General features: G+C 39.3%; 6 protein-coding genes across 8 annotated transcripts; 1 reads left to right on the forward strand and 5 right to left on the reverse strand.

Moving 5' to 3' along the window:
- Positions 1 to 405: 405 nt before the first annotated feature.
- Positions 406 to 13,705, reverse strand: pros1 (protein S). The gene is made up of 14 exons (XM_042492577.2): positions 13,500 to 13,705; positions 12,326 to 12,483; positions 9,858 to 9,882; positions 9,677 to 9,757; positions 9,438 to 9,560; positions 9,134 to 9,259; positions 6,278 to 6,406; positions 5,863 to 6,103; positions 5,224 to 5,410; positions 4,266 to 4,430; positions 3,911 to 4,079; positions 3,000 to 3,136; positions 2,677 to 2,905; positions 406 to 1,038 (listed from the first exon to the last, which is right to left on the reverse strand). The coding sequence occupies exons 1-14, from the start codon at positions 13,576 to 13,578 to the stop codon at positions 845 to 847; spliced, it is 2,043 nt and encodes a 680-aa protein (XP_042348511.2). The 5' UTR covers positions 13,579 to 13,705; the 3' UTR covers positions 406 to 844.
- Positions 13,706 to 14,487: 782 nt separating this feature from the next.
- rasa3 (RAS p21 protein activator 3) lies at positions 14,488 to 74,275 on the reverse strand. Of its 2 annotated transcripts, XM_088075983.1 has the most exons (25): positions 74,014 to 74,275; positions 55,441 to 55,558; positions 53,316 to 53,419; positions 50,895 to 50,989; positions 44,945 to 45,021; positions 36,969 to 37,049; positions 36,799 to 36,871; positions 33,644 to 33,717; positions 33,457 to 33,561; positions 31,382 to 31,538; positions 31,138 to 31,286; positions 29,995 to 30,109; positions 29,786 to 29,860; positions 29,559 to 29,682; positions 27,973 to 28,079; positions 26,460 to 26,537; positions 26,230 to 26,307; positions 25,998 to 26,071; positions 24,284 to 24,343; positions 23,258 to 23,364; positions 22,168 to 22,250; positions 21,858 to 22,066; positions 20,225 to 20,328; positions 19,911 to 20,094; positions 14,488 to 19,570 (listed from the first exon to the last, which is right to left on the reverse strand). In XM_088075983.1, exons 1-25 carry the CDS (start codon positions 74,066 to 74,068, stop codon positions 19,495 to 19,497), a joined length of 2,562 nt encoding a protein of 853 aa, XP_087932109.1. In that variant the 5' UTR covers positions 74,069 to 74,275; the 3' UTR covers positions 14,488 to 19,494. The 2 variants fall into 2 exon arrangements, with proteins under 2 accessions (XP_087932109.1, XP_042348543.1); XM_042492609.2 differs by lacking the exon at positions 24,284 to 24,343 and having other exon boundaries at positions 74,014 to 74,274.
- A 9,410-nt stretch (positions 74,276 to 83,685) lies between these two features.
- tpp2 (tripeptidyl peptidase 2) lies at positions 83,686 to 104,192 on the forward strand. Of its 2 annotated transcripts, XM_042492587.2 has the most exons (29): positions 83,686 to 83,933; positions 85,071 to 85,199; positions 85,408 to 85,503; positions 85,763 to 85,867; positions 86,010 to 86,134; positions 86,256 to 86,419; positions 86,598 to 86,752; positions 86,847 to 86,923; positions 87,020 to 87,147; positions 87,891 to 88,139; positions 88,243 to 88,358; positions 88,482 to 88,653; positions 88,750 to 88,907; positions 89,029 to 89,105; positions 89,197 to 89,303; positions 90,512 to 90,666; positions 90,849 to 90,965; positions 91,066 to 91,166; positions 91,256 to 91,352; positions 91,443 to 91,580; positions 92,398 to 92,642; positions 93,134 to 93,212; positions 95,586 to 95,624; positions 97,349 to 97,500; positions 97,601 to 97,697; positions 97,829 to 97,959; positions 98,213 to 98,462; positions 99,399 to 99,518; positions 99,708 to 104,192. In XM_042492587.2, the coding sequence occupies exons 1-29, from the start codon at positions 83,769 to 83,771 to the stop codon at positions 99,795 to 99,797; spliced, it is 3,834 nt and encodes a 1,277-aa protein (XP_042348521.1). In that variant the 5' UTR covers positions 83,686 to 83,768; the 3' UTR covers positions 99,798 to 104,192. The 2 variants fall into 2 exon arrangements, with proteins under 2 accessions (XP_042348521.1, XP_042348527.1); XM_042492593.2 differs by lacking the exon at positions 95,586 to 95,624 and having other exon boundaries at positions 99,708 to 101,857.
- A 161-nt stretch (positions 104,193 to 104,353) lies between these two features.
- Positions 104,354 to 113,249, reverse strand: mettl21ca (methyltransferase 21C, AARS1 lysine a). Its single transcript, XM_042492633.2, has 8 exons — positions 113,068 to 113,249; positions 111,977 to 112,128; positions 111,741 to 111,886; positions 110,736 to 110,853; positions 108,950 to 109,675; positions 106,794 to 106,951; positions 106,586 to 106,703; positions 104,354 to 106,171 (listed from the first exon to the last, which is right to left on the reverse strand). The coding sequence occupies exons 2-8, from the start codon at positions 112,107 to 112,109 to the stop codon at positions 105,786 to 105,788; spliced, it is 1,785 nt and encodes a 594-aa protein (XP_042348567.2). The 5' UTR covers positions 112,110 to 112,128; positions 113,068 to 113,249; the 3' UTR covers positions 104,354 to 105,785.
- A 2,067-nt stretch (positions 113,250 to 115,316) lies between these two features.
- mettl21e (methyltransferase like 21e) lies at positions 115,317 to 119,642 on the reverse strand. Its single transcript, XM_088076001.1, has 5 exons — positions 117,538 to 119,642; positions 117,290 to 117,447; positions 117,078 to 117,195; positions 116,857 to 116,954; positions 115,317 to 115,826 (listed from the first exon to the last, which is right to left on the reverse strand). Exons 1-5 carry the CDS (start codon positions 117,593 to 117,595, stop codon positions 115,524 to 115,526), a joined length of 735 nt encoding a protein of 244 aa, XP_087932127.1. The 5' UTR covers positions 117,596 to 119,642; the 3' UTR covers positions 115,317 to 115,523.
- Positions 119,643 to 122,581: 2,939 nt separating this feature from the next.
- On the reverse strand, positions 122,582 to 133,432 carry ercc5 (excision repair cross-complementation group 5). Its single transcript, XM_088076002.1, has 15 exons — positions 133,221 to 133,432; positions 132,505 to 132,680; positions 131,585 to 131,700; positions 131,321 to 131,422; positions 130,671 to 130,734; positions 130,099 to 130,242; positions 129,790 to 130,000; positions 128,109 to 129,047; positions 127,745 to 128,025; positions 127,456 to 127,575; positions 126,117 to 126,330; positions 125,229 to 125,373; positions 124,415 to 124,617; positions 123,720 to 123,802; positions 122,582 to 123,348 (listed from the first exon to the last, which is right to left on the reverse strand). Exons 1-15 carry the CDS (start codon positions 133,306 to 133,308, stop codon positions 122,830 to 122,832), a joined length of 3,405 nt encoding a protein of 1,134 aa, XP_087932128.1. The 5' UTR covers positions 133,309 to 133,432; the 3' UTR covers positions 122,582 to 122,829.
- Positions 133,433 to 134,145: the final 713 nt, after the last annotated feature.

Genomic DNA, 134,145 nt, shown 5'->3' on the forward strand with positions numbered 1-134,145 from the left:
TAATGCTTGCTTTATGCTGTTGTTGTTTTTGTTTTTTTCAGTTCCAATGTTTTCCCTTTTCAACACCAAATTTTATTTTAAGTACCAAAACTTAATGCCAATGTTTAGCTCCATATATTGTTAGCTTTGCACTGGCAACTAATATGGTTCAAAAATCATATAATGGACATGCATTTGTGAAGATTATCTTGCCAAACAAATCATGTAAGTATCATGCATGTTTGTGTGCCACAGTGCCTATTTTCTGCAATAATCCAAAAATCGAATGGAAAAATACATTTGGCTTTTTGTGGAGGGAACCAGGGCAACGTTGACTTCAAGGCTGGCCTGCAAATAAACGTTATCTCTGCAGCACTCTACAAGAGGATCAAAAGATGATGCAACAACATGGAAAAGAGATGCAGGTGGTCTCAAAGCCTGGTCAACAGTGACCATTTGTTTATTTGTCTACACAAACATAACCATTTCTTGCTCAACACATGGTATGTGTGCTACAGAGCTCAGCTCTTGTCGAATGTTTCTTAGAGAGCATTTAATTCATTGCAACAAACTGTCACAACTACGTCATCCAGTCATCCAGCTTCTGACTAGCTCACTGGCAAGCCAGCTTTCGTTGTGCCTCAGAAAAAAAAAAAGATAGAACAATGCTCCTAAGACAGGAACAATAATACTGTATGGATGAAAAGCATAAATGAACCCCATCATTGAAAGTCGACAAAAATGACTATAATCGCCTACCCCCTTTCGTCCCACCCATCTCCTCTCCTTTCTGTATCTCTCTTTCCAAAATATCCCAAGAAGTGGGATGCTGCCTAACGTGAGGGCTTTTTAAGGTTAATTAAGGTCACTTTCGGTGCGGGTGTGGGAGCGGTGCATCAGGGGGACTCTCAGGGACAGATACCGGAGGACAGGAATGGGACTTAATGCTATTATGTTTGCTGAGAGCCTCATCGAAGTCCAGCTGCTGGCCGTTGATAGTGATGTCCATGCAGCCGTGGTAAAAGGCCGTCACAGGGGTGTTACGTAATGGGACATCGTCTGAAAGAGAAGGAGAGAGGGGGGAAAGTCTGTGAGACTTACAGAGAGATTTTTAATGCCAAAGTCATAACGTGCTACACAAAAATGCTTGAAATAATATCACAAACAACAAAATAAACTCATTCAATAGGTACAACATTTAATTTAGGTTTTAATCTAGCGCCATCACCTGGTCATAAATGTAAACTGTCCAATGTTTTGGTGCAAGAATCCTGCAAAAGTAATGATATTCCCTCTCACCTCAGTTTTACCTATGCATTTAATGCTAATAGGATCTCTGTACTCTGTTATATAAATGAAGATGATGATGGTAAACATCATTCCTGCTAAACATCAGCATGTTAGCATTGTTACTTTATGACAGCATCCTGATAGGCATTCAGCTCAATGTTTAAGCATACACTCACAGAGGACCTCACATGAGTAGCCAACAGTTATGTTGTTACAGCACATTAAAGAGGATTTTCCATCTAGCTTTGCTTGAACATTTTCCAGGGTAAGGATAATTCAGATAAAGCTGAGAAAAAGATGAGGACTGGTTGGTATTCATACTGAAATGAGTATAACCAGGAAGCCACGATGGCCCAATAAAGGAACACTAAACCCATCAAATGACCATTTTTACATCAAGTGCTCAAAAATATATGATATAAATTGTTTTGGAGTTTTCTCGCATGCTTCAAGTGAACAAGAATCCAAAAATGGCAAATACTAGCCCCTTTCACACTTGCACTGCAAACCTGATATTATCTAGACATTAACCAGAGCTGTGTGTGAGAATGTAAATGTCCAAATCAGTTGATCCGGACATTAAAATGACTTTAGCGTGCCTGCTCCCTGGTACAAAGTCTGTGTAATGTCCAATAAAGCTCATGTGAATAGAGTAGGTAACTGTCCAGTAAATTCCCAGCAAGCGACTGGGCTTGTTATTGATGTTTCTATCATGTAGCCCATGCAAAAAAATCCAAAAAACTGGCATCCAAGGGTGAAGAGGAAGGGTCATTTACACAAGGACCGCAATAAAAATGTCCAAATGGAAACATTTTGGAACTTCTGTCAATAAAGGCCAATGCCGAAATCATCAAAAAAATTCAAGGAACAGCAAGAGACTCTCTTGTTTATGACCAAATGACCTGCATCCTGCATATTTTATTTTATCCGGGCGCCGCTCCTTGCCTGGACCAAAGGGAGTATTTCCAATAGGTGGGAACGCTTCTTACTCAAACAATCTCCTCTTGTCCGCTACATGTGTAACACTGAAGCTTTGGATATTGTCCAGACCATTGGAGTTCTTATAAAGAAAATGGCTTTGATGAATTGAAGTCACTGGCGACTGGGTTACACAACAGCAAAACTATATTAAAACATCCGTTTACAAACTCTCTCACAACTTATCCAGTACAATACAAGTCACGTGCATCCAAGAGCAATTGCGTCATTTTTGGATTCTTTGTTCAATGTAAAGGCATGTGTGAAAAATGTTTTCTTCATAAATTCAAAGGTCACGGGGTAAGTTATTGATATACAAATGGTCATTTGGGGGGTAAAGTATTCCTTTGATGGTTCAGCTTCTTAATCATGCTCATAGTTAATTTTGAAATAGTTACTTTTGTACTTTTGCTCTGTACTTAAACTAACCTGGTATCCCACCAATGTAAGTGCTGACAGGGTTCTGCATGGTGCTGTTGAGGCGCTGCAGTGCCTCCCGCAGGTCCCCAGACTGCATGTAGGTAACAGTGGACGAGTTGGCTGAGATTTGGATTTCTGTAGAAGTCACATTCAGCTGCAGCATCAGCCGGTCAGGGTAACACAACATCAGCGAGTCCAGCGTTGCCACGGAGACACCGTCCAAGAACACTTGCAGGTTCTGGAGCACCACATCGCAAAAGTTTGTTTGTTTATGTGTGAAGACACACAGAGATACACATGCTAACTTCCAACAAAAGTGTAAATAAACTTACAGCATCTTCTTCTCCCTGCGTTACAACAGCAACCGACAGGGGGACAGTGTGGTTGTGGACAAGAGCAAAGAGGACACCTGTGCTGCTGGACGGACGTATATTCATCTTAACATCCACGTTCCAGCTCCCAGAATCACCTGTTGACACACGTACACAAAACAAAACACAGAAATCTCTCTTTGAATATTCTCCAAATATGCTTGTCAAGAGAGTTTTTGTTCCTAAAATCTTGAAAGGTTCTTGCTGTATAGCGACAGCGCACCAATTTGTTTTTAAACCCCTTGAGTTATGGGGCTGAATAATGTCTGAAAAGTATTTTTGCAGAACATTATGATGTCACAGTGAAGATGACCTTTTAGCTATAAAATGTCATCACTTCATCATTTTATTCTATTTTTATCAAGACATTTGTGTGAACTTTTGCAACAACATAACATAACAAGTTAATCTTGAGTCCAAGTCCACGTTTGTGCCAAATTTAAAGAAAGTCATTCAAGGTGTCCTTAAGATACCAAGAATGTAATGGATGCAAGATCAAGGTGATCGACATTTGACCACCAAAATCTAATCGGTTCATTGTTACAGCAGTTCAGTTCATTGTACAAGCAAACATCTGTGCCAAATGTTAAGAAATTCCCTCAAAGCATTCTTGAGAATGGGACAGATGGACGGACAACCGGAGCACATAATGCCTCCTGCCTTGGCTATTGCCGACCTGGAGGTTTAAAAAAACACACACATTTGGTGACACCCCCACGCTGCCTTTAAAATAAGGCACATTGCTCCAAATATTTGGTCCTGTGACACTGTGCTTTGGCTGCTTAATGTCACAAAATATTTATGATGGATCAAACACAGAGGCCAAACTTTCCCATAGGGGTTAATAATAAAGTGTAACTTAACTTACTCACTGTAGTCAATGTTGAAGTGTGCCAGTCCTCCCCCGGTAAAGAAGGACCCTCGTTCCACATACACAAAGCAATGTTTACTCTTCTTCTCTTGGATGACCTCTTTCACCCCAGACGCTCCCTGATTCATCAGGTTCCAGCCCCGGATGCAGCCGTCAAGTCGAGGGTTGATCTAATGGATAAGTGGATACACACACTGAGTACAACACTAGTTTGGAGCTAGTCCAATGTAAATCCTAATTTATTGATTTCACTATTTTATTAAGGTGATTCAATCAGATGCGGTCAAAAGGAAGAAAGAAACCTATGTTTGCCAGCTGATTGATTGTGTGTGCATGCTATCAGACCACTTGCTTACTGGTTTGATGACGTTGTCGGTGCGATTGGGCAGACCAGCGATATACACCTTGGTCTCCAATTTGCCGTTAACTGAGGTGAAGAGACTCTCTGGGCTGTTGATGCTCATCACAGCTTCCTTGCTGATCTTCACGCTGATGCTGCTCTCCAGTTCATCCACAGAGATCTGCATGTTGCAAATATAGTATTATCATAACTCCTTCTCACTGTGAGATAACAGTTTAGCACCACTGCACATACTTAAACAACCCACTTTCCATCATTTCAGTTCATCGATAAGCACTTCAGCTCCCAAAATAGTTCAGAAAACGTTTATGTCACCAAAGGGGCAATTTGTGGTAAAGCACAGCAAACAAATAACATAACATGGACACAATTTCAACACAGAACATTAAGACGACAAACGTCTATGATCATCATCTACCAGAAGAAGTACCGCCTCAAGGTTCAACGCCTCCGCCAACCTGTCAAGTTACAGTTTACATCCAAGTCTGTCCAGACTCATATGTTGCCATGACAATAGACAATGCTTCAAATATGAGTGTTGCTGCAAAGACGCTACAAACTCTAAAAAGTGGACACCCAAAATTAGTTAGTATTATCAATCTGAACAAATGTCTGCCCTTCTTTGTCTTCTTCCATCTTCAAACTCCTTACATGTGATCACCAATACACACCGATTAAGTTTTGTGACTGCATCTTGCACAGTTACAACTCTATTGTTATTCTGTCATTCATACAAACCCCTGGCAATATACTCAAAATGACTTTGGTGGTTGCTACAACTGGTGCCATTAGTCCACATGTCGCCATGATGACACAAACACACACACTCACACAGACTCACAAAATGAAAACAATACCAGACATTGGGATATTTTCATGGCCGGTTAAGACATATTTTTGCACCGTTGTATGTGTATTGTTTAGGAAATTTGTGGACGACAGCTCTTTCTCACCACATGCCACTGTCCATCGTTGATGGCTTTCCCTCCGCTGGTGACCTTGAATGTGTGCTGGTTTTTGAACTGGACTTCGATGCGACCGCCCCTTAGCCCCAGCATGAACCATGAGTCCTGCGAGGACTCTGCGTACAGCACGACTCCCTCTGGGTCAAATGTGCGAAAGTCAAACTCTGCTGCAAACCTAACAGCCAGAAACAGGAAAACAGAAACGTGACTTTACACAGTAATGTAACAGTAATTATACTCAGATGTTATTGTATTGTACGCATATACCAGTGTTTTATTCCAATCACTTTCCAAGCATTTCCAGATTACATTCATTTCAGTATGATATGAAAATCAATTTCAAGCAACCTGGAACTTGCTTGGGATGATTTCATAATTGTCTTTGACATTTTTGTTTCACGTTCTCTGAGATGGAGCTTTAAGCTGCATCTTATGGTCTGAAGGTGATCAATATTTATCTACTCTATCCTGAAAGCAGAAAAAGTACTGCTTCCAGTGTTAAAGATACTCTGACTTTTTGTTGTGGCATAAAGCAGTCCAGGTGTTAATTTACACTTAATGAGGTAAAAGACACACTTTATGATCCTTTAATAAAAGTACATTTGCGTGTCTGTAAGAAACCCTTACTTTGTGTTCTCTGGCAGACGGAAGCGCAGGTAGATGACAGGAAGACCTGTGAACTGCTCCCCGAGGTAAAGCATCTCTGGGTGTCTGTAGTCGTACAGTTCCACACACACAGGAATATTTTCACAGTATCGTTCATCCTCCGCCAAACGAAGACCCTGACGACCATCACAGTGGCACGCATAGCTGCCAACTGTGTTTATACAAGTCCCGTCGCACACGTTAAACTCGCACTCATCTACATCTGCAAAGACGAAGAGAAGAAAAAAGATTACAGGCTATGCAGTCTGTTGTAGCTGTTTAACTGAAGGTGTGTAATTACAAAATATGTACCTTCAACACACAACAGTCTGATTCAATGGTACAGTTTTGTCAGATGTTGGATTATATGACTCTTGATGGTAATTTCAGGGCTCACCGTTGCAGGTCTTGGAAGTGAAGTTATATTTGAAACCCAGGGGACACTGGCACTCATACATGCCCGGCGTGTTGACACATTTAGCCGGTTCTTGACAGATACTGGGGTACATCAGGCATTCATTGATATCTGGGAAAACAGTAAATAAAGATGAACAATGGGACATGACTGAAAATACTGCCATTTGTTTTTTGCCGAGTGAATAAACATGCTTGAGTTTAACTGCCTCATGTATTTCAACTCTGTACTGTTAGGCTAACATTACTAGGTAACTTTAGCTACTACTTTCTGCCTGCTAGGTCAACCGTTACAGAGATCAGGTGAAATGCTATTAAAAATCTGGGTCTTAGCTGAAAACATGCAGAAATTGTCACAGAGCATTGCGATAGCAACCAACTTGAGCCGCTGCAGCAAAGACCTAGTCTCTGTACATGAGGCGCCCACTCTTACTGAGCTACTGGACGCCCCTAAATCTGCTGTTTCTCATTGAATTTTTAATATCTTTTTTATTTCTCCCTTTTACATCCTACTATTTTTGGGAATTTGTTTGCTTTTGGCCTTTGTTTTTTTTTCGAATTTAATTAAGCTGTAGCTTATGTCAATTATAAAGCTAAAACAATCTCAACTGTGAATATTTGCTGCTGTTCTCTTTACGCTGTTTATCTGACAAAATAAACAATTTGAAGATATTACATTGGGCTTGGGGAAAAGGTGAGGCTCATTTTTCCACATTTTCTCATTGAGATATAAATGATTTGGTTTAGAAATATTTGACAGGTTACCTGAAAAATGATTATTGCTAACCTTAATTCTGAATCAAGAAATAGTTATAACAAAGCAGTGTTTGCTTGCAACTTGTATGTTTTGTTTTGGAACATGTCAACATCAATCACTCAACATTCATGCATAATTTGGGATACGGGCCACGTGCAAAACCATCTGTACGTGCTTCTTAATCTCTGCTGTCCATTTAAAAAAGGACAAAGCAAATTTACCAAAGTGATTCAGTCCATGTTTGTGAAGACTTTGTACTCAGCAAGCCTTAACACACTCTTCGGTAAACACTGAGTGAACTTCCCACTCAAAAAGTGGACAAGTAGAAATATGCAGAAATCAGACGAAAATCATCAAACAAGCAGGTTCTGACAACTCAGAGATGTGACTCTGGTGGTCTGTTTACAGTGAAAAAGGATGGATCTTTTCAGATGTTAAAAGCTTTTTCACATGCTGTTACATAAGGGGTCACCTCAGGTCAGCTTTGAAATAACAAATGGATCAGAGCCCGAGGACAACAGCTGGACGACAGAGATTTTGTTATGAAGTGCTTAGGGTTCCACCGTCTATATGAATAAATAAAAAGGAAGTTATCAAAAGGGATAAAGAGTCCTGTAGAAATGTGTGTGTTTGTTCAGCTGCTTAACAGCACTATATGTCCCTCTTCCATAGAAAAACAGATGGATGTCTTCATATACAGTATGGGACATAAGAGCCAATAATACACACATATAAAGTACATAGACTGTATATTTCATTTCTTTGCTGTAAATAATTAATTAAAGGGATAGCTCACCTCAAAATCAAAAATACATATTTTTCATCTTCCCTGTAGTGCTATTTATCAGTTTAGATTGTTTTGGTGTTGAGTTGTCAGTGTTGGAGATATCTGCCTTCTCGTGAATATAATGGAACTACTTGCGGGGCTCAAAGCACCAAATAATACATTTTAAAAACTAAACAAAGCAGCGTTTTTGGATAAAACAGTTCTGGTGACACTCTAAAAGAAATGGCCCACTCAGTAGCTACCCCGAGAACTACATACCTTCTGTTTGCACCTCAGTGGTTATATATGACAACTTTCGCTTTGACGAGTCAAAATCGCATTGTATTTCCTCCACTGCATATATTCTCAGTAATTCTTGGACTTCACCGTCACATCTGTCCGTGTTTTCTTTCGTTTCTTTCTTTACAAGCTGTTGGGGTTTTTTTTGTGTGTTTTTCTGTTGTTTACACAGCTAAAAAGTTTTTAAAAACGGTGGTTACTGGCAATGCATTAGCTATATTTGACCAAAAAAATGTACACTTACAACGCCTGGACCAATCACCGTACAATTACATCACTCATTGTTCCTCCTCTGTTTGAAGAGAACCAAGTCTAAAATAGGAGCAAAAAATCCCTCAAAATGGTTCTATAAGGACTACAATCATTCTTAGTTCTTATGATGTGAACACAACAAAAAGGGAGGGAACAATAAAAAAGTTCCTCAGGTTTGAAAACACTTTAGTCCTTTTCCAGAAATCATATCCCGGGGACTGATCCACAGACCTTGATATGAGCAGTTTCATGTAGGAACTATTTTCTTTCTACTGGCCACCATATCACTGCGCAGAAGGAAGCATGCATCAGCTCATGGACAAAAGGCTCATGCTCGTGACAGCTCAAGATGCAAGCAATAACGGCGTCCTCCTCGGCTGAGCTGTAACATTAGTTAGCTCAGTGATGCTAGGTGAGCTCACAGTAGATGTACACTTTCTTCTGCACTATTATACGGATGGTGGGTGAAATACTAACTACATGAAACTGGTTGCAACAAGTTTGTTGATTATCTTAAATAACCAAGTCATGATTTCTGATGAGAGTCAATACTGTTGAGTTTTTCCCAACGTATGTTTTGGCACTTTGAGCACCACAAGCCGAGTGCCATCTAGTGCCATTATATTAAAGACAAGATGATTACACATCTCTACAGCCGATATCTCCCAACACTAACTGACTAACTAACTGTCACTTTAAAATTTAAATTATTCATAACATTAATGCAGTTTAGCTGCACAAATTGCAACTGAACGGAGTCTTACCCACACAGTTGATATTGTCATTGATGAAGTAGCCATCTTCACACATGCAGTGGAAACTGCCGGGTAAATTGTAACATTTTTGGTTGCATCCTGCTGGAAATTCAGGATCTGAACACTCGTCGATGTCTGCCCAGTAAACACAACACACGACATTTATCATCAGCCCATTCAATGATTTCAAAGAAACTTAAATTTATCGCTTTATATATTATTTTTATATATACAATAGATAAAGAATGTTAGACAAAAAAACACACAGATGTTTGCTGAACTAAAACATTTGAAATCCCAAACCACAACTCACCATCCTCACAGCGTAGCCCTTTCCAGCCAGGTTTACACTCACACGTGAAGGAGGCCTGGCCGTCCACACAGCGCACTGAACCTTCCTTGTAGCATGGAGGTGGTGTGCACTGGTCACTGATCTCTGCCACGCAACAAACAGTTTTGGACACACACAGGATGTTAATAAAAGCCTTGATAGAAGCCTTTTACATTATCTTTATTAGCCCTGCAGACTAACTGACATAAAAAGCCCCTCACCCTTCACGCAGGTGCGAAGGTCTGACGGGATGGCGTCTGAGTTCGGGTTATTGATGCCGACACGATGTGAACCCAGACATGCTGCAACAAAAAGTTTTCTTTATAGGAAAAGACTGGTAGACGAAAAATAAAACTGATACCAAAACATATTAAGAGTCACAAAAAAATTCTGCAAACTTACCAACATATCTGGGGTAGAAGTATTCCTAGAAAAAACACAACACGTTTATCCAGTTTATTTAAACTCACATTGGACAATAAGGAAAGGAAGACAAAAAAAGGAGAGAGATCACAGCCCACTGTGCTCTGAATACATTTTCTACATTTTCCAAAATATTCTGAAAGTAATTGGATATTTCAAAATAGGGCTGGGTGGAAATCAAATATCACAATGTTTCTGACCAAATAACCTCAAAATTGATATTGCAAAGATACCGTAGGGTTGACTGTGTTTTTACAAAATATTTACATGATTGATGATGATGACAGATTTTTTTTTATAAATAATCATCAGTAATGAAGACTAAGTGGGTTAAGAAAAAAAAACAGCATACTCACATATTACAATATCCTAAATGTAAGATGTTATCTTGTCTTATGTCATAATATATATGTATATATAAAACAGAGCCCTATTTCAAAGATAAAGCCCTGATCTGGAGCTGAAATGTTTAGTCTATAAATCTACTAGTCAATTGAAAGTTTTTATTTCAGTATTTGATTTCAGTAAAAAGGAAAAAAACTTAAAATGAATTAGCGCTGTCTTAATAATATTGTCATGATATGTACAGGAAAATTGAAAAAAAAAAAATCATGGCAAATAAATTACGCTCAGAATAGTGTAAGGAGAGTCCATGACATTATTTGCTATTTTCAGCTTTTTTTTAGCAACACATTCATCAATAATAAAAATGATCATTAGTAGCAGCCCTAGTCTGACCTTTTCGCTCTCACTGCTTAAATGTCCAGTGTGTGGGATTTAGTGCATGAATGTACACAGAGAACCAGATACAGCATTTGAGGCCGCCCTGTTCACTTCAATGAAAGATGCTCAGTGGCCCACAAAGCAAAAAAAAGCTCGACTTCTCATGTGTGGAACAAGTGTACTGCAGACTTGTGCCGGCCAAGGGGCTAAATTAAAAGTTTAGCCCTCTGCTAACTTGATTAAAGATAAAATTATTTAATAGTGTGGCTCTACTAGACTTTCAAAATGTTAACAGACTGAATGGATCATATCCCAATAGTGAAACCAGTCATTTATTGGGGGCTGTGACACAAAAAAAATGTATCTGCTGATTTACTGACATCTTTCTTACAATGCAATGCAATGTTTTTTAGGCCCAATGGAATCTAATGACAGACCTGGAAGCTGTAGTTACATGGTTTGGCTACTATCAAAAAAATGGCCTCGATGCCTTGCAAACTTTCTGGGGGACAGATTCAAGGGCATCTAGCCTTGAGGTTGCAGAAGTGAAACTGAATTTAAACTTGGGGCAGCTTTGGCTCAGATGGTAGAGCGGGTCGTTCTCTAATCGAAGGGTCAGTGGTTCGGTCAGTCAACATGTCAAAGTATCTTTGGACAAGATACTGAATCCCAAATTGCTCCTAATGGCTGTTTCTTTGGTGTGTGAGTGCATGCAAATGTTTAAAAAAACTGAGTAGCAGGTGGCACGTTGTAAAGCGGCCTCGAGTGCCAGTGTATGAATGTGTGCGTGAATGTGACTCAGTGTGAAAGTACTTTGAGTGGTCAACCTACTAGAAAAGTGCTATAAACGTGCCATGCAGGCCTAAACTTCTCCCGTATGCAAGGTGTGTGGAAGAACTACGGAGACTGACGCAAAAACGTGAAAAAGCGAATGGCCGTATCTACAGCCACTAGGTGGGTTTCCATTAATGCAAATTGAAATTGTGAATACAAAATACGCCTAATGGAAACAAGTCAATTTTAAATAAACTCCCATTTATCACAAATATGTTTTTACGCTTGCATGAGGTGGTATTTCAGGCAATCCGAAAAAGCTATATTTCGCAAAACTTTTTTTTTTTGCTTTTATAGGTCACATGATGAAGAAAGTGGCTTCGTCGGGCAGGCGCTACAGGAGGTGTTATTGCATCACATAACTCTTCAAAAGTTGATCATCCGGAAGTTTTGAGTCCATAATTGTTGTCTATCACCTCCCTCATACGTGGTCACTCCCATGTATAATCGCTGGCATATCACGCCTACATTGCCTTCAATTGTTAATAATGACGGCTGGTGCGGTGGCTGCTACAGAAATAAACCTGCTAATATTCACCTTGCTTCTTGGAATGTTAGTTTTGCTCAAATCTGTAATGGGAACCCACCTACTGTTTGGTTTGTCTATTCTGTGCTACTGTGAAAACAACATGACAGACTCTGTGGAGGAGGACCCACTCCATTTGTAGATATAAATGGCTGATTCTAAGTTAACTAAAACAAACAAAAATGACAACATTATAAATATTTAATATAATTTCTGCTGATAAATGATGCAAATCCCACACACTAGACCTTTAATCCATCTCCGACTTTTCACTTCTTCTTTCACACTCCTAGGGGGTCTGGAGCCAGGCTACCTTTCCCTCATAGCAAACCAATAAGATCAGGGGTCGCTGCTCATCTCTTACCGTCTCCGGCTGGTTCTCAAAGATCTCCCTGGCCTCCTCCTTGTTGCACAGCTCCTCGATGCACTCCCTCTCCAAGTTGCCCTTCTTGCTCTCCTCAAACAGAGAGTTGGCTCTCTTGTGCCTGCTCAGGAACTGGGAGGCTGTGCTCTGGCTCAGGACTATAGAGAGACACAGATACAACTCATTTAAACATGCAATGTGAAGTAGGGGTCAACAGATAATGGCAGATTATTGGGGCCGATATTTGGCATTTTGCCGATTATCTGTATCAGCATATTATCTTAATGATCACTGATAAAACTGATTAATGAATAAGTGTACGTATTACACTCAGCAAACACTAGGGCAGGCAGTCTGCAATACATGTAAATAAAGTATCAGCATGGAAGGCACTTTTACATTGTTAAACCTCAGGGAGCTATTGTTATTCATTCATTTTATCATTTAAACTTTCATTGAACTTTCTCGAAAAAAGGTGAAACATTTTCTGAAGGTATTTAAACAAAGTTTTGTGTTGGAGTTTGTTATATTTCAAATTCTAAATATATTAAGACGTATTTTAATCATTATTGTAAATATTAGTTCCAAATAACAGTTATCAGTCTCATTAACTACTAATAATCGATATTGGATGACCCCTATTGTAAGTGCTCGTCTACTACAAAAGCAGAACTACACAAACCCATTGACTGTGCAGTGATACTCTAACATGTGTGATTAATACAACCAGGCATATGCAGCTACATTATAACAACACATGACTGATCCCAGCAGGAATTCAAGTCCTCCTGACAGATGGCTGATGTGGCTGCTGTCTGCATGGACAAAGTGGACAACCTAATTACTCTTCTGTGATCTGGTTTGAAAAAAAGAGGGGGTGGGGGGTCATTGCGAAATCGTTATTTCCCAGAAATGACCTCTGGTTGTTGTAAGAAGCAGCTCATGTTGTCCAGGCATTATTTCACGGAGTAGAAAGGAGTCATGACCCCTCACGCTTCCCATTTTGCTTCTAAAGTTATAAAAGCCGTTTCCAACTAGTCACATCCAGGCTGAAAGCTGCTTTCAATCTGAGGCTCTGGGACTAAACACAACTCTAACAGGCGATTCCGTGAACTGCTTCACTACGTAAGGGTTCAAAATGCAAACCGCAAAAAGCAAACACTGACATACTTACATCGATAAGCATCGACGAGCGTCACGAGAAACACGAGACAAGCCAAGGATTCCCCAAGTGCCCGTTTCTTTCTCCACATAGTCGAGCCGTTCTTCCTGCTAGGCCACGGTTTGGCTCTGCGTAAAGACTGGCTGAGGGCAGGAAAAAACTTTATTCTTCCCGAAAGTGTTTTCGTAGGGCGAGGGGGGAGTGGAGGAGGCTGCCAGGAGAGCAGATATACACAGGGGTATGACTGGAGGCAGCTAGGGAGCGCTGCTGACACACACACACACACACACACAGAGAGACACACACACAGAGACACACACACACACACACACACACACACACACACACACACTGTTTACTTAAGGATACATGCATGTTGCTGCTTTGAGTAGCTGCAACTGGCAGAAAATATCTCTCTGCAAGTTGCACTCACTTTGTAAGTCACACACTGTTGGAGAGCAGTGAACTACATCTATGCAAATTGGTTTGATTTTGGAGAGAACAACTTAACAAGCCATGGCCCAAAAATTTGGAATTGAAATTACTGGAAAATAAGGAAAAAGAGTAAAAACTAAAACAAAAAACAATGACCAAGTGTTGATTTTTTTTAAAAGGGCATTTATTTAATAAACACATATTTTAAAAATAATCAAAAATAAAGCACTTTATTTATGGGCACCTTTCAGGACACTCAAGGTCACCTTACAGAAATAACAATAATAAAACAGCAAAATATCAGGACATAAGTAAAACAATATACTGTAAAAGGCTAAAAAATACAGTAAAGGTCACAACAATGGTCATAGAATAAGCAAATATATGTTTTGAGGCTGGATTTGAAGATGGGGACAGAGACGATGTCATGGATGGTTTGTGTTCCAGTGATGAGGGGCTGCACAAAAATATTATAATTATTATATAGTTTTCTGGGCATTTTCCTTATTTTTCTTTTTTCTTTTTTTTTTAAATAATGTTCCAATCAACTTAGTATTTTTATTCCTTCTGTCTTCTAAGTTCTTGCAATTTATGGTTTATTTCTCTTCATGTTTAAGAAAGAAATTAAACCAATCTGCTCAGGTTTCAAGGGGTCAAATAGCTTGTGAAAGGCGTCTGAACGCAGCACAAGACAACTGATGTAAAATTTTGCAGTAGTTCAACTATAGTTGCATGGTCATTTAAAACAGTAACTTTTTTTTGCCATTTTTGTCTGTAATCAACTACTACAGCCTACAAACAATTTCAAAATTGTTGCATGCTGTTTAAGAAGTTACATGGTAAACTATATATACATATACATATATTCCATTGGAGTATCTGTACAGTATCCCAGCTTTATTTTAGAAGTTGCTAGAATGACATTGCAGTTTGAATCCCATATTCAATGTTAGTGATTTCACGAGTGTAAAAGTACCACGTTTCTCCACATCTGCTGTTCCACTGAAAGACTCGCACCAATGGGATCTTTTTGCTCCACCATTTAGACAGAATAGAATATGCATGGCATGCAGTAAATGCAACAAAGACTAGGATTTCAAATAGACATTTGAAAACAGCATCCTTTTGAAGTTAGGCCAAAAAAATCCGATGATTCACTACGTGATGGTAGACAAAAGAAAGCCGGTGGACCACAGTGGAAAATAGCTTGACATCATTTGGAAGGCATGTATCTGACATTGATTGTAGACCTTTTAACAGCAGATGTTTGACTTTTTTTGTGGGAAAAAAAACACATAAAATCTGTTCCATTTGTCCCACTAAGCCACACCAGGAACACACATTAATTTATGTTATTAATTACACCTGTGCTTTTCCATCAAAATGTGAAAAAGGTCCGGAATGATCGAATTGAATTTGCAAAAGGCAAAATGCACCACAGCTAAAAAGGCAAACATGAAAACATCCTCCCAAGTCCATTGTGTGACTTAATTGAAACAAAATTAGGCTTTTGATATGAGTCTATAGTTTAGAGGCAGACTGCATGTGTATAACAAATGACACAGACACCACATTTGCATTAATATTGGTTTCATTTAGTTATCCAGGGGAAAAAAACACATCACATTTTCACCATTCATTCAACTGTTTTATGTACACATATAACAGGCTTATTTAATACTTTTAAAATATTTGTACAAAATACACTGTTCTCCCTTTGTAATATGTGTTTATTTTACTGCAGTTTCACTGCAAAAGGTCAGCAGATGTGCGTTAATCATTTGTGATAATTCGATGGGCTTACTGAGGGGTTGTTATCATTATTATTGCATGCTGAAACACCATTATTGCATAAGTCATTCCTTTGTGGGGCTTTGGGGCGGAGGAGTTGCCGTTACTGTAAGTGGCATTACCACACCGAGTGAGCCGATGTTTCTGGGAAGGTTTCGCAGAAAATGATAATAAATATGATTACCAACTTAGGGATGAGAGCTGTTTGGTGGTTTATGCTTCAGTCTGAGTCTCCTCGGTTTTGGCAAGAAAAGAACGCAGCGCTGAGTTTCATAAACCTGAGAAGAGTTAGTATCTGGTGGAAACACTCAAAGTTCAGAGGCTACAGCAATGTCTCAATGATACTGTGTTACATAGATAAAATGAGTGGGGAGAATATATTGGCAAAAGGTTCCTTTAAATGGAACAGTGGTTCTATACAAGAGAAAAGAAAAGATGCACCATATCAGGCCAGAGTAGAGTGTTTCCACACTCTGACGACAGTCTTTAGTTTAATTACAGGCAGTGATTTCTCTTTTTTAACAAGTGGGACTCTGCCTTTCCTGACCTGTAACACTGGGATAATTCAATTGGCAATACAACCCGTCACGTCAGTCGCTCATGCACAGACTGACACACACACATTTGCACAAAACACGCACACACACACACCACAGTCATTCGATTCAGATATACAGCGAGATCTCTGTATGACAAGACAAAGATAGAAAACAGAGTTGAACTGTTGTTCCGTATAGATCAACACGTTCGATAAAGAAAAAGATGTCATCGGAATAATCGCTCGGCTGTTCTGAAAACAGTTTTGAGATTTATAAAAAAACATCTCTCAACAATGATTTTTTTTGTTTGTTTTTCAAAAATTTTATAAAAGTGATGACTGGCACTGTTTGGGATCCTGTGATCACGGGAAACACCCGTGAGGCTACATAACCAGGTACTTAGTTTTGGAAAATACAAAAAAATTGTGGTGGTTTGTAGTCACCTGGTTGCACAGGAGGCTACCGTCGCTGTGACTACAGGTATACTTCACATGCACAGGTTTTGGCGAGAGTGAGTGCTGATGAATATGAACGCCAACAAGAGTGGTTGCCTTTGGGGAGTGTAGAACAACACAAAAACAACGATAAATCCGGTACCTTCAACAGATTCTGGGGTTGCTGACTGGTAAGATTCACAGCAGGCAGTATTCTCAGAGGAATGCATATAAATAGGTTTAAAACTACAGGGCGCAGCTTCTCCAAAGTAAGACAAAGCTAACTCACAGAAACAGAAACATTATTAGGCAGCCAACAGGGCAACACAACCAGTAACACACTATCCATTTCACAATCATAACTGGAGACAAGATTGGTTAAAATGTTTGTATATCAGTTAATTAGTAGTTAAAAACTGTCCTTGTTAATGAGCTGTGCTAACATGTAATTTCTGCTTTGTGATAGTTGAAGGAATAGTTTGGTGTTAGTGACTTTTTCCATGTACTCATGATACGTATCCACAGGGGCGTTTTTGGATGTGAGAGGTCACGCCGCTACCCGGCTTTAGATGCTTAATGGGCGCGCCACTAGGTATATGTTCTGTCTTCCCCTGGATTTCAAATCAGACCAACATGGTGGCTGTTTCCCAAACTTTCTTTTAAACTAAGAAAGACTTTCATTAAAATGTGTTTCTGAAAACATCTGAGGTGAATCATTAGTCATGCAGTTGCTGAATCGGTCTTCTTTTAAGATTGACAGCAGTTGAAATGTTTTTCGGGGGTTTCCAGAGGCAGTGAGTCTCGGTGGATGCTGCTGATTTACATAAAGTAACCTACATTCAACTTTATGCAAAAGAGGTGCAGACACCCTGTCTCTCCAAATTCAAGACAGCATTACCAGACTGCATTGCACTGCTGCTTACATAGACAGTGAATGGGAAAGATGAAAATGGCAGATCCTGTGGACACATGTCAGCACCGTCAAACAAACATGGACTTTATGATGTCTTTATGATGTCAAAAATACACATTTTTCCTCTAACTTGTTCTATGTATCAGTCTAGATTGTTTTGTTGTGAGCTGCAGCGTGTTGGAGATATTAGCTGTAGAGATGTTTGTCTTCTCTCCAAAACAATGACATTGGATGGCACTCTGCTTGTGGTGCTCAAAGCGCCTAATCATATAATTGAAAAACAGCAGTGTCTTTTTCCAGAAATCATGACCCTGATTCTCTACATAATTCCCAGACCATGTTGTGAGCAGTTTTATGTAGGAACTACTTTCTTTCAACCATATCACTGTGCAGAAGGAAGCGTGCATCTACTCATGGACAAGTGGCTTCGGTTTGTGACAGCTCAAGATGTGAACAATAACGGCGTCCTCCTCAGCTGAGCTGTAAAGTTTGCTCTCTCAGGGATGCGAGGCGAGCTGGCAGTAGTTGCACTCTTTCTTCTGCGCAGTGATAAAACTGGTGGCTGTAGTTCTGTAGCAATTAAACAGTTCCTCCATAAAATTGCTTACAACAAGGTCTGTGGATTATCTTGAGTAACCAGGTCATGATTTCTGTAGACACATTGCTGTTGAGTTTTTCAAATGTATTTTTTTTTTTTGGCGCTTTGAGCACCACAAGCCAAGTGCCATCTAGTTCCATTACAGCCCATATCGCCAACACTCTTCAACTCACACTAAAACAGTCTAAATTAATAAAGAGCACTGAAGGTAAGAGGAAAAATGTGTATTTTTGATTTTGGGAGTGAGACGTCACTTTAAGAGAAACTCCAACTTGACATCCATAAAGATGGTTTTTAAAAAAGGCATCCATGTGTTTTTCTGACTCATTGTCAAAACTCTCTAAAACCAAACTATTCCTTTAACCCAGATTACACAGGAACGTGATCTCTAACCGCAACAGAACAAGGCTTCAAATAAAATGTGAAAACTTCATCTGCATCTGTTAGCATGCTAATGATGAGGATTACAAATGAGGGATGAAAGTCATAGCTAACATCAAGCTGCTCTTGGCTGTGCTTGGTCCCGACAATCCCTTCTTGTGTGCCCTCGACCTTCACAGCCTTCCTGAGGGAGTTGGGGACAAAAAAAATAAAAAATAAAAATGGGGGCAACACCGGCGCTTAAAGAGGGGAAAATTACAGTCTGTCCTTCCTTCCTTCTGGAGTGAAATACAATGAACATTTGAACCAATAAAATACAAATCAAACAGATAAAATAAGCTTTTTTAAAAGTGTGCTGCGAGGCTTGTTCATCCATAGATTTGGAGGCAATTAAAGTGCGTGTCATTCACTGTCAAAACTGTCCAGTGAAAACGTTTGTTCTCTTGTCACATCACAGAAAGAAGACCCAAATAGATGTATGCTGTGATTATCTCTTCATTCGTATCCCTCCTTTCCTCCACAATTGTTCCTCCGTTTTTTTGTTTTTTCATGCTGATCTGAGGTCTGTCCTCCAAATTTGGAGCGATGCATCTTGAGACACTGCAAAGAAATGTCCATCTAGACAATTCACTCAGTCTAGTATTGACTATTAAAACTATTATTTTCCTTAAATAAGCCAATCAGATGACACTTGTTTCCAAAACAGCATCCAAAAAAGTATAGAAAAAGTGAAATATTCCTTTTGAAGTATGAATACATTGCTTTGGACATAAGTAAAAATGGCTTTTTAAATCTTGTTTTAAGGAAAAATAAAGGTTTCAAATTGAATACTAGACACAGGGAATTGTTAAGATGGATGTTTTTGCAGTAAAGAAAAATATGCTGGTTCTGGGCATCATAAAAACAGTACTCAGGGCTAGATGGAGTAGGTGGAGCTCTCAGACTGCTGGCGGATGTAGCACTGAAAACTCTTGTCTCCGATCGGATGCTCCCTGAGGAGACAAAGAGAAAGATGGTGTTGGCAGGAGGTTACAGAGTGGTCTTTGGAGCTAAAAATAGAACATAAAGAACTATTTTTTGTGGTTAGATTATCAGGTAAGCCTGCAGAGCTACAGGCCAGTGTTATAATGCCAAGATTATGTTATTTGACGTGTCAGCATGTGCAATTAATAACGGGTAATTGTTGACTGTACGACTGCACCACCCGCTGGCCCAAATGGGAAGTTGCTCAGTAATATCTCACACCTAACAATGTCCCCACAGTTCTCAGCCTCTATTGCATTTTAGCTGTTGTTTACGGCTACAAGCATAAATAAATATTAAACTACATACTGGCTGCCGATCTTTGTCTTCTTGAACTTGTCCCGTTTGTACTTGGTATGCTGCTGCTCCAAGGTCTGCACGGCTGAAACAATGAGTTTCAGTGTTTTGTAGGTCTCCTGGGGGTCATCGATGACGAAGCTGGAGTACTCCTCCTGTTCGGGCCCGTCGTACACAGACTTACTGCCGCAAGCCTCTGCAGGAGGACACAGAGAAACAGGCAGTAGAGAGTGAGAGAGAACAAAAGGGACAATGTGAAAGTAAACATGGAAACTGTGCAGTCAAACGCATGCCAGATCACTTGAAAACAGTCGTGTGTGTCTGACCTTGCATCTTGATCAGTTTGGTCATGTATGTGCTGAACAGGGAATAAATCCTCTCGGTCTCTCGGTCTCCATCTACGTCCAGCTGGATGTTTGCTGGGAGACCACTGAAAACAGATGCACAAAGGAGAATGAGAGAGCGGAAACAAAGAAAAGGAACCCTATGTTGGGTACATTTTACAGCTGGAAAGATGGTCTGGGCTGTCAGAATCATAATACGATTCACTGACAAGTAGGTTTTCACATACAAGGCATTTGCTTTGGTGTATTGATGCAAAACATGAACATAATAATAGAAAAATTAATTAAAAAGTAAAAAGAGGTACTGCAAAAATAAAGAGACATAAATATAGGATATGATACAGTTATAATAAAAAAATGCAAGAAAAAATACTAACATTATGTACAAAATATCTGCATTAAAATGAAAGAGATGTGAATTTCTTAGAAGTGGTCATAAGGAAAGAAATGTGCAAAATTTGTCCAAGGGATGTGCAGTGGAAGGAAGAACATAATTGGTGCTACATGACCAGAGAAAACAAAGGAAAACAGCTGTACCATTCACTTTAAGTCAAGAGGCAGAAAAACCTACAACTACCAGAATGCACTGTGCTGCACCAGACCAAAAAGCGCTATCGCTGGCAGGTGACGTAATGCAAGTAAGTTTAGGCTGACATAAATCAATATGGCAACCAGTTGGGAACAAATGATCCTGTATTACAACTAAACCGTGCACTAAAATATTTTCTGAAGACATTTTAAGTGAGAATTATACAACGCAGCAACACAATCCTGGTTTATATTTGATCTGCACTTCTTAGCTTTACTAACTAATCTGAATTTGGTGTGTGTTTAAGAGAGAGAGAGAGAGGGGTGGCTCCCTCTCACCATGCACTTTAATACTCTTTGTGTCCATGGTGGCAGCAGGCCTGTAAAATTTAGGAAATACAATCTGTAGTACAAGCAACAGCCCTAGAGACAACAAAAATCAGTATTTTCTGTTGACTTTGAGCACGAGTGAGAAGATGGTTTAAACTAACATTACAGAAAGCTCTTACTGTCGGTGAATGGCGTCAGTTATTTTCCGCACCCCACACTGATGCATTTGCCAGTGATTGTCTTAACTGCATATTACTTTATTATAAATTCATGTCATCACCATTTTAAGTTTAAAGTCAAGTAGTAAAGAAAAGACAAAGTACTGATTCTCCTGTTCAGGGTTACAGTGATTACATCAATTTATGTGTCAAAACAATCCTTTTGAGTTTGAGGTCCAATACTCTCATAATCAAGCATATGACAAATACAGTCTATAATCATTAATATTATGGTACAGCAGCAACATGGAAATTTGACTAAATCTTTTAATTTCTTTTAGACAAGATGATTAAAAAAAATTGAATTGTACTGACACTGTTTTTTGTATTCATTTTTGGGTAAATGAACTGTTATATTAATTGATAATAATTTTAATTTGATAGATTATTCAATTACCTGAAAAAAATACTTTCTAGATTAACTGAGAAAGAAAAAATTGGCAGGTGCAGCCCTAGTTCATTAACACCTACAAGCCACATCGTTATGATGCAAAGCTGGTTGAAAGTCATTAAAGCATCCCTTTAACAACTCTACGTACCCAGTGCAGGGCGTACACCCGGGGGCTGCGTCCGCTGAATGCTTGCAGCAGAGCCAGTGGCCGTTGAGGTAGGCTGAAGGATGGTAGGTGCTGAGGCGTTTACGGTTGCACTGGCTGACTTTGGTCAGGATGTCGATCCAGTCCCGCGCCTCCACACAGTTGTTGGCCTGGATGTACAGCGCCCGCTCCGGCTGAATGACCTGGAACATCTGGAGGAGAGAAGAAAAGACAGAAAGTGAGAGGAGACTCTAAATGTAGGTGTGATTTTGGACCAAATGGTCAAAGCTCCAAAGATGTGTGCGGTCCTTACGTTCTTCATCTTGAAGGACTCCTCTTCGAGCCTCTCCACAGCCAGGATGTTCTCTATGGGGATGCTGCACAGAGCGCTCTCTCCTGGAGGAAGAAGGAAACACATCAGACAGAAATGACAAAAGAAAGTTAGGATGGAGAAATGTGAAAAATTGTAGCTACATAGATTAACATGAGTTGATAAAACAGGACGCCATGTCAGTCTGCCATTCCACTGTCCATTTTATTTTGGGACAACACTGTCCATCCACAGCACAACTAAAAACAAAAACTGAAAAAAAATGTAAGTCTGCATTAGGAGAGGTTTATTATAGTTAACCAAAACCAGGGTTCCCACACATTTTCATGGATAAAATTTCAAAACTTTTAAACAACTTTTCAAGGACCCACAATATATTTTTCCTTGTCCCACTTTTTCAAACACAGTTTCATCTGGCAGGGATATATGAAGATATGAAAAACAAACTAAAATTTAAAAAAATTGCAGGAAATGTCTTTTGTTTAATTATTTATCAAAAGCATGAGGAGGCATTGTAATACCTCTTCTGAACTTCTTGAGTCTTACTACTGACAAATATAACCATATTGTAATAAAAAACTAAAACTTACTCTGACACTAATAAAAACCTGATGAAAACTAAACACCACAAGAAACCACAAAACTGAAATAAGCAAGCCCACTGTGGAAACTAAAACTAAACTTAATTAAAAATTATCTATTAATTAATTAAAACCGGATAAAAATAAAAACTAATTAAACATACAAAACAATAGCTTTACATACTTATTTGAGCATTTTTGATTTTGTCACTTTAAGAAAAACCTGTTATTGTAGTATGAAATCTAGAAACTGCTCATCTGTTTTGGCCTGAGATTGTTTGGATGCAGCACAAATGTGTTGCCTTCGCAGTAACTTAATCTCCTCCACATGTGTTGAACGCACATTGTGTTCAGACTAAACGCACCTTCAGCAGATTCTGTCTCTCCCTCCCGCTGATTCTCTCTCTCTCTCTCTCTCACACACACACACACACACACAGACAAGGAAACAATGCCCCTGTAAGAGGATCCTGAGTGACCTCTGAGCTCACCTTTCGTCTTGTGGTATGTAAACTCGTGGTTAGTGAGACGAAACCATCGCTTCTTGAAGTTCTTCATTCCAAACCGGTTTCTCCCCTGTGCCCTCTTTATCATAAATCTGAGGAGAAATTGGCGAGAGAAATATGACTGAAAACCCTGACAGATGAGCTCATGTTTCACAGAATTTTTTATCACAATATTTTTTATTTATCTGGCACAATGCATCCATATACATGTCTACAGTACTATATGTAAAAGACCATTGTGAATATAAAATAATTACTTTGCATAATACAAATCCTGTGCAGTTACTAGTCGGCATTTATCATTCCGTTCACTTGCTTGCAGTTCCTTGTACTCACTGTTGCTGTACACGTAAAACACTTACAGTACTCGATTCAACAGTATGAGTACCTGTGTTTTTGCATATTTTAACCAATGACCTAAAAACTGTGTATAAATACCTACTGACTTTTTGCCAAATCATAACACAAGATTTTAGTTTTCCTTCCAAACAGCCACTGGTTTCAAATATTGTTTCAGTGCATTATAATAATCAACTTGCAAAGACAACAATTCAGTGTCATGTTTATTTTTGTTGGTGTGTTATGGCCCAACCCTCTGAGCATCCTTTTTAATGCAAGGTAGTGATGTGGTCACAGTCTGCACAAAGGGTATAAAGGGTCAGGATGCGGGATCCCAGAAATGTTTGTACAGTAACCAAACCCTGCTGTCACTGTCACACCAAGCATGTCTGGCACGGCGAGGATCGAGAAGGGCTGTCAGCACTACAGAGGGCTTAAAGGCGTTAACACTTTACTTTATACCATCATAGTCGCTGTACACTCAGTCTGCTGCCATGTAAAATGCAGTGCAACAGACAGGCCGCTTATTGACCGGATATAAAGTAAAGTGAAGCAGCATCTACAGCAGCGCGTGTTGGTGGGAGAGAAAATGGCTGGCTTGGTTTAGGGAGGTACAGTGCACACACACGGGGGGGTCACAAGGGCAAAGCCGTCATTCAGAGAAGCTCTTACCTGCCCTTCGTGCCTTTTGACCCCTTCCCATCAACCCTCTTTATAGTGAGTTTTACACTCCTACGCCCGGTAGCAGAAACAAAAGAGGGTGGGGATGTTGATGAGCGAGGCGCTGGCACAACTCCGCCTTTACAGCCTCATTAGAAATATCATTACAACAGAAGCCCATGTGTTGTTAGAGAGGGCTCACTTTACAGCCTCGTTACTCCAACTGCTCATTTTGTTAATCAATCAGATCACAAGGGCTCAAACATGTGAAGGTAAAATCCAGCTCCACTTCAGTGACAACTCAAAGGAAACAGTGTGACATTTTGTGAAAGTATTCGTTTTCTGGCAGAGAGTTGAATGAAAGGACTGCTACAACTCTTGTGTCTGTATGTTAAATATAAAGCTACAGCCAGCAGCCAGCGTACTTACCAACTGTCACGTGTCCCTTCCAGGGGTCACAATTCTCACATATTTTTCCCAATTTATGACATTTTTTTTCCTTTTCCTTACTACAACCTGTCTCCGGCAGCCCTAAAAGTCTACGGTCTCCCGGACAACAAAACAGCTACACAAAATGTTTTGTGGAATGGGGTTTCCTCCTCAGTGAGAGAGACGGAGAGTATTAAGAGAAATAAATACTCTAAATACTAGATAAATACTAATACCATAAATTTCACCTGTCCTGGAAAGCAGAATTCTCATATCTTACATAAAAGGCATGTGATAAAATGAAGGACGTGAGTATTAGTTGATGCCAGAGAGTTACATTTTATGATGTAACTATGTTCGGATTAAACAAACAATGTACAACATGTGTAACCTTTGCACAGAGATAGGCTGTCTCACCGGCTGCTGTCCACAGATACAAATCAATTATAGTGACATGTGAGTGGTGTCAATCAGAAGAAAAATACTTCTAAAACCTCCTTCATTCAAACTGCCATAACCATCTTAAATAAAAGGTAATGATCAATACATCTATGCCACTTTGCACACAGCAGTATACTGAGATTTGTATTTGTCTAAATTATTGTATTAGGTATTTTCTCTGTTTTATTTTTAGGAACACATGCTCTATATTTATTGTCAAAGTTTGTTTTGCATTGTATGTTGAGCCACATTTGTTCTGTCATGACAGACAATAAAGTTTTCTGAATCTGAATCTTCTCATCTAGCTCTCTGCCAGGAAATGAATATTTCCAAAAAATATCAAACTATTCCTCTTCATTATCTGGACAGTTGAGTCAACCCAACTGTGTGACGCTAGAAACAAGTGCCAAGACAACCTTAAAAGTATACTATGCAGGATTTTCCTAAAAACTTCAGAACCCACTACAAATGTGTATTTACCTCTCGAGACCTGTCTTTTTTTTCATATCTTCTTCTAATTTACAAAGAAGCTGCAAAAACTGCATAAACAATACTAAAAAAATGCAAATATAGCAAGGCAAAACGTCAAGTTTCACTTTCACCGTCGCTGATGATCCTGTTTACAAACAGTCAGCGACTATTCCTGCATAGTAAACCTTTAATAAGATGGTAAAAAGACAAACATTGAAGCTGCATATTGGAAGTAAGAAGGTGATTAATGTTACTTATTTAATATCACAGATATAAGACTTCTTAGCAGTGGTGTTGAAAGATCTGTTACATTTTTTTAGTCATGTTTTTTAATTTAGGTTTTTTTTTTCATGAATATGAGCTTAACAATAAGTCGTCTCCTTACCCTTCTTTGAGCATGATCGGTGTTTCAATACTCTTCTGATCCCATTTGCCCGAGGTGGAGATCAGGTCCAGGAACTGTGAAGGAAATCAAAGCATGTCTTATAGTATCTTTGTCAAATGTCTCCACACTTTCACTACCTATCTGACATACAAGACAAAGCGGATATCTGTTCGCTGGTCTTCAAACTGACTGAGATTTATTGCACGTAACACAGAACAAAGCCAACACTTACATTCTTCACAGCGTCTGCATATTTCTGCTCATTGAAGTAGTCGTAAAATGCAGCCATGTAAGACTCTTTGAAATTGGCCTTGAAAGAAATTAAGTAAGTGAGAAGAAAGAGTGACAGAGAGAGAAAAAGGAAGATAAGCAAGTTGTGCTTAAAATGTAACTTTTTCTGACTGAAATTCAGTCACAGAAATGAAAATAGGGAAAAAAAGGACTTTATTCAGAGAAACTCACAGATTTAGACTTGGCGAGACTTCCCAGGGTCTGGATCGTCTTGGAGATGAGGGTGAGAGTTCGAGAGGTGGCGGGATCCTGGAGAGAGAACAGAGACAAAATCGAACCTTGAGAAATCAGTGATTATACTTGACCACATTATAAAAGCTTTGCATTTGTAATATAGAGTGGACCTGGTGGGGTCATATAAACAGCTCTTTTTGGTGAGTTTCCAGCTTTGATGAACCTGACGGCTGATATAACAGAAAACAGCCACTTTGTGGATTTCTGTCGTGTAGCTGCAATTGCAGCATTACGCTGATGTGGTGGCACTGCATCATAATCAGCATAATGCACCGAGAAAGGCGCTGCCAAAACGTCCAAAGAGGAAGAAAAGAGCCGTATGTTCTGGGATTGCAGCTAAACGAGGACCAGCTCAGTGGGCCACAGTGTTTCCACCAGTAACATCTTACCACCACAAAAAAAACACAAAAACCCTTCTTTTTCCTGCTGGTCGATGATATTTCCATATTGCCCGTTGGGGTTTATAAATGCTGCCGCAGACTCAGCATTTGTGAAAAATTATCCTGTACTGAGACTACAAGGTTTAGCCCAAACTGGTTTTAATCCACTTCATTGAATAGAGAAGATCAAAAAGACATCTGTAAAACATGATACGATTTCATCATGAGAGCATTACTGCCACATTTACTGGCAAAATTAAATAATTTAAATAGGAAGTAAACTCATCAAAATAAATTACATGAAAAAGAACAGGCTGTGTTATAAAAGTGTCTTGTAAAAGTGTGTGAGAGGATATTACTTAAAATACATAAAAATACAAAAAAAAAACATTAAAAATATATTAAAATTATTTTTTAAAGGCTTCAAAAACAGGAGAAGATTTACATTTGTGTTATTTGTGTTTATATTCTCAGTTCAAAACAGCTTAAACAAGCCACATGATCTGCTAGTTTAGTACACAAACAAATATTACTTGGACCACAGAAAACTGCAGATGAGACAGACATTTAATATCCAGGAATTCGCATTACAGACACAATCTATGCAACCATTTGGTCACAATATATCAATAATTGTAGATTTATTTTCCAATAATATAATTTTTTAATAAGTTATAAATTGTGTGATGTGTAAAAGTGTTTCCTTGAGCCAAGGGAAGGCTCGGTACACATGCATGTGTGTGCTCGTGATCAGGATGGTAACGCGACCGGCTCATTTTGAACCAAGAAAAATCCCGTTAAGCTTTTACACCGAAAGACATGAGAGCTCCTTGATGTTTAAATTTAAACAGAAAAAAATGATCTAAAAACTAACTCTGCTGGGGAAAATAACATGACATAATGGAAAGCTACTGTTTCCAAAGTCTAGAATGAACTTTAAATATTATCTTAATATCTTTCTATTTTTACATTCTTAGCTGCATTTAGCATTTCATCAGCACTTATTTTTGGAGGGACATGTTCATATGCAAACAAATTGGTTGCGTGTTTGTTTTAAAAACCAAACTCACTGGATGGTGCGGCCGTAGGTGGAACAAGTTGGGGGAGAGGATGGCTGGAGCGAAAAAACGCAGGAAGATGAAGCTGCTCACCGCTGTGTATCGTACATCTTGGTCAACTAGAGAGCAGAAGGAGAAAAAAAAAGATTTATCTGACAAACATTTGACAAAATTACATGTACGACAAGCAGTGTGGAAGAAGAACAGCGAATCTGTTCGATGTACTGTCTAAATGATATAGAAAATTAATTTTATTCTTAAATAACTTGACATTTTTTAGGGCTGTTAGCATTAACACGTTAATTATGAGGCAATTATGGTCTGTAATTAACACGTACATTTTTTAATCATTAATTTCCGATATCCCTGTCGTTAAGAGGCTGTGCCAGTGTTGTGTTGAATACTGTTTCCACGTTAATAGGTGTCCCCCATCTAAACTAGACCCAAGCTCGTAGTTTTTTATGATGTGTGGACGTACATAATTTTATTTATTATTTAGAATTTTTTGGTATCTTTTATGTATCTTTTATCCATTTTTATATATATTTAGTTTCTTATATTTGTGTTATTCCCTCTTTCATCCTCCCCCCCTTTTGTTATTCAAGATGTCATTTTAGTAACTTTAAATGGTAAACCATAGGAGCTACATAACTGATCCTTTCTCTGCCCCTCCTGAGCATGTGAAATACACCCTTTTTATTCTAATGTAATTTAATTTAATTAAAAAATAACCATATGTGATTTTAATAAGGAGAACTTGAGCTATTTTTTACTCACCTAGTCCATGTGCACCAGTGCCCCTACAAAACCTAACCACTGAGGTGGGAACTATGCATTGACGGGAGGAAACACTACTTGATGGGGGAACACAGTTTGGTACAACACCAGACTTAGTTTTAAAGCTGGAGTGATGATATAGTTATCATAAGAAACTAGAAGACCTGAGGAATCCTGTGGGACCAACTATGTCGTGTTAGCTTCTCAGTAAGGGCGGAATAATGCTCCAAAGTTAGGCTAAATTGTGGAAATGTAAAAACGACATGGCCGTTTTACTCAAGATATCTGAATAAAAATGGGCTCTGTGGATATCCATGAGTCTCCCCTTTACAGACATGCACACTTTATGCTATTTCCATACATTTTTTTTGCTGTCATTTGATTCCTAATAAAGACAAATAGGTAAGAATCACTTCTCCTTGTCAATATGGACATAAAAACTAGTTTGAAATATAAAGTAATGGAATTGAAAACATGTTTTAAAAATGTGATTAGTCACAATTAAATATAGAAATTTAGAGATAATTTGTTTTCACAACAGCTTGCACATCTTGTGGCTGCGGCGCCCTGTGACGGCCAACAGGAGGCAGCACAGTATGCGACACTGGCTGCACACACTCCACACACTACACATCTCCATAATGAGTGTGTGGGAGGCTTAAGTGTTTTCAGGTTTGACACAAATAGCAGAGTACGAAAAGAAGAAAGTGTCCTTGGACACATCTTGCACATCCTGTTCTTTATTGTCTGTTTCCTGTTCCTTAATAGCAGCTTGCTTTCTTTCCTCCGTCTAATGGTAGGTCTGTCAGGAGGTGAGTTACCTTGGAAACGAGTGGCAGCGGACTCTCTCAAAGAGAAGAAGATATCACACATGACAGTGGGGCAGCGGACACCAGAGGTGGTGATAACATTGAAGATACGATCCACGTACTGACGGAGGTTTTCCTAAGGAGAGGAGGCAGGGCAGATGTGTCAGATAACACACACACACACACACACACACACACACACACACACACACACACACACACAACAAACATCTTCTTACCCTGTTGGTGTCCAGGTTCTCAGACTCTTTCAGCTTCACTGGGTCGATTTCACAGGGTTTGTGTTCTGTGCAGATCTGTGAGGAATTATCAAAGTATTGAAATATCAATTCATACCTGATTTAGCTACAGAGAAAGATGTGACACGACTGAAATCAAGACATAAATAGAATGTGACGAAAACAAATATGTAAGTATTGCAGCGTTATACCTCATCTATGATGGGTTTGAGTGTGACCTGCAGATAGTGCATTCCTGCCAGCTTCATGGTCTCGTCAATGCACTTGGAAGTCAGCGAGTTTCCCCGGAAAATGGTGTTAGGATCCCTACGCAGAGAACAAATTGAAAAATCTTGCTGTTTATTAAGCTGCAGTTTTTTAATAAGCAATAATAAATTACATCACTGTGGCTGCCTATATTTTAAGAGCCAAGTCAAAATGCTAAGCTACTTGATTTTCCCATACAACCTGATGAACTCATTTCTACAGTCACTTTAATTAATATGATTTAAGAATAAATCTGCACCTGATTTATTACTGAAATAAATCCCCATCCATTTAACACTCAGAGGGTTTATGTTTAAGATTGTTTCATATAATTGCTAACAACAATGAAAATGCACATACATGTCAATGAAGGATAAGATGTCAGCAAAATTAGAGATGGATATATGTTATTTAATATATTAAAGGTTTAGGTTTAAGATTTATTTCAGGTGATATAAGACTGGAAATATAATAAGTATGTTTTCTTTAGTGTATAATAACCTGAAAATAAAGAATTGTTGAGAGATTTGAGAGAATGAGAGATTTATATATCTACACAGAACAGACAAACCAAACACTGGCTCTAAGTAGGGCAATTTGCTTTTTTTGCATTTGTCAGAAAATCAGTGATTTTTTTAACATGAAACTGCCTTATTCAGTGTTTTTATTCAGAGTTTAAATCACCAGGTCGGTTTGTCTTGGAAAGGAAGAAATCTCTGCGGAGAATTTTGCTCCCAATAAAAATCTCCTGAACATCTGGATCTTAATTTATAAAGAGAAAAGGGGAACACACATTAGCAGGTGCTGGGCCGACAGCCTCTCTCTGACATGCTGAACACCATCTACGAAACACTGATTTGTGATGGGAAGCTGCCTTATTCAGTATTCAGTCAGTATTCATCCGTTTTCCAAGAGGAGGAGATCTCTGCGGATGATTCAGCTCCCAGTAAAAACTTCAGCTGGTTGAAATCTGCAATCCTCCCTCTAAATCTTCAACACTGCTAACTGACTGAATCTTGACAAGCATTAGTCGATTAGCTGTAGTTTCTGGTGTTGTTCGAAGATAAAAGAGGTAACGAGACACTCACTGTGTGCGGTTAACTTCAGCGTGAGCAATGGCGCTGATAAAAGGCACAATCTTGCCATAGTGGAGAAACAGTCGCACAAGGGGAATGGCAGCTTCTTGTTTTTCTCGACACACCTCCCCGAGAGTGTACGCCGTGGATGCCGACACGGGCTGAACAGAGAGGAGGAAGCAGAGCATTCAGACAGTGAAGTGTGAAGCTGTAAATAGCACAAGATGCTGCTGCAGGACGTCATACACACACACACCTCTACATTAGCAGAGTGCAGCAGCAGATCTCTGAGGGGAGTGTAGTGTTCGGAGGGGAAGACGTGGTCTTCAGTGTAAACGATGTTCAGACGCAGAGAGCCGAGCTCTTCTACTTTCACTGACTTCCCTCCGTTCTCTCTCGGCTGGAGAAAGTACCTGAAGAAGAAAACGTATATAAACTCACAGATCACACTAATCAGATCTTCTCACTGATTGGATTGTGATGAAAGCTGAAGAGATGATGCAACAATTTTCTTTAAACATTTAAAGATTAGACACGCAATAGTGCTAAAACATTTGTTTAAGCCTTTGAAGCCTGTGACTTTTCTCGTGCCGCTTTCAGACATCTTTCACAATTATTTAAACCTTTGAACAACCTTTGAGCAAACTGGTGTGATTTCTGTCAAACATATGGGGAAAAAGGCAAAAAGCAACTTGGACAGAAAAGTTTCACAAATTACAAGAAATTAGTAGATTTAGAAAATTATTTCATTTTTATATGAATAAAATAAATATTTTTATTTTTTGCAAGGGAAAAAATATATTTATAGCTAATTATCATGACTATTTATTTGAATTATGTGTCAGAACTATTATATTTTTTTTCAAAGCTCATTTTCCAGGTCATTTGCTTCTTTTTTAGTTTTCTTTCATTTTTTTAAACTAATTTTCACAATTTTTGAGTCAGTTCTTTTTTTGTTGCTCATTGCCTTCTTCCCATGTTTTTGAAAGAAGTCAAGCCAAATTGCTCAAGTCTCAAAGGGGTTAAAGCTGCATCAATTAATATTTTTATATTAGCAGAAATAAAAACGTCTACGGTCCTAAAGTTGTTGCTTGACCGACAAACCCATCAAGAAATATCACGAGTTGTGTCTTTTAGGTTTGGTCTTAAGGCCCCACAACTTTATTGTATGGTTCCAAATGAAGTAGCTTTGTGTCTAATTGATGTATAAATAACAGTAAATAAGCAACATTTTACTAACATGCTGACCTTATCAGTCTTATAGGTCATTATATGTCAATATTGTGTTTACAGCTTGTCCTAGTGCCGCCAGTTCAGTCAAATAATTAAAAAAAAATTTTACAAATTCATTAAAAGAAAAAGTAATATTATAGACTGAATCACTGTAACGTTGAGCTAATGACAATAACTTCTGGGTAGACAACTAGCATTGAGATAAATTGTAAACCGTAGCCGTAACATTCAAAAATATATAGTTAAACACAGTGATCCTAAATATCTGATGTCTCTGCTATGCACATTTAATTTACCGTGTTGCTTTGGTAGCATCTTTGATAAACAAAATTTACTGGCACAAAAGCTGAGTGTATTTAAACCACCTAGACAAATCAACATCAGTTTATGTGTATGTTATATGTGTCATATTTTCCCAGCTTTACCTTACAAACTAACTGGCTGAGGCAGCGGTAGACCTGCAGCTTCTGTGTTCAGCAAAGTAAAATGATTGGTCTTGTCAATGGAGTAAAGCCATGAAAATATCTTAAATATAATATTCACTTAAATTTGTGTTTTTACGTTTTTAGATGGCTAAAATTAAATCCATGGAGATAACATTAGCTCTGTGCCATTTTATTTTATGTGTGTGACACAGGGGTTTTCAATCCGGAAGTCATTGAAAACACACATTGTGATTTGGTCTATTCCCCTCTGACTGCACTGAAAAAACAATTTTTATTCTCTTTATTTACAAGTCAAAAGCAGTGATTCGATCAGTCATGGAAGCAAAGGGTTTTTCCAAAAGACATGAAAAACTAAAAAAGCCTCTGTTGGGTAGGCAATGTTTGAAAAGAGCATTCATGCTCAATAAAATCTACCCTGGTTAAACAGAAACTTTAAAGACGGTCAGTTGTCAGTGTTGATACTTGTTGCTATGGCTCTGCTGTTGCTGTGGAAACACATACTCAAAGTGTCAATGATGATAAAATCAAACGCACCCAGCCACAGCAGGGTGCTGTACAGTACTAGTTCAGTAGTAAACAAAACATAAAAAAAAACCAAAATGATTGACAGAGTGTGTTAAAGGAGATGATGTGTGAGCGATGCTCCTCTCACCATGCGTCGTGGACTCCAGCCTGACCCAACACCCGCAGAGGAACTCGCACACCTCCCAGGAACTCATCCCCGAATTTTAGGTTGCTGGCGTTCCACAGATCCACCCTGAACACAAACCACGGCATACAGTTCAGACATCGGAGAAGCTTCAGTGCTAATACTGACACACTTTCCTCAAAACACTCACCTCAGTGCCAGCTTGTCAACATCCTCTTCTTCTACATCAAACTGCCGCTTTGTGTAGCTTAATGGCCGCGTCACCTAGAAATGAAGCAGAGTAAATATTTAGCATACACTATTCAAAGGTCAGTTTTTCCTCCGGGTAAGTTACAAGGTCAACTATATTCCCAAAGCAGGCTGGTGAAAGCAGAGAAAGAACACTGAGACTAGAACTCAAACCAGAACCACAAATCAACTCGTTATCAAATTAAAAGCACTAAAATTCAGATATTTGTTTGACCACAAAACGGTTCACATCTGATACTATTACCGCACGGTATCCAAAAGTAGTTTGAAATGAAAGAAACTCAACAGGACTTGAGTGAATTTTTATATTTACAAAAAGAATTAGAGTGGAATGCTAGATAACACTGTATTACAGTCAAAGGAACATTAAAGGAATATCTGTACTGCATAAATTAAATTATTTAGAACATTTAACAAATTGAACACATCTTTAAATACAACATATTGAGGGGATTTTTTGTTTGTTTTTAATTTTTTATTGTGATTGATTTGTTTCAAATATATATATATATATAAATGTTTGATTTGATTGGTGTGTTAATGTTGACCACCAATGTGGAAAGTTTCCATTGAAAAGTATTTTGGTATGCTGTGATGACATGACCAGTGCACTGCCGGGAGTAAAGAATAAAAAAGGAAGCAGTCTGGTAAGGAGGGAGGATGGGATAGATGATAGGTCACAAAACAAAGGAATTTTCCTCTCTGAGTCATTTTAAAGTATGTCCTCAATATGTTTTCTTTCCTAAACCAAACTACAGTAGTTGTACTTGCCTAAACCCAACCTCCATAACTTTACCTTAAGTGCATTATTTTACGTTAAGTACATCATTCATGGGGCGCTTATTTGTAGGATATCACATCTTTTATATGATGGTAAATTTACATGTTTTTTCAAAAAAAAAAAATTCTTAATTTTACTATTGGTATTCACATATTTTGAAAGTCACCTATGTGACTATTTTCCAGCATTTTACAAACAAAACAATTCATCCAGAAAGTAAGGCAGATTAATAAGTAACGAAAATGGTTGGGAGCTGCAGCCATGATTGAGACATGAGGTGCTTCACTATTACATGCAAAACTTTTTTTCAAACTGCACACTACTATGTTGAAATTAGTTGTTGTTTTATTGTTGAGCCAAATCGAACTCTCAGCTCAACATCTGGCAGATTTGGATCCACATGGAATTTATCAGAGTCTGTTTAAGTTTGGAAAAATGAGAAAATAAAATCCAAAACAACAACAAAAGACAACAACCACATGAGAGCAACATGATAGATGGCCTGTGTCTGTGCATGGACGAGGGCCTCAGAGGGGGGCTGCAGGCAGAAAGCACCACAGGGTACGAGTCCCGTTCATGTAGTGGTCGGGGATAAATGAGACAGTCTTGTTGGATAGAAATCAATGGGCCAGATTGTTTGGTGGTTTGTCCGAATCAATCATACTCTTGTCCTGCCGTCTTTTGGTGCTGCAGCGGGGAGGCCAGAGGGAGGAGCGACGCAAAAATGTCAGAGCAGAGTGGCTGGTGAGCGAGGGTTAACGGGGGCAGTGTGAAAGACAGTGTGTGTGTGAGTGTATGAAAAATATCTATAAATATAAACTCATGAATATGAATAAATGTGAACTGTGACAACATTTCACGATTCAGTGATAAAAAATACAGCAAACATTTCTGTGTTTCCAATTGCTTTTGCTAATTTTCATGAATTTTTATTACACTCTCGGGCTGTTTCTGGACCTACAGATTGAACTTTTTACCTCCCGCCACAACGGATGCAAACAGTGTAGAAGTGGCAAGCAGCCCCCCTGTCTCTCACAGTCAGACTGAACTTGGATTAAACGGTAAAACTAGAAAGTGCTGATCAAACATGAACCAAAATTCTGTTACTGTATTGCCTATTTCTCGCCCAAAATGTTTTCAGAAACATTTTTTTGGCTAAAATACAAGAATTTGTGAACATGAAGAGGCATCGTACTGTTTCCTGTATTGTGAAAACAGAGACTGAAAAAAATTGACATCAAACGGTAAAACTAAGCAGGGCTGGTCAAATATGAACCAAAATTACTGCATTGTCTATTTCTTGCCTAAAATGTTTTGTTATGATGTTTTAAGTTACTCTTCAAGAGTGAAATTGCATTGTTTGTTAACATCTGGCCACCATATCGTTTTCAGAAAACCAACTTGCATACGTGACCAACCAGCATGAGCGTTAATCAGTTCGGTCTGGCACAGTGCATTCTGGTAGTTGTAGATCTTCCACCTCTTGAGAAAAAAAACCGAATGCCACAGCCCTTTTCCTCTGTTTTCTCTGATCATATAGCACTAATATCAAGAGTATCTGCATCTTTCCCTGCTTGACATCTCAGTTTTGTGAAACGACCATCTTTTCAGCACTGAAATACTTTTTAATATCTCAAAACCATTTATATTGCACATAAATCATTTTTTAAACTTTTTAATTGGAAGATTTTGGTTATAATAGTCACTTTGGTAAAGGGGCTGCTGCATCTTTAACCACCTGGAAAATGTGAGGTCAATTGCTGGGTGCAACTCTTGTGCCAACTCTGTGCCAACTTTCAAGAGCACAGAGGCATGTTGTGTCTGAGGTTGCTAAGCGACCAGGACCAGCATCAACTCATAGCCTACTAACCAGTAAAGAGCTGGTCTTCTGGCATGCTTTGTTCTTTGAAGTGTGTATGATAAAACTGTCTTTCGGACAGATGTAAAGCTCAGGGTAGCCCTGCACTAAAATCATCAACAGTATTTACCTATATTTACCTATATCTATATTATATTTTTGGCGACGGTGACAAAGTTTGTCACCGTCGCGCCCTTAAAAATAAGTGCTCAGAAACACTTGCACATCGCGACAGCATTACTCCCACTTTTCTAGTGTGCCATAGGTGACCATAGGTGTGTAAGATACTTACAAACAACAATTAAATTTAGTTCAATTGTTGAGATGTCCACATACTTTTGGCCATGTAGTGTTTTTATGAACCCTCACTAACTATACCTCTAGCTTTGACAGATACCCAACGTGAAAACACATCTTTACAATGACAAACAAGTTACTGGTAAACAGAAATATTCACCTCAAAATAGAAAACCTCCTCAAACTGTGGATTGTTGGTTTTCCTCTTCACTTTGGTTTTCTTGGCTTCCGACCTTTGAATCACAAAGAGGGAGATAATACCAAAGTTAAACATGCGACAGATAAAGTTGTGTGTGTTGAAATCATGTCTGATCGTGTTAGAGATCTGACCTTGAAGGTCCTAGTAAGGAGACAGCAGCGTAGGGATCACACTGGCCGTTAACGATTGGAAGACCTTGGCACTCCAACACTCTGTAGAAAGACACACAAACCATTAATGACGAAACATTGTACTCCACACACACACACACACACACACACACACACACACACACACACACCTGTAACACATTAACACACATTAACGTGATGCTAATTTAAATGCACCATAAGCACCGTCTGATCTCAAACCAGTACTCTAGTCTGACAAAAATATGTTGAATATTTATCTCCATCACAATTTTGGTTTTCCCCAAATAGATTAACATGATCAGCTGCAATACTGATGTTTAAAATTCATGCTCTGCTCATAGAAAACCTTTCTGCAAATAAAATAAGCTGCCTCCTAAACTGGCCAGCCTCCACTCTTGAGGACTGCACACACACCCTGCAGTGACAGTGTGTGAAAATCCAGAGTAGAAGAGAAATTTAGAACAGAGAGCAGACAGAGAAAACAAAAATCAAATGTCCAGAGCAAAAGCCGAAGAACTTCTTGAAGATGGATCATCATCAGTTGTTTGGAAGTATTTTGGATTTAGGGCAAGTGATTTTTGGCAAGAACAAATCCCATTGGGGCAGCAGTAGCTCAGTCCAAAGGGACTTGGCTTGGAGAACCAGAGGGTTGCTGGTTCAAGTTCCCAAACACACCAAGTATGGAGTGTGGACTGGTAGCTGGAGAGGTGCCAGTTGACCTCCTGGCCATTGCTGGGGGGCCTTTAAGGAAGGCACAGGACCCCAACTGCTTGGGACGCCTGTCCATTGGCAGCCCCCTCTAATATCTCTCCATTTAGTGCATGTGTATAGGTCCTGTTTGTGCATGTGTGTGTGTTTCAGGCCTGTTTGTATAATGTGAAATAACAAGAGTGAAAAAATAGAATTTCCCCTCTGGGATTAATAAAGTTTAACTTCAAAGAATGCAAGAGACTTTTTTTCTGCAAAGCAACACAACTGACTTGTTCATCCATTTGTGAAAACACCACCACAATCTCCAGTACGATGAACATACTGCCAACGTTACCTCACTGAAACCCCGTCCCTGTTCAACAACATCAACTCAAATCACTGTATCCATCTGCTTCTCAAAGACGGACTGAAATAACTAAGCGGTTGCATTCCAGTTGGCCAAAGTACGCAGCCATGATTAATGCTATAATGACATGTCAGGATGTATGCTATAAAAAAAATAATAATTTTGCCAAGTGCAAATACTTCTCTTTTTAGTGGTTTATAATGACAAAATGGACATACACAAACACAATTTGCAACCACATGAACATGTAGACCTTTAAAGTGTAAAAAAAAATTTAAAATGTGCAATATGTTTGTAGTACTTATTTAAGGTCAAATATTTGAGACGTTCTCTATCCATTTTTTCCAGTTCTTGACAAAGGTGTCTAGGTACTCAAATTTAAATTAATTCTCCCCATTATGTAAATATTATATACAAAGTCAATCTACAACACAATCAACACAAGGTATTTTTTTATTCAGACATTTCTTGGTGATTTCTTACAGGCCACCAGTTTGTCCAGACTAATCAGGTGCAAATACAGCTTTAAGTAGCTCAAAAACAATTTTGCGTCTACAAATATCCACATTATCTGGAGAAATAACTCTCCTGTATCAGTCTTCAGATAATTTTGGGAGAGCCGTGAAAATGTTTATTTTAAAAAAAAAAAGAATTTTTTGACATAAGCAGTCAACACATAAACATGCATTTGATTGTAACAATCTCTGTAAGTGTTTGAGTGAGTGAAAGAGTCCGACAATTACATGTAAAGAGAGCATCATATCAAGCAATCCAGTGAAACACCCCCTTTTCAAAACATAAAACATCTGTTTAATTCACACTGCAGCTCACTCCTACGCTGGGAGTCCTTGATAGTAAATTTTGGACCAAGTTAAGAGGTCTTTGAGAGATTTTCCAGCATGTAAAAGTGGCCCCTGGAGTCAGTGTAAGGTGTGTCTGTATGTATGTCTGTATGTATGTATGTATGTATGTATGTATGTAATATGGGCAGAAACAGAGAGAGGAACAGATGAAAAGAAATGGAGGGAGGTAATTCCATTTGAGCTGCTGGCGAAGAGTTGTGCCAATTTTAAATCCTGCGTGATCCAGAGACTACATACAGTACGCAGCACGGAGACCACTTGAGAGAGGCCGGAGAAAAAAAGAAAACAATAAAAAAACAAAAGAGAGCCTATCTTCAGACTTCTGACTGCATGACAGACAGATCAGACTAAGCACAAGGAAGATGAGAAAACAAAGCACAGGAAGGATTTAATCCTAAAACATATCTGATCATTAAAGGAAGAGGAAAGATTTCTTTCCAAATCACACTGCCTATATTTATACACTTTAATATCAATACTAAGCCACATACAATGAAGTCTTTTAAAACAATATTCAATTCAATTTAGCCCATTGTCACGAATCACAATTTGCCTCAGAGGGCTTTCCAGCATATGACATCCCTCTGTCCTTAGACCCTCACAGCGTCTAAGGAAAAACTCCCCCAAAAAACCCTTTATGTCGTAAAGGATACAATACATATCTTTATATTCAACTCAACATTATTATTGTTATAGATCATTTCACTGAAATTGCATTGCTAGGCAACAGCTGGGGTCCATGTTTACGTCCTGTCATCTGATGTCTTTCACATACTACAGTGTGCACTATACAGTATACCTGACATGTCGTTCAACAGACTTTTGTGTAGATGAACAGCAGTATGTGTCTTTTAGGAGCTGTAATAACCATGCCACTTTCTGAGAGCCTCCTTGCCAGCTGGAGAAGCGTAATTTTTTTTCCACCCAATAGCTCTACCGGTCATTAAAGAAATGTTTTTAAACTATTTTGAGCCTTGCAAAAAGACACTCCTACACTTCCTCTTTACTTCTTACATACTTACATATAAACTGAAGTGTTATGAATGTTGTAAAGCTGTCTAGACGTAGTCCATTATGAATGTTGTCAGCTACAGCAGTGCATTGTGCCATGCCAGCATAGTGTCCAGTGTTTGCATTCTGCAATATTTCACTGGAAATACTACGTGGTCAAACAAGCCCGCCATACTTAAAAGAATCACAAATAATGCTTTAATTTGCTCACTATTATGTTACTATGGATTTTTGGATGCAGCCAAACAATGCAAAACATTGCAACAGGAAATGGAAAGGGACCAATTTAGAATGTTTATTTTGTCATGAGTAAAATAATCTTTAATTGCATACGATGCACAGATTTGTCGGCTCGAGTCGTACCTGCTAAAATATTTAATAGTAGACAATTAAATCTAAAGGTTATGTTCACAAGTACGCATGGGGATTTAAGCTGTTTCGCACTGTTCACTGTACCAACACATTCTCACCGACAAATTGTAGAATACAGACACTTGGTCAGTGGCCCTAGAAACATCAAAATATGGATGACTCTTAGTCCTCCCCTCCTATGCTCAGGGACGCCGTTTTAATATACATTCCTTACATGCATTGCCTCTTTAAAATAAACTTTCACAGGAAATGTATAGTTTCAGGCAAAAAAACAATGTGGCTGAGCTTACAAAAGACATCATGGTTGGGTTTCGAATCAGGTGGTTTTGTAACATCACGTCTTATACGTCAAAAGCATAATATGTTACACATACTAGGTAACAAATTTTGTTTTGCACAGGAAACGGCCAGCAGTCTCTTGTGTGAAAGTCCGGAGTTTGTTTGACAAATCCACCTCCCCAACCACCCACTCTATGTAGACTGTCTTGCTCTTTTGTACTATGACTGTTGCCTGGAGCGCCAAAAGATGTCGGCACGACATGTGTATAACACCGCCACTAAAAAGCGCCTCAGTATCTGATGCTGACGGCCACTGACCAACCATCGATATTTGAAGAGTTGGGAGTCAAGTCAACTCAAGTCGATTCTATTTATAAAGCCCATTATCACAAATCACAATTTGCCTCGGAGGGCTTTACAGCATACAACATCTCTCTGTTCTTAGACCCATCAAACCATTTATCAAAATTTTAGTCTTATTATTTACACTGAATGCTTCTATATGCTAAGTCATACTGTACTGTACTTTAACATATAGGTCTTCAAATTGTACATGTAGTACAAAGTATGCTTCCAGAAAAAAATATTCAGTATTTTGTTATATAGACAGAGGGGGTTAAAACAGATGTTTGTTTATCTATCTATCTATTCTTGCATTCAGTGACATCATGCTGTAAGGGGATTATCACCCAAACAGGACAGTACACCCAGTGGGACGAATCACTTCCTGTGTGTCACGGTGATGCACCACTACTCACACTGCATGACGAATTACACAGCACATCGCTGACCTGCCCACAACTGAGCTGACTACACATGCAGCAGCTTGCTCCATCCTGCTGACACACACACACACATACGCGCTTTCACACACACACGCACAGAGGTTCCTAATAAGGAATAAGGAGAGGGCTGGGTTAAGCATCACTAATGCCAGAGCGCTTCCTGTCCAATAAGCTTGTTTATATAACCCCTGCTTGGCCTACTATCCAGCCCCCTCCCCTCCCCTGCCTCTCTCATCAACACTGTGAGCTCTGACATGCCAGACAGCGGTGGCAAAGCAGACTTATTTGTTTTAGTCGACATTACTCATATTAGGTTAATGTGCTTCTTTTCTGCGCACACGTATCCTGTCCAAAACAATTTCACTCAAATATGAGGGAAATGAGTCGCATCACAGAGCCAAAACCACATGCACAAAAAGAGGATGTGATTATGAGTCTGTGCCACTGACGGGTGCAGTGTTACAAGTAAGCGGAATAAATAATTTAATTTAAATCAGAACTCCCAAAAGTGTTCAGTTAAAAGAAGTTTCATGTCCTCAGAAACTATTTGTGGTTTTACACATCCAGTGTGTATGTCAGCGTTTTTCAGTGGTGAAAGAAATTTTTAGATTTTTTAATTAAGTTAAAGGTCCAGTGTGTGGGGAAAAAGGTATATAATATTCAGATATTCCAGAGTTGCCACAGACAGGCTGAGATTGTTTTTCTAAGCGTCTGACAACATGGTGGAGAAGGCCCAACAGAGAAATAAAACCTTTTTTGTCACCTGTCACTGATCTGCTCTGTTTGTTAGTGTGCGTTACCAGGTGTCGCTCAAGGAGAAGTCTTGTTCTGAAATCTCGCAGACTTTTACAACCAGACAAAATCAGCTAAATATTCAGCCATGACACTAGAAATATTTTAGACAACTAAGGTATGCTCTCTGTACTCCAACACAACAAACTCTTCCCAGCACACCTCTCTCCAACTCTCACACGCTTCCACTGTTGTTTTTCCTGCAACAAGACACTTCTCACGATATTTCAGAACAAGACTTCTCCTCAAGTGAGACTTCATCATAACAACAAACAAACCAGCAAGTGTTAAAAAAAATGTTTCATTCCTCTGTAAGGTTCTATCAATAATGTGTTCAGACACTTCCAATAACAATCTGAGCCTGTCAGTGGCAAAAACAGCAACTTTTAGTGGATAAAAAACTGAGAGTGACAATTACCCATAGGGGTTATTTACAGCCTTTCTTACTGCCGTGGCTGAAGCATTCTCTCTAAAAACTGGACCAATTTCAAAAAAACACTTAGACACAGAAACATGGGAAAAAGGGTCCAGGTTGAAAAATGCCTTAGTTTCCCTTCATGTAAAAGTACAGATGAATGTATAAGTAGTATTCAGTGTTTTTATTTCTGAGGTTGTTGGAAGAAGTACTGATTTTAAATTTACTATTGGGTTGTTTATTTTTTTATATTATTTATTTATTTTTATAGACATTTTTGGGGCTTTTTATCGCATTTATTTGATAGGACAGCTAGAGATATGAGAGAAAATGTGGATGAGAGAGAGTGGGGATGACATGTGGCAAAGGGCCACCCAAGGCGCCCCAAATATTAGGTGGTTTAATCGATAAAAATTCATTATATTTTAGAAATTGATCATATGTTTCTTTTTTAAAATCTCTAAGTAAGTCATAACTTTAACTGTCAGATAAATGTGGTGGAGTACGAGAATTCATTTTATTACAAAAGGGGGATTTAATTTTTGTACTTAGTCTACTGCATATTTACGTACACATTGCTTGTGACTAAATGCATTTTAATGTAAAGCACATGAAATTTACCTGCATTAAAATGTACAATGGTAAGTAACATTTCCTGAGCTCGCCTAAAGAAGATTTCTTCCAGTTGGGTTGTTTGATGTGCAGAGCTGAATGGACGCAGCTTCTCTCTGTGTCTCTCTCATACACGTGTCTTTCTAGAGAAATCTGACTAGATGACCTCCTGCTCTAAGCTCCTTACCCTCAATGTGCTCTGGGAATGGAGCCACGCTGGCTCGTCATCGGACTTTGCTGCTGCATGTCACACAGGAAGAGCTGGAGAGCAAGCGAGCACACACACACATCCACACATACATACACACAATAATCCATCCTGACCATAATATCATTGATCCCCTGCAAACACTGAAGTTCACACATGACATGCGTGCAATCACATTGTACTCACAGTGAAATAATTTACTGAGAGAAGATTTACTGACATCCTCAGTGTATTGACTCACACATTTTAACACAGACATTTTCTCAACATAAAGGTTTAATCTCTAACCATCTCAACGCCTGTCATGAGCTGTTGCCGGGCAAAAAGCCAGTGCACCTTAAGAGCCCTGCAACCGTACAAAAAAAGTGCTGTCCGTCGCTCAAACACTCCCAAAGTGCAAAAATTGACAGCTGTACGACTCAACACCTGTCAGTGATGACACAAAGCGATGATGAAATCTGAATTCACTCCTCACTATTGAGTAAACTATTGAGTGTCCATTAAAAAGGGAGTAGTGAAAAAGTGAGGGAGTGATTACCCAAAGTTTGCTCCTAACAACAGCAGCACAAGCTATCAAAACAGTTAGACAAACACAACATGTGTATACAAAGCTTGATGGAAATTTTACAGTAATATTATTCAGCTTCCAAGTAACAATACTGTGCATCAGTCTCAGGCCAACACAAACCCCCAGGAATAGCTCCGGGCTTCCAATTTGACATGGCAGCCAAACTGTGTAATGACAACTCCCGGCTCCATCATGTGATGTAATTGGGCCAAAAAAGACTTTTTCCAATGGACTTACATTGAGGAAGACATGTCTGTCAATCAATGGATACATTTTTTTGAACATTACAACTCTTGCAAAATAACTTTAACTATCTGCATTTCATGATGAAAACATCTGGAAAGTCTGGAAGAGCTGCATGAATAAATCACTTTGTCACAGTTCAAGTTAGCAGAGCGCTTAATCAGAAGTTAGCAGCTTTACCGGGCAAAGTCTCTTGTGTGCCAGCTCTAGGTACTTTTATTCAAAAATCATCTGCCTGATTCTGATCTGACCAGCCAACTGTATACATTACAGTAGCACAATTGTCTATGAACCACGACAGAGACAGTAAGGACAAACCGAGGCTGACTGCATGAGTCCTATGTGAGAAAAATGTGATTATATGAAACTCCAGCATTAATTTGGTACATAGCCTACTCTGAACAGCCCCCGCAATAACAACAAATATCATATCATACCCATCCAATAGTTTATTTCAGTTTAGGCCAAAGTGGTGGCTTAAAATCTTTACATGGAATTTTACAAATCTGTGCAATTCTTGTTTACAAAAAAATGCACATTTTTATATAAACTGCAGAGAAGCACTCTTTGAGACTACAGGATGTGGTCAAGAAACTATTGTCTTTTCTTCTCTTTACATAAACTCAAATTTTTTTTTTATGAAACTGCACAGCCCGAAGAAAAACATGAGGTTTAGTATCATTAAGTATGAATAAGGACTCTGTGTGTGTGTGTGTGTGTGTGTGTGTGTGTGTGTGTGTGCAGACTCACCGTGTGGCTAGTTTATGGTTGATGACTCCACTGTCTGTGATGACTTCACTCAGACGCAACTCTAGGTGCACTTTTCCCTGCAGATCACAAATAAACAAAAGGACACTTTTTATCCACACACGGTTGAATTTAAATATTCAAAGTTATGCAGAGTTCCTATGAACACATCAGCACCTTTTTAACATCTGGGTCCACCACACAACCAGGTGCCCAGTGACGGGTTTGTTTTTTGTATATGTGAAATAGAGTTGGCTTGTGATGCAAGAAGACTTTCTATGAAATCAGACAACAACGTGCATCTTAATCTATTCTAGATAATGTCAGCTTTTAAACTTTTTTTAGGGCTCAGGGACAATCCATCTGTCACTATAAATAATTTAATGGGTTCAACCATGGGTGTCATCATTTACTAAAGATGGACGACATGACAGCTCCCAAAAAGAGAAGCCAAAACATCTCAATCACCGTCTGGTGGCTGGCTGCAGTTTAGGTCATAAATCCTGCCTCCTTCATGTTAGCAGATTGGACATGGACCGAAATCAAAATATATGTCCAATTAATTTTTACTAAAGATGGTTTCTGTTGTTTTAGGGACTTCTCATCTCCCTGAGTGGTCGTTTTTTTCTGATAAGTTTGTTATTAATTACCTATTTGATGCTATAAAAAGGGAATTTAATGTCATGATTGACAGCAGCGTGTGTCAATTGGTGTGCTCATGATCAATAGTGCTGCTTGTAGTTGGTTAGATGCGTGTTTGGGCGGAAACTCAAAACCACAGTGAGTGAAGATGCATCATCCATCTTTATATGCAGACTATTGTCTAAACTCCAAAAAACATGCAAAATTTCATACTGAAAGCACATTATTGACTAGAGCTGCAACTGATGCTGATTATAGATCAGTGAGTTGAAAAAAAATTGATCGCCCACTATATTAATAATCGATTAATGGTTTCAGTCATTGTTCAAGCAAAAGTGTAAAATACCTGCTGGTTCTAGCTTTATAAATGTAAGAATTTGTTGCTTTTCTTTGTCATTTATGAGAGCAACTGAAGTCTTTTGGACTATTTGGTTGGACAAACAGAGCAATATCTAGACATGGGCTCTGGGAAATTGTGACCATTTTTCACAATTATTTTACATTTTATAGACTAATCAACTATTGATTAATCAAGACAGCAATCTGCAGATCTATCTATAATTAAAATAAGGATTAGTTGCAGTTCCATTACTTTGGAAATGTATGGTTTTCATTGGATTGTGTTGAGTCCAGCTGCTTCAAATTGCTGCTTTATGATCTCTCCCATTGCTGCCAAAAATCATATGAACTGTCTATACTGAATAATTGAGACTGAAAATGGTTGAAACTTTTTCTCAGGAGAGGCCGATCCACAGATGGTAAGCATGAGCGGAAAAAAAACACTTATAAACAATCATTCTTCTTTGATGAATCCCTGTACAAAACAAATAATACACAACCGTGAAAAGAGTGGCATTCCTCCCCCAACAGAGACACTGTATGTAAATAGCTGCGAGCCTGAACGTCATGGTGAAGTTATTTTCCCTCTGAAGTGATTGGATTAATGACATAATGACAGTGTAGTGGTGCAGCTGTCTAGAAAAGCTCCATTAATTAACAACATCAGTATGCAAACTCACAGGCGTTGCTCTTTCTGGCCGACTCAAGCAGGGGGAACAAACACACGCACTTACACATGTGCGCACAGGCCAAACAATGTGTCCTCTATTGAAAAGAGAAGAGAGACACTCTATCTTCCTACTTCATTTGATCCGTCTCCCTCGCTTTCTCTCTTTTCTCTCATTCTCTCACACATCCTTCCTCTCCCCGGCTCCTCGGATGAATGTGTCTCTGTTTCAGATCGCTGCTCCAGGGCGACACACACCCATCTGTCTGCAGATGTTACTGTTCACTGTGTCTCTCACTCTGTCTGTGTGTGTGTGTGTGTGTGTGTGTGTGTGTGTGTGTGTGTGTGTGTGTTACAATGTGCTGGGTGTGTGCGTGCAAGCGTGTGTGTAACCATGCGTGTGGGTGAGTAAGACTGCTGAATACTGAAAAGCACTAGAAAATGTTGCACATGTGTCTAATAAGCATGCAGGACATGAGGGAAAATGACACAGCTCCAAACATCATAGAAGAAAAATAAAAATAACAATAGTTTTCTATGTCTTTAGGGCCAGCAGCAGGTCAACTATCCATGTGTGCCAAATCACTTTAACTTTTCAGCTTGTTTACAACTTGCTGACAATACACAATGAGAAGTGCTTACATTGCAGCTGTCAATCAGACACAGAAACTAAATTCACTTTCAAATGCCTCCATGAAAAGCAGCAGACTGGAAACGTGTCCGTCAACACATTCCAGCATCTATTTGTTCATGCATGGTTTCTACAGGCATGAGACACATAAATTTGATGCATTTTAAGACCTTTTTTTTTTTAGATAATTTTAAACCAAATTTAAAGGTGCAGTGTGTAGGATTTAGGAGTATCTACTGGTGAGGATTGCAGATTAAACCATAAACTCCCAGTTAGAATTCCTTTAGTGTTCATTGTTAAGGACCAAGTGATCAAAACAAACACTAAATAAAGTTTGGCTTGCCGCAGACAGGCTGCCAGCACATCACCTGCTAATATGTGCACACCTTTCTCTTATACTTTAGGATCCAGACGTTCACAAGGGTTTTAGTGGAAGCTGAATCATCTGCAGAGGTCCTTTAAAAAATAAACTGACCCAGTGATTTAAACCAGTAAAAACACTGAATAACACAGTTCCACTTTAAAATATGTGTTTATTCGATGCTGTTTGACTCATTGCAGAGGAGCTGCATTCTGTGGTGGCTAACATGAACACGCAAATGGTCCTGACAAGAACGAGTGTTTGGTTTGTTCCGGGATACTTTAGTAAGATGGTGCAACATGGCAGACTCCGAGGACAAGGACCCCCTCCCTTTGTAGATATAAACGTCTCATTCTAAGGTTACAAAAACACAATGATTATTATTTTCAGGTGCTTATACACTAAAGACAACACTCTTATCTTATTATATTTAATTAATCTGCAAATATATCTTCCTAAATCCTACACACTGAACTATTTTTGGACAAATCATCTTTTTATTATTTAAGCATTCATTACAGGTAAGTATAAAGCTATATTATATATATGGTATTACATTTTGTTAATAGGTAAGTGCAAGTATAAAAAGTAAAAAGTAAAATGACAGTATGAGGACCAGTGGCAGACTTAAAGATTTGCAACATCAGAAATGTGGACTTTCACGCATGAATGCTTGATTCATTTGACAAAAGGAAATGTGAACAAGAATAACTAAAATTAGGCAAAATTTTTGGCAATTAAGACTTCACAACTTCAAATTTAGGACTATACTACTATTTATACAAATGAATTTATGACAGAATAAAATGCAAACACTGACATTAAACAATGAGATCAAAGTTAACATGTCAGTCATTACTGTCTTTCAACATTTGGTCTGATCTGCTTTTATGTCCATCCAATAAGAGCCAGGAACATATTTCTGTAACAGTCAGTGATATCAGTGATATCCTGTTATTAGTCTCAACAGCACATTTAAATCACAGCCTGGGACCCAAACACACATTTCACTTCTCTTTCACAGCCAGCTGATACTCATTCATAAAAGGTAAGACTGTGTGAAATATAGTGACTCTGATAAAAGCTGTGTGTGTCTCTTTCACCAACTGAGCTGTGACGGAGGGGAACAAATGGGATCAGCGGTACACATGGAGAGCCAGGTGACTTTGACCCTCCAGGCTCAGATGTTTCAGGTGCACACATGCTGTGTTTGTTTGGGTTCTGCCCTACTTCAAACATTAACATGCAGACAACACTATCACACATCAGTGCGTATACTGTATGCAGGCTAAGTGTTTGAGGCTGAGTGTTGTTTGAAACCAAAATAATACTTATTCATACTTTTATTTAAGGAATATAAACATGTTTTCTACAAAATCCTTTTTTAAACAATAGAAGCCAAACATCTCCTGCAGCTACATCTTCTTCTCCCCTGCTGACATGAGCCCATACCAGACAAAGTTAGGTTGTGGTAGCAAACCCATGAGTGCATTGAGGTTAGGAAGGTTCTGCCTTCTGCTTAGAAGTGGTGAATTTACAGCTCATAGCAACTTAACACTACAACATGTCTGGCTTTTGTTTAAAATCTGGTGTCAGCAAAACATGTTGCACATTTCTGATCCATCCTCAGCATTGTTAGCATGAATTAGCTCAAAGGGCTAACTTTGCCTTGTTTACTATAAATGTCCTAACAAACTGTGTTCAAATTCTCAACAGCTATATGGAAAAAAGAGTGAAATAGTTAAATATTCCTATTGAACAGCTACATCCGAACTGAGTGACATAAGGAAGAAGAAGAATACTATATATATTTATATACTTCTTACATAGTTTATAATAATGTTAATAATATGGCTATAGCCATATCTAAAACTTTTAATGTGAAAATCATGGAAAAAGTGTTTTACTCATGGCAGCTTCACATCGTTTAGGGTTAAAGGCAAAGTGGAACACCTGATAAGTTTTTGTCCTGGTGAAATTAGTAGTTCTGAGCTTGCATTAAGGTTCCCATGATATAAAAAAATACATTTTCATGGTTTTAATCCTGTGTCCTTTTGTTAATTGATTTTGTTGATTGATTTTACATCAAAACTAATGAGTCTTTCTCTTTCTGTAAAACCAGGTTAAACAGTTTCAGCTGATTGATGACTCATCCTGCACTCCGGCGTTTAACAAGGTTCATCCAATTAAATCAGACTTTGAGAGACCAGCTCACCACAATGGTCATATAAAATTGCACTTCACTGTTTATGGGTTGTAGTGACTGTCAGAGCAGTATGGAGAAAGATAAGGAAATATGTGTTTTGGTATCAGTGGGAAAAATCTTTTTTTTTTATTTCTAAAACAATGTGGCGGAGGTTCAAGTCTGATATCTCCCTCGTTCTCCTCCTGACCTAACGGCTTGGGAGCCAACGGCTCAGCAATGGACATGTTTGGGGATTTTATGAACATAATTTAAAAAAAAATTGTCAAAAAAAAAAAATTTATATATATATATATATATATATATATATATATATATATATATATATATATTAAAAAAACACTTTTTCAAAAGATCCTTTTAATTCCAAAAGAATACAGGCTTGGTAATCAGTTTTTTTGAGACTATTTCAGGCTTGTTGCTTTTAATTGACAGGATGGTTATAGCGCGACATAGGTAGAGAGAGGGGAAGACGTGCAGCAAAGGGACGAGGTTGAAATTGAACCTCATAACTTTTCCAGAATTTCATGACTTTGGGAGACCTTTTAATAACACCTATGTGTTTTTTAATCGTGCAGGAAAATACCTGACTCATTGTGTTCTCAGGACCTCTTTATGCTCTCTGTCCTAAATGCTCAGACAGATATTGGGAGACGGGCTTTTGGATATTCTGCACCAAAAGCAACTTAGTGTTTTCACTGCCGACTATCTTGGCCTGTTCTCCCTTGAAAAAGAGGTTTTTAATCCCAACAGGACCAACGTGGTCAAATAAAGCTTAAATAAATAAAATAAACAATTGAAAATTCCCTACGTTACATGTCAACTCAAGCAGTTATTAAAAAGCTTAAAAGAGAAAGCATTCAACACCAGCAAACTTACAAAAACACATCCAGCTCTGTAAGTGTCGTGTTGTTTCTGTGAAGAAGCTGAAACAACTGAAAGATCTACAAGAGATGAAGAAAAGACCAAGAGAGAGCTTTGTTTTTAAAATGTCTGTGTGTGTGTGTGTGTGTGTGTGTGTGTGTGTGTGTGTGTGTGTGTGTGTGTGTGTGTGTGTGTGTGTGTGTGTGTGTGTGTGTGTGTGTGTGTGTGTTTCCTCTCTGCACTGACCTGCACTTCTGAGTCAGCACTGACAGGTTGCAGCTGGAACCAGGTGTCTTTGCCGTGATATTTCTGCAGGTCCTCTTTCTTCACTGCAACCTTGCCTACACACACACACACGCATGAACACAGAAACACAGAGAGACAAATGAGCTCAAACCATAACTCACTTTTCTAAAAAAAAAAAAAGAGCTACATGTTCAGATACGACAAACACCCACACACACGCTCACATGCTGTCAATCCACACACATATCTGTTTTTTTTAAATGCTTTTAGGCACCTGGTAGAGAAACACTCGCACAAAGTGTTCTGTCAGTGGCCTGGAAACGACCTCATCATTTCTACTCCGAAACTAACAACCTAGTTTTCTGTTTACAGCACCTACACACACCCAAACACACATGCACACAAACATGTACAGGAGCTGGTGATGATACAAATCACACCCTGAGAAAGATTTTTCAGTTTGTGGTCGGAAGTTACATACACATAATAATACAAACCCACCAACATGCACTGACACACCCAATGACAAAAACATCCACCCACACACAAACAGACACACACACCTTTGCAGTGCTAAAAGTGAACTGTATAAGGGCCATTCTGTCAAGTGACCTTGCTGAGATAATTCAGCATTTTGTGTGTGAAGCTTTCTTGCTGAGAGTTAGAGGAAAAGATCAATGTCCCTCTCATGTTTAGTATGAAGCTACAGCCAGCAGCCGGTTAGCTGAGTTTAGCATAAAGACTAGAAACAGGTGGTAACAGCCAGCCTGGCTCTGTCTGACGGCAACAAAATCTGTGTGCCAGGGTGTGCCAGGGTCTTTCTGTGTGTGTGTGTGTGTGTGTGTGTGTGCGCGCGCATGCATGTGCATGTGTTCTGACTGACACAAGTTACAGTGGGAAGAGTCGTGGAGTTAGGACCATGTGTGCAGGTGTAAAAAAAAATTTGGGGGGGGATTTTTCGAAAAGAAAAGAATGGGTAGGAAGTTAGCCTGTGCAGTGACATTTTAATTAATTTAATTTTGATTTAATTTCAGTTTTAATGTTTTAATTTTTAATTTTTTGACATTTTTTCCATGATTTGGTTTTGCTTACTGACAACAGTCACACAGTCATTGTTAGTTAAATACTTTTACAGAGTGAACTATTTTTTTTCAGGTCTTTTTGCAACATAAAAACAAATACACAAACCAAAAAAACTGAACATGGGGTGTTTTGCATTTGAGATTAAAAAAAAAAAAAAAAGAGTTGAATAAACATTTTCAATGTTTATTCAAATTTTCAGCTTCCGATATTATTAATAATATCATACCAGTTCGCTGTGGATGGGGCTTCTGGCTGACACCAATTTCCTGTAATTGCTCTCGAGGTTGATTTTATTTTGCTATAGTCTATTATTAATATTTTATTTAGAATCTGAGTTACTTTTGTTGTCTAAAAACTAAAGAACCCACAGATAATTCTGTTTAGTTTTTACTGAACATTTAAAGGCAAAATGTATTGTTTAAGTTGATGTGAAAGTATAACACTTACTTTATTGCAATTGTATGTTCTTGAAATTAGTAGTAAAATATTTCTCAGTATTTTGTCATATCATCAAGAATATTGCAAAAATATCTTGAAATATCAAGTTTTAAAATCTTGCATGTAATTATGCCAGTGCTTAACCTGATCCTCAGGTTTGATTGGCTAATTTAAATAATCCGTAATATGTATTAAACAAAAGCACACCTGTGACCACAGCTCATTTAATTATTTAACTGTTAAATATTTCAAGATATAAAATATTTATACGATTTAAAGATGTTATAGATATAAATGTTTAATGACATTAAACATTAACGTTAATATTTGACTGCGCTATTACTTAGCAGACACACCGTTTTTTTCTTTGCTTGAATAACTTTAGAGTTGCCAATATCAGTTTATTATTTATTTTCAATTTAAATAAAAGATTCAAAATTACAAGTTAATGGGATTTCTTTAAATACAGAAATACCTCAAGTTCTTACATTTATTATGTATATTTTTAACATTTTTTTCTCATAAAATATTCAAATGATCCATCAGTTATTTAAAATGCTGCCTTATCGGGGCGCCCAGTATTTCACTGATATTTATTTTAACGCACATTTTCATGTTTTTTGACCGTTACTTTAAACTTGAGTTTTAATTGTTGAGTTGTTTAAAAAAAACTCTGCTTTTACAGTTTATATTACGTTTCATAACTCAACAGAGTGGTTTCATAAAAAAGAAAAGCCCCCTGACGTGTTGCTTTGCTTGCTATAAAATCACTGCAAAGCCTGTAACATGAGGATTATTTCTCCTTCCAAACACTCATCATGGAGAAAGTCTCATTCATTTTCCAAGCTGCGTTTCAGATACATGCGGGAGCTTACAACAGATTGAGAAGCGCTCACTTACCGATACTGGAGTCCCTCCTGAAGACGTCCCTGTCGAAGATGTAGAAGGAGAGATGTCTGAAGCTACGTGGGATCTCGCAGTAAAAATCCTCCCCGTAGAACGGACTGAGAGGAGACACGAGGCAAACTGTGATTAGAGGGTCTTCTTGTCTGATAGAGCATGTTTCACCACAAACACAAATGTAGTTTTAAATATTTAGTTGTTGTGCAGTAAGACAAAATCTCCTGAACAAATGGTGGATTGTGTCAAAAACTAAATTGATAAAATAAAGTAATAATAATAATATAACAATAAAATAAAAAACCTTTTTTTGTGTGATAATAATATTGCCTCTTGTTCTCATGCTCTCACTCGCTCTTTAAAATATCCATTAACCGACAGACTGATTGATTGATTGGTTAATCTGTAAACTATTCCTGCCTCTGGCCATGTGTGTCTTGGTTGGTAAAACTAACAGTCCAGCTGCACGTGTACTTAAACCTTCATGCAAACTTCTCAAACAAAATTCTACGATCATTCTTGCATAAAAATGATTAAAGTTGTCGCTTTGACAGACATAAAATGAAGCTCACATGCATTTAAATTTTGTCATCAGTTACGTGGACTCTACAGCTTGTTTGCCTATGACAATAGCAGGCCTGTTTGTCACCACTGCCTGGAAGGTACATCGACTGCCACGCTCTGCCTCACCTAAACGACAACCATGGATAAATGACAATAATGAGGATCTCGTGAAGTGAGCCCTCAGGGCCGCTGCTAACAATTACTGGCTTCTTCTTTAAATCAGCAGACATAAAGAGGCACAGAGGGGTGGGTGGATGGACAGGAACCCAGAGGCATGACTGCATTCATAAAAAAGCCCACAAATACAGGATCCTTAAATAAATCTAATTCAATTTGGTGAACTCTGCGTGCAGGAAGGAGCTCGCTTGTTTCCTCATCAGTCAGATGAAAAATGTGAAAGCTCTAGGCTGTGGAATAAAAGTGGAAGCTGTATCAGAGCATTCATATAACAGCCAACCACTATTTCCTATTTAAATATATAGTGGAATAATGGCATCCCGAGCAGAGAACGAAATCCTGCTACCTTTGTGTTTGCTGTAGTCAGAGCTTCTCTGTAGTTTGTTGTGGCCACGTGCATGCATGTATGTATCCCACTGACTAGCTCATCGCCCCACCTTTGTATTGTGCTCATACAGTGTTTACCACTGATATAATAAAGGCACATCTCACATCTCACATTTCCATTTCACACAGAGCCCCTTTAAGTATTACTGTAATACAATGTGCAGTATCTCCAAAGAGTCTGAGCTAATAAAGGTGATTTATTATTTATGTTTTAGTTGTTGTTAAATGTTAAAATTACATATGCGACAAATTCCTTCATCATGCAAAATTTCCTGCAAAGGCCCAGACACACCAAACGGACAGCGAAAATGAGTGGCAATGAGGGCCAACTGTTGTGTCGACTCATGTCGCCTGTGTCTTGCCAAAGAGTTGCACTTGAACACAAAGACTACAGTCAACAGCCAACAAGTGCATAGGCTCTGCTCCTACAGAGAGAAAATATCTCTCCATACCAGCAGGCAACAATAGTTTATCAAGTAAAACATTCACAACAAAACCTAATGATGAAAGAGCTAAGAATATTTACTGTGCCAACAATAACACAATTAGGAACCATTTCTGCGAAAGAATCAAATGGCTAAAATAAATATATATATATTGTTAATTAAAATAAACATAATATGACAAGTTTGTGTCACTCTCACACCCTTTTGACTTTATCTGTTTGTTTGTTTTCTTCACTTCTGTTTCTGTTCTCGCACTAAGCTGAACTGCCAATCAGAGTGATTTCATTCGCCAATGGGCTCCACCATCTCCAACGTCAATTCAGCATGCTGAATCTGCTGAAAAAAAGCGAACAGGGGCAGACAAGTGCCAACTGTGTGGGACACACTACAAAAAACGTAGTGTGACAGACGGTTGGTGTGTCAGGGCCCTTTTCAGCTCTAACTTGGTGAATTAAATCATCCAATTCATACAGGAAGGGAAAAACAGTATGTAAAAAATATGTGTGTTTCTGTATGTACAGACTAAAAGGATGGAGGAACTGTCGACGTACCAAAGCGACTTCTCAATGATCTTGGTCCTGAAGACCTCTTCTTGGTCCAGGTTGACGGTGCAGTAGCAGTCCCTCATTCTGTTTGGCCCCGGGTAAGGAGGGATGTTTTTTGCTTCTCCTGCACAAAGAAAAAGGAAGGAGACAGGGAGCAGTTATTATTTAGAAACGCTGTTGTAAGCAACAACAATGTGTTTATTCAGGCACACTGCTGTAAGTGATTACTTATTCAAGAACACTGAAAGCACGCAAAGTTTAAAAAGAAATGGTATTATGTAAGTTCATACCTGTTTTAGCTTTGAATAATCTGGCTGCATGTATAATGAGCTTAGCTCTGCCACGGTGACGACTTTTACACCAGACGCACAAATAACAAGCCATGCTCTCTGAAACAGACACACTAATAACAAATCACACTCAAAACCACACGTGTGTTTGTGTGTTGTGTTATTAGTGTGTGTTGTCAGATCTGTGAATGAAAGAATCTGCGTGGGACATTTCCTGAATCCTGCTGAAGCTCAATCTGTTCATTAAACATGTGTGACAGATAGCACTCCCTTTCACAAGAATGTGGTCCAACCACCCACCAAGACTCTCTCTCTCTCTCTCTCTCACACACACACACACACACACACACACACACACACACACACACACACACACACACACACACACAAACAAACCACAAAGGTGGTGCTCAGCGGTCCCTCAGGACCAATACATTCTCCTTTACAGAGCCATGGATCCGTGTTAGTCAGTACTCTGCTCAGTCTTATTCTGTCTCTCTTCACCCTGAGGACCCAGAGGACTCAGTAGTTTATAGTTACACGCGTGTTAGTGCAGCACTGTCATTGTTTGCTCCAAAAACGCTCCATTATCTGCTGGAGAACCTGATGCCGCCTTTCAGCCGACAAGCTCAGCTATAGCAAATCTTGTGCTTTACCAGTTCTTCACAATGACACGATGAGGCTGCAACTATGTGCTGCTATTTGCAAACTGGGAGTTTCAAGAGGCCTAAACAGTCCAGTATGTAGGATTTAAGGGCATCTTTTGGAAGACGTGGTATACAATATTCAGAATTATGTTTTCATTAGTTTATAACCATCAAAAAAATATATGTTTTTGTTACCTTTAGATGAGCTGTTTATATCTACATATGGACAGGTCCTCTTTTCAACTATGTTTCTACAGTAGCCCAGAATGGACAAATAAAACACTGGCTCTACATGGGGCCATTTGCATTGCTTGGCACAAAAATTTGCATTAGGATAGCAAACATGACTCATCCCACTCTGCCTCACTCTGCCTCTGATTGGCTTACTTTGACATTCTTACCTTAACCCTGATCAGTCTCACTCTTCTAGCCTAAACCTAACCAACGAAGGCAGCGACTACCAGTCAATCAGAGGAAGAGTCAGGTGTGTCAGACCTTCGCTGTCCAAGGAAACATAAATTTGTGCTTGGCACACGGAAGAAATTTCATTTCTGCAACCTCATTGCTAGATGCCAAATCCGACCAACGCACAAATACTCTCTTTGAAACCTGAGCAAATTGGTTTGACTTCCTTGAAAAACATGGCAAAAGGCAAAGCACAAGTTAATATGATGTGGCCCAAAAATTGGTAAGAAATTAGTAAAAGAAAAATTACATGAAAATTACCTGAAAATAACTATAAAAAGGAAAAAAAAAAACATTTTTAAATCTTGCAATTCTTGCAATTTGTGGGACATTTCTCACCCAGTTGGTCACAGCCTTTCTCCCCATGTGTTTCCCCAAAGAAATCAAACTGATTTGCTGAGGTTTCCAAAGGTACATTGCTTGTGACAGGCATCTCAAGAAAACTGATGCTGATCCAGGTTAAAGGGTTAAAAGGTGAAGAGTTGGGTATTTAACCAGAATATAAACATATTATAACAATTCCCAGTTGGAGAACAATTGCTCTATAAAAAACTATTAGAAACGCAGAAAAAGAAATTTATCACTGGTGTGGATTTCCTCCTGCTTCTGTTGTTATAACAGCCAATAATGATTTCTACAGTCTGCTCAAAAAGAGGCGTGTCTGTTGCTGCACATCAATTTAAAAATACTATGCCGTGTAAATCTTGAGTTGCTTTCTGGCAGAACACATAATGCTATTGTGCACGGTGCAGTGTTTCCAACCCTGGAGGGGGGAAGGGGAGAGAGCTGACATATGACACTCGATAACCGGCTGTAAAACAGAAAAACAGATCCTTTAGATTAAGGAAGTAATTTTTCCTAACAATATATCTGCACATGAACGCAGCAGTTCCATTAGATGTTTTGGTCTTTTTTTTTTGGCCACCTTAAATAAATTAATTAGATTACTTTAGGATAGCGAACTCAGTACTTTCTTTTAAATCACTGCTCATAACCTCTTTTTACAGGAAGGCTTTCTTTAAGTAAATCTGTTTTTTTGTCATGTTTCTATCCCTCTTTTATTACTTTTATCATTTTTATTATGCACTCTGTTTTATCTGGTCTTATGTTCTAATGTGTTTGTTGTTTTTATCTTGTTATCTTGTTTTCTTTAGTTCTGTAAAGCACTTTGAAACTGTGTTAAAAAGAGCTATGCAGATTAAGTTTCTGATGATTTATAAATTATCTGGATGGGAAACACACTGCACCCTCATGTTCAGGATTTCACAAGATCTGCATCTTATCTACGTAAAAACCAGTTTGAGAATTGAGAAGGAAGAGTTGGTGTTGCAACAATGAAAATGAGGAGAAGGAAAAAGGAGGTGAGTAATCACACTAGTCATGAAGCACTCAATAACATGCAATTACACTGTTTGGATAAAACCTGTGATTTATTTACACACTGGTAGACTTGTTCTACAGCCATGAGACTGTCGGTTAAACAAAAGTCCAATGCACTCAAATGTCACTCTTTAAAGGATATGTCTGGTGATATTCTATATTTGTCAAATGTTGTCCCTACCTTACAATGAACATGGGCACTGTAGTTTATTTTAAGTCTCACGAACACAAAACTGCAGCCATAAATACTCACTAATTCTTTAGTGAACTTAATGTGTATTAATAAACAGGTGAAAATAGTCCCCGACAAACGCACTACTGATCATGAATGATTGATGTCTGCTAGAAACTACAGTGCTCAGCTGTTTTAGCTACTTTTTTTCCTTTAACTTTTTTCTGTTAAATATCCAACTTAGAACAAAGATCTCTGATATGCAGCGCCTTTGGCTAGCTTGACCACACTGTTTTCACCTGGAGTGTGGAACAAGATGGTGGAGTGTGCACAGTCGGCATTGGCTACACCTACAGTCCATGCAGCCACAAAAAATGGGCTGCACACAGACGTCTGTAAACAGGTCAATGCAAACCTTGATTGGATGGTGACATTTACATCATGCAAACAAAGGTAGACCTTCACTGAAATGCAGATGCAGAAACTATAGGATAGGATAGGATAGGATGGGATAGGATTCACTTTATTAATCCTCAAGGGGAAACAGTTCTGCCACCATAGACAATAAACAAAACAACATAGGCAGCATGTAAACAATAACAGACAGAATCCACACATTAGATCACCAAGGAGAATCACCGAACAGAAGCCCAAAGCTCAACTCCAACAAAAACAACAACAACAACAACAACAACAACAACAACAGCAACAAGAAAGCCACTAAAACAAACACTGTCAATTGTCAAATGGGGGGAATGTCATTTAAGCACTAAGTGCTTAATACCTTGGTACCTATCAAAGGGGAAATTCCTCTCAACACAGTTGACCACTTAAATTTATTTATTAAATTTTTATTGTCAGGTAATGGTTAAACAATTATTACATCCCTAAGTTTGACCACCTAACTAGCATTCGTACTGGCCACTTTAATCATGGTTCATTTTGGATTTGTTGACAGTAAGAGAAAAAGCAGGTATATATTTATATATATATATATATATGTATATATTTATAATATGTATATATTTTCACTCCTCCACAAAATCTGCTTTCGCTTTCAATCATTTTCAACGAAATGATTGTCATCCACATCTCTACCTTTGGTTCATACTTTTACACAAAGGACAAATACAAAACCACACCGAGACAAACACAGGTGATTAAGTGGCTCTCTGTGGGTTTTGAAACACAACACAGTGTTATGACTGCTCCTCTGGAGGCTGAATCATACAGTATGTGGCTCATCACACAACAATTCACAATAACAACATTCATTCACAAATTAAAAAGACACCTGAGCTGTAAAACGCGACACACGCTTCACTGCTTCGATTTGTTGTTACAGAATCTGACTCTGTCTGTGTTTATGTGTGAGAGCAGAGCGATGACGCAAGTCTCTCTCATCTCTGTCTTTATCCCTTTACTTCCCACAGTTATTTCATCTCTCTCCTGCCTCCTCTTCTCCACCCATTTTCTCTCATTTATTCTCCCACATTTATTTTATCTCCCTCCTGTAATCCTCCTCATTCATTCACCTCTCCTGCTCCTGAATTCCCTCCAATCTCTGTTTTCCTGCTGCTCTCATTCATGACCTGCGAGGTCCCTTGATTGGATTGCACCATCCAAGTCACTCTAGTAACCAAAACATCATGGGATTACCACAGCTTTCTCAGCTCTGTGTGTGTGTGTGTTTAATGACTCAACTTGCAGTGTTAAAACAAATCTCTGTGCCAAAATCTGAGCTACTGGAAAGCACAAAACATTCAATTCATGTAAAGTTTGTATATTTTTAGGCATCTACGTATATTTTAACCCAAACAGTGTATTATTTACTATACTGATGAAGCGTCTCAGACTGATAAGTGCATTTTTCTGCATTTCTCCAGCAGCAGGCATGCCAATATGGTATGAAAATCAACTTTGCATAAACTTAAAACTTGCTTGAGATAAGTAATCCATCACAGAGAACAAATATTTGTCTTCACTTCTCTCTTTTTTTAATTGAGGTGTGGTAACAAGTGAAAAGTTCTCTGCGTAGGCTGATGCATGTGCAACAACTAAGAATTACAAACCAACTGTGATGTTATGATCCACTTCTCTCTTGCCAAAGATAACAGAGTATAAGCTGATAGATGTGGCAAGAAACAAAAAAAACGCAATACAGAAATACCGACAGTGCCTAAAATAATTCATAATCAGTGCCACATTAAATCATATGTCCACCAGTTAGAAGCATATTTTCCATATACATAACATAACAACATTTACTAAGAATTTGTTTCTTTCCAACCCTAGCTTTGAGCAACTGAATGCATCACCTGAGAACTCGTGAGAAAAACTGTTGCTTCTGACTGCGTCTCCATGCCACGATAACATAGTCTTGATTAAAAATGCACTCTGTATTTGTTTGGCTAAAAACATGGAAAACCACCAGTTACGTCTGTTAAGTAACATCAGCCCAGTCACTACCACAGTTACAGATGCAGAGTGACATCCACAGCTTCCTGTTTTGGGCTGAGGGAAGTGCTGGACAGCCGTCTCTCTGGATGAGTTGATAAGCAGCAGAGGGAGGGTCAGTTTGAGGGAAGTCTACAACAACAGTAAGGGTGGAGTTTTGTGTGTGATTGTGTTTGATGGACAGTGAGTGAAGAATAGGCCTCTCCTGTAAGCTGCCATTTAACACATCACATTAAAGCCTTCATTATAAAACCAGAGTGTGTAATCCTCGGTCTCAGCACATCTATCTTCCTCTATCCTGGTCCATGCATTGTCGTTTTCTTCTCTTTTTTTTTTAGCTTTTTATCTGTGTGGAGCTTGTGTTGCATTGTCGCTTTCGTTTTTTAAAATTAGCTTTAACCTGATTTCATTTTTCTCTATTTCTAGTTGCTTCCCTTTTTTTTCATCTCTCTCTCTCTACTTTCCTCAGAGGGGGTGCTTTATCTCTCCTCCAAGATTCAAAAATGAGCAGAAAATTTAAACAACAACAACAACAACAACAGCAGCTTTCCCTTTTCATCAAGCATCACTGCGGCTGCCCTTGGAGAATATCTTGCCCTAGTATCTGAGCAAAAACACAGTGCAAAGACACACTCCTGGCACGTGCGAGTGCCGCGGTGGTATGCACGCAAAACATGGGGGCGTTAAGCAGAGCGGCAGAGAAACTGTGATGACATGAACACCCCAAAGAGGGCGAGAGCGAACATCAAAAAAGGTCGACTCCCCGTCTCATTCCTGCAGAGGAAAGTGAAGAAAAGGAGGCGAAGACGGCAGAAATGAGGAAACACAAGTGATTGAAGCAATGTAATGGATGTGGTGAATGTGCGGCTTTGTTCCTCTTCCTTCTCTGGTGACCGGTTTCAGTCGACTACGCTCGTGTGTACAGTTGTAGACACGCCATTCGCCTAGTTATTCTAAGCTTCTCTGACATGAGCACATTCGAGGATACACAGGCGTGAATGCTTTCAGTGGCTGTGTGCTCGACTAGCAGGCCTGGGAAACACAGGCTTTAAGGAAAGGAAGGTGGGGGGGGTGGGTAGTTGGTGAGAAAAATACAAGCAGCGCACTCAATCAAGACTGAGAGAGGAGGAAGAGTGCAGAGAGAGAGAGAGAAGTCAGTCAGATAGAAAACTGGAGAGCAGTTAGCTTTGGAGAAAGCTACAACAGGAAATGAGATGAGGAGAAAGGAATTTCGACTGGATCCAAGATGTAGTTTAAAAGCAGTGAACAACCCAGTTACCCCTGAGTGTGTGTTTGTGACTGTGTGTGTGTGGGTGGGAGTGTAAGACGGAGAGAGAGAGACATCGTGAGAATGGAAAGAAGGACTGAAACTTGTAAGATGACAATTTATTATCCCACAGTTAATACTGAGTTCCTCTGACAGTCATAAGTAGAGAGGTGAAACAAGAATTGAAACAAAACTGTAAGTCATTTTCTGAAAGTGACTAAACATAAAAACATGACACATACACACACACACACACACACAGACTGAGATATTCACAGCAATGGCTTTGATCCCACACTAAAATATTTCTGTATCATTGAAACTAGGGCTGCAACTTGCATTTAGTTTTAATATTATTCAACTTCTTTATTGTTTACGCGATAAAATGTATGAAAAATACAGAACATAAAGCTCATTGGCAGTGCTCTGATCCCAGTCTTAAAGTCGAGTCGAGTCTTAAAGTGTTTCTCCTGCAATTAAGTATAAAAATCTCATAAAGTTGGGGCAAAATAAAACACGAATGGTTCAACAAACAACGAGACATCCTGACTTTTATTCCCTATTGCAGGCCGCACTCCAGAGTGGCTGCAACTGAGGCAATTTTGGCAGAGTGGCCAGAGTCAGCACTGCAAGTCGTGTAGCGCCAAGTGGCTAAAAAAGACCTCTATTTGCAAGCTAATACAAAAAATGGCTATAGAATTAGTAAATTAACCTTTATGATAGTCAAATATATGACTCTTTGTATAGTCAAAATGAGCCATTAGGTCCTGTAAAAGAGTGTAAGAAAAAAATGTAAATTGCAGTTTTTTTATTCGGAATTCTTAAACACTAACAGTGATTCTTGAAGCTCTACCTCCAAAACTGTTAACACATAAATGCATTTACCAAGTGTGCCAAACTGAATGCATGTTTTCGGCTTTACAGTAGGCTTGGTATCTTATAATACCATTTTTTTTTTTCAAAACTTTTAACAACGGTCTCTATTTTGGTGCACCATTTTGCTGGTTGCCTGTCCACACCAACGAATATGCTACCTAGTCTATGCTGGATGATGTGTTAGGGCCAAATCTACAACGAAGGAAAGATTTAGCCTATTTTGTTTCTGTTCGTTTTTTTCTAAAATAAATGTTTTGGGGGTTTTTTGGACTATTTTGTTTTCTGAGGATTGTTAAAACATTTTGAGAGAAAAAAAGTTCCCCCTTATTTGTGTTCATGGCGTATTATGTGTGGAATACACATCCATGCTTAAACATTTGGATGCCTGTGTTTGTGCATGTTTACTACATGTAAAACAACTTAACTATATTGCAAACTCCTTAACCCTGCACATGAAAAAGCAAAAGCCACAAGTGGTATTAATTTTAACTATCAGGGTGGAGTTGTTACTTTCTGTTTGCCTGAATCCAAACCTTTGAATCTGCCCACTCAAGAAAGTGAGTGAAACGAGCTGACAGCTCTGTCTGATATCAGGCAAACTCTCTCTGCTTATTCAAATGATGGTTTGAGGGAACTAGTTTGACAAAAAACACAAGTTTAAAAAATTATTTGCTTGTTTTTGCTTTTACTAACAATGTATAATCTTTTGCTAGTTGGTGTAAAGTTTTCTGGTTAGTGTGTAGAGTTTCACAAATGTGGCCTGTAGTTGTAAAGATGGTGTCTGAGCGATGACAAAAAAAAACTGTAATAACTTCATTCTACACAGCTTCAGTATGTAACACAAACTTTCCATTAGAATCTGAAGATAAAACCCCGAAAACCTCCAGTCACAACATCCTAAACACACTTTTAAAGTACCTTGTTTGGCAAAAATGAAAAAATAAAATAAAAAAAACCAATAAATAAATAAATAAAAGCTTAGTTGTATGATATGAAATTACGCAAGTGAAAGAAAATGTTTGTTTTGCGAATTTCCTACAAGAATCCAAAGTGAGCACTTGTAAAGACACCTTATAGACGCCACTGAAATGGAAAATAAGCAACACCCTCACCCACAGGTAGCCACATTCAGCACTCTGAACTCTCATTTTGAAACCACTGAATGCCTGGTAACCTCTTCAACCCCATTTCACCCTTAAAATCCGCCTTTATTTTTAAGGTGGTTGATTAAAGGTTGAGTCCTCTGTGGTGAGCTTGCATGTCGGTCACAGTGACGTCAGACAGTGACAACATTTCAAAACTGCAGGATACCACCATGGCAGCGTCATCCACTTCCCAACCATCCAAATATGCTCCTAACAGCTTAAAGGGGCAGCTTCAGAGCTCTGACGCCGGAGAGTAACAACACCACACGGTAATAAAGAAGTGGCTAAATGTTTGATGCCAAAGACAGAGTTTGGGTGGAGAGTAAGTAGCATAAAGGTCAGATAAAAAAGATCCCACCCTGTTTGACAACATGACTTATATAGTATCACATGACACACAGTTTACAATGAATCTCCTTGTTTCATATTTAATTGAAGCCACATTTATGTCCCTGATACTGAGCAACAAATTCAAGCCCACTATAGTTTTCTAAATCTCCACCAACATTAAATGGTACGGATTGTGTGTGCATTGTTTAGGAACATTTCTCCTAAATTTAGGACGGAAGTATTTAATTTCTTGCCAGGGTTGAACAAATCTAGTCAGCACAAAATATATTTGTGAAACTGGGTCAGCAACTTAACTGTCGATGTCAATAGTTACATTGCTCTTATCAAACAGCTGGTTTGGTATCTACTGACGTTTCTGCAAATAACAGATACGTTACATTTGCATGTTATTATGTGGCAGATATGTTGAAACTTTCAACAACACTGTGGGTGGATTTAGGTACAAAAATAACTTGGTTATGGTTTGGAAAATATAATTTTATGGCTTAAAATACCCAGTTTTTGGGTTACAATCAAGAAAAGCAACAATTTCTCAAAAAAAAACCAAAACAACAACAACCGCTTTTCAAGCTACAACGTCAGGAGAAAAAGCAGCGACATCTCGGTAAAAACCAAACACTTTTTGGGCCACTATCTTGGTTTGACAAGCAATAATATCTGGGTAAAAAGACATTGCTATTCAGGCCACAACCCTGGCAGGAAATGCAGCAATGTCTAGGTAAAAAAAAACACTGCATTTGAAAAGCAGGGATGTCTCAGTAAAAACCAACTGCTTTTGGGCCACACAAAGAGGAGTTATGTCTTGCCAATAAAAAAAAAAATCGCCCTTGGTGCCACTATCTCAAAAGGAAAAGCAGTGATATCTTGGTTAAAAATAAAGAAAAAGAAAAAGCCACAATATTCAAACCATAATCCCAGCAGGAAAAGCAGAAATGTTTTGGTAAAACAAACAACCACTTGACAAAAACATTAAAAAAACAGTGACTGGTTGTTACAAAACACCCTCGTTTTGTGCCTGAAGAACTGCGTGGAGCACAGCAATGACTTGATAAATCTGCACTTTGTTGTTTTGGGTGTGATCGGTGGTCTGCAGTGGCACGTCACTTTACAAACACTGGAATCATACGTATAAAACAAATGTAATGGTTTGTGGTTTGCAGAAACATGCAATGCCAACATTATCTCCTGGCTACCAGGCTGCAACTGCTGACTGTACCAACTTGGACACAAATCATCCACCAGCTGTGCTGAAGCTGTTGAGCAGTCGAACAGAAACATTGTGGGGAAAAAAAGTGAGTTTAAAGGGAGTTTACAGTTTAAGACTGGCTGCGCTGCACACCACCGTCTCTGTGATAAACCAGTGCTCAGTTACTGATCAAACTCGCTCTCCATCTAGCGCGTCCTGGAGCTAATGTTCAAACAGATTCGTTAGTCTCAATGGAAAACTCGTGTAAAACAAAAATACACAAACACACAGAAGGGCATAAGCAGTGAGGTTGCACTGTGAAGGGAAGATCAGCTTTAAAATCTGCTCACATGTTAGAAATCAGGCTCAGAAACCTGGTATGTTCATTCAGGATGCGAATGTAATCTTTCAGGCCAGTGTGGTGTCACGGTGGAGTTCACAGTAAAAGGAGCTGGTTTCACAGCTTTAAACAGCCTATACGTCCTGGTCAGTTTAACCTCAACACTCCCTCCGGCTTCCTCGGCCATTTACGTATCAGATGTTTGTTTTTTTAAAAACGTAAAATGATTGACAACTCTCCCCTACATACACTCACAAACAGGCTTGGCACACACAATAGTGAGAAGATATGATATCTTTTGCAAGCACAGGAAAGGGAGAGTAGGTTGGGTGCAAGTTGCTGTATGTGGCAAGCTGACATTGCTTGCACTGCCAGAGGAGAGTAACACTGTTGCAAAACCTGATTTAATCAGCATGTGTGGAGCAGTTTGCTACAGTCGGTTTTTACCACTTTCTGTTGAAGCAATTTTACTTTTTTCATAACACGAAAGCAACACAGTAACTTTTCTCTGACACTTTGAGTGTCTCTCATTCTCTGTCTTTTTGTTTTTCATTGGGGTTTTTTTTGCATTTGTAACTTTTTTTAATTATGAGTCCAAAGTAATCAAGTTAGTGACAGGCAATGCTTACATGGGGGTGGATGGAGATGGGCATACAGACAAGGTGGGACAGGACAAGGCAAAACTAGACAAACAGACAACAAACATACAAAAGGTAATCAGGCATAATAGTATTCTTGCTGTTATTGATATGCAAACTGGTTGTTTTATTATAGTGTGGGTGTTTATTGTGCATGTGTTTAGGGGCGTGATGTCTGCAGCTGATAAGGAGAAGAGAGAGGAGGGGCTGACCAGAATTATTATTGAATCTATTATTATTAGATGAACTGTTATTGCCTATATAAAATATAAATAATGAGTGGTATATAATACTACATATACATAATAAGTATAATAAGGAAACTGAACAAATAAATATTATTATGATGAGGTATTCTTATTATTATTAATTTTATATACATATATATATATATATATATATATATATATATATATATATATATATATATATACATATATATATATATACAGAATTGCATATGTTTTTCTGCTTGTGTCATTGTCAGCAGGTAGAGGTCGTCATGGGGAGGGATCAAGTCGACTTCTACCGTGGGGCATGTGAAGGACATCCTGAAGGAGCAGCGTTCTGGGTGCAGCCCTTTATTTACCCCTGCTGACCCTGCATGCTGGGCCTATATGGCGTTACTTCCACACTATTCCTGGTACTGTGTTCTCAAGGAGGGCACATTACAGAGTGCAGAGAGGGCTACTGTACCCAACCCGGATTATTCCACCAGCCTGAAGCTGCTTGGACCGAAACACGGCCTGCGTCTAAACAGTCAACATATATGTTTACAGCAAACGGTTTCCCAGAGAGCCAGCCTTCTAGGACAAAATGGAGACATATACGTAAATGCCTATACACATTAGTACATAGTAATACACATATACTGTACACATTAGGGGTGGTATGCAAGCTTCCTCCCTCTACACACAAAACTTTTTACAATGCATTCATAGCCTCAGATGATGTTATTTTTCCTAATAAATAAATAAATAAATAAAACCTACACCTAAATAAGAGTGGGAGTCCTCCACATATAAAACACTCCTCTCTTTCCTCTTCCTGTCACTCTACGTCTCCCATTCAGTCTGGACAGGAGGAAGTTTGGGAACCTCTGTTGGCCAGCTGTCAATGGAAGCAGGGGGGGCTCCGTCACTGTAAACTTTTTCCTCCCAGACTCACCCCGCCCAAGTCATCCAGCCTGAGCTGCCTGAATTCAGCCGCCCACTCCTGTTTCCTCGACCTCCAACACCTCACCTCCTCTACTCAATACGTAATCTAGTGTGTTCTGCCACTGTGGTCCCTTCACGCTATCGTCACGACATCCAAAATTACACTGATACTGTTACAGCACAATGCTGCGGCAACACTAAAGCCTCAGCGGCAGGTCGAGTAGCTTACAAGGAGAACTGATGCCAAGATCAGTGGAGATCTACCTTCAGCACAAATCCAATAACATATATCCTCGGCTGCATCACTTTTTACCAGGCACACACTGAACTCTAAAGGGATCTAAAACTTTACTGTAGGGATTAAATGGCAAATTATAAACGTACAGCAAAATCTAATTCATTAAATGATTAAACGTTTCACAGCTGCAGCACCACTTGCTGACCTGGCAAAGAGGTTTAAAATTAAAGTTACTTATTTTTACATAATTAAACAAACTAATATATGGTTATCTCCGCCAAGGAGGATATGTTTTCGTTATGGTTTGTTTGATTTTTTTAGCCTAATTTCCACCAAGCAATGAAAACAATGAAACAACAATGAACAATGAAACAATCAACAAGGTGCAGACATTTATCTGCATCGCCGGTGTAAAGGAAGTTAAGAGAGAGCTGCTATATATATATATATATATATATATATATATATATATATATATATATATATATATATATATATATATATATATATATATATATATATATATATATGCATGTGTGTGTGTGTGTGTGTGTGTGTGTGTGTGTGTGTGTGTGTGCACCCCTGTTATGTATTGTTCCAGGGGTACTATACTGAAAGTGTTAAAATGTGGCTTTAGTCTGTTTGTCAGAAGGATTAGGAAAAACTACTGGTCGTATTTTAAGGAAACTTAAAGGAAGAGTGTAGCATGAGTAAAGGAAGAACCCATTAAAATTTGGAGCAGATCTGAATCACAAAGCAGCTAAACAAGCTATTTTTCACTTTTGTCTCAAGATAGGGCATTTGGCATTGGCAGAATAAAGGCCATACATCTTAAAATACGGTACATGGTATTTAAGTTCAATAGTGACATAGCAGATTGTACACGTATGATGGCTCCATATCACATTTTACCTTCATGAGTACCAGTAAATGTTTAAGATAAATTTAGTCGCTCAGACTTTAAACAGAAAGCAGTCATTAAGAAGTATGTGGAGACAGTTTGGGAGAACTTATACAACTGTAACCACGCTTTTTTCCCAAACTAAGGTGCGGCTATGGAAATGTAAATACACATATAGTGCGCAATTTATTTTATTCACACCTGAATTTACATTGTCTGAAATTAACTCCAGAGACATTGAGGAAAAATGGAAATATCTCCAAATTAAAGTAAATACTAAATGCACAACTGAGGTTGCATCTTGTGACAACCACATTTTGACATAATTCTGAAAACTTTGAAAGCATATTCGGACACATCTAGTGGTTTCATTTGCAGATTTGCATATGATAGAGGACTGCTGGCCTTGGTGGAGGCCTGCCCTCTCTTCTAGTCTGATGTGTTTTCCAGTGATTTTAATCTGTCCGAGTCTGTCAAAATATGTTCCTAACAGCGACAGAGAAGTCAAATGCACATATGTTGTTGTTAATTAGTGACAAAGTCCCAACTCCAGCTGTGCCACTGAGATTCCCCCCGTCTCTCTGAGCGCAGACGGAGACACAGCCGTTGACAGATGAAGCACAGCCTGCTCCTGTATGTGAGACGCCACCTCTGTCCCTCGCTCTGTGTCTCACTACATCTGCTTTGCATTAGCTTGTTGCCATGCAGGAAAAAACACAATTCTTTTGTAGTCTATTCCAGCCAATCAGGAAGTGAATTGGGGGTAGTTTCCTGTTTCCTGTGTTCGCCAGACAGAACGGACTTGGACCCAGTAGCCCCGTTTAGTTTCTGAAACTCGTGTGTTCCTCCAGGAAACTGAGGACAGTCATCACCTGGTGGAGCGTAACGATAATAAGCTCTCTCTGCCTTTCTTTCCTGCAAATATGTGGCAGATTTTCAGCTATGAGTCATCCGCCAACCACAGAGTCTCATGCCAAAGGACAAGACTTTGATGAAAACAATGTGATGCAAGGGTTACATGGACATTACTGGGAGCAGAGCGCCATGAGGATCGGACTGACAGCGAGTATGACTGCTGCTTGGTAACAAGGCGGTGTAAACTCCACTGTCGTCACTGTACGACATTACAGAGAAACAAGAACTGAGGAAACTCAAGAGTCCAGGCTGGGAAGTGACGACAACATAAGTGTTCTCCGTCAGTAAACAGTAAAAAGCGAGTCATGACATATTTATAAAGCTTGTAAAGTGTTATTCTAGATCGCACATTTTGCCAGTAAAGGAATGTAACCCAAGTACATTTATGTAGAAATTTCAGCTAGTTGTACTTTACTTCTGAATTTTCATTTGATGTCACTTTACACTTCCACTCCACTTCTCCACTCATTTCACAGCTGTCAGTTACTTGTTACTCAACTAACAATTGTTTTCATCATCAGGTAATTCATACATTATTTTCCTCATATTTTCATCGTTTACGCTATAAAATGCCACAAATTCACTATCCCAATTTCTCGTCCAGGGTCAAGGGTCAGGAATCTAAGTCCCTTGTTTGGCCGAGACGCAAAGATATGAAATTTACACTAACATAAAAAAGACAACCTCAAAATCTTCATATCCGAGAGGCTGAAACTATTTTCTTGGCATATCTGTTTGAGAAAATGACTTAAACAATGAATAAATTATAAAAAAAAAAATAGTGCAAATTACTTTTCTGACAATTGACTAATTTTCTAACTGTTGCAGCTCTACTAGTCACAATACAAAATAGGATTTTACTTCCAAAAACAGTTTAAAAATGATAACACCTTTACTGACTACAAATGACTGCACATCAATTAATTTGTAATAAATCAGTAATATACAGTATAATAACTCACATGTTTTTTTTCAGTATGGAATACTTTGACTTTGGATAGTTTATATAACAGAGTGTTTTACAGTGTGCTTTTGCCACTATTATTTAAAAGAACAGTGTGTAGATTTTAGGGGGATTTAGTGGCATCTTGCAGTGAAAACAGCAGATTGCAACCAGCTGAAACTTCTCCTGCTTAGGAGTCTTTCAGTTTTTATTGTTCCGGAGGTTTTAACTGGGAGCTAAATTATCCGCAGAGGTCGCTTCCCATCCAAAAGAAATGGACCTAAGGCTTAAAAACACTAAATAAAGCAGTTTCACATTACAAATCAGTGTTTCTTTGACAATGTTTGGCATGTCGGGGACAGGCCACTCGTCCAGCACCTGCTAATCTGTGCTCACATTTTTTCTCTGATAACTTAAAATTCAGATGTTCAGGCAGTTTTTACAGAGTTATCTGCAGAGGTCTGCATTTACCAAAAGTACGAAGTACTGAAAAATTGGAACGTGTATTGGTGTGTGATTCTGGTTGTGACTGACAGTGCCAGCAACATGATTAAAGCATTTAACCTCCTCCCCGCCACTGAGGAAGAGGATAGTGAGGTGCCCGCAGGTGCCAGCAGCAGCAGCAGCACTGAATATGAGGAAGAGGAGGATGAGGGACCACCTGCGCTCTCACAGGTCAAAGAAGCTAAAATTAAAATACAAGGCAGATGTTTTTATTTTCTCTTTCTGGAGCGAGCGCTGAGCGATTTCAGTGGAGCAGGATTAAATCTGAGTGAAGGGTGGCGCAATAATTAGCAGAGCGGCCTGCATCGCCTCTGAGTGGGCGAGCGGGCAGAACGTACAGCTCTGTGCGTGAGGAGCAGGAGTTCTCATCACTCCTCTCCGCTCACATGCTACACGCCCAAACAAATGGACCCTGTGATTAAAACCGTTAAAAACACCAAATAAAGCAGTTTCACTTTATAAAAAAAAAAAAAAAATTCGCTGCTACCTACAGGGGCCGAGAGAAATGTGAAAACGTAAATGGCCCAGTCTAGAGCCAGTGTTTGGTTTGTCCATTCTGGGCTACTGTAAAAACATGACAATGCAACATGGTGATCACCGTAGACAAGGACCCACGGCTATGGCTCATTCTAAGGTAACAAAAACACAATGATTCTTATTTTCAGGTAATTATACACTAAAGGAAATATACTTATTGCAGTATATTCCGTTTCTGCCAATATATCCCTTTAGATCCAATGTAAAACTGAGTTCTTCCTCCACCACTCACTGCTCTTTGCTGGCGTGATTACTAAGCAGTCTTGTATCTAGGAAAAGTCATTTGTGAAGACCAGAGGTCCTCCACTCATTCAGTTTTCATTCACAGGAACTCAGCGCTGCTGGCTGACTGAACATTCATTCAGAAAGTGCAGCAATCTAACAAGGCCTTTGTGACTGAACATTACCACTTTCCCTGGAGCTACAGGTCTGAGCATATCATCTCACTGGGGCTGTGACTATTTGATAATCTCAAGTCCTCCCTACAGCTGTTTCCAGCCAATTTTAACAGCAGGTGAGGGGCTTAAAAACACAGCCTGTACATCAGCTCAACTGATAAAAAAGGGGGTGTTTTTGTCTGATGCTGTCTGGCATCATCACACAGCCCCACCACAGCTTGTATGTGTGTTTGTTGTCATTTTTTTTCTCTGCTCATCCCTCCCGTCGCATGTTTGGAGTCAAAACAAACCGGACAACAGAGCCAGGATGAACGGCCCCGCCAGATGTCATTGAAAAACGACAGCAGACGCTTCCAAACGCACCATGTTGACCCGAGATAACAGTTTAGAGCAGACAGAGGAAATGATTGTTTGCTTTAGATGTTTTGATATTAAACAGGCGAAAAAATAAGAACATGTTATCGAATGGGTCAGACTGCAGCATCTAAGACTCCTTCCCCTAACCAAACAAAAACCATAATGTTTACTATAATTACAGCTGGACAATGGATAAGCATCTGAGTTAATTCATTTATCATTTAAATTCTTTTCTCTGCAAAACTGGCACAAATTAATGAAAATCTGCGGCTTTTGTTGGTTTTAGAATTTAGAATATTTGGCTTTTCAGCTTCTAGCTGTACAAAGCGAACTATCTGAAAACACTAAATCAATTGACTAATCCAGAAAATAATGTTGAGATTATTCAATAAAAAATACAAGAAAAAAATAAATAAATAAAATAAAAATAAATAGAAATATGCAGCTTTAATTGGTTTTATATCACTATAAATTTAAAATATTTGGCTTTGCAGCTGCTGGCTGGATAAAGCTAACTATTTGAAGACACTAAATTGATTAACTAATCCATAAAATAATGCTCAAATTAATCTATAATGAAGATTCCTTGTAATCCTACTTATACTGTACAGTCAAGAGTGTAACCTAAAAGTAAGTTTACATGCGACTTGATTTTTCTGTCTTTCTTTACCATATTTCGTCATTATTATTATCATTTATTGTAACCCCTGGTTAGGTATAGATCCCATTGTGTAATTACTCCAGTTTTACTCAAAAATCACTAAAAATGAAGTTATTGTAAATACAAAACAGTCTCTAAATAACATAAATAACCCCTCTTCACTAAATCCTCCATGCTAACTGTACTCAAGTCTCCATTCACAAGATATGCATGCATAGCATGCCTCCTACAAACCATGGGTACTCACTGGAGACCAGCTAGATATCTAAAAATAGAAATCTGGGCTAACAATCAATAGCTAGACAGTTAAGCATAAAGCTGTATGGAGGGGGAGGGCGGGGGAGTACAGTAACATGAATGGGTAGCTGCAGCGAAAGTGTAATAAAGGTTTATTTGATCTAAAGTGTCCAGAAAAAGCATCTGGATATGTGCAGCTGTGAAGCCTTTATGTTGCCTGCTAAAGCAGTTCAAGTCTCCATATGTGAGCCTCAAACACACATGATTTGGATTCTTATGCCAGCTGCCAAATTCCCACAAGGCTTTGAATCTCCCGATTTTCCCCCTTTTACATTTTTTTTTAAGTTTAACAGCGCTGAGAGGAAAGCGTGTGATTTGAATTACAATAACAGCAGGAACAAGACAGATCTAACCCCCACCCCTCCAGTCTCCAGCCCTCACTGCCTGCTTGGCCCGTTATTAACATGGAGCCATCCATTGAGGCGCTCAGACTGGGGGTAGGGATTTTTCTTCTTACCTATTTTTATTTTAACGCTCTGGAAAACCCGGAGACCTTCCTCTTCTACCGCCATGCTTCCCCTCTTTCCCTTTTGACGACTAGATAAAGGCAGTCCTCCACGGTGGTCTGTTCTGGTCTCTCCAGCGCACGGATAATCCAGGGGTTTTGCACATCTATGCTCTCCGGACAGCGATCATACTCCGGTCCCGACCACTGCTTCTGCTGGCTGGTTGAGAACAAGCAGGCAGATTGAGTCTTAGTCCCGCAGCAGCAGCAGCAGCAGCAGCACCAGTGGAGGTGTGGCTCCAAACAACACCGCCCACACAAGTGTATGAAGGCTGATCCGTGCCACCAACAGGAGGAGAGGAGGGCTGTCATTGAGGAAATACAAGAGGTCCCTCCCACTCTCAAAAAAATGCAATTAAAAATAATAATAATTATTATAATTAGAATGTTGTAATTAATAACAAACTACGCATAATCAAGCTACAGCAGAAAATGCATGTGTTTTTAACGTAATATAGAACTTTTTTTGCCAGAGCTAAATTTTGTGCATAGTTGGAATAAGTAGTTTGTCTGGGTCCAGACCATAGACTCTATATAGTGCCCCAGGGATGATGTTTTTTTAGGCCAACCCAGAGGCTATTGTCACCCTGGTTCCCTCGTCAAAAAAGCCTATTGCCAGAAACACGTGCGTGAGCGTCACTGAACCTGATGGGTTTTTTTTGTCGTTGTTGTTTTTCGCGCCTGTGTTAACAAGGCAGAGCAACCACAATGGCCGTGTGAGCAGTGCTGGTCAGACACGTCTCAGCTGCTTGTCAGTCGCGGCACATTCAGAGAAACAGAGGCTCACAGAGGAGTTTACTTGTCTGCAGAAATACAAGGTGAAAATAGCATTTTGATAATTACATTGACTCTATACTCCTTTGTACTTCAGTATTAAAGTCTCTTAATTATACAATCAGGTGACCTGAGAGATGAATGTGCTTGTGTCTTTATATTGCTTGCTCTACTTCAACTCAACTGATGATTTGAAAATGCCTGATGAAGATATCCGTTAGATAAAAATGTTGCCCAATTAAAGTTTAGTATGAGCTTTTAATACAGTGTGCAGATCATTTGTGTGATTCTTGCAGGTGGGACTAACACCACATTCAGGCATTGTCAGGTGGTGTGCCAGAACCAGTGAGGAGTAATAACAACAAAGGTGAGCGCTAAATATAAGATAGCGCTGCTACTGACGCTTTTCTAAGTAGACATGTCTTTTAAATATCACCCAACATCATAGCTTGTTTTATTTTGCTCTGCTCCACTCTTAAAACCCCAGCAAAACCAGTATGTTGTCATGGCTAGGAATCTGTGTGGACTGAAAATGGCATTAGATTCAGGCAAATACGTTTGTCTTTAGTGAATAGTACTACCAAACCCCATCAAAAATAACAGTAGTGCTGTAAATGACACAAGCCCTTTTTACATAGAGATCCAAAGACAGAATCACAATAAAGACTCTTCATCAGCCCGTCTTTACTTTCATATAAAAAACAAACAACGCAAGAACAGTGCCACCCCAGTGAGTGATTTTAGATAGCGTGCTATCCAGAAGCAAAAAAGGCAAGATGCAAGACATGTAACAAAAAAGACTTTAGTGTGACATATGACATATGCATTAGCAGTGCTTTCTAAACAGTAATAATGGCATAACATGGCAACAACAATCATTTATGATCCCTGCACACATAATAGGTCATCAAAATTTCACACCTGCCTCATCATGCTGGCTGTCCCATTTACATTTAGCACTGTTACTACTTCTGCTACTGGCTTAAAGGTGAGACGACTCTGTCACCCCATTCCATGAGGGGGGTGACTGCTCTCTTTTTTTTTTTTTTTTTTTGCATGAATCACCCCTCATACTTTGCTTCAACTTTAATGCTCCTCCTTGGCATCAATCACCCCTCATACATGGCCACAACGTCATGAGGATGGCTAGACTGAATTAACGAACTAGCTCATACATAATGTTGAATGATTTTAAAAATATAATTGGAGCTGGTGGCAAAGCTAGGTCACCATGCTCATATAAAATCACCTTTTTTATTTTTTTGTTCACTACCTGAACTGGCAGTGCATCTTCTGTTCAGTTTTACTCTCTCTTTATGGGGCCCACATGCAGCAGCATTGGGTCTGGCTGTACTGAATCTGTACAGATTGTTTTCTACATCAAATAGACTAGAGATACAAAAAGCAACACAACAGCTTTACATTGTTATTTCTGTAGAGCAAATGATCTTTTGCTGTTCCCACGATCCGAGCTTTGCATGCTGTAAATGACTGCAGATTAGCCTCACTCCCATTTCAACTACTGTGTGGACGCTGCCAAACTCAGGACATGGTGTACAATAATGTGCTTTAAAAAGTGCAGCACAGTGACATTTAAGGAGTCCACAGACATCGTCTTTGTCCTCTGGAGCCTTAACTGAATTAACCATGTTTCATGCAGCAAAATAGAAATTTCGTTTTGGGGGGAGTACTTTTCTACCACATGGCCTTACAGTGACATAAACATGCAACAAAATTCAAAAACTAAAAACAAAGTCCCTCTTTGTTTAAAGTCAAACATAAACCTGCTATTACTGAGTGTTATTATTATATGATATGTTTCAAATAGCCTAAATTTCCTCCATGAACAGACAGTGTACATCACCAAAACTGATTTATCCTGTTCAAGAGGTTATTCATCCTCGAACACAGTGTTCGACAGAACAAAAAAAACCTCTATTATCATAGTTAAATCATACTGATCAGTCTTACTTATTTTTACATGCACATTATACATATTTATATATATATATTTAAATTCATAGAGGCCTACTAGTTCTAATTGTTTTTTTTATATTTTACGTTCATATTTTTACACATTCAGCACATTATACTTATGAATTTTCTTTTTAAATATTTACATACTGGTGCTAATTGTTTTTAATTATTGTTGTATTTTCAATTTTCAGTTTTTACATACTTTGTGCTGGTACTCATTTCTGCTTTCTATAATTCTCTATGCTTGGCATCAGAGCAACTGAACCACAATTTCCCTATGGGGATCATAAAGTATTTCTGATTCTGATTATCAAACCATCTTGCTGACAAACAGGCAAAAGGAACAAATAAAAACAAGGTAATTAAAGAGCTAAAGGAGAAAATGTTCCTAAAGGCAGTCACAAAACAAAACAGCGATAACCTGGAAAGAATTAATTTGTCCCAGTGTTCCTGCTGACACTGATCTTGGGCCAAATTTAACAGATGGAAGGATGGACAAGGTTCTGGCTTGCTCTGTTGGAGGGATGTCTGGAAAGGGTTTAACATCCATTCAGGTGAAACACACAGGGTCATCATCAGCCTACACTTGAGCCTCTTAGGGCCACGCCTCTGAGATCACCATGACCACATTCCTCAAAATAGCCCGACTCTGGTCTGGAGCACTCTACAAACCCAGCTGGCCGAGCCCAACCCAGTAGAGATGTGGGACTAAAAGAGCAGTCGGACAGTCTCTCTACCAGGAACGACAGTTAGCTGCAGTGCTTCTGCTGCCAGCTAAAGTGTTGGGATTAGCTGTGACTCCTTTAGAACAGCTCTAAATCTAATTAGGCTATATGTCTCGATGCTATACCGTCAGCCTGTAAGACCCGCCTAAGGAGAGAAATGACTCACAGCGACAACCAAAGCTAACTGAACAGTGGAAAGTGATTAAGTGCAGTCACTCAAGTGCATTTCCATTTTATGTAACCTATATTTTTATGCCTGTAAATTTCTTTGGAAATACTGCATTTTTGTCTTCACTACAAAACAGTAAAATGCTCCTTACAAATTAATGCATCAATACAAACTAATAATGTTGTATGTAATAGAAGACTCACAGAGGCAATTTTCCTGCAGACCTAGTATTTTCACTTTCAATATTTAAATGATACAGTTGGTAACTTTTATTAAAAAAAGAACTTTTTGTCATATTTGCTGCAGCGGTTTCTACACCCAAACAGAAGCACATGAAAAGATTTGAAAAAGTCACATTCCTCCTCCTCCTCATTGTGCCTCTACTGCTAGAACCTACTGTAAATCACAGAAAAAAACTACAACAGCCAAGGAGTCAGTCAGGTCAATAATTGGTCATGAACTGCGGTTAAACAGTCGAACAAAGCAGCGCTGATAAAATATGAATCAAGATTCTGTTACTGCATTGCTTATGTCTTGCCACAAATGTTTTCAGAAAGATATTTTAGTGTACGGTTAAGCTGTAAAATGAGAAAATTTGTATACAAAATGAAGCACTGCCAACCAGCTGGAACAAAGTTTTTCATTTTATAGCTAAACAGTACACTAAAATATGTTTCTGAAAACATTTGAGGTAAGACATAAGCAATGCAGAAACAGAATCTTGATTCATATTTTATCAGTGCTGCCTTGTTCGACAGTTTGACCGCAGTTCACAAACAGCGACTGACATGACTGACAGCTGCATTAGAGACCCCTCGGCTCTGATTGGCTGTTTTTGTCCATGTGTGGTAATGCCATTAGACATGCTACAAGGCAATAAAGTAGGCATAGTATGATTTTTTTTCCACTAAAACATGTTTCTGAAAACATTTGAGGTGAAATAGTCAAGGCAGTAACAGAATTTTGTTTCATATTTGATCAGCACTATATAGTTTGACAGCTTTTTTTATCTGTCTTATGTGCCACTAGGTAAATATAGTGACAGTTTCAGCAGTTATGACAAAAAGTCATTTTCATAAACATTACTAACTGTAGCCTTAAGTAAACATAAAGGTGGGAATTTGAATGCTGGTGACAGAATATTTTTTAAAAGGTGAATTTTCATAGTGCCTCTCTAAACCTCTCTGCTTTTACATTACTTGCCACAGTCACTCATACACTGGTGGCAGAGGCTGCCATACAAGGTGCAAAATGCTCAACATTCACATACAATCACACACTACACTCACACACCAATTGGGGCAATTCTTGCCGACTAAGAGCCGGAGATCAACCACCTATCCTTGAAGTAAACAACAACTGACTAGTGTATTACATGCTCTACCTCCCACAGCCATCCCATTACTGCATTGGTACTCTTTCTTAAGTAAAGGAATTGAATACTTCTTTCACCATTTAAAATCACTAATACAAAATACAATTAATGTTCTGGTGCATTATTATGAAATAAACTTCGCAAACATGTCTAAAGTAGTTATAAGTAGCCCCGCCTTTACCAGCTGCAACATAAGTGACACAAACTGCCGCTCACACAATGATGCATCAATAGTTACAGTATAATCCAATAGCACTTTTACAGTTGGTACATTGGGTGTTTTTTTAATGCTAATATTATACATAAGCACTTTTTGAATGCATGCATTTTGCTTGTATTTGATTGTAAAGGCCTTTGCACACCAAGCCTGAATTTTTCATGTGTTTTTTTGATTCGTCATCCAATTAAACAGCACTAAAGTATATCTGAGACCTTTTTCCACTACTGGCTGAATGTGCATATCGTGCTTGTGCGTGCATATCAGTGACACAGTTGGTTTGTGTACCTTTGACTATCTCCTCTTAAACTCTATTGGTACTTCAATAGATAATAACCAGGGTATTAATTGTGTTATATGAAAAGTCTCTCAAGACAAGTATATATTAAAGAAAGCCCAGCGCAGGGGGGAAACAGCAATAATGTAAATCCTTTATGTTGGCCACATCCTGTCAGCTGCATGTTTGTGCAGTCAAGACAGGAGATGGATTTGCGCTCTAACTTTATTTAGATTTAACCCAGCAGGTAGACTGGAAACTGTCCTCCTGACTATACATTTGCATGCACAGATGTGACACCAGCCAAACCACTATTATATAAGACTACAATGCAGGAGTCAAAGGTTGTTGCTATCATGACATACAACCAAAGTAGAATCATATCTACAAGCGAAAAATGAAAGGAGGAGAGAACAGTTTTTTTTAAGCTGTACGCACAGCATCACAAGGAAATAATGCTTTAAAGACGTTTATGACGTGCATTTATTTCTGTTTAGCTAGAGTGGCGACGCCCTGTGGTAAACCACAAGCCTATGTGTGTAACTGCATGTGTGTCTGTGAGCGTTAATAAGACGGAGAAACAGAAAAGCCCCTCATATTTTGGAGGGCTAACTTATCTCAAGCAAAAAAGCAAACAAAGATATTAAAATATGTGTCCAAGTGACATTGCCAGTGCCTGTGCAAGTGTGAGCGTGTGTTTGTATGTGTTCCCGTGACAATGCACAGCCATTGACAGAAAGAGGGAGAGAAGGCAGATGCTGACTCTAAGCAGATTAGTGAAAGGATGCTCACTGTTGTTTTATTATGCACAAGCCAACCACCAGAGCAGCGTTCGAGGGCATTGGCACACTTAAAATAACTGCACACTTATAACTAACCCTTTCTATTGTGGCTTGTGCTATTTTTCAAGTACAAGCACACACCGTCACATACAATGTACATATGTGTATGGATATATATGATAGAGACAGAGAGCACTGAGTTGAGCAGATGGCGGATTGACATGTGCGAAGTTAATCCTGGTATTATGGGAAAAGAATACAATCTCTATGAGTAGTACATGAATCAAATTTTAGAAGAATGCATATGATTCTGTGTGTGGAAAGAACATCAATTCAACTTTATCTTTAATATATTCAACTCACATAACCTCCATGTTGATCCGATTTGTTATTTTTGAGTTGATTGTTTCCACCCTCCATTCTCAACACTGCATCTGTAGAAAATAAAAACACAGAGCATCAGAAATCATGCTGTAGGCTCGTAGTGGGGTTACAGAGACACTAATGAACAACACATGCAGGGAGTGCTTTCTCTATCTTTTCAGTGACACGAAAAACACAAACATTTATCCAAATTCTTTGATAATAAATGAGAAAAAAGACAACAAATTGATTATAGTTTATTCATTTTTTATGTTGAGACTCAGTTAAAATCTAGGGTTAGAGTTGATCTGCAGTTTCAATAATAATAGAAAATAGAATATATGTGTACTTAGCACTAGCACAGCCAAAATGAGACAGATATGAGCTAAAAAAAACTGCTTTTTGCCAGCAGGTGAAGCCACAAACCAGTAAAATACACAGCACAGTTTAGATGCAAAATCGGACACTAAGAAAACATTCTTGATTATGTTTGCTTGTTTTATTATCCAGACAGTCTGAAAGGAATTATGTGCCTACCAGGCTCTTTATGTGTCTTGTTTCATGGAGGATGACATATAATCATTCAAACCACTTGAATACATGGAAAAAAGAGCAATATTTTACAAAACAGATTCAAATGCGAGGTAGGTGTGACTGGTGCAAGCATCTACTCTTCAAAGGATGGATGTTTGCATGAAGACTTGTTTTGATAAACGTGTTTTAAAGGTAAATCATTAAACATATATGTCCATTATATTGTCCCTAAATATGATACAGAATCCATTAAGCAGCATTACAAACTTTGCTATGAATGACTTCAGATTAGTCAGCCCCAAAAAGCAAATGGCACATAGTCTGAGCTGGAGCAATGACACTAATTTTAGAATTATAGCACCACCTAGTGCGAGCTGATGGGACCCCAAGATTTACAGCATTTATATGGAGATAGTATTTTAGACCTGTCTATCGATTTATGCCAATCCTATTTCACTCTTAGACTAGTCTAATGCAAGTCAGAACTGTGAGCCATGTTTCTATGGTAACAGTCAGTGACATCTGTTGTCTGGTGACACCACATAAGAAGCACTTAGAGGAACATGAGAATTTCTGCCCCTTGATAAAAAAAAACACTGAAGTAGCAAAGGACTTTTATTTTAATGAAATGTAACACATTTCTTCCACAACTAATGCATAAAAATTCCCCAAAATTCAGGAAATTAAGTATTTGATGCTCAAAAACGTTGTGTAGCAGGATCCCAAACCTAAACACAAACACAACACAACATATGCCACTGTTAAGAGGCATGGCAAGATATACGCCTTTTTTTTTTTTTTTTCTTGGTGAAAGTTTCACATTAAATTGTCCTTGTAACTGTTTATTCTTCCAGAAGGGGGCTTCAGTAAACGAAGCTCAGACTTTTTACATGGCTGTTCAGTCAGCAATGGTTTACAGACAAAAAGTTTTAATTTATCCAGATACCATAGAAAATCAATTCTACTTAATCATGATTTAAAAAAAAAAAAAAAGATTAGAAAAAATAGACAGCTTTGTGCATCCAAAGAATTTAGATGGTTGCATGAAGTCTAACTATTAGAGCTATGCTGTGAATTAAGTTGATGTCAACAATTCCAAAAATATTGAAAATATAGACTAAGTTTCTTCTCTTTAACCATTTACAGTAACAGGTGAAGCTAAGCTAACAAGGAGAAATCAAACAATGTAAATGCTGACAATCAGTCAGTGAAGTAAATCAGCTGTGTGTGCATTATCAAAAATGTGTAATGAGCAAACATTGCTTTCTAGGCTCTGATTATGTGCAAAGGATATCAGATTTACTGAACCCAAACACTGCTCTTTACATCTTCTTCATCTTCTTGCTTATTTTGTTCTTGAAGTTCAAAGACAGCAGACAGTGCATAATAGTGATTGATATCATGCAAATTGTGGGCAACAATTTAACAAGACAAGTTATTGACACATGGCCCTAACCTTTGATTAAATGCAGCACTGCTTAAAGCATGCATGTCCAGAGTTTGGTGCGAGGGCCAATCGTAGCCTTCCAGCCGATTTTAAACAGCCCCCCGGCTTGTCTCTTAAAATATACTAGCCTATATGTGGCTAACCACACAATTTTGTTTAATCAAGCGAGATCATTTTGCATTTTTTCCTTTCAGCTCATGTTGGCAAGACATGTACCGAGTAGGCACTGCACAGGCGAACTGATGTGTTTTCACAAACAAACTAATGGATCTAGCAGCAGAAGCCTAAAGGCAGCTTGAGTAGTGCCAGAGTACATTAAACAGCATCAAAATAGAGCTTGTTTATCAAAAAAAGGTACCAGCAGCGGATCCCCTGCACCCCCCGACAGAGGTCCTAAGTATGCCCCTAAAGTTCTAAAATCCTAGAAATGTCCTGAATTCCTAGAAACATCCTAAAATCCAACAAACTTCGTAAAATCCTAGAAACATCCTAAAATTCAACAAACTTCCTAAATTCCTATAAAATGTCCTAAGATCCTAGAAAAGTGCTAAAATCCCAGAAAAATACTTAATCCTAGAAACGTCCTAAAATCCTGAAAACATCTTAAAATCCTAGAAACGTGCTCAAATCCCAGAAACACGCTACAATCCTAGAAATGTCCAAAATTCCAAAAAATGTCCTAAAATCCTAGAAATGTTCTAAAATCCTACCAACGTCCTAAAAAGAAACATGCATGTTTAAAAAAAAAACATGTTTGTGGCTGCTGCAACTGTCATTTTGGAAAAGTGGCCCCCAAGCAAAGCAAACTGAGTAACCGTGGTAAAGGACAACTTAGAGTCAGGCTTTTACTGATAGATAAGGCAGCCTGACAGGTATGATCAACAAAACTAAGTGATGATATGGTAGCTTAAACATCTTATACATAATACATCGTGTTAAATGGCCCGTTAAGTAACAGTTAGACGTGTCTTGCACTGCCCCTTTAAAGCGCTCTCCTCCCCGTCCCTCTCACCGTGTTGCTCTCTTCCCCATTTCGCTGCTTTGTTTTCATTGTCGCTCTTTTGATCATGGCTGCCCATTCTACCGAAGAACCGTTCCCCTTCCACGGGCTGCTCCCCAAAAAAGAAACTGGCGCCGCGTCTTATCTCACCAGGTTCCCCGAGTACGATGGCCGAGGAGTGCTCATCGCTATCCTCGACACCGGCGTGGATCCCGGGGCCCCCGGCATGCAGGTAAACCTTACCGGCTGTCTCACTGTTAGCTAGGAGCTAGCTGCTGTGAGCTAGCGAAGCTAAAGGCCCGACTCATTCACATTAACAAGTGACATAACGGCTAAACTAGCTACACTACAAGCATCGATAGATACACACAATAACTGTGACATTTATATGACAACCAAATTAACTCAAAGGATTTGGCAGCAAGTATTTTCTCCTGCTACCAAATTGTGTTTCGGTGCCAGACTGGTTAACTTATAAGTGACTAACGTTAGCTAGTTACTTGCTAGCATGTTAGCCTGGCAGCTAACAGCTGTCTGCTTCAGTTTTCCTTCAGTCTCTTTAGTACAGTTTGTCCTCTCAGTTGGTTTGGCTAAATACGCTTTGGTTGTGTCGACCTGTTAAGTAGTAGCAAAAACATTTGAGTATAATTAGTAAGTAAGTAAGTAAGTTAAGTTAACCGTAACTACATGTTTACTGTCAAGTCACACCGGAATTTAACGTTAGCTTATTTAATGTTAGCTAGCTACAAAGAGTTAACTCAAAGCTGTCACTTTTCATGCAGTTTTAAATATGTGACTATGTTATATGACAGACATTTATACTAACTTAAGTTCAACCATTTTTAACCACATGTCACCTTATTTCAGTCGTGCTTTTAAAGAACGCAGTCTGAATCTGATCCCTGTAATGTGTGTAAACAAATGTGTAAAAGGGACTGATTGCTGTTGCAAGGCATTGCAAGTTTATTTAACCAATCAATCAATCAAATTTTATTTAAATACGCTGCGTGGTTTTCATTTAAGCAAATCAAATGCAAGTCAAAGTGCTTTACAGTTTGTTTGAAGAAATAAAAACAAGAACTACATATGAAATCAGCAAAAATGGATCTTAAAAATGGATATTAAAGAAACAAGGAAAAAACAGAATGATAGTAAAATTCTACATAAAAGCAAGACTAAAAAGATGGGTTTGTAGTTTATGTTTGAAAGTATCATTAACTCATGGTGTGGTGGTTTTTATGTTACTCAGATTGAAGTTAAAATGTCCACAGTCCTCCCTGGTCAGGATTGTTACTAACTATGTACATCCTTTTTTTCCCTTAATTTCCTCATTGATTGGTGATTGATTTCTTCATTACTGCTTCTTTAGGTCACAACTGAGGGGAAGCCAAAGATTGTCGACATCATTGATACAACAGGCAGCGGTGACGTGAACATGACCACAGTGGCAGAACCTAAAGATGGGACAGTCACTGGCCTCTCTGGTCGAACACTTAAGGTCAGTTGACGTCCCAAAACCTAAAAAAAAGAATGAATAACAGCTGTTACGGGGGAATATTCCATCACAGGTTTTGCCCTACATCTGAAATATTTTCTTTCATCTGCACATTTTTTGATAATCTGACTAGACTTTACTAGATTAACAGACCTACACTATGAAATTTTCTTCACATTTGTCTTACCCTGTGTCTTTTTATGTCCTCCAGATCCCTCCTGCCTGGGTCAATCCATCAGGGAAGTATCGCATTGGAGTTAAAAATGGCTATGAGTTCTTCCCTAAGGCTCTCAAAGAAAGAATACAGGTAGGAAGACATGGAATATTGCTGTGCTAGATCTGTCATGGGTTTGATTTTTGCAAAACTACGGTCAAGCACAGAGCTTAGTGCTCTGTTGACATATGCACAGGAAAGATAACCCAAACAAAAGCTTTAGAGATTTATTCCAGACTAGTTTAATTTGATGCATATTGTCAGAACTCTGTTGATAACTTGAATGGAAATTTGTTGGCTTGCAATTCTCTGTGTATGTTTTAAAGACACTTTTGTGGTTATTGTCCACTAGAAAGAGCGAAAGGAGAAGTTGTGGGACCCACCACACCGAGCAGCACTAGCAGAGGTGTCTCGCAAGACAGAAGAGTTTGACCTCTCTCATCCAACACCCTCACAGGTCAGATCTACAAATTTAAGGTCTTTGTATACTCATCAGTGTTCCTGTGTAGTTGCTAGCCACAGTAATGTGGTGTTTCCTAATCCAATTTCTCTCTGCTGTCACTCTCACACCTATCCGTTCCTCTGCTCCCCATCTATAGGTAGAGAAGTTGCAGAAAGAAGAGCTGCAGAGCCAGTCAGAGCTGCTGGCATCACTAGAAAAGAAGTACAGTGATCCTGGTCCTGTATATGATTGTGTGCTTTGGCACGATGGAGTCACATGGAGGCAAGCCATACTAACTTTTCTCGTCTTAATACATATCTTTTTTAACCTTTCATTTTCACTATCTTCTAGTGCTTACCGGTATTATTTTTATCCCTCACAATGTCTCGTTTGTTTTCTTTAGGGCTGTGGTCGACACTTCAGAAAGTGGAGAGCTGTCCCAGTGCACTGTGCTGAGCTCCTACAAAGAGTCACAAGAGTATGCCACATTAGGAAATGCTGAAATGCTTAACTACTCTGTTAATATTTACGATGAAGGAAACACACTCTGCATCGTCACGAGTGGAGGTGAGATCTCTTCAAAGCACCTCATCCATCTTCTCTGGAATGAAGCCTTCATTTGATTCAGTCAGTTAACACAAAAAGATGCTCAGTGTAACAGTCAGTCATAGCAGGTTCACAGGTTAAGGCTGCATAATCTGTCAAAGTGTATTCTCCAGTCTAATTTGCTTGTGTGCTTTTAAAGGGGCTCATGGGACACACGTGGCAAGCATTGCAGCAGGTTACTTCCCAGAAGAGCCTGAGCGCAATGGTGTGGCCCCTGGTGCCCAAATCCTGGCTGTGAAGATTGGAGACACCCGCCTAAGCACCATGGAAACAGGCACAGGACTCATCCGCGCGGTATATTGCCTTGACAAATTTAGATTAACAATTTGCCTACTCTGTCTTTCATTTTTTCCATCATTTAATTTTTCCTGTCCCTTTTCTCTCAAAGATGATTGAAGTCATCAACTACAAGTGTGACCTGGTTAACTATAGCTATGGGGAAGCCACCCACTGGCCCAATACAGGGTAAGTATTTTAACAGTGGGTGTGATTATATCAGTTTGTTTTGGTTGCACACTGTCACTGATTTATGTCACTGATTTATGTCACTTTGTCTCTCAGGAGGATTTGTGAGGTGATCACAGAGGCTGTGCAGAAGCACAATGTAATATTTGTGTCAAGTGCAGGAAACAACGGCCCATGCCTCTCCACAGTCGGCTGCCCGGGGGGAACCACCAGCAGTGTCATAGGTACATTTAGGCTGATTACTTGAGTTTTTTTAATTAAACTTCCAATCAAGTGCTTATCCTTCAAGTCTACATCTTTAGATTGCATTTAATCTAAAGAATGTAAAAAAAAACAATATAGCAAAAACAAATTAAATATGTACAATGTTCTAACACCAACATTTTCTGGAAAACAGATACATGTAGCCATTATCACACAGGATCATCAAAAGATGTGCTACAGTAAAAGGTCCAGTGTGTTGGGTGTGGGGGGATATATGGACACAAGTGCAATATAATATTCAGAATTATGGCTTTATTCACAACAAAAATATATAATCACATCTCATTTTTTAAAGAGCAGATAAAGCAAGTCTGTAAACTGTAGAGACAGATAGATATATTTAAGGTCCTGTGTTTAGGATTTAAAGGGGTATATTAGCAGAAATTGTATACATTATGTTTTCGTTTCTGGTGCTGTAACAAAGCTCACACTTGGCACATGAGAAAAGTTCCTGTTGCAATCTGAAACCTTAGTGCAAGATGCCACTAAATCCTACATGCTAGACTTTTAACAGTGTAGTGTGTTAGTTAAAGGTTAATAACTACTTGTGTTAGTCAAGATGGCTGGATCATTTTTATTATTCACAGCAGGAAAGGTGGAAACACTTCGGCTTTAGGAATTGTTTGTAATGATTATGATGTTGCAGTATTTGCAGTATGTTATCAATGAAATCATCTTAATTCCTGCTTCCTTCTCGCCGTAGGAGTTGGAGCATATGTGACCCCGGACATGATGGTGGCAGAGTATTCCCTGAGGGAGAAGCTGCCTCCTAATCAGTACACCTGGTCGTCCAGAGGCCCCAGCACAGACGGGGCCCTGGGGGTCAGCATCAGTGCGCCTGGCGGTGCCATTGCGTCCGTACCCAACTGGACTCTTCGTGGCACCCAGCTGATGAACGGCACATCTATGTCATCCCCTAATGCCTGTGGAGGCATCGCACTAATCCTCTCAGGTGTGTTCAGAGTCATGGACTGATACAAGATGTGGGAATATCATGCATGTATGAAAGTGTGCATGCAAATGTGATACTAGTGTGTGATTTAATGTGATCACAGGACTAAAGCAGAGTGGGATCCCTCCCTCTGTTCCTGCGGTGAGGAGGGCGCTGGAGCACACAGCTCTGAAGGTTGATGACATCGAGGTGTTTGCGCAGGGCCATGGAATAATCCAGGTAATTATAGCATAGCTGGTGTAGGGGATACCTTTCTTTTCTGTCTGTTGTAACAGCATGTTCTTTCAGTTTTATATTGTTTCTGTGTGCCATCCAGTAATCTGCTCTCTTTGTTCCTCTCAGGTGGACAAGGCATTAGACTACCTCATTCAACACGCCTCTTTACCCACAAGCCACCTAGGCTTCCAAGTAACTGTGGGATCACAGAGAGGCATCTACCTCAGGGACCCAGCCCACGTTCTTGCACCTTCAGATCACGGAGTAGGAATTGAACCCATCTTCCCGGAGAACACAGGTATTGTTCATACTTAGTAGCACAATCATCACATACAATCATCACGTACTTTTTTAATCTTTTACACCATTTTTCTTCTTCTGACGTCCACCACAGGAAACTCCGAGCGAATCTCCTTGCAGCTACACTTGGCGCTCACGTGTGCCGCCCCGTGGGTCCAGTGCCCCTCCCATCTAGAGCTGATGAACCAGTGTCGTCATGTCAATGTCCGCATCGATCCTGTGGGACTGAGAGAGGGTGTGCACTACACAGAGGTAGGAATTAGAGTTTGAAGACAAGATGGACTTTGTTTTGGTGTCCATTAATATTAATCTGGTCATTGTTAATGCATGTTTTTTTTTTCTGTTGTTTGTTGCCCTACCTCCCCCTTATTAGGTGTGTGGGTATGATACATCAGCACCGACCTGTGGCCCCCTATTCAGAGTTCCAATCACAGTTATTGTCCCCACCAAGTAAGTTCTTACATCATGTTGGGATTTTGTTTTTCTGTCAGAGTTTGTGTGTTTGTGTGTGTCTGACAGCTCTCTCTCTTCAATCTGACAGAGTGACAGACAGTCGGAATCAGGAGGTGAGTTTCACAGACGTCCACTTCAGACCAGGACAAATCAGACGCCACTTCATCACTGTTCCTCAGGGAGCCTCCTGGGCAGGTCTGTAAAGCATGTGCTTGAGAAAGTACCTCACATTTCCATTTTTATTTATCCAGCATTCAGCTTTAGTAAATTGCATTGTATTTTGATTTCACGTTTGATCTCATGTATTTGTTAAGTTGGTTCTCTGCGGGGCTCAACACCAGTCTGTACCGGTAAATTAGGACCATTTTGGCCCTTCGGTTACGCTTGTTTGAAACCTCTATTCTTGAGTTTTAAAAAAACGTTTACGCTGCTTCCATCAGTGGTAGTGTTGGTTGTTCCTCCCATGCTCCACCTGCCTTTATGACTGTCGTCTGTCGAGACTGTCGTTATGAAATTGATTTAATGCATTATGGCAAATTTTGAAGGTGATCTACTGTAACTTCTAAGTATTTTACACCCCTGTCCAGTAAGTGGTGTGTGCTTATTTATTATAAAATGTCTAGTCTTGTTTATGATCTCACTTGCAGGCCCTTATTGTCTTGCTGGCCATCGCATTAGGCTGTATCGCTACATGTCATTGCAAAATATCATAGCAGCTGAGTGTCTGAGGTTTCCTTGCACAGTCTGTTCATCTCCGCCACTGCACGCAAGAAAACATGCCACCTTAAAAGTAGCTGCTTGTGGTAGCCTTTGAGTGGCACAGTGAATTAAATTATTTTTTCTCAGTCTGTGGTTAAATGTTAAACCAGGAAGGATGAAAGGGCAGCAAAGGACAGTTTAATTTTCATAGTCACAGTTGACTCATATATGTAAACTTGCCATGGTAGGAACAGTGGCTACATGACCTTTTTAAATAAGCCACAACTTAACCACATGCTTGTTATAAGAATGTCACGACAAACAGTAAACAAACATGCTTTCTGTTGTCGTTCTGACTTGGCCAGCTGAATCACTAGAAGAGGACTGGCCGTTGAAAGAAGTGACAGGCCTTTTATTCCAAAACTAGCCGTGACAATTTTACAAGCTGAGTTACAGATGACACCATCAGTCAGCTTGAATTGAGCTTAGACCAGCTAGTTTGCACCACTTCCACTTTACTCTGCAACGTTTTAAAACCGGCTCATCTCGTCGCAAATCTTTGGTCTGAGCTGGGCATAACACAACCTCTGGTCCATACTCCTAATGCAATCTTTAACTCTATTTCTCTTCTCGTTATCATCTGTATTCTTTCCTCTCCTTGTTTTTCTGTTTCTTACCTCTCTGTCCACATCTCTCTCCTGCAGAGATCACGCTGACCTCTCATTCAGGAGATGTGTCGTCGAAGTTTGTTCTCCATGCGGTGCACCTGGTCAAACAGAGAGCGTACAGAGCGAATGAATTCTACAAGTTCTCTTCACTGTTGGAAAGAGGCTCGCTAACAGAGGCTTTCCCTGTGCTGGTACATAAATTTCATTCATAATATGGATTTATTTACCTGGGATATTGCACACAAGTCACTCTGTAAATATACCAGTATGCTAAAAAAAAAAAGAAAAACTCCATAAGTACCTACTTAATTTCAAAGCTGTATACATATAACAGTGGACTAATTTCATGGTTTTTTTTTTGTCTCCTGTCCAGTCAGGAAGGGTAGTAGAGTTGTGCATTGCACGCTGGTGGGCGAGCCTGGGTGACGTCACAGTGGACTACAACATCTCGTTCCATGGACTCAACATTTCCCCTTCACCCCTGCACATAGTAAGAGGAAAGAAAACTTACAGATGAGAAACGCTGACAAGTAAACTGCAATTCAGACCCTATCAGTTCTATTTTTGTAACTCTCTTTGTCTCTACCCAGCACGCCTCAGAGGGAGTGACGAGTTTTGACGTGTCGTCGCCTCTGAGGTACGAGGAGGTGTCCCCCACTATTACCCTCAAGTCGTGGGTTCAGCCTCTTAGGTAACGGCACACACACACACACACACACGTGTATTTTATTGTTTCACATCTGTGCAGTTCATTGTTTCACACCCATAATGTTGTTTTAGGCCCTTAAGTTCTAAGATAAAGGCTCTGGGACTGAGGGACGTTTTGCCGAACAACAGACAACTCTATGAGATTGTCCTCACCTACAGCTTTCACCAGGTACTGCCAACACGGTCAGCACTTTATATGAGAGATTTTTTTTTTCTTGTTTTTATCTGTGTGTATGATCTTCTTGTGCTTTGTCCTCAGCCTAAGAGCGGAGAGGTCACCCCCAGCTGTCCCATGCTGTGTGAGCTTCTGTATGAGTCTGAGTTTGACAGTCAGCTCTGGATGCTGTTTGATCAAAACAAGAGACTGCTGGGCTCAGGGGATGCCTACCCACACCAGGTACGCTTAGAGAATTAGCAGTGTTTTAGGAAAAGGTCACTTTTTAAGCAAAATGTTTGTATATGACAGATGTCCTCATTGGCTTTCTGTACATCTCGTGGGTCAGAAACTTACTTGCCCAAAGCAAATTTTTACTTGCCACTATACAAATTCTTTTATTTATCAGTGGTTATCAGATAACAACAAAAACCAGTCAACTGTCATAATAAAATGACCTTGTTTTATCCGCCTTGCTCTCAAACTTGCAGCAAACTGCACAATACAGTACTGAAATTTTGCCCACATCCTCTAACGCCACCCAGCTAATCTCCTGTTTCCAGAATAATTGAAATGCTGGCATGCACTTCAGCTCATGAACTTTGTCTTTACTGACATTTTCTCACGACTGCTCGATTAGCACTGCACCTGTACAAATCCTGATAGAGATGGGAAGGAAGTGAGATGGCTCACTCCTTAGCTGTTCCATTTAAAAAACAATGTGTTTAATTCCTTTTTAACACTTTCGACTAGTTTTAAGCTGAGTTATAAAAACTCACGGCATTGGTTGTTAGTTCATTATTTGATGCTCCAAAATCTAAACAAGGTCGGAGCAGGAGTGTCAGAGCACTTGTATCACTTTTGTTGAATGTTTTGCCATTTAAAATAAAAAAATGCATACATTTTGACCTAGAGATCGCATGCTGTTTTGTATCCTAGATGTTCATTTGTATCTGTAGTTGATAGATTTTTCAGAAAGAATGATTGTAGATCAAAGGAAAACCTGGTGGTGTGCAAGCCATAAGCTAACACATGCCCCATGTCTGTTTTATTCCTCCAGTATTCTCTGAAGCTGGAAAAGGGAGACTACACTGTGCGTCTGCAGGTCCGCCACGAGCAGTCCAGCGAGCTAGAGCGCCTCAAGGACCTACCGTTTGTGGTGTCACACCGTCTGTCCACCACACTCAGTCTTGATGTATATGAGTCGCACCGTGCTGCCCTCATGGCTAAGAAGAAGGCGAACTCTATCACCTTGTGCCCGGGTGCCACCCAGCCCTTTTACATAACAGCCCTGCCAGACGACAAGTGAGTTAGCTTGGGAGGAACTTTTAATTTGTATTGTACGATCTTAGAGAAAGACTTAACATGCAAAAAACAAAAAAGCCTTACTTTTTTAAGAGTCAGTCAGCTAAACTTGATTAGTAGCTCTGTGTGGCTAAAATTTGCATAATAGGTGGATGTTTTGATATTATATATTTTTATATTATATTATTTTTGTAGTTTTTTGGCATATATGGCTACATACTGTAGGTGTACAACATGGCTAGACACATGATTTGAAATGGTTAAAAGGGCATTTTTCATCTCTTGTTGACTTTCAACCTCAAAGTAGTCGAGGGTGGACGCTCAGACTTGAGAACACCTCTTATATAAGTGCACCTGTGGTCAGAAAAAGGCTTATATGAATAAATATTTCAATGTTCGTTATGTTATTGTGATGTCAGATTTAGTTTTATGTTCCTGTCTTTGTTCTTTCTATCACTGTCTTTCTGCCCCTGTTTTTACTTTCTTTTCAGGATCCCAAAGGGGACGAGTCCAGGATGCTATCTTTCAGGCTCCCTGGTTGTTCCCAAGAGCGAGTATGGCAAGAAAGCAGTAAGTGACTGTATTTTTTTCACCTTCTGTCCTTGAGAGCAGTCATCAGTCCTGCCCCTCGGCATCTAAAGTCATGGGACTTCAAATCAAAGAGTTTTTCACATTGTTGAACTTAAAACAAACTACACAGCAGAATAATATGTGGTTATGATGGCCAGTCTGCTTATACTTTAGGTTAATCTAAAAAATGATGAAAATCTGAGATTCACTCATTAAATCTGTGATGCCCAAAAGTACTCGTGGTCCTGAGGATCAGGGGTGATGACCACTGCTCTGATGCTTATTGCTTTTCCCTGTGTAAGGTTTGGCACAGTTTGTCTGTCATCACTTTCAGACTGATCTGAGTCTGGTGTGCTGCTTCTTAAATTGGTTTGGTTGCTGTCCTTTTGGTCAATGCATGCCTTTTTTTTTTCTTTTTCTCACTCATCGACTTTGCTTGTGCTTCTGCTGTCAGTCCAAAAACACAGTTATATGTTGCTTCTGCAGTCACCTCTGTCAGATCTGGACACGCTGGATCTGACTGTTGGCTCATTAGATTGCAGATTAGTAAGAATATTTTTAGTTGCAAACATGATCGGGTTAAAATAGCGATCAGTCTGTCTGCCAGTCTGCAGCCTCTGAGCTTTAGTTTTTACTTTGGGCCTTCAGGGACAATTTGAAAATGCAAAACAAAATAAATAAATAAAATGGTAATGATAGAAAGAAATCTTTCTAAAATGTGTTTGCCTCAGGTAATGTGCTCTATGTTTTCTAAGGCTGTGTATTAACTGCCATTTTTAAATATTAGTGCAGATATGATGCCTCAGTTTGCGCACCAGTACTTAAATTATTCATCTTTATAAGGCTGTTGCAGTAACCTCAATCTTGCAATACATTGAAAAGCCAACCACAGTGGGTGGCAAACAACTGCCATATTCATGTTTTTTTGTTGTTGCTTTTTCATGGGAGGCCGCGTACTTTCACTCTGCTACTGCGATCAGGCACAGAGCATATACTCTGCGCTGAGCACTGCACATTTGCCATTTTTTACTGGTCGCCAAAAGTTGAAAACTATTCAACTTTTAGTAAAATGCTGCAGGCGCTCGTCACTTTCACTTTTTACCCAGCTGCCCAATCACAGTGGATGGGGATTGGAGCAAATAACACAAAGACCAACCGTCACATTGTTGAACAACAACAACAATGAAGGAGAAATTGATACTGAATCACACAGACCGGCAGGTTAATTTCCCTCTCCCATCATGCTTTAGCCTTTCCTTCGTCCAGAGCAAGTACGTTTCGCAGACGGTTGTACTTGCATGGATATTCCTTATTACACTGACTGACGCAATGAACAAGTATTAAATTTGTTTAAAAACTGAGTAATCTTTGTCATTTACAAAGAAACAATGTATCTAATAATATGTATATTTTTTTTACATACAACATAAGTTCTGAAATGTTAAATGTATTAACACAAGCCGAAAATAAAGCAGCCAAAAAGGGGCAAAATTTTGATTTAATTGACAAACAGTCTGATGAGATATTGAGTGAATGAGATTACAAATCTGATTCGCCTCCTGTACTTGAACAATATTCAATATTTTGTGCTACAAAATACTCAGCCCTAATTATTTACGTGTTGTCCAAAAAACTGCACAAGAGAAAAAAGATTTTTACACAGTTAGCACAGCTAGTATGTGCTACTTACTGCTTTCTGTTGAGCCCACTCAGAGGAACATGTGCAAAAAGATGAGTGAAATATATTTTAAAGGGAATAAAAAAATATATTGGCCATATATACTGTGATATGTGCTGTACACTGGCAAACGTTTAATTTCTGGAGCTTATTTTCACTATCTCTCTGGGCTGCAGGTGCTCCTTCTTACACCACCAAAGGGCTGTTTCATCATACACACACATACACACATCTGAATACTTTGTCTGCACAGCTTTCGTGTGTCTTTGGCTGAACTCAGTGGCTCCAATGCGAAGATCTTCCTGCACCCATTTACAAATGCATATTTTTTTCAATGTTTTTCATATTGTTCCACATTGCATTGCATCTGTTTATATCAAGATTCACTGTGAACGCGCTTAATATTTTACTGCAGTTTTCAGTTCTGTGTGATGATGCAGTGCTTAACTCTTGTGGCAGAGCAGATGTAAGAAGAACAAGTCAATCAGATCTGTAAGATATTAACACAATATAGAAATCTGAACTTTTCAGCAACAAGGATTACACCACTGTTTATTTGAGTGTGAAAGGTAGGTGGATTAGACTCTGAATCTCTGAGTGAGTATGAAAGTCAAAACAAAACATGAAGACAGAGAGAATCCTTTTTGGTGTGTTTGTGTTGTCTCTTCCTTACTGTGTGTTATTCTGACCACCAGGGGCAGGCCTCTGCAAAACGACAAGGAAAGTTTAAAAAGGTACTGGATGAGCTAGAAACACTGTGCAACAGAGCGTCCACTGCTCTCCTACCATCAGGAAATGGCTTATTCCTTACCTTCAGATGGAATTTGTTATATTTGTATTAATTATGTCGAAGCATGTCATTATTGCTAGATTTAAATTAGGCTTGGGTGGTATCTGTTTTTCATACCATGTTCTCTACAGCTCGCGAGCTCTCTTAGCTTTTTTTTGTTTGTTAAACTCAATCACAGTCAAGAAAGGAAATATAGTTAGACCTGTTGTCCTTATTAAACAGAGAAATACAACAGTACACCTTTAGAATCCAGGTTTCTCTCACTGAACCAAGACTAGCTCAACTGCCTTGTTACTCATTGTAAAACACACGCCATTTAACCTTGACAGAAACGAAATAAAATTCACAAAAAACGGCTTATTTTGTGTTCCAACAATCAATATAGTCTCTGAATTCACTGAGTTAGATGCAAAAATATGCAGTTTATACCCACTTTTTTGCTCTCTGCTGCTAGTCGGCAAATCTCAAAAACATCTCAAATCCAATAATCTGAATTTTAGGCCTTAAAATGTCTTAAATATCCTTTTTACAGGTCTTATAGATTGGATTGTGAAGTTAATGTTACATTTATAAAGTTTCATTACCATAACAAAACCAAACAAACATGGAACCAGTAACAACTAATACAAACTATGAGCCCAGTCAGAATTTAATAAAGCACACTCAGCTAGTGTGATGTGTGGGCTGACAAGTGACAACCTCAGTGGGTGGAAATTGCAGTCAACACAGGAAAAAACTGCAATTTGGCTCCAGAAGCCACTTAACCTCCATAGACCCCCACGTTAAAATGCACAAATGCACTTTACAGCAGAGATAAACGTGTTTACTGCCTGGTACAAAAAAACCCCATTTTGGTCCCTATATAATAATTTCAACACTCATGTTAAATTCCTGGGGCCTATGGGTGAATTTTATATAACTCATCCATTTTTTTTAAATTAAGATTGAAAGTTACCCGTAATTAAGGGCGGGGCCGCTTTGAGTGACAGGCTGTCTGCGGGTAGTGTCCGCCGCTTCCAGTCAGATCCACCCCTTGCTCCTTCACAGCACCACCCTCTTGTCCAAATATGGTCACTTCTGGCTCCAAAAAAACAAGATGGTGACAGCCAAAATGACGAATTTTAGCCCTCAAAACGAAATCGCACAAAACAAGGGGTGAAGTCACAGTACCTACAGCCAGTCTTTGTGGCTAATGTAATGCCTTCTCTCATAAAAAAAGCTTCTTGGTAATACATCCAAACTGTTTCTTTCAACTTTCACTCTATTTTAATTCATAGCCTCTGAAGGAGCCTGCTGAGGAGCAAATACTCTGATGTACTATATTGTTGTGATACCACCCAAGCCTATTTGAAATATGCAGCAGGCATTTATTTTGTTTTAGAGTAGTTCAAGTTTTCTGGTGGTCAGTAAAATTACTAATAATTATCAACATCAAGTGATAATGAGTATTATTTTGACCTTGTGTCACGGGGTATTAAAAAGCATTTGTTAAATTTGATTTAAATTAGAGATCATCAGAAGGAGTTTGGCGTCTTAGGACATGATTTTAGTAAGAGAAGGGTGAGAGTTTGGGATGCTGATTCAGAGTAGTAAAAGAGGTCATGGATTTTATTGAATGTGTCAGTTATTAGTTTTTGACTAAACTATGTTTTTTTTGTGTTCACACAGGATATCGTTTCAGTCATCTACCACTTAATTCCCGCTCCCAACAAAACAAAGAACGGAGGGAAGGAGAAGGACAAGGAAGCAGACAAAGAGAAAGACATGAAGGAGGAGTTTGCAGAAGCCATGAGAGACTTAAAGATTCAGTGGATGACAAAGTGTGCACAGTTACACTTCTGTTTTTTTGCTCAGCATTTCCACTGCTAACTTTTCCTCATTTTTATTAACCATTTGTCATGCTCTGTTTTTGCTGTTCAGATTGGACTCCAGCTCCATCTATGATGAACTGAGGGAGAACTACCAAGATTACCTCCCGCTACATGTGCAAAGACTGCACCAGCTGGACTCTGAAAAGGTAACGGTACACAGCTGCAAGAGGAAATGGTGGAAGCTTTGACGGGATTTAATCCCAGGAGAAATTAATTGACTTGCTCCAGATATTGGCTCTGCTCACAGTCATACTTTTTTCCTTCCATTTGTGTTCAGGAGCGTGTAAAACGTCTCAGGGAGGTGGCGTCAGCAGCCGACATCGTCATCTCCCACATCGACCAGACGGCCTTGGCGGTTTACCTCACCATGAAGACAGACCCTCGCCCTGATGCCGCCTCAATCAAGACGTATGTCACACTGAAGAATATTATCAGTAACAGAAATACAATAAAAGTGACTGTGTAATGGGGTGACTGTGTCTGCTAGTTTCAGGATACTTGGATGTGTATTCTAGCCATTTTTAAGTCCTGCGATTCTACAAGTATTGCAGTTAATAGAGATTTTTGTTTACTTTTTAAACACTAGACCAAGGGAAAAAGTTGAATTATCCACCTCTAGAGACTGTTTAACATACCATGCATTTCAATGTCTGTTCTTTAGTGACATGGAGAAGCAGAAGTCGTCTCTGCTGGACGCTCTGTGCAGGAAGGGCTCCGCTCTCGCCGACCAGCTCCTGCTGCCCCCGGCGCCGCAGGACGGCGCTGGTGCTGTCTCCACAGGACAATCTGCAGAGGAGGAAGTTGGAGAACAGGTGGCCAGCAGTTCTGACGACACCGTGCACAACGTGGTTAAAGCCCTGGCGGATACGTTTTGGGAGGTGCAGAAGTGGGCGGAGCTAACTGACTCCAAGGTGAACAAATAGATCATCTCCTGTTTCATGCAGGAATTAAAAAGTACAGAATGTATATCACGGGACATATAATTTGTTTGTTTATTAACATCCCCATTAGCTTCTGTATTAAACGGCCGAAGGTAGCTATATTAGTCATTTTTTAAACAAAGTTAAAAAAAAACGAAATAAGATTTGTCTTTGATCCTGCTACATCTTTAGAGTTGAAAGATGAGTTTATTAAAAACAGAAGCTACTATGAAGATTCCATCTTGTTGTTTGGGCATCATACAACTCCTGCAGTGCATTTATTTGAATTTGCATCAAAGTCTTGTGTCTTAACGGCACCCAACAAGGTCCGCCCATCCAGTGCAACAGCTTGATCCAGGATGGTAGGGGTTAACCATGTCTCTGTGAAGATGTGAGTAACTACTCTTCCTGGGGTTTCCATTATTTTTATCAACAATATTTCATAAACTAGATTACATAAATAACCATCCGTAACATTCATACTCACGGTAAGACTAAACACGTTACAACACACAACAGTCAACACAAACGGAAAGACTCACTGATACAAACAGAAGCTCTGCATAATGATTTTTCTCTTCAGTAGTTGAGAAAAGAAAGTTCCTGGAAACGTATTCACTAAATTACAAGAAAAATTGGATAGATAGCTTAAATCCATTTCATATCTGTAAGACCATCAAAAGTCTTTATCACATATAGTGTTCGACACTGTTCCTTGTGTTGTCACTCTCTTACCTGTGATATTTTTTTTCACTGTTTTTTACACTTTTGGAAGGTTGTACCCAAAAAATGTGCTTTTCTCTGGTTTCTGCCTGGAAACTGAATTTGTGTGGATGCAGTGTGTGTTTCCTTAAAGCTAGCTGCTTTGCTTTAATCTGGTAAACGTTAAGCTAATTTTGTTTGTCTTTTGTCCGTTTCACTGCGCAGGTGTTGATGTTTTCATACAAACACGCTCTCGTGAACAAGATGTATGGCCGAGCCTTAAAATACGCCTCAAAGATGCTGGAGGAGAAGCCCAGCAAAGACAACATGAAGAACTGCATCCAGGTATAAGAGCAGCGACGGCTGATATCTGTTTATCATTTAATAAGATGTGTACTAGATATTTTCTACAGCGCACTCTGCAGAAACTGAGCAGAATAGTTTTTTTAAAATATGTTTATGATTAAACAAATGTATCTGAATGTCAGTTTCATTCCCTTGGAATCACTTTCTGTTTATTTTTTTGTGTTCCAGCTCATGCGACACCTCCGATGGACACACTGCGCCACCTTCAGTGAGAACTGGCTCCCCGTCATGTACCCTGCAGAATACACTCCATTCTAGGCACAGACGCACATGCATGCATGAGCAGCATGGCCGTACGTGGTTCATTACATGGTAACTTCGATATCATGTCCCTCAGGGTCACACGGTCTATGCATCTGGTTTTTCAAATTTCGATGTAGGTGGACACCAACATGGAGGACGATGCTTAGTGTGAGCAGTTTGAGGCACTCGACACCTTCAAAGATGAGAAGGGATCGTGTTCGTCTTTAAATGAACACGATGGTTCATTTGAATGCCGCCAACAGAAAACAAGTTTAAATTTTAAAATGATTCAGACTTTTGCCAAGGCTCGCTGACTGCAGCTCACTGCTTTCTCAGCTGGGTGTTGTCCTTTATTTTGGTGTCATCTACAAATTTGGACGCTTTCACATCTCCACTCACCCTCAGCTGTACAGACTCCATATCACAAAAATAACGTCCTTCTATCCTGTAAATACTCTAAAATGGCCAGTGCTCACTCCAGGGATTCAATGCATCCCAAGTCTTTGAAAAACAAACTGTGGCCCCATCTACTCACTTAAAAAAAAAAAACTGTCATGATGCTTCGGTGAGAAGACAGGAGGACTTGCTGCTGCACGATGTTTGGACACCCGAAGGCACGCAGAGTCTGCCTGATCCCTAAATTAAAAGGGAGACAGAACTTAATATCTTTTTCTCTTTGTTTTTATGATTGTTCCAGCCAGGCCGGGTTTGTCTGTCGTTTGAGGCTCTGACTCGTGTACGCAGAACACAAAACAGTATTGAGGTGCCTTCCTACATGTACCTTACCTTTTTCTGATGGGATGAAAACCAGTGTGAGGCTGCAGAATCAGTAGTGTCAGCCAACATTGCGGTCATTTCACCCATCATCAGCCTTTGGTGTCAAATGTTGCTAAAAAGCTGGTATCTGCAGTATGACGTGTCCTACACTGTATGCAGGCCGTCAGTGATTTGTCAGGTAATAGTAAGCCACATACACACTTGCTCGGCTTCTGCTTACCTCCAGAGGTGTTGGCCACCCGCCTCATACTGCAGTTACCCATGCAGCACATTTGACGACCATCTCAACAGACCTCACTTACATACCAGATGCAGTCGTGGGCAGTGGAAGGATGTTCAGTTTTCATTGTAAAATGTTCGCGCAGTATTAGACGTCTCTCTGCAGCATTTAAAAATGCTGCGTTTGTACACAGTGTCATAAAATGTACATACACACATAACATAAAAGATATTAAGATGCAATAGGTATATAATACAAATATTATTCGAATTGATGTATTTTGCATATATGCATGTCTTTTAGGATGTAAGGAAGAGCAGTTTTATTTGGAAGCAGATTTTAGTGTGTTTCAATTTGAAAGATTTTTAATCCCAAACAAGATTATGACGATGATCCACTGTTGTTCTTTTCATGAGTGTGTGTTTGTGAACGACTTTAAGTGTCACTTGTGAGCATATTGTGTGTACGTGAACATTTTCTCCCTATAGAACTGAAACGAGAGCCAACTAGAGAGGGTTAAGCATGATTTATGTTTTCTTCTATACTTTTATTTACTTTAAAGGACCGTGCCAGTGGTTTTGTATTTTTATCTGATAAATCGAAAGAACTTTACAACAGCTAATCTTTTTGCATATGATGTTATTTTTTAATAGATTTTTCTAGGCAACTGTTTCATTTCAATAGAATATAAAGAAAGACCTCAATGGTGAACACCAAGTCTGAGAAATCTGTAAGGGCCTTTAATGTACTCATGTTTAAATATGGTAAAACTGTGGTTCTATATCAACACTTATTTCGGTTTGTGCAGTCTCAGTGAGTTGAGGTTGTACGGCACATTATTTCTGAGCACTAATCAGGATTAAACAATATTTCAGTCAAAAGGCAATGACAGTTTTGGGGTTGTATGTTGATGCTGCGACTGTCTATTAAAATCGACTGACTAAACAGCACCCTCACAGTCCAGACGAAGCAGGTTAGCTGAATTTTTTAAACTGGTAATAAATGATAAATAACATTTTCCAAAACTTAATTTTGATTAGTGCTTGTTTAGTCATGAATATTAAATGTCATAGATGTACCTCAGATTTGAAAGAATTTTCCTTTAATGTGGAAACAGTTAACTTCTCAGCGTCCCTGCCATGGCGTTTCTAAGTGGTATTATTGTTCACAAAGACAACCGGCTTGCTTTTTGTTTTCCTCAGAGCCAAACAGTTACCATAATTTCCACAGAAACTCCGGTTGTTCCACCATCAGCCTTTTCCACCACTGGGGACAGTAACCACAAAGAAAATAACTTGCATTGATACTCTTTTTAGGTAACTGGAGATAAAATGCTCCTCCTTTGTGCTTTGAATCTAGCTGTAATTTTCCCAGTGGCAGACAGAATTGCACAGTGAAAGGAAGGCTTAGAAGGAACCAATCTTAACACAGATAGTGTCTTTATTTTACAGTGTGCAAGCAGCATTTACTTCATAATGATAAGTTGAAGTAAAAAACTTTATTTTCACTTTAATCAGAATTGCAGCCTTGCAGTTTAGCGATAGGCCTTTCTCACAGCGAACATTTTGACTTGTAGGAAAAGCACAGGTGTTGCCAATAATGATAACAATGGCTCTGTTTAGTTCAAGTGCTTCAGTGAGAGAGACGCTGAGCCAGCATGCACAATACCTGGATCCTGAAATCAAAGGAGCCAAATGGAAGTAAGCCATCATTCATTTATTTATTTACACCTTTGTGTTTCCTTCTGTGACAAGTCAAAATGTACTCTGTGAAAAAGACCTACGCAGAGTAATTGCACATTCATGTTAAGTCTTTAATGCTTTACTCTGCAAAGATAATGCAACTTTGACAAAAATCAATGCAGACTTGATGTTCACTTTGACTTTATTTTATAATTTAGCATTGCACTCCTGTAGTATTGCAGATTTCATGATAAGCAGTTTTTCAAAAGTAAAAGAACAAAATCGATGTGGCAGCACCACAGACATCTGGTGCTTCTTTTATTTATTTATTTTTTTGACTTGTGAAGCCCCAACTCACAAAGACAGTTTATCAGACTTGGTACAGATCCCTGTGGAGCTACAAATGGCTTTATACATTTTTTTTTCACATGTGCAGTAGTAGTTACTCTTTGAACAAGCCTGAAAGGTCAACCATTCTTTTCATGTATATGGAAATTAATGCAAAATGATGACTATACAGAACTAGGAAAAATGCATCAATCTGTTGAACATAAAACTGCACTGCATGCATTTATAAATGGTTTAAAAAAAATTTGGTTCACAAAAATGTGCAAAAACACTGGTATTGTCCTTTAAAATGCCTCACCTGAATCATGCTGCTGTTTGTTTTCACAAACCACTGCAAGAGAGGAGAATGCTGAAGATAAAAACTACAGATTCACTTTTTATATTTATCAGTCTCAACCTTTCTAACTTGTAGACCTGTAAAAAAGTGGCTTCCTGTTACAGTTTGTGGTATTTCAGTTTAATCAAAAAATGATCTCCCCCGTGTTAAGCTGGTTTAACTGTCAAAGAAAACAAGGCTGAAAATTGTACAATTGGACATAGTAATAACGAATAGAAGAAGGATAAAGAGACTTATCCCTTTAACACCCTGTGTGAGGACCAGTGGTCTACATATCACGTCTCTAAATTATGTTTTACCTCCTCTCACAAGCAGAAGGTGCATGCCTAAGTGTAAAAGCAGCTGCTTTCAAGCCGAGGCCTTTTTTTCCTCCTGGGAGTAAACAATCTTTTATAGGATTGTGCAAACAGCGAATCAGTGGTCACAGCCCATGTTGACCCAGGGGTGAAGATGCCTTGTTTTTCTGTTTTTAGCTGTGACTCATATTCACCTTCTGCAGAGGCCTCTACAAACACACAGGGCTCTACTCGACTGGAGTCGTTTGGGTTTAACTGTATTAGAGCTCATCGTCTTTACATTTAGCATCTTTTGTTTTATTCTTCTTTGTCCTTTTTCTCCTTTTTCCTGTGTTTGGGGTTTTTGTTCAGGCGGATGTTGCGTTCAGGGTTCAGCTGTCAACAGTACGCGTTTGCCAATGACAGTCTCTCCAAAAATGGCCTTAACTTTCACCACAGGACTGTACCGTCCATTTCTGGCACCAAACAGACGTCTCTGTATCTGTTGCTCTCACTCTGCTGGTGTCAGGAAAGACTTCAGAAATGCTTCTTCTGGATGTGGAGTGTTTATATTTGTAGTCATAAAATCTAGTAAATGCCAATATTTTACAGAATGTTACAAGATAAGGTTGTATGCTCTTAGTATTATTTTATACCCATTCTTCCTCAATGAAGTGGGAAAGACCGGAGCTTCCGTCACACTATTTTGTGGTCACGTGGAATTAAGTCACAAACAAGGAAACCGACACTGAATAAAATGATTTGGAAGAATTCAAATGTGCTCTGGTCATCACTTTTACATACGTTAACAGGGTGCAAATTTCATTTTTTATTTTGGTTTTTTTAAGTGAACAATTTCACTCTTTTTAGTGCCCTCTACAGTTTAAATAGCCAGACAAGAAAAAAAGGAAAGAATTTAAGGAATAAAGGGGTTTTGTTCCATTGTCATTTTACTGTATTAAACAATAGAAATGTTTAAAAAATATTACAATTCATATGCCAGCAAAAACAGGACATTTCATGACTGTGAAAAGAACAGAGAGAAATACAGAGAAAAGGCTGCCACTAACAATAATTCTCTCAATTAACTGATCATCGTTTTTGTCTTTAAAGGTTGTGTATGCAACATTCAGAGCTTCGATAATTCAGCAACCTACAAGTATTTGCTATGTGAAGATATGGTGGCAGAGACTAAACTCACGCTACCTGTGTGTCTGTTGTAATCTGAGCTTCTCTGTGGTTTGTTGGGAAAAGCCGGTCTGGGTACGAGTGCATGTTAGTGGCTAGTTCATTACTGTCGCTTTGCACGCCACTCATACGGCAGTAGAATCTGATATTGAGACAGCGTTGTCGCAGAAGTGTAGCACCCAGCCTTCCCTGAGTTACACCATTAGCTATGTCAGCACTTTTGCAATTGTTTAGCGCAGCTTATGAAGTAAGCAACGCCTGCTGCTAGTCGCCGGCTCATTCACATTCATGTTGAGATATATAGAATAGTGATACGCCCTGAATTTCTCATTAAAAATGTGATAAAGTCAAATTGCTCATTTTGTCCCACAGCTGTACAAAATGTAATGACTGTCAGGTTGCTATCATATATGACAATAAAAATCAGCACATTTGAGAGGCTCAGCCACCAAACGTTTGGCATTTGTTCCTTACGAAATTACTGTAAAGATCGTTTGAGTGCTGAGATATATTTGATTAGATTCTAATGAACTATCCTTGAAACTATTCTCATTTGACTTTTTCAGGCTAATTATGATGTTTCATAAAGTCATAAATATGGTATCAGAGTGTCCAGATAAGAACTAAACTAGAGCTGATGTTGTGCTGCCCTTCTTACTATTTGTTGTGTTGACAGGTTTAAAAAGTGCTGAGTGCATAATAACACAATGGGCCCCTGAGCGCTCACTGGTAAAGGCCCTCATTTCTACATCGCATCAGTCCAGTAGAGAAATGTGGTTGTTCTTATCTTTAAAGAATTTTTTTAGGGTTAATCATAACTCTACAGTTCTGATAATGGTTAAAATTCAGTATTTTGTTCATGCTTGACGTAAGGAGTAGCTATGCAAAACCTTCACCACAACTTCCTGCTACTACAGATCCAGACTCCTCACTGATATTTTACAAATGAATACACAAAACATAGGAATTCAAAGGAAAGCTGTGATGTAGGATCAATTTTCTTAAAGCTGAGCTATTGTACTGCTGCTGTGTTAAAAAATTAAACAGGGTAAAAGTCAAAAGTGGCAGATACTGACCTCCTAAAGAGCAATATTAATTAGTCACTTTTAACAGATACTCAGAGGCCCCTGGTCTGGTTGGGGCCATTGAATAATCCTTCCATATCTTTTCTGTCTCTCAGTGTTTGAACGTTCCCATGAAGATCTTCATCTCTCCATCTTCAGCCAGCAGACTCGTGTGAAAAGCCTTTTTAAAGTTCTCAGTGAAGGTCAGATCAGTCTCAAACCTCACCTTGTTGGCCCAGATCACTGTCGTTCCTCGTTTGCAAAAGTGCTTCATGGTGACCAGGAGCTCCTCCAGGTAGTCGTGATGGTAGACCACATCAGCAGCGAGCACATAGTCGTACCGGTAAAGGGACGGAGGGTACTTACGCTCCAGGTCGTGGCCCCAGGACAGAGCCTCCACCTGAGGTGTGTATTTGCATCGTCCCCTGGTGTTCCTCATCACGTTGGACCGGAGGTTACCCAACACGTCAGGTAAGTCTGTGGCTGTGACTGAAGCTCCTGAGGATGCAGAAACAGGAAGCCTGTCATTTACGAAACTACAATAAAAGTAAAAAGACTAGTGGTGACCTTTGTTGAGGAGTTTTTGCTAAAGGTTATTGCTAAAGGAGGTACTGCAGTGTTTCACTTTTTCACATGTTGGGGTCATTCTAGGAATAGTCATCGAATTTCAAGGTGAGAAAAGATCATTCAGGGGGTTTTCTAGGCTGTTAAACATAGCAGCGGGTCATTTTTGACCCTTAAGATGACATAAGGGTTAAATGATTCCCAGCCCTTACTTACTTATACTTTGTGTTCTGTTTCAAAGTTTGTGCATTATATCATGGTGACTAACTCTTTTCAAACTTTTCATAACTATGATTGATTGTGATTTTTGTGTTTGTGCTCATGTGCATGTTATTGGAGACTACTCACCCAGCAGACTGGCCACAATGGTTACCAGTCCAGTTCCTGCACCCAGCTCCAGCACCTCCTTTCCCTGCAGGTTCACCCTCTTCCTGTTGTTTTGCAGGTAGGAGCAAAGAGCCAACGCCTGCAAAAAGATACATATCTCTTACGCTTCTCAAGAAAATAGTGGGAAACTTTAATCATGTATACATTTAGTGTTTTCTGTGGTACTCACTGCCGGCCACATCACTGCTCCAAAGGAGTCTATGGACTCGTGAATGACAATCTCGTGCCCTGCGTAATAGTAGACATCTTTACCAAAGTAGTTTTTAATGCTGGGAATCCAGGCTGCTGTCCTGTCCTGCTGTTCAGCTGTTTGGATGTACGCCTGATCTGTGAAGAAAGGGAGGATCCAAACTTTAACAGAAGTGAGTTTCCAGAAAGTGATGAGTCAGTAGTTTGATATGATGCACATAAAAAGACTCACATCATGTTGGATGTGAAATAACGATTCCTTGCTTCTCCTCCTTATAAGTTCAGACATTTTACACCGGAGTGCATCAGCGCCTCTGGTTTCACTGACGGCAGCTGGTAATAGTTTTGGCCTAACTACTTCCTGGTTTCACCACATTTTGGTTTTACCACGTCTCAAATGTTACTCTTGCTGCTGATCTTGCTAGATATATTAAAGTCCCAAAGCTGTTTGTTCACTTAAGAGAAAGCTGCCAAAACACAAGATGCCCCTCCCAATGTTCAGGAGGTCGTCCTGACTAATCTCAGCAGTCAGCTGGCGGACATACTCTGTGAGGGTCGTTGGCTTGATGTAGTTCACCTGGGCTTTCCAGGCTATAAAAGGTGGTCCATGCGCTCACTCTTTCTCTCCTCTTCTGCAGCCGGCATCCACTCTGTATAACTGTCTGTTTCTCTGCACTGCAGCACCGCTGCAGCACACATTCATGCACTGCTTTCATTGCTGACCTCTCCCTCCACTCTTTCTTTTTAAATAACCTCAGAGGGAAACACCTCCTAAATTAGAATTACAATATGTTATTTCAATGGCCTCAGAAAGTTCAGCCAGTATTTGTGAACATGAGCTACCTCCTCTCAGAGCAAGAAACCTGAGAAGTAAGTTGCAAACTAGTGATGTCACAAAGTATAAAGTCTGGAGCTGCTCCAAAGACAATATAATGTGAGGAGGGATTCATGTCTGAACCAACTTTTTATAGACGCTTCACTCAAAACCATAAATGTCAACCGTATGCTGGTCCTGGAGTTTAAGTCAGGGGATCACCAAAGTTATTAGGATTCATTATCTGGGGACGATGATTGTGCAAAATCCTATTATAAACTCTATAAAGTCTATGGTTAAGATATTTCAGTCTGGAGCATATAGACTTTATATGAATGCAGTCTATGGTCTGGACCAACAGCCGTAATTGGCAGAATAATCGCATTGTACATTTCTGCATAAGTGGATATGTTACATTTGTATGTTTCATATGTATGCAGATATGTTGAAACTGAATGTTTCTTAACATTTTAATTGTATGTTGTGACAATGCTGTGGTTAATGTGTGGCTAGGTTTAGGCAAAAAAAAAAACATTTGGTTAGGGGTAGAAAAATACGTTTTGGCTTAAAATACCTGCTTATGTCACAACAAACAGCTAGAAATGTCCTGAGACTAGGTTAAAAAGTACCTTCTTTAGCTGAAATAAAAGCAGCTGAAAATGTCCAGACATGTTGATAAAAAATACCAATTTTTTCACAACTAACCTGGATGGAAATGTCTCCTGTTGTTTGAAATAAACTGGCTCGAAATGTCACAATCTCTCAAAAAAAAACCCGCCTCCTTTTATTGCAGGAAAAGCAGCTGAAAATGTACATACTTGTCACAAAAAAATACTTGCAGTTGCAAAAAAAAAAACATGTTCAAATTTCCCCACGTCACATAAAAATATGTTAACTTTGGTTACAACACAGCCAAAAAATTTCACCATGTTTTGTTAAAAAAATACCTGCTTTTGTTGCTACAAAGAACTGGAAATATCCCAAACTCTCATTAAAAGGCCAGCTTTTGTTGATTTCTAAACAGTGGTCTGCATTGCAAAAAATTCAATAACTCTTTTCTGAATCAGTTTTCCCATTACTCTAAATAATCCACAAACTGTTTTCATTCGAACTATTTTGTTCCAAAAAAAAAAGGTTCCTATGCTATTGAGGCAGATATCTAAAACCTGAGCAAACAAAAGTAAAACTGTCTACATTAGTGTAAGAAAGTGAGATTCCTGTTTGTAATTTGGGTGAACTGACCCTTTAAACAGAAGGAAGTTTTGATTGTAGATTGATTTAACAGATATGTTTGATATTCATGTGTTGTTGTTCAGACTCACCTGTGACGTCTTCATCACTGGCTCTGCTGCTACAACTTGAATCTGGTTTATCCTCCTCATCCTCTTTATAGTCGTCATCTTTGTGGACCATCATCTGCTCCATCTCTTCCTCTCCATTATACTTTTCTTTTTCTTCCTTATCTTCACCTCTTTCAGGCTCTGACACCTGAGGTTCTTCTGTTACATTGTTTTCTTTTCTTTTTTCTAAACTGACGAGGTGAAGTTCAACATGTTTGTGTTTCTCCTCTACAAGCTCGTCTTTGCTCTCTGTCTCTTCCTCCCTTCCTTCTTCCTCCTCTCTCAGCAGATCTTGAATTTCCAGATCACCTTCTCCCTTGACTTGTTCTCTACACGTCGCCATGAAGATCTTCATCTCTGCATCTTCAGCCAGCAGACTCGTGTGAAAAGCCTTTTTAAAGTTCTCAGTGAAGGTCAGATCAGTCTCAAACCTCACCTTGTTGGCCCAGATCACTGCCGTTCCCGGTTTGCAGAAATGCTTCATGGTGACCAGGAGCTCGTCCAGATAGTCATGATGGTAGACCACATCAGTTGCCAGCACGTAGTCGTACCGGTAGACGGACGTAGGGTAGGTGTGCTCCAGGTCGCAGCCCCAGGACAGAGCTGCCACCTGTGGTGTATATTTGCATTTCCCCCTGGTGTTTCTGAACAGGTTGGCTCTCAGGTTGTTAAGCTCCTCTGGGAGGTCTGTGGACGTCACCCAGGCACCTGAGGACAGTGAGACGTTCATGTTTGTTTTCATGCTTCATGTTTGTTTTCTTTCATGCTGAATAAAGACCCTGGGCCCACAGCCCACCTGTGTTTCACCTGACCCCCTAATACACACTGGGAAGAACTTGTAAATTACATAAATAAGGAATATTCTTACTTTGCTTGGGGGGAACTTTTGCAAAATGACAGGAGGCCAGGGGCCAGTTGCAGCAGCCTCCTAAACGTTTCAGGACATTTCTTTTTTGATGTTGTTTTATGCACTCTGACACTACTACAAATACAAAAATATTTCCCACTGTGAGACACTTTAGACACTGTGAGACACGCTATTGGGGGCCAGATTTGGCCCGTAAGTTGAGTATCACTGACCTAAAACACACGCACGTATAGATAATGCACTCTCTTAAAGTAAGTAAGAAAATTGATAAATTAATTGAGTTTCAATAAATTACAATATGGACCACAGTACCATCAGGGACAGACAAGACCAAAACAAAGACAAACATAACACATAGAGTTGTTATGAGAAGGTTTGCCTATAAAGGTGAGTTTTTAGTAGACGTTTAAAACAGTCCAAGGACTTTTAGACCTGCTGGTTTTTATACATTTATCTCAGTAGAGATTTACATCTATATTAAATTGTTTTTTATATTTTTTTCATTTGTCTGGTACTTATTTTTACCCTTTGTGTTTCTTCTCAGAGGGGGACTTTCACTCAGGATGTCATCCACTAATCTTAGGATCAGCGGTTTGATACCTGGCTCCTCCAGGCTGCATGTTGAAGTTCGCTTAGGCAAGATACCGAACCCCAAATTGCATCGGTGTGTAACTTTACATGAATGTTAGCCCTCGGGCACCTGCGTATGAATGTGTGTGTGACTGGGTGACTGTGACATCTAGTATAAAATCACTTTGAGTGGTCAAAAGACTAGAAAGGCGCTACACAAGTGCAAATCCATTTACTTGTCACTCCCCCATCCTATTTTTGTTTCTTATTTTCGGACTAACTTGAACCCTGTATGTGTGCAAATGACAAAGCTAAATGTGAACTTCTTACCAAGGAGCACAGCGACAATAGACACGAGGCCCGTTCCTGCCCCGATCTCCAGCACCGCCTTGTCCACGAGATTCAACTCTTCACGATGAGTATCCAAGTAGTGACAGAGAGACACAGCCTGTGAGGAATCAGCAAGACTTAGAGTTACAGGTGGGTAAAGATCATTTCGAGGCTTATTTCGGTTGCTCGGTTGTTCCATTTGGACTTCTGCTTCAGCCAGTACTGCATGAAAACAGAATATGATCACGCTGAACCTTCTGTAGACGGTTTTGTAGTTCTCGTTTGCCAACAGTCTACAGAAGGATGGAGGAGTATTTGCATTTGTGTGTACTGTATGTCTTCGTTGTCCAAAAATTGCTGCACTTACTGATAATGGAATGAGTGCTATAGACACTAGAGTTTTCCAGTTCTTTGGTTCGTACCTTGTCGAAAGGAAAAACCTAGCATTGAGCAGCAAAGTCCTGAAACTAATTTAGCGACCTTTTAAAAATGTGTATTTCACTTCAGGAGGACTACAATTCAGTGTTTCATTTGCTGTTTTCGTGTGGGACTGGCTGTACTAAAAGTCTATTAGGAACAATGACATTGTTTCCTCACAACCAAAAGACTCCTTGAAGTGGTCTATATATTGTTTTTCTAGACTAGTTCTGGGTCAGGGCTAATGAAGCATCACTGGAGCAGACTAAGTACTGTATGGGCCAAAGGGTCAGAGCAGCAAGGATGGGACATAAAATGGCAATTTACCAACAAGGTGTTTGTCGATGAATAAGTAGCAGTGGTTATATGGAGGCTCAGAATGGAGGCAGCAGCATGTCGATATCACACACACACACACACACACACATAATCTAAAACTAACACTAATGCTGTTACATGTGATTGCATCAGTAAACAGAGCAATCCTACAAAATACAGTACTGACAAGTGATATGGTGCACACAGGTACTGTTGGTCATATTTTGCTTGATGAGGATGCAAAGCTATAAAAAAAAGGGTGTTACTCACCGCCGGCCATATCATGCCAGCATAGGAGTCAAGAGCACCTTCAATAACAATCTTCTGTCCGACAAAGCAGAACATCTCTCTATCTGTTTTGCAGTAGAAACATGGAGTCCAGGCCGGTTTCTGCTGCTTCTGGACAACTGATTCATCTAATGGATACAAAAGTCAGACGCTCAGATCTCTGTGCTTTCTGCTCAGTGTGAGTTTTGAAGTGTTTCCCTTCTTTTTATTCATCTCACCTTTGTTCTCCTTCTTTCTTTCTTCATCTCCATCTTCCTCCTCTTCATCTTCCTCCTCCTGCTCCTCCTCCTCCTCCTCTCCACCTCTCATATAACTGGTTTCCTCCACACAGCATGTGGACAGAGTATCCATATAAAATCCTGTGTTGGACCTGGACTCACAGATATATGAATTAGAGTAGAAATGTCCAGAGATGTCATTATTTATATCTTTTCAACCAACTTAATTGTCTGTCTCTGTAATTGGAGGTAGACATGGTTTATACAGGGAGTCACACTAAAGGTTCACTCACTTAATGCTCATTGGCAATGAAATTCAAATTGATTTAATAAAGGCAGCTAATGAAATCCAAATCCTCATACTTTCCTTTCTTCCTCCACTCTCTTCCTCACTCTTTTTCAGTTGTCTAAAACCTACTACCTATGAAATACCACTTAAGTAATTACATAATTAATTAAATGTATTAAATGTAATTGTATGTCAGTGCATAAATATATATATATATACCCATGAAATAACCCTTGAAATAAATAAATGGGGAAATAATGAATAAACAAGTTTAAATACAAATTTAGAAGCATCAGCATATTTTATAAATAAATTAACTTTAAATTAAAAGACTTTTTATATTTTTGACATTTTACTTGAGAAAGCAATGCAACATTGCAGATACCGGCTGCCAGTAAACCCCAAAGAAGACGAAGAAGAAGATATTCTGCTTACTGATTTGCTACTGTAGTTTCAGCCTGTCTCTTCACAATTTTGCTGTTTATATATATATATGTATATATATATATATATATATATATATATATATATATATATATATATATATATATATATATATATATTTTATTGTAACTATAACAGCAATCCTACAGTCTAGTCAGGCAAAATGAATCTTCCAATGTGATGTCACATATTTGACCATAAACAGATCACAATGGACATGTAGAAATCACTTTCAGTCAGACTATATAAGAGACACCATAACATACTTTCCAAATTCTTGTTAAAAAACCCTCTCTGTAAGTACTTCCCTCATATCATTTCTAAAACACAGTCAAAACCTCACATTCAAAGAGCCTACCTGTGACCTTTGACCTGCCTGCTGCTGCTTTGTGTTCCAGTGAAGGATCTCGGGAGCCGTCGCACTGCATCTGGAGACCTCTGACTTTGAGGTTATAGAGATTCAGCATCCTGTGGGTTACACCCATCACCATCACAAGGGCAGCGGGGTATTTTTAGAGTGGTGCCCAGGAGAGACGAACACAAGCAAGATACAAGATCAGTGTGCACGCTCTGCACATGCAAATGCACGTACACACACAACAACAACAAAGATGGGTCAGTGAGGTAGCCAAAAGGAGGGCGAGACTGACGGGAATGTCATGATACCAAGAGCCACGGATATTTGCTTCCAGTGTTGCTGATGGACTTCTCTGCTGGTGCTTTTTTGAAGGCTGCATGGTCTGTAACCTCATACTGGATATCATTTGAATGGATATAATTTGAAGGAATACTGTTTTAACTTTGCTGAGTGATTTCCAGCTGCTTGATAGTCTACAAATAGTTAGGAAAACAAGACAAATGCATGATTTGTGTCCAGCATGAGTGTCTTGGCTGAAAGCCTTTAAGTGTGTGTGTGTTTATTTGCTGTTAAGTTGCTTTCACTTCTTCTGCAACATTTTTATCAGACAGTAAAGATATCAGAAGATAAAAGTTTCATGCAAAAGTCTTTAAAGAGGGCACGCAGAGTTTGGAAAGCCTCCATGCTGTCCTTGCTTGCACGTTTTTCCTGCAACGACCTCAATTGCTTCACCAAAGATGGGAGGTAACAGGATCAGGCTGGCATGCAACTCCTGCCACCCCCTTGAGAGAAGGAGTGGGCTCCTGTAATAGAAACCCCAATTAGACTTGCCTTGGTTACATTTTAACAGCGTTCAGTCATTACGTATTACCTCCCACTTTCAGATATCGTCAAACAAAATCCACTCATATCCCAAAATTTGAAATCCATCCAGGAATTGAGCATGGATGAAGAGTGCACAGTGGTTAGGTCATTGCTCAGCTGTGTGTTGTTGGTGTGGAACAGCCTTATTTGGATTAAAAGATGAGTTTTTTAAGCTTGATGACAGGAGTTGTGTCTCTCAGTTTATCAAGAGACTGTTGAAAGAGTGATAAAGCTAACCGATACCTCTTCAAGGCCGCGGATAGTCTTCAGCTGTTGAGTATTTGTTTGTCTTGACAATGATACACGGTGCTTCGATAGCCTCTCTTGTTCCTCTTTAATTCGGCTTGTGTTACTGCAGCCAAACTCATATCCATTACACGGGCAAAAAGACAAAGAATGACCGGATAGGAAATGTTGGAGGATTTGGATTCATGAATCAGATATCAGATTTAATAGGTCACTTTAATAAGCAGTTGACTTTAACTCGATCTTTCCAAGATAATAAAGCTTAAGTGGTGGGTTTCCAAAACATGCAAAGTTTGTGTGTGACTCATTTTACTAAAGCAGTGCATACTGCCCAATATGGATGTGACCTTTAATTTGACCTCTTTCACTCCTTGAACCCTGAGTAAATCAATCTCAATTGTTACAAAACCATGGGGGGAAAAGGCATTGACCAAAATGGCAAGAAATGGTTTGGGGGCATGACATTGTGTAACAACAATGTGTAAAAAACAACTGCATTTGGTGCCTCAAAAGCCATGGGAGAACCACGATGGTTTGCAAAGAAAATGGAAACACAGTGATGATTCACCAAAAACACAACCAGCTTTGTTGTTTGTTGGTCTTGAACAGTGAGCTGCAGCTAGGCAGCTGTCTCGCCTAGGTGGCGTGCCACTCACCCTCCTTTCCTTCCACCTAAAATGCAGAGTATTAGTGGTTTGCAGAAATACCGCCATTTTCCTTTCCTTTCCTTTCCTTTGGTGACTGGGCTGTCATATTGTCCATGTGAAGTCACACAGCAACAGACCTCCCAAATAAAATCCACAGGGTCATCAGAATTCCACTGGAAAAATCCAGAGCCATGTTTGCATCATCTGTGCTGTGTGAGCTGACCGGACCAAAACAACACCGGCAGCCAAGATTTGAAGTATGAGAATGTGTGACTGATGGATGACAACAAGCTTGTAAAAAAAATCCCTGAAAGTGATTCTGCAGCAGCGGCTCTCGAATAATGTGACCCAAAATGCCCACTTTCTAAATGCCCAACTAATAAAAGTTTTTTTCTGTATAGAATTGAATGTAATGTAAATTTTTTAAAGGTTCAGTGTCATTACATAGTACAGCATCACATGTAAATGATTCTAGTAGATAGACACCATTACTTACTGTGAATAATTTAATAAAATCTTGATATTGTGATATTATTGGCATATAAAACTACAAACATCATAAAGTCTTTATGTAGAAGACATTTGCATATTTGCAGCAGATCGATGAAAACATTTGACATTGCAGAATAAATAACAAATGTGACCTAATTCTCTCTCTCTCTCACACACACGCACACACACACTGACAGTTCTCTGGTCCTAGGTCCTTGTGTCCCTCCTCCAGGCTCGGTACAATTTGATACTGAGACTGGGGAGGTCGTACAGCTCCTCCAGGTTGAAGCGTTGTCGAAAGCGGTCAACAAAGCTATTCTCCGGGTCCAGGCGAAAGCGCATGGCCCACAGGATCTGTGTGTTTTCCTGGCACAGGTGGTCAAAGGTGTCCATCAGCTGCTCTAGATAAGGATGGGCGTACACCACGTCAGCTGCCATGATGTAGTCGAAACAATGTGTGTCACAAGGGAAACGCTTTTCTACATCCGGTCCCCAGATGAGTTCTGTGACCTAGAAACGGGGACGATATCTGGGTGATTAATACAGTTTAAAACAATTTAGCATATTCCTTTCTTTTAAAAAGTTAAAGTTCACTTTTGCATACTTTTCTGGGTGTTTCATATCATCAGTTGATGATAGCTGCATAAGAAATATGATGGGATGAAACAGCTGATTTTATAACTCATCCATATCCCAAATATAGACCCCAGAAAGAAATCAAAACGCAATGCAACTAACATTGCTGATAGTTATTGTGTCAACAGTGCCTTGTCTGAATTTTTGAATATATCAGAATATATTTCATATGTTATCAACATGGGTGGATTGCGAGACAATAGGCTCTGATATGCAAAGGGCCCCACCAGCTCTCCTCCACAGAAGCAAGACACACACAGACTTTATGGTGGTTTAAGTCACTTTGCAGTAGTTATGCGTCTTTTTGTGGTTTTTGTGTCTCTTTGTGGTCATTTTATGTGTCCTTATGTTTGTTTTGTGTCTTCTTATAGTTGTTTGTGTCTCTTCTACTTGTGTATTATCTGACTTGTGTTTCACTTATAGTCATTTTGTGCCTCTTGGTGGTTGTTTTGCCCATTTTTGTAGTTATTTTGTGTCACTTTGCAGTACCTTTGCATCTGTTTCTGGTAATTTGTTTGTCCTTGTGGTTGTTTTGTGTTTTTTTGTTATTATTTGGGTCTCTTTAAATTAATGTTCTGTCTCTTTGGGTTAATATTGTTTCCTTTTTAACATTTTGTTTCATTTTGTGTTTGCTTTTGGTTGTTTTGTTAGTCTTTGTGGTTGTTTTGCCCATTCTTATAGTTATTTTGTGTCAGTTTGCAGTACCTTTGCAACTCTTTGTGGTGTTTTTCTGTGTCTTTGTGGTTATTTTGAATCCCTTTCCTGGTCAGTACATGTTAATTCAACATTTTATGTAAAGGCCAGGAGGGCCCCCAGTTACTTTGGGCCCTTGAGCCTGTGCCCAGTAGGCTTGTTCAGTAATCCATCCATGGTAACCGTTTGAAATCTAAATATAAAAACCTACCAGAGGGATGTACTTGCATCTGCCCTTGGTGTTGCGCAAAATATTGTACTGGAGGTTCCCCAACACATCTGGCAGGTCAGTGGATGTCACCTTAGCACCTGGAGAGAGGCAGTGCAGCTCAGCATTTTAGGAAATTGGATACAAACAGCAACAGAGAGAGAAAAAATGAAAAGATTAGGAGACTTGTGAGAGCTAATCACTGAGTGGTTTTGTTTCCGTACCCAACAGGCTGGACACGATTGAGACCAGCCCAGTTCCAGCACCCAGTTCAATCACATTTTTGTCCATCAAGTTGTGTTTGTCTCGGTTAGTCTCTAAGAAATAACACAACACCATCGCCTGTTGGGGAAACAGAAATGTAAAATTCACTGGTAAAATAAAGAGGACAGCTCAGCGGCTAAATATCTGGGGTAATGTATAAGTTTGGGTGTACCGAGGGCCAGAGCACAGCGCCGTAGAGGTCTGTGGACTCTTTGATACGGATCTCCAGATCAGAAAAGAGGTATCCCTCCCAGGTCTCTGCGCCCAGCACAGAAGGGTGGACACACCGAGACATTATGGCTTTGGCCAGCTCTGCGTCCACAGAAGCACCTGGTAAAAAAATAACATGTTTACATAAAGCTTAATGAGTTAATGAGGAGAATGTAAAACCCTAAAATAACTCAAAAGAGACAAACAGACCTTTTTCAAATTTTTGAATTGCACATAGCATCACAAATAACCAGTCAGCTCTGAGCATTTATGAGTTATGCTGTGATGTATATAAAAAAAAAAGTAAACTATCTCTTCTGCTTAAGGACTCCTTTTCGGCTGCGTTCATTTTCAGTAAATTAACAAGGTTGCACAGACAATGTGAAATCAATTTTTTAAAATTTAAAAAAAATATTTTTTGGTTCTTATTTGTTAAAGAGACATATGGGCTAACAATAATAAAATGTTATTTTTTTCAGTATGTTCATCTCTCTACGCAAGAATGGACTTAACAATGCAAATGCTAATTCTCCATGGGCTGCTGTTGTGTGTCAAATATGATCAGAAAAATCTACCAAGAATATATTTAATGGAAAATGTGTAGGAACCCTGGTCAAAGCCGGAGATGCACAGGTGTAATTAATTAACATCATTAGTTGCATCTGTGCTTTTTTCCTGCTGGGTTGAATCACAATTTCTGCTGTGAAAAAGGTAATTAGAGTCTTCTAAACAGTATTCAAGCTCATTTTCTCATCATGATGTTTTTATTTTAGTTTTATGTCGGTGTTATATGTTGGTATGGCAGAGATGTTGAGTCAGGTCTATGTTCATTTTTGGGGCCACAGTGTGTAGTTTTTATTGTCTCCACCCATCGGTAGATGACAGTCTGTTGTGAGCACTGTTTGGTATGTACCATTTTTCAGATTTCTTGCCACACTTTATTATTTTGAGGTGTATAATGTTACAACGACTCAAGCAGCAACAACATTAAGTTTAGGATGAAATGCAGTTCTACTTAATTCTGTAGCTTAATATGAGCCACCAGTGCATCTGTCTTGGTGCTTATGATTTACAGAAGTTGTTGACTGAACTGCTGGTGCATCAAAATTGTGTAACATAGCAAGTAGAAGACCAGCCGACTGAAAGACACTTAATTTCTTAACTTTTGTTCCTATGTGAAAATTGGTCACATTGAGAGTTGTGGATTTTTCTTTTCTATTTTTTTTTCTTTTTTTTGGCTTATTCTCATGTATTTCACTTGTAACTGTTTGCTAATTTCTTGCATTTTTTGGCCATGTGTTGTTAAGTTCCTCATTGCCTTCTCTCCATGTTTTTGAAAGTTAAGTCAAGTCAGTCAAATTTATTTATAAAGCCCATTTTCACAAAACATGGTTCGCCTCAGAGGGCTTTACAGTGTACGATATCCCTCTGCCCTTAGAAAGAAATCTAACCAATTTGCTCAAAGACTTAAACTTGGCCAAATACAACCCAAACTATCATATAGCTAAATACCACCATGTAAGAAAATAAGTAATTTGGGTGAAGCAATCCAAAAATGAGCTGGAGAAAAAAAAAAAACATTTAGGAAAAAATTGTAAAGTACTGAATGATGATCTCACTGTGCAGGATTGTGTTTATTTCATTTTGTTCATCACTGCTCAATGCCTAAAAGTAGCACTGACATACACCAGCTTTAAATCAAACAGATGTTGTTTTCCTCTCATATCACATTACAGATATTGTTTGATTCTCTGCTCTATAAATGAATCATATTTAGCCTCATAATACCTCTTTGATCCAGCTCTGTTAGTTTGTAACATCACGCCAGTGTGTCAGACTCCAGCTATGTGTCAGTGCTAGTTAGTCGGAGCATCTGACACACAACTTCAGTTATGCAACACTGGTTTAGAGAAAAGGTCAGGGGAGTCCACGCAGGGATAATGCAAAGGTTGGGGAGAGCTTGATTTATCACCTCTGTGTGTGTATAAATATCTGGTGGATGTATAAGTATCTGGGTGCCGTTGTTTGGAATACATTTTGAAGAAAGCCACGTCTTACAAGCTCTGACATGTGACTGATACGCAGCTGGTTTATGGGTTTTAAATTTAACTATGCATTAGGAGTCCACAAAATCAATACAGCGTTGTATTGTGATATTTTGTGTGGCAATATTGTATCAATACACAGATGCCAAGTATCAGTTTTATACTTATCAATATTTCAAAACAAATACAATTTTTGGTAGCCTACTAGAAAAATAAAATCAATCTATTTTTCGATCCACTAGATAAATTTTACTGCAATAAAAATGATTGAAGTGAGAAACTTTATCTTTAAAACTCATTAGATAAAAACAGATGTTGACATTTGTTTTGTTTGAGGACATAATTTACAGTTGAAAAAGTTTAATTAATGCAATATTTATTATTACGATGCTCAGTATATTGCAATTAATATTGTATAGTGATAATATCGTATTGTGATTCACGCCCCTACTGTGCATGCATGCTACCTTTGAAATGTTTAAGACATAAGACTGTTTCAGAGAGGAAAATACTTCCTTAAAAACTTGACTTTGTTTCACAAGAAAGAAAAAACTGCCAGCACTAATGCAACTGAAATCTGAAATAAAAATCTTAAGTCTTCTGCTGTGTGTTACAAATGCTCACCTTCATCTTTGGTCTTAGTGTCCTCCTTCATGGTCTTGGACTGTTGAGTCTCCATGTTTGAAGGAGTCCAAGCACGAGGGCCCCAAAATCTATAGCTGCCAGCTGCTGCTGTTGGTTTTATGGTCCTAAAGTGTTTTGGATTTGAATCACTCTTGATCCCGATATAGAGCAGGCTAACAGCCTTCACCTTCTGTAGTTTTCAGTTACACACAATAACAGTGATTCCCAAGTTCTTGTCCAGCCACTTCAACTTCACCGCACATTTCTAGCTCTCTCTGGGCTTGCTTAAACTCCTCTCTGAGGCGGTGTGACTGACGGACAGCCACAGGTGTTCAGTACGGCTGCTGAACTGCAGCTGAGGAGTAAAGAGAAGGGTAATGTTTTCAATAAAAAAAAAACCCTTATTTCACCATCATGTTTAAGTAGTGCTTGTTGCAAGTGATAGAAACATCACATTCACTAGAATTCAGACACACTTGAATTTTTTCCACATCTGCAAAAGCCTCATTGTTTGTGTGTGTTCGAGAAAGAGGGAGGAAGAGGGGGGAGTGTATGCCGAAGCAGAAGGCGACTGAAATACTGCCTGTAAGAAATGTAAGGGATGTATTGCACTGAAGACCTGCACCTGTCAGTCTTACTGTTACCACATCAGAACAACAAACGAAGGCAGTCTGAGCCAAACTGACATCTGCTGTGGAAATTCAATCAAAACTCTAGTTAGAGAATATAATGACTTGCCTGTGGTCACAAAACAATGTTTAATCAATCTATAATCTCTCTTCGTCATTTACGACTGTCTTCTCTTTTTAGGCTAGATTAAAAGAGCTGGGGCTCAAGCTGGATGATAACTGGTGGAAGGATGCACTGCTCAGGATCTACTCCACTTGTGCATGCACTTGGATGAGTTTTCTACAGTTTACAGCGGTTTACAGCAGTGGATCCCAACTGATGGGTCATGGTCCAAAAGTGGGTTATGGGTCCATTCTGAATGGACCACAAGTAACTTTTAAACATGTAAAGTTTGTAAAAAAAAGACACTTTTTTTGGAAGTACAGACTTTGTTAAGGGACTCACTGATTATGCCATCCTTTTTTTCCCAGTATGACAATGATTTTATCGCCCTGTTCTTGGTATTATTCGGCCCATTAGCATTGGCGTGTGCTTTTGCAGCATCACTGGCCTCAAAGCAATTACATGTAAGTTTTTGGTTGTAGTGCTATTAATACACTGAGTCAAGTAATTGTACTTTATTCTTACAGTATGCTTTATTTCATTGTGTTCTAAGTGCAGGTACTGTTTACGTGTTGTGAAATAAAATGAGATGTGTGGTCATTTATCTTAGGTGTGGATCCTGAACTAATGACTGAGGAGAAATGTGGACCTTGAGACTGGACCAGTTGGGGTTTACAGGATCAACTATACTAGGACCAAGAGATTGTTTCCCATGAACTATATCAGGTGCACTCTCTCCCCAGCCTACACACACACACACACACACACACGCGCACACACACACACACACACACACACACACACACACACACACACACACACACACACACACACACACACACCTCTATGAGGTTCTTCAGATTTTTCTACTGCAATGTCTCCCAATTACTTTGGTGTATCTCCGCTGTAAGGTAGATTAGCTAAATACCAAACTGACCTTGCTGCGTTCAGTCCCCTCATAGCCAGTATTTTGTTACAGTGGAAGAGCCCTAACCCTCCTGGCAAAAAATCAAGCACACATTAAGAGGATCTGTGAAAAGATTCCACAGAATTTGGGATCCCTCTCTCTCCTATCCTAACTGTCTAATTTCAATAGACATTTAATCTGATCAGTAGCTGTCTTCATCCCCTCATCCCCTTCCTTTCCTATTTTTTATCTTCTCTTCTTTCTGTTACTATAAATATGTTATGTGCCTACTAGGACATGTCGGGTGTGTGTGGGTGGGAGGGTGATTCCAAGGTAATGTGTGTGTAATGTGTTTGTGTCTATGTTTGTTTATGGGTTGAAAAAAATTAACATATTAGAAAACTTCTGTTTTGCAATTAGTAATCCATACTGTCTGAAACAGCGGTACTCAATTTACTGCACGAGGGCCAAATCTGGCCCCCAATAGGGTGCCGGGTTAACCCCAAACGTTTTCTAATTCACAATAAATTAAATAGATTCACACTGGGAATTGTGTTTGTGCACATTTAGTATACATAAACTGCCAGAGTGCTTAAATGGCATCAAAATAGAGGTTGTTTGCCACGCATCCCCCAACAGAGGTCTGACCTAAGCTCCTAATGTCCTACAATCCTAGAAATGTCCTGAAACCCTAAAAAAATTACCTGAAATCCTAGAAATTTCCTAAAATTCTAGAAATGTCCAACAATGCTAAAAATGTCTTAAAATTGGATAAACATCCTAAAGTCCTAGAAACATCTCTCTGGCCTCCTATCATAATGCAAATCATGCAAAAGTGGCCCCAAAGCAAATTGAGTATCCGTGGTTTATAGCATGCTTTGAAATCTGTTTAATAAATATAGATGTTTTTTTTCCTTAAAAAAGGAAATGCCTCGACAACAAAAAATGTACTTCAAAGATTTAATGCAAAATATTGTTATTCCTTTCACAGATATACTTCTGAACAGGTTAAAAAAATATTTTCAGGCACATCAGCAGTTTACAAAACGAGCTTAATTCATCAGAGTTCATTGACACATTTAGCTTATAAATATCAAATATAATATCACAGATATTATTTGAGAGTTTGTGACCATGTTTCAAGGTTTATATAAAAACTGTTTGGATAATTCATGAAAACTGTGTGTTTGAAGTTCACTTTTTCTTTCCCCGTCCCTTTCCTCTCATGCTTCCGCTCCCTCTTGTGTTCTTCGCTCCACGACCTCGTCTGCTGCCCTCGAACACAGATCGGGCTGTAACCATAGCGACATCCATACCATCATCGCTGTCCTCACCAGAGCTGCTGCTGCTCCTCTTCGCCCTCTGAGGTACAGTTTGAGTGGACGGAGGGACGGCCTTTACTGAGGGAGATTCCCGGCTGCTCACATCCTTCAGAGATGTAAGAGGAGGCTCAGCGATCACCTCCGACCCCAGAAACCCTCCTCCTACCACACGCCTCTCCTCCGTTCTCTCTCCTCCTTTCTTCGGACTCTTGTTCGCTGCTTTGCCTTTCTTAGGGGATGGCATTTCCTCCTCACTGTCCTCCTCTTCCTCCTCTCCTCCTTCTCTCTCCTTTCTCTTCATGCAGGTGACGGCTCTGCGGAGTCGCTGGCTGCGGATCGTCTGCTTGTCCTGCTGCTCCATGCGGAAGAACGAGTCGATTCGCAGCTGAGTCTAAACCAAAACGGTAAGATGATGTAAGTGTTTCAAACTTACACAATCAAACTGGAGACATTCAAGAGAGTGTGACTAAAAACAAGACACAGGGATGCTCTTCAAAGAAAATACTTGTAAGATAGTCAAGATAAAATAAAATAGAAATCACACCTCAGCCACACCACCTCTTCTGATAAATAAAGTAAAGTCCCTCCTTTGTGATCTTATGTGGCTGTTCATTTTCTGAAATTTGTGGATGCATTTATTTACTTAAATATTCATTTCTATGTTTTACTATTAGTTTTGTTAATTAGTTAGACTTTCCCCATATTATTTCCTCTGCAATTAATTGTAAAAGTATGCCTTGGGGAGCATGTACTGCTGGTTACCTGCTGGGTGTTGAGCTGCTTGATCACAGGCTGAAGAGTCTCCTCCGTCCTCCGACTGCTCCACCCAAAACGATTCAGACAAAATGTAAAAGGCTGGTTAAGGAAACTTTACACATTAATAAAAACAAACACACACACAGAAACAAGGTTCCCATACTTTTTCATGGACAATATTTCAAAACTTTTCCATGACTTTTCAAGAATCCTTTAAAATAAAAAAGATTTTCTCGCCCCACTTGCCGGGCGTTATTCCAATATATCGGATTCAAACTAGCTGGCAGACATTCAGACAGAAATGTAACATGGAGAGAAAATGTAGAAACATAAGTGATGGTAAACCAAACATTGTCAAAAATACAAAAACAGTCCACAGTAGATGAGAGCATTATCTAGTGTGCAGACTCTATTTTTGTATCTATTTTTGTTCTGCCTAACACCAAGTGTTAAACTGCTTTTGGATGTGAATGCTGCTTTTTTTCCAAACCAAACGTTGTCACACATCAACACATCAGCGCTACTTTACGTCAACAGCTACAGGAGATAAATTAGCGGTTCCGTTATCTTACTTGGACGGTTATCCACGGAAGATTACAAACAACAAAAGTTCCATGACGTTTCTAAAACTTTGAACAATTTTCACTAATTCCACAACTTTTTCAGGTTTTCCAGGACCATGGGAACCCTGGAGAAAGGATATTCTTTGATCATGTCGAGTTGCGGGCGCCCCCAGCTGAAGAAGCTGTCTGACTGGTCCACAGCAGGATTCAGGTAAGCCTCAGCCACAGCAGGGTTCGGGAACCCAGGATGCAGTTTCAGGTCCCTCAATTTCTTCTTAACCTTTGTGTCGCGAGGATCAGCCACCAGCCGCTTTTTCTGCTGAGCCTCTGCCCACCATTCACTGGAAGACAGAAACAATAACCAGGCTAATCATGGTTAAAAAATGCAATATCTTACTAAAACTAGTAATTGAATAGAATCATGCGTAGAATACTTTTATAATAAATGTTTAAGCCCAAGCAGTACGGTGTATTTTTTTAAAAAACTAAGGAAACAAACAAGATATTGTATTAAATAAGGATTTTTTTTGTCCAGGACAGTTACAATTTAATACTGGATCATGCATAATTTGAGTTGACATTCATTCAGTTCAGCTGTGAGTTTATTGTTAGTATTATATTAGGTGCTATTTTCTATGGTTTTTCCCAGAGAGCTTCATCGAGGTGTCAGAAGAATTTAAAGAGGATGCAGATGATTCACTGACAGAAGAAAAAAATCTCCAGATGATATGTGATGAAGAGAAAGAAGAGATGTAAGTTTATTTTAATCATTTTTCCTGAAGTTCACGGTGAAAATAAAGAAAGACTTAATGGATTAAGCATGACAGGAGAGAAGTTTTACAAATTTATGAAAAAGAGAAAAAAGGTGCTAGCAACTACAAGCTGCAGGACGAACGAAAATCCACCAACTTTTGAATCTCCTGGACTACAGAAGCAAAACACTGAAGCACACCTGAACTGTGTGAGCGACTCCAAGCCCGGCCCTGGGAACTCGTTCAGTATCTCCATGCCAGTGACATATCCCACCCCCGGCACGCCCTCTGTGTAGTCACTTCCGAGCAAGTAAGCCAGGTTTATCAGTTTAGTCCTGTCCAGACCTGAGACAGAGAGAGAGGAGAAATTTTAAAAAGTGGGGGGAGAAGTGTTGCCTTATGCGCTCCGCCTTCGCTGACAGCCCATCAAAACACGACCACGTGTCTCTGATATGTGCAACATAAGCTCATCGGATTAGCGCAGTAATGTGTTAACCTCACACAATTTCAACACCTTACCTTTTAATTTCAGCAGGCCACAAAACAGCCCAACAACATCTCCTGCTGTTGTACTTTCACGAAAGTCAGAATGCAACTAAATTATATGAGCACCTTCAAAAACATATACAAAAATCGGGGTATCTGCAGGTTTCAAAGGAAAAACATCCAATGAAATAGCAACATAAATTTAATCAGTGTCCATTGTTTGGTTTGTTTCTCCATCAAACTGGACATTGACATGTTACCTAATTTGACTGAAAGTTGGCTGGATTGGCCCTAAAACTAAGATCTAAGCAATTTTTATGCACTTAAAAATAGAAGAGTTAAGTGGGAAAATGTAGACTTAATAGGAAGAGAAAATGGCAAATTATATCTAAAAATATAAAAAAATATTTCTTTGTGAATGTATTTGGCATCTTGAATCTACAAGTAAAATACATTTTTGCTGTTATTAACCTTTAGACTCCAAAATAAAGCTAAAACAAAGTCAACTTTAAAAAAAAAAGAAATGGGCACAATAAAATGAAATATTAAGGATAAATACTTAAAAAGGACCAAACATTAAACAGATGACGGGGAGCACTGACCCAGCTGGTTCTGTAGGTCACTGTACTGGTAGTGCTCTACATATTTGTTCTGGCTGAAGAAGTTCTTGTAGACGTGGCGCCCTCCAAACAGCCACACGTCTGAGTCATCCGTTATGGTCCCGTTTGTGTGGTCGGCGCGGTCGAGAGCTGCACACTGAGCCTCAGCCTCCATCGGTGCCACCAGGTACGGCACGCCAAACAGCCGCAGCAGCTCCTGGTATCAAAGAATAGACATGTCAGTGCATACACACACACACACAAAGAGTCTGAAGTAACACTGACAGCGTGGCTCTGAAATTGTTTAGCAGAGTTGCAAAGAAATGTATACCCCAAGTTAACCTCCTGCCCTCTCTGGATTATTCGGTTTGGTTACTATCAGGCTATTAAATGGCCATTACCAGTGGTTTTAGGCATCTGAGATATGCATATGAAATGGTCGCTTAGGTTTATTAATAGGAGGCGACCTCTCGTGGCTGTAATAATTAGAACAGAGCAAAGGAGCACATAGGAGAGAGGTGACGGACTGGCCAATCAAATGCAGGACTTTAGCCTAGGAGAGCAGCGTTTGTGTCCCGTGTGAAACCAAAAGTCAGCGTTGAATAATTTTAACTGATTAATTTTACCGAAGTACCATGATATGACATTTTCCAAATTTGCTTTTCACCCAAACCTAACGAGGCTCCGACCGTTCAACAACGTGGGATATGCAGACTGCCAAATAGGCTGATAACGACCTTTTGCAGGCCCTTTCGAACTTATATCTATAAGGCTAAAAAACATAAAACTGCCATGTAACGGACTAATAACATCCGCATTGCAGCTCTAGGTCTTCATTAGGGTTCAGCTAAGTAATCGTATGAAACGAGCAGCTGATACAGATACAAGTAAGCGCATCATCCCAGTAAAATGTGTAAAAAAAAAAAAAAAAAAAGTCAGCATTTGGGTAGGTCTGCTTAATCTATTACACTTGTGATAAAAACAGTCTGGAGGTAGATTTGTAAATTTTTCTGTAAACTGTTTTCTAATAAATGAGGAATATAGTAACTTCAAATCAACCTGTGATAATATCAGGTTAAAAATAAAAATAAAAATAACAGCACTGGGTTAAGTCCTACGCATTTCCAGTTTAAGCCACACCCATTCCCAGTACAAATACGTATAGAGAAAACTTAGTTGGTTGAACAGATAAAAGATACAGATAATGGCGTACTTGCTCATCCCTTGCCGTCATATCTCATGCATAAATATTTACATTTTTATTCTATTTTCCCAATCATGATTCTTTGATAAAAGCTGCGATTGATTGTGCTTTATGTGATTTGAAGTGTCTTTAGTTCACCTGGCTCTCCAGCTGCATCTGTCCAGTGACTGTGTTCGCCATCCGCTCCTGCTGCTGCTTCAGCTCCCTCAGGCTGCTCTGCTCCACCTGCAGGGAGCTCTCCAGAGCCTCCAGCTCCTCCTGCAGCACAGCACACACAGCCACTGCATCAGTCCCGTCCCACACACAATAACCTGCTGAACTCACCAGCCTAAAGCACAGCGGTTTGGTTCAAACACGTCATTTGTGGGGTTTTTTAAAAGTTATTAGCATTAAATCTTGTATTTCTAACACTGACAGGAATGCGTACCATATCAAAGTGTTCCCATTCACTGATCGCTGGAGTCGAGCTGGATTCTGTCTGTGTTCCCTCCTTTGACTCTTTCTCTCCAGTCTGTGTCTTTTTGTTGTCTTCCTCCTCTGATTTGGAAGCAGCAGGTGGAGCTTCTGTCAAACCTTCACCTGGTTTTTCTTCCTGCTCAGTCTCTTCTTTACGGACCTCATCTGGAGATCCTTTCTCTTCTGTCGCTACAAGTGAATCATCTTCATCCTCTTCTTTAAGTTCTTCCTCTGACACCTCGATGAAGCTCTCTGGGAAAATCATACAAAAGTAGCATTTATTATCTGCTAGTTTCAGAAAGTAGCAGTGCGATCCTACCCGACGATTACTGTACCTTCTGACTCGCTCTCCTCACTGCCCTCCGACTTCACATCATCTCTACTTGTCTCCTCTAGAGCTCCAGTCGCCTGGTTATGAATTTCAGTCTCTGCAGATTTTCCACGTAGCTGAGCAGCGAGATTAGTGGATAATGTGTTTCGGATGGAAGCAGGGGCCTCCTGTGAGTTTGTGATCGCTCCATGCTCTGATTCTCTTCCCCTCAGCTCTTCCTGTTTCTCCGTCAGTCCTTCACTGCCTGTCCTCTCATCCTCCGTCAGCTGTCCTCTCTTTCTCTCCTCCTCTGACCTTATCTCTGTCTCATGAGGTTTTTGAATTGCAGCAAAGCGAAGTGCTTTATTTCTCTGACCGATCACGTCCTCCAGCTCATCTTCAGAACTACTTGCAAACAAACTGTCTTTTACATGAAAACTTTGACCTGTTTGGTTTCTCTTAAAATCAGAGTTTTCACGAGGCAAAGAATTCACATGAACATGATCTGTCTCTTCCTCTGAGCTGCTGATGACCACTTGTGGAACAGGATGGCGAATATCTGCCTGCGGTTTGGTGGGCGACCTGCTGATTAGAGATATGTGTTCAGCAGCGCCGTCTTCCTCTTCAGCTAGAGCTCGCTGGATTGCCAGCAGAGTGCGAGGGGACACACTGCCGTCCGTCTTATCCTGGTCCACCTTCTCCTCGTCTGAGCTGTCATTCATCGCAGCCTGGATCGCCTTGAGTGTCCGAGGCGAGGGTGGTGATGCGTCTTGCAGAGACGGTTTTGAGACAGAGGGTTTGGAGACTTTTGAGGAGGGACTTTGCACTTCTGACTCTTCGTCACAAGGACGCCACAGGGGCTCGGGTCTGTCCGCTGCTCGTCTTCTGCAGCCTGTCAGGGAGCTGCCGGACCAGGGAGCAGCTGCAGGTTGGCTGTCTGGGGCGGTCTCGCTCTTTTTGGAGCCTTTGTGGGAAAAGCGGAGCAATTTTTTTTCTTTGTTAAGAACTTCATTAGTACAGACAAAGAAGTCAAGTCTTATCCAACAAATGACTTCTGTCTCAAGCTGAATAAGATCACAACTACATCACAAACAATGATTTAAAAACATACAAAAATAAAATACAAACAGAAATTAGTGCTATATCAAATAAACTTGAACATATTCGGAAGTGAAAACAAAATAAAGGAAAATGTCTGCATTTTCAAACCTGGGCCCTGTTTTCCCATGTTTATGTGTCTAAGAGATGATGATGTCAACAATTTTTGAAATTGTTCCACATTTAAATGAAGACAGGTTCACATTTTTAGATCCAAATGATGCGGTCTATGTTACCAAAGACACTCAGTTACAGGCCCATTCCAAAAAGCATGTAACTTTTACTTTACCACAACCGCTTTCTAAAGCACATCATAATCTTAACATTCAAGGCAACCATAGATTTAAATATGGCATCAAAATTTTCTTGCAAAGATTTAAAGTTGGATGGACAGTAATCTGTCAAACCGATGTGATTTATGTGCTGTATTTTTTGAATCAAAGTGACACGGTGTGATAATGCAGTTACGAGCAGTAACTATTTTGGAAACTCTTTGATTTTGATTGATAATCAGCTGGAATTGTCCAACTGATAATTGACACTTTTCCTGTAAAATGCTGACAAACTGTCCTTTGACTGTACAAACAACCCATTACAGCTGTCCTCACCTTTGATAAGGATGTAGTGGGAATAGTCTTCTGAAACCAGTCGCTGTGACTCCACGCTGTGACTTTGCTGCTCCCCGTCCTCCTGGTAGAGCTGAGGAGCGCCGCCGGCACTCCGCTGGCTCATCTCTTTCTCCACACCCTCCAGACGCTGATTCAGCTGGTTCCTCTGCAGAAGCCCCGCCAGCTGGTACTGCGAAAAGTCTCCTGACCGCTAAGAGAAATTACAGAGGAGTCCGTGTGAGAGAGCAGAAGATGGGTCAGTGTGTGTGAGTGTAAGTGAGTGTGAGTGTAAGTGAGTGTGAATAGCACCTCTGGGGGTTTGTGGTACATGGTCCGACGTCTTTTTGAGAACTCTTTCATGTCTTTGAGTATCTCGTGTTTCATTTCAGGAGGCAGGCTGGCAAACTCCTCAGAGTTGATGTCCACAGAGTTGGGGTCTTCATACGCTTCTCCCTGAGACACAGTGAGCAGCGTGGCTTCAAATGTCAGGCATCAAACACGACATTCATGACGAAAAAGGCTTTGGGTTAACTCATCCAACCAACCAACAAACTGTAAGAACATAGCAATAACGTCATGATTTTTCTGATATAAGTTACTTTCAGATGATACTGACACATAAGAGTTTAATGAAACAATCAAGAGATATTATGGGAAATTTGAGCTCTTTAATTTCAGTCAGCAAAAACACTTCATTGTAACACAGCCAGGATCAGACCAGAGCCTAACAACAACCTAACCATATTCAAATCTTATAAAAACCAAAAGACCAGATATATCAGCGCCTGCCATCAATATTCACTTAAACAAAAGCTATTCCAGGCTTTATCCTTTGGTGGCGGTGATCTGAAATGTGATGCTCTTGAGCGTGATAATTTTACCTGATACATGTAATAACCATCATCCGTCTCCTCCATCTCTTTCTCCTCCTGCTCCTCCTCTGAACTGCAACAACGAAACACATTCAGATTACAGTACCTCTATTATAGGTGATATGACTGTAAAAATAAAACATTTTGCTGATTGTCATGGATTAACCTGACTCTCCTGGCTTACGCATGTGAAGATGAGCTTTCCGTCCTCCGTGTTTGGCAAACAATCGAGGTAAAACTCTGGAGTGTACTGCAGATATTCTGACTGCATTACTCACAATTACTTACAATATCTGTATTAAACTATAATACTCTGTACCTCTAAGGAAAAAAGTCCTTTGCACACATTATAGGATTTATTTGTATTTTAAATTAACAACTTGCACACACCAGAAAAAGTGACTGAACACTCGCTTCCAGGCATGTAATGGGTTCGTTAAGAGAGTCCAACAGCCACATTTCAGTTGATTTTCTTGCCTGTTGTTTCATCTGTGCAGCTAAATGTCTTTGTGAATCTGTTTTTTTTGTAAAGTTTCAGTACTTTCAATACAATTGAATGTAAAATTAACGTAGATTGTATCATTTTTATCACCTGGAATCGAAAAAGCATCATATTTTCGACAGTCTTTCTTTATTCGCAGTGACTCGTGATGTCTGACCTGCTTTTGTCTTTGTCCTCTGCAGCTGGCAGGGCCGGCAGGACATACATGTCGTCCACCTCATCTCTCCTCACGGTGGAGAGGCTGGGTAGAGGATCTTTACTGTGGCAGGAGAAAAAAGGATACTTCAGACTCCATGTGAGTGAACAGCTCATCTTGTAGTTTTTCTTGATGATTTATTTAGACAGCAAGAGAGAGAGAAGAGAAGCATTGGGGTGTTTTTCTTTTCAATCCGTCCACCTGTAAACTTTCACTGCCGCTTACCTGCGGTCTCCAAGAGCAGCTTTGATAGCTTGTCTCTTCAGGAAAGTCTTGAGGAGTTTCTCATTGGTCTGTTTGGACTCCTGATTCAGCTCCTCTTTCCTCTGCCTCCTCAGAGCCTGCAGGAGAGAGCCACAGCAAAGTTACATGAGAGAACAGGTGGGAATCACGCAGAAATATCCAAAATCATTGCACAGACGGCTTATTCTGTTCTTACGGAGGCACAGAACGTTTTATTTTGTTATAACTTTGTTTGGAAAAGGTTACATTCAGTGGTCAATATAATAATTCTCAAATTAAAATAATGAGACAAGGAGGTACAAACTAGACAGGCTAAAATAAAATAAAATAAAATAAAATAGACACAAGTATGACCAAATAGAGGGGTTTACCTCCTTAGTTATGTAATAAAGCTGCAAGATTTGCCTAAACTATTAGTTTTGGTTAATGTTTTATTACATATGATATGTATCTATATCTGATTTTCTAACAGTGGTATATAAGGGCAATTTCTTTACAAATTTTATTTATGAATGTAATCTTTAGCTAAAATAATGGGCAAATATACTGTTCATTTTTGGATTTCTTTTTTAAATATAAATGACAAATCGGGTTCTTCGAGTGGTGCTATTCAGAATTAATGAATTTATATTTTAATTTTTTTTGTTGGGGGGCGGTGTCAAAAATGGATATTCCATCCACAGTAATGCTGTAACTGGCTATAGTGATATCGTCCTGTATGTTTGAGCTGCAGTGTGATAAGAATGTAATGACAGTTGGAGGTGCATTCACTACAGTGTTATGCTTGTGTTGGGAGACAGGAAATACTCTGTCACCGTCACTGCTTCACAGGCTGAATATTGTTGTCAAACCAGACTTATTTCTATATGTAATATTGGCATTGCTCCAAGGACTGATCGTACCAGAGTCTGTCTCTTCAGCAGCGGGGCGTCTCCATCAAACACAAACACTGGCCTGATGCGGAAGAAGAGCAGCTTGCAGATGCGGTGGAAGAGAGTGAGGAGGTGGGCGTTCTGGACACTGTTACCGTCCCGGTCCCTGACCCCCTTCACTGCCTGGTTCAGCCATATACTGATGTCTGGGGGTTCCTGGTTAAGGTTAATGTTTTAGCTTCACAGAGGAGAGTCAGCAGCATCAACACATCTGACAAAGACATGAAAGAAGGTATGGAAGCATATACTGATCACAACTAAAATGAAAAAGCAAATGTGAAAATTAAAGTGGCACTGTTATTTCTCCATACTCAAGAACATTGATTTGGGTTCAATTTTAGAGTAACTTTAATGGATAAACCAGCTAGAGTGACCATCACAAGCTGGTATGACCAAATAAACCATCAAAAACTATTTAAAAACATACCTCAAACTGGTCAAAAGAGCTGGTCGACCGGTTTCACCATATTTAACAAGTCCAGCTTGTTTTTTCAGCAATTTGCTTTTTAATTTTCATCCTCATGAATGCACATTCTTTCACATAATTAAAATGAAAAGGACACAAAGGACACAGTTACATCAAAACATCTGACAGAGACAGAAAGAAAAGAGGGTGAGTCTGTTCAAACAATGACAGACAGACAGATAGATGAATAGATAGATGTATAAATCACAGGTCAGGATACCGACAGCGAGGATCTTCCCCTCCAGGGTCTCGGGGTTGATGGGTCGTCCTGTGCTCTCCAGCAGCCTCCACAGTCCGTGAACTCCCATAACTGCATCTGTGAATATCACAGTCTAACACAAAATTAACAGCGATTAAATGATCGGAACATTTTCCGCGTTACTGAGGTGGAAAAAAGAAGAAAGCAGCGGCACTTTGCAACCACCGCTTGTTTGTCACACTATTTTTGTCCGTAGAGCAATAACTTGCTACGCACGAAGGTTCCGCGTTATTACGTCGGGTCATATTTAGCCGTTACACACCGGCTTCGGGCAGCACCCATTTTCTGATCTCTGATCAGTTTTATGGTAAATTTCTATATAAGAATTTCAGTGAAACAACACAGTAACCGATCACGGGTCAGTGTTGTGAGGAGGGGACGGGACGGAAAGTTTACTGACTTTGGTAATATTTCCTGAACTTCGCCTGACAGGATTTTTGTTTTTCGCTGCTTCGAAAAAAATGTGTCACGTTGTCAGAAATAATGAGGGTAATGTTAGGATAATAACAAAGTATTTATCTTTGCACAGTGCCAAACATTAAAATACAGTGGTGGAAGAAGTATTGAAATCCTCTACTTAAGTTAAAGTACGAAGATCACCCTGTTAAGTAAAAAGCTCTGTGTTGGAAACAGCATTTGGGTAAAAGTAATCAGAAAAGTTAATCGGCTACTTAAAGCAGAAAATGTAAATCTCATCATTTACTGGGAAACACAATAAGATTATTAAAATAGGAACATTTTCTGTTAAATTCCATCTTTATAGCGGACACTGTTTTGTTTTATTTATTTATCTGTCTATTTATCTGCCTATTTATTTATTTATTTATATTTTTCTTAATTTCCTCTACATTTTATTTGTAATGAAATTGAATTTATTTTTTAATAA

This window comes from Plectropomus leopardus, chromosome 1, assembly GCF_026936395.1.
Source record: "Plectropomus leopardus strain MGB_pleo_1.0 chromosome 1, ASM2693639v1, whole genome shotgun sequence".
In the NCBI taxonomy this organism is placed as follows: domain Eukaryota; kingdom Metazoa; phylum Chordata; class Actinopteri; order Perciformes; family Serranidae; genus Plectropomus; species Plectropomus leopardus.

Coding starts and splice junctions, on each gene's coding strand:
- mettl21ca (XM_042492633.2), bottom strand. CDS start 112,109: ATGGATACTCTGTCCACATGCTGTGTGGAGGAAACCAGTTATATGAGA. Junction 111,887..111,976: donor AAGAAAGAAGGAGAACAAAG/GTGAGATGAATA, acceptor TGTATCCATTAG/ATGAATCAGTTGTCCAGAAG. Junction 106,172..106,585: donor CATTGTGGCCAGTCTGCTGG/GTGAGTAGTCTC, acceptor CTGCATCCTCAG/GAGCTTCAGTCACAGCCACA.
- mettl21e (XM_088076001.1), bottom strand. CDS start 117,595: ATGCTCAGAGCTGACTGGTTATTTGTGATGCTATGTGCAATTCAAAAA. Junction 117,196..117,289: donor GCGCTGTGCTCTGGCCCTCG/GTACACCCAAAC, acceptor TTTCCCCAACAG/GCGATGGTGTTGTGTTATTT. Junction 115,827..116,856: donor GATGCAAGTACATCCCTCTG/GTAGGTTTTTAT, acceptor CCCCGTTTCTAG/GTCACAGAACTCATCTGGGG.
- pros1 (XM_042492577.2), bottom strand. CDS start 13,578: ATGTGGAGAAAGAAACGGGCACTTGGGGAATCCTTGGCTTGTCTCGTG. Junction 5,411..5,862: donor CGTCTGCCAGAGAACACAAA/GTAAGGGTTTCT, acceptor TCTGGCTGTTAG/GTTTGCAGCAGAGTTTGACT. Junction 2,906..2,999: donor CGCAGGGAGAAGAAGATGCT/GTAAGTTTATTT, acceptor GTGGTGCTCCAG/AACCTGCAAGTGTTCTTGGA.
- tpp2 (XM_042492587.2), top strand. CDS start 83,769: ATGGCTGCCCATTCTACCGAAGAACCGTTCCCCTTCCACGGGCTGCTC. Junction 88,359..88,481: donor AGGGCCATGGAATAATCCAG/GTAATTATAGCA, acceptor TGTTCCTCTCAG/GTGGACAAGGCATTAGACTA. Junction 97,501..97,600: donor AAGATTCAGTGGATGACAAA/GTGTGCACAGTT, acceptor TTTGCTGTTCAG/ATTGGACTCCAGCTCCATCT.
- rasa3 (XM_088075983.1), bottom strand. CDS start 74,068: ATGGCGGTAGAAGAGGAAGGTCTCCGGGTTTTCCAGAGCGTTAAAATA. Junction 26,308..26,459: donor GTCTCGCCAAGTCTAAATCT/GTGAGTTTCTCT, acceptor ATTTCTTTCAAG/GCCAATTTCAAAGAGTCTTA. Junction 26,072..26,229: donor ATGCAGACGCTGTGAAGAAT/GTAAGTGTTGGC, acceptor TTTCCTTCACAG/TTCCTGGACCTGATCTCCAC.
- ercc5 (XM_088076002.1), bottom strand. CDS start 133,308: ATGGGAGTTCACGGACTGTGGAGGCTGCTGGAGAGCACAGGACGACCC. Junction 128,026..128,108: donor TGAGGAGAGCGAGTCAGAAG/GTACAGTAATCG, acceptor TGATTTTCCCAG/AGAGCTTCATCGAGGTGTCA. Junction 126,331..127,455: donor AGATGCAGCTGGAGAGCCAG/GTGAACTAAAGA, acceptor CTTTGATACCAG/GAGCTGCTGCGGCTGTTTGG.